Genomic DNA, 144,179 nt, shown 5'->3' with positions numbered 1-144,179 from the left:
GTGTTCCATAGCACCCCTCCCCGTGGCCCCAGTCGTCAGGGGTGGGGTGTCAGACATGCATGATGCCAGAGGCTGAGTAAGTCAGAGAATTCAGCAAGGACAAAGCAAGTCTGCCCTCAGGTGGAAGTGGCTCCAGAGGCCATGGAGCCAACCACCCATTCATCAGCTGCTGCCTGCAACCATGCTTTTCCTAAGGGGAACAACCACCCCTTTCTCAGGCCACATGGTCAATGAGGCTGACCCAATCCCTGTGTGCCTGAGGTGGTCCTGTGGCCCAGGTCTGGCAATTCAGCCAATCTGGATGTACGGATTGGACCAGAAATGGACACTTGACCCAGCCAGGGTGAGAAAACCACTCCAAGACTTCTGTCAGAAATTACTGAAAGGGGTACTTTCTGTTCTCGGAAAATGTTCTCCTTCAGCCATGCCTGAAATGGGCATGTCAGCCACAGGAGCCTGCAAGTTCCTTTCTATGCCTAAACTAATTTGAAATGGGTTTTTCTATTGGCACCAAAAGAGTCTGGGTAACATAAGTCCTCTCACACCCTCCTTACTAAGTGGTCCAGTTGATCTGATGGGAAACTCCCCGCTCTTGCTTACCCCAGATCTCAAGGTCTCTCTTTCTAAGTTCCCCCTTTATTCTGCACTGTGGAGCTGCCATGGGCATTCATCCAAATATTTTGCCTACATCAGTGGTTCTCAAACTTGGCAGCACATCAGAATCAACAAGGGAACTTGAAAATTGGAGACCCTGAGCCTCACTCTGGGTCTACAGTATCAGAATTTCTGGGTCTATGGCCAAGGAATGTGTAATTTTTTTAAAGCTATGTAGACAGTTTTAACCTACTGCCAGATTTAAGAGCCACTGATCCACATAATGTCAAATAATTGTTCTATTAAATTTAGTAAATCGGCCGGCTGGAATACATACAGTCATGTATGTGTCTCCTATGTATTTGCATTGTGTTTTCTACAGAGCTTGTCCTTAAGTTCAAGAAACAAACGTACAGACTTCCTAAAAAAACAACAGTAGCTCCAGTAGAAGAAAATTTGAGTTTAAACTAGAAGTGGATTTACCGCAAAACTAATGAAGCTTAAGTTTCAGGGCCTCTCACTTGAACCTATAAGTGCTTCCATGACCGTATGTTCTTGGAACATTTATAGGAGTACAATATTTTAACTGCAAATGGTTGAGAACACTGTCTCTTTCCACTCCAACTTCTTCTCAGTCATATTTTCCCTTGTGCTGGGTGGCATGGGAGTAGCCATGGGCATTTTTGGACCATGACTAAGGAAGTGGTTGGAGTTACATATAGCCTGGTTTAGTGGGCTATTTATGTGGTTCCCAGCCTCTCCCATGTATAGTTTAGTTACTGCTGGCTGCTCCTGTGCAAGAATAATTTTTAGGAATGGTCCTACTACCTGCCACACTGGCACATTCCATCTTATGAAATGAAAGTGTGGGGCCTGATATGATGCTCATACTATGGCACATTAAGGACACCGAAGACAAGCTGGTTAGTGAGTGTTGTCGGTTCGAAAAGTATTTAGGCCAGCCCGGTGGTGCAGCGGTTAAGTTCTGCTTCTCGGAGGCCCGGGGTTCGCCGGTTCGGATCCCGGGTGCAGACATGGCACCACTTGGCACACCATGCTGTGGCAGGCATCCCACATATAAAGTAGAGGAAGATGGGCATGGATGTTAGCTCAGGGCCAGTCTTCCTCAGCAAAAAGAGGAGGATTGGCAGTAGTTAGCTCAGGGCTAATCTTGCTCAAAAAAAAAAAAAGAAAAGTATTTAAGATTAGTTCTGGCAACAAACAAACCTCTGAAATGCCTTTAAATCTTACAGCATCTTATATGAAAGATGCTTGAGAGAAGTTTCCCTAAAATTGATAACAATCCTAAAAATGGACATGCCAATACCCATAGTAAGTAGTGAAGCCAAAAGAAACCCTGCCACACTGTCAATAATAAAAAACATCATTTGATCCACCATGCTAGAGGAAAGCCTCATTTCTCCTTCTATTCTCTCAGTAGAAAGTATAGCAAAATCATTGTGGCAAGAATAGGCAATCAAATGTATGCAGACAATAATTTTGTTGTGTGGTGTATCTGATAGTTAATTATTAAAAAATGTTATTTTCCAGATTTTGAGATCTGTCCAGAGTGTGTCAGCTTTAAATGCTTTGTTGTTATGGTGGTGGTTTATATTATAATTCTAAATGCATATTTAGGTTCTTATCTAATAATTTGAATTATTTTTTCTTAAAAAGGGCCTCCAAAACTGTGTGAGCTTCAGGCCCATAGATTTGCCCCTGGTTTGAAGGGAGCACCTCGCCCTGCATGCTGGTAGGGGATGTGTTCAAACCTAATGGATCTGCCCTTTACAGCTGCCTCAGTCTCCTAAAACCAAATCTGCTTATTATTAAGTCAGACAATGCGCCATCGCTGGGTTTAATGACTCTGTAGGAATGAGTCAGTAATGACTCTGAAGGAATCTGTGTGGCCAGACAGATAAATAATACATCATTTAAAGGTTTTTGAACTCAGTGTTTTGGAAGAAGCCGTTCTTTAAAAGAAACTAAGAAGGAGGAAATATCACAGCCAGGGAGAAAAACATATAAACAACCAATTATCATTAACCATGCTAGATGAAAGGTGATTTATCTTTCATTTCCCTCTGTAGGAAATACAACAAAATCATTGTTATGTGAAGAGGCAATTAAGCAGATCTTGTCTAACAGAGCCGGTCTGGCTTGGCTCAATATAACCTCAGAATCCATTTGTTTCTCTTCAGCAAGGGCATTGCTGCAAATAGGATGGTACATGGTTTCATGCAGATGATGCAAATAGCATATGGAAGAAATTGCCTGGTTTCTTTATTTTAAACACACCAGGGTCTCCGCGAGTGCCGAATCTCACTCTCAGCTTTAGCCCCTTACAGGCATTAAGGGAGAAACCAATTCCTATATTGACACATGTGCTCCCTTGTCCTCTGCATTCTATTTCCTGCACCACTTGGAACAATCTCAACATTTACAACACAGCGTTTAAAAGTCGTTTGTTTCAATTCTCTACTCCGAGTGCCTTTATTGAGAACTTATATCCATGGGACATTAACAGGTTTACTAAAAGAAAATATTTGCGGCTGTAAAAGTTTGGTAAATGCTGGTTGATGCAACAATGAACTGATCTTTTTGCATACTTGCAGAAAGACTTCTCAGAGCTTTTAATAATGAATCTTCAAGTGCAGGGTGTAAAACGTAGTTTGCAATGCTTTCCCAATTATTTGGTCACAAAAATCTTTCTTGAGGAGCTAATATTCAAGGGACCATAATTTTGGGAAATGCTGCTTTAGGCTAAAATAAAATTAGGTCGTGGAATGTAAATTCTTTATGTAACATAAAAACTAAACAAATTATAATGTTATAAACCAATGTGACCTCAATAAAATAAAATAACTAAGCAAATTATATGATACTATGATATAACTATCATTAATAATATCATATCATAATATCAATATCATAATAATATCATTAATAATAATAATAATTGATTCAAAAGAATCAAGTGTTTCTTTCATTCCTTTTCCTAGGAACCATTTAAACTAACTGAAAAGATTTGGAAAAAAGACAAACTAAGACATATGTGTTTACTTGCATAATTTTCTGCTGTGATAATTTTATTTTACAAAGAGATTGAGAAAAAGTATACAAGCTTTTAGCTGTCAAACTTCTGCCTGTTCCCTCAGTAGCCTTTACCACTCTTTTGAGATGCTCCATTGCATTTATTAAAGAACAGTGACTGCGGGGGCCCACCCGGTGGTGCAGCAGTTAGGTGCGCACGTTCCGCTTTGGCGGCCTGGGGTTCGACGGTTTGGATCCTGGGTGCAGACACGGCACCACTTGGCAAGCCACGCTGTGGTAGGCATCCCACGTATAAAAAAGTAGAGGAAGATGGGCACGATGTTAGCTCAGGGCCAGTCTTTCTCAGAAAAAAAGAGGAGGATTGGCAGTAGTTAGCTCAAGGCTAATCTTCCTCAAAAATAAAAAAGAACAGTGACTGTCAATACAATCCCTATCAAAACCCCAATGGGAATTTTTTGAAAAAAATAGAAAAATTCATCCTAAAACTCATATGAAATCTTAAGGGACCCTGAATAGCCAAAACACTTTTCAAAAAGAAGAACAAATTTGGAAAACTCATGCTCCCTGATGTCAAAACATATTATAAAGATACAGTAATCAAAACAGTGTGGTACTGGCATAAAGATAGACAAATAGACCAATGGAATAGAATGGGGAGCCCAGAAATAAATCTTCACATATATGGTCAAATGATCTTTGACAAGGGTGCCAAGACCACTCAGTGGGGAAAAGACAGTCTCTTCAACAAATGGTGCTGGGGAAACTGGATATGCACATACAAGAGAATGAAGTTGGACCCTTATCTTGCAACATACGCAAAAATTAAATCAAAATGGATTAAAGCCCTAAACATAAGACCTAAAACTATAAAACTCCCAGAAGAAAAGGATGAGGAAAGCTTCATGACATCAGACTTGGCAATGATTTCTTGGATATGACATCAAAAGCACAGGCAGCAAAAGCAAAATAGACAAACATGACTACATCAAACCTAAAAACTTTTGTGGATCAAAGGACATAATCAGGGCTGGCCCAGTGGCATGGCAGCTAAGTTCATGTGCTCCACTTCAGCAGCCTGGAGTTTCAGGTTCGAATCCTGGGCACGGACCTACACGCTGCTCATCAAGCCACACTGTGGTGGAATCCCACATACAAAATAAAGAAAGATTGGCACAGGTGTTAGTTCAGGGCCAATATTCCTCACCAAAAAAGAGGGGGGGGTCCTTGGTCAATGGAGTCTGCTCTTCCCCAAAGGACTTAATCAACTGAGGGAAAAGGCAGTCTACAGAAGAGGAGAAAATGTTTACCAAATCATATATCTGAAAAGGGGTTAATATCCAGAATATGTAAAGAACTCCTATAACTCAACAAGAAAAATCAAATAACCCAATTAAAAAATAGGCAAAAGACTTGAATAGGCATTTCTCCAAAGATGATATACAAATGATTAACAAGCATATGAAAAGATGCTCAACGTTGCTAATGGCCAGAGAAATGCAAGTCAAATCACAATAAGTGTCACCTCACAACCATTAGGATGGCTACCACTCCCCACAAAAAACAAAAAATGGAAAATAACAAGTGTTGGTGAAGATGTGGAGAAACTGGAACCCCTGTCCACTGCTGGTGGGATTTTAAAATGGTGCAACCACTATAGAACACAGATAAAGTTTCCTCAAAAATTAAAAATAGAACTACCATATGATCCAGTAATCCCACTTCTGAGTTTATGTCCAAAAGAATTGAAAGTAGGGTCTTGAAAAGATCTTTGCACACCCAGGTTCATAGCAGCACTATTCACAATAGCCAAGATGTGGAAGCAACCCAAATGTTATTGACAGATAAGTAAATATACAAAATGTGGTCTATACATACAATGGAATATTATTCAACCTTAAAAGCAAGGAAATCCTGACACACGCTACAACATGGATGAACCCCGAGGACACTATGCTAAGTGAAATAGACCAGTCACCAAAAGACAAATACTGTCTGATTCCACTTATGAGGTATCTAGAGTAGTTAAATTCATAGGAACCAAAAGTAGAATGGTGGTTATCGGGGGATGCGGGCAGGGGGAAAGGGGAGTTGTTTAATGGGTATAGGGTTTCAGTTTTGCAAGATGAAAATGTTCTGGAAATCTGTTTTGCAACAATGTAATTATACTTAACACTACTGAATCGTACCCTTAAAAATGGTTAAGATGGTAAATTTCATGTTAGTTATTTTTTACCACACACAAACACACACACACAAAGAACGGTGACTGTCCTGGAGCTACTCAAACGTGAGTTGAGGTCATTTACATCTAGACCTTCTAATGCTTCTCTTTCTGTTGACCTTTGTTCTCATCAAATGTATAAGTTCTTTTAAAAAATTCCTCTTGGAGCCAGAATACTTAAGAGATTATAAATAGACTCTATATGTGTATAAAACAGAGAGCTAAAGAGTGAGAATTTTGCAATGGGTCTGAAATATTTTCATTTGAAATTCCTGCTCCTTTCAAACTTTGCAATTGGTGATTAAACACATCAAGGACTTGGTTGGCCATATAGGGTCTGGGAAGCCTTTTGTTACTCAGATCTTTGCAAAGCACCCAAGAGACTAGGGTCTCGGAGGCTGGGCCATCTCCTCATGGCCCATGGTCCACGAGTATCTGCAATACCTCTTCTTTCAGTCCAAGGTATGGTTAAATATTGTGTGTATAGGTTCATACCATCTTTGGCCTTTATTCTCCCCAGAGGTCAAGACAATCTGGTGTTAGATTGGGAACTCAAGTGCCTTTAATGTTTTGCAACATCCGGCAGCCTTTAGAGTTTTGGGATTCATTGCTGTGATAGAAGCATCAGAACAAACAATAGTAAGAAACGCAATACGATTGCAGTTCATTCCCTCCTATCTGTGGCACGCAAGAAGCTGCGTTTCTTTTTATTGAAAGTACCGCACCTTACTTTAGTCCCTCAAAGAGAAGATTCACAGCTCAAAGAGAAAGAGTTTTTCTAACTTTAAAACATATTTGCTACCCAATTAAGTATTTTTTATAGCATTTAATCACCTTTTGGAGAAAAGCACATTGCATGCGTGTCCAGTTAACCTTGCCTTTGCCATACAAAGGGTACCAAATGATAGGAGGGGAAGAAGCTGTCTTAGACTTGAGCCTGCAGCTCAAGTACATAAGGCAGAATCTCTTGAATGGCTCCTGAAGGTTAAGGTATGGCAATTTTAGCCCCATAGACTTTCCCAGGTGAGGAGAGGCTCCGCCTCCAAGACCTCCATCTCTTTGAAAATTTGAAAAGATCTGAGTAACAAAATGTTTCACAGACCAAGTATGGAAGTGAAGCAGGTACTATATTTAAATCACACTGCAGAGGAAGGTCCTGTTTTTGCATTGTGCTCCTGTAGCATTAATTGATAATCTCCTTTATATCCTCTTCATCTCCTTGATCCACTCATTCTGGGTTTTGGAGCAATGACTCACAGATGTCTGGAGTGATAAGGGGAGGGCTCTGGGCTCTGACACCTGAGCAAGGCCTGGGGCGAAAGGACAGAGGAGAGAAGGACTCCTAGGACTGGGCGGTGTGCTCTGAAAGGCTTGATTTTCCTCCTGTTTCTACCGGTGACGCCTGGGTTCCCCGCCTCTCTTAGCCCTTCTTTGATTTCTTAAAGCTGAGAAGAAGAAAAGAGCAAAGAAAAAATAACAAACAGAAGAGCTGAATTCAAGATCATTTTCTCCACCCCTCAAAACTAAAGTGCTGGGGGCTGGCCCTGCGGCCCAGTGGTTAAGTTCGACACTCCACCTCGGTGGCCCAGGGTGTCACTGGTTCAAATCCTGGGCACGGACACGGCACTGCTCATCAGGCCATGTTGACGCGGCGTCCCACATAGCACAACCGGAAGGACCTGCAACTAGAATACACAACTATGTACTGTGAGGGCTCTGGTGAGAAGAAGGGGGAAAAAAAAGAAAATTGGCCACAGATGTTAGCTCAGGTGCCAATCTTTAAAAAAAAACAAACCTAAAGTGCTTAGTGAGACATTTAAAAATGTAACCATCAGCAGTGCAATTTTTATAAGAACAATGCCAATTGTGTCTGTCTCTAAAATTTATGACTGCTATGACTATTTTCAAATATCACAAAAGTAAGAAAGTAGTATAACACCTGAATTCCTATCATCCAGCTTCAACAATTTTCATACATTGTGACAATTTTCATACATTGTAATCCCCCCCACTTTTTAAGTGTATTTATTTATCTATATATTTATTTTTGCCAGAATATATCAAAGCAAATTCAAGATATCACATTCTCTCTCCTGTTATATATTTATAGCAGATAAGAACTTTTTTTTATAACCCCACTGCTGTTATTATAACAAATAAGATCAGCAACAATTCCTTCAGATCGTCTAATAACAAGTCTGGGGCTCCCCCTGACCTGTCTGGGTTTATTGGCCCAAAGGAGGGAGCCAGGACACACCTGTCTGGCTCCTTACTCTCCAGGCTCCCTCCTTTCTGCATACCCATCCTGGCTGGGGCCAGCTTTACCTGAGCTCCGGATGAGCCCTTCTCTTTTCCAAAGTCGTACTCACCCTTCCACTTCCTTAGCGATAAAAGAGCCTAGCAGCTCAGCGGGAACATGGTGTCTGCGTGTGTGAGTGTGTGTGAGTGTGCTCTCATACAAGCAATCATGTGCATGCACTCTAGTGTGAAGATTGAAAACTACATTGGTTTTGGTTTAACATGTTTGTTATTCCACATTATCCAATTAACCTATTGTTCCCAAGGGCTATTTTCATGGTGCCACATCAATGGTGGCCCACAGTTAAACAAATAATGTGAAACAAAATACCTTCTCTAATGGCAGGTGCAGTATTTTATGCCCCTGATCTATAAGCCCCCTCCCCCATTTTTCTTGAATAACAGCAAAAGAACCAAGTTAATTTTGCCAACATCTCAGTCACTTCTCTTCCAGCTTAAAACTCACCTTTTTTCGAGGTAACCGCTCAGTCAGTTCGGGATGGTGGCCCTCTTCCTCTCCCGCTTCCTTTCACTCTGGATGGCATCCGGGCTCAGGGAAGGTAGAGGCGGGTGGTGGGGAGCAGCGAGTGGTCTTTGCTGGCCTCTGCTCGGGTGCCTGTCATCCACCTTTGTCTCACCTCACGCTGTGCAGCCATGACTTCCGCTCTCAGCTTCCCTTCCTCCTCCCTTTCCTAACCATGGCCTCCCTCTGGGCTCCCTCAGACACTTCTGCTCCCCACTCAGGGCTCAGGAAGTTTTGCGTGCTCTCCTGGAGCGCTTGGGAGCATGAGAAGACTTGAGACTGGGTGGTGGAAGGAGCTGTGCCCGCTTCTCTCGGCATGGATCTGCCCTACCTCCATTGTTACCCCGTCCTCTGGGCCTGTGGGGCTTGGAATCTCCCCAGTATACACTCTGTAAGCAAGATACAAATCTTCATGCTCTGGAATCCCCTAAAATATATGTATGGGTTACTATCTCCCCTTCCGGTCTTTACTTCAAGAGGGGTTCAACAAGAAAAGCTTCTGCAAATGTGTCTGAACATTCTTCTTCTGCTCTCCCTTCCTTTCAAAGCTTTTTTCCACATCTTAACTTGGGTTCCCCCAGAAGCAGGCCCTGAGACAAAAGGTAATCCCAAGGAAACACCAATAGGGGAGTAGGAACAAAAGCTAAGAAGGGAAGACAACCACAAAAGGGTGCCCTGTCAAGGCAGCTACCACTGTGAGCATTTGGAGCTGAATTCTGCTGGGGAAACAGGGAGCAAGGAGAGAACAGGCACCCCAGAATTCACTCACCTGAGGGGTGAGGGAGCTGGGGTGCACACTTGCTCCCATAGTCACCGGGGCAGGGCTGCTCCTGGGGGTGTTGGCTCCTCAGCTTGCCAGGCAGCAAAGGAGACTTTGGCTGCGGGAGAAAGTTCTCAGAAAAATAAATGTGGGTGCTGGCAGTTCCTGTGACCAGAAATCTGCTTTTCCACTATTATACATTTTATGGCAAAGTTTCCCAACTGGTGTACCGCAGCCCACTGGTGGGCCGTAAAGGATTGGAGATACTGATCCCCTCTGTCCTTTTGCAGCTAAGTGGGAACTGGGGCAGCTGCAACCAGTCACCAACTGAGAGCAGCCTTCTTGGGGCTGCAGAGCTCGTATGATCAAGAGAAAAATGGCCCCTGAAGATGTCCACATCCTAATCTTAAGAACCTATGAATTATCCCAAGAACCTATTACTTTACACACAGTCACGTGTCACATAAGGATGTTTTGGTCAACGACAGACCGCATATACGACGGTGGTCCCATGAGATTAGTACCATATAGCCTAGGAGTGTAGTAGGCTCTACCATCTAGGTTTTTGGAAGTACACTCTATGATGTTCGCACAACGATGAAATCGCCTAACGATGCCTTTCTCAGAACACGTGCCTGTTGTTAGGGCACACATCAGGGGACCTGCAAAAAGGACTCTGCAGATGTGTTTAAGTTACAGATCCTGAGATGAGGAGAGGATCCTGGACTGTCTGGTGGGCCCAATGTAATCACAGGGTCCTTATAAGAAGGAGGCAAGAGGGTCAGACTCAGAGATGTGAGCTCAGGGTGATGTGACCATGAACCAGGGAATGCAAACAGCTGTAGAAGATGGAAAAGGCAAAGAAATGGATTTCCCTCCACGGGCCTCAGAAGGAACACAGCTTTTGATTTTGGCTGAATTTGCCCTGTGGCCCTGAGTAAGTGATCCGGGCCTCCGCATTCTATATTAGCACCCTCATCACACAATGAGAGTAGAAAAAGGAATTGCAAAATACTGCTGTGAAGTTCTTCGAATTTCAGAGCAGAGAAGACATTTTTCAAACTTCTTATTAAAAAGCTTTTAAGACACAAGAGTTGTGATGCGCTGACCTATCTCTCATCTTGTTTGGACTTGATTCTGTTTAGCTCTGGTATGTAGACACCCGAGAGGCCTTGGTGACTGCCAGCTGACACAAAAACCAACCACAGCACCAGTCAATCTGCCAAGTGGTATAAGCTCTGGGGCAGTAAACACTTCATCAGTTCACATAGGTGACAAATACACAGAATTATGAACAACTGGAGCCTCCAGCTTTTCTCTTTTGGCGGGCACCTCGAATAATTACACTTATACAGAGCTGAAAAATTTTAAAAACAACTTCTAACAGCCCCCGGGGAGCACAACAGACATGTATTTTCTTGCGTAAACTACAGTTTCAGCAGAAAAACACAAAGTCATGACAAAGTATTGTAACATCAAAAGTCCAATAAAACAAGAAAACATATGAGGAAATGGGATGAATTTATTATGTAAATTATCAAATCAACCTAATTATTCTTTCTTTACTGATATCTCCCTGAAGCAAAATTAAAACGAGCAAGGGGAAAGAAATGGTTTCAATATTTACAATGAAATCCTTGAAGAGGAAAAATTACTCTTCTTTCAAAAAAATTATTCCTTCATAAACATGAATGTTAACAAAATAAAAGCATGTTCTTGAGTAATAAAAATGCTTTCCTAGACAAAAACGCAAATTGTCAAAGGATAGCTAACACTTAATATAAGCAAAAGTCATCCAGCTAATATTTGCAAATTATATTTTTTGAGGACAATGGCCTACAAAAATTCCACCTCTCAGAATCAATCTTAGGGAATTACTCCAAAATACGGAAAAGGCTATATGATGAAAATTTTAATTGCCACATGACTTATACTAGCCAAATATTCTACCCAAATATCCTTTGATGGAAGAATGCTTAAGAAAATTATGGTAGCATGATTGGATAACATGTTAACCAGCCATTAAAAATCATTTATTTATTCAAAGATATTTTTGGAGTGTCTACTGTATGTTAGATATTATTCTAGGCATTGGGAATATGGCTGGAAATCAAACACAAAATTTCTACCCTCCATGGGCTTATGTGAACATGAGGAGGGATAGACAGAAAACAAATCAGTTAATTAAGTACATGACATGCGTATGCAGGGCTGGCTGTGTGAGCTCGCAATAGCGTCCTGTGCTCAGAAGGGCCTCGAGCTTGCTTTAATGTTCTCTTGGTCAGCTTCTTGAAGTTCCCAATAATTTTTTAACATGGACCCCACATTTTCAACTTGCACTGGGCCCCGCCCATTATGTAGCCACAGAATAAGATACAGCAGAGTAAGAGGGCCAGGAAGAGGGAGGAGGTTGCAACTTTGGATTAGACGATCAGGAAAAGCATCACTGATGTGATATTTGAGCAAGAAAATGAAGGATGTCTTGGTTATAAAAATTATTAATATTATGGGAAAAGTTTATTATAAAATTGTTAAATTACTGATTGCTAATGAGTAAGAAATGTAAGCTGGAGTTTTTGGATTCAGGACCAAAGCTTTGGGAACTTTCTTGGAAACTGCTCTGTCCCCCTCGCTCCCCATGCCAGCAGATTCTGTGGGCCTCACGTTCACGTACAGAACCCATCAGTCTCACCCAATCCATCCTTATCTCCCATCCCCATCCCTAGCTCACTCTGCTCCTGCCATCGGCTTTCTTGCTGTTCCTGGGATACATCAAACATGCTCCCACCTCAGGACTTTTGCACATGCTGTTCGGTTTGCTTGGGGCACTGTTCCTTTGGAGAGCCACATGGTTCTCTCTCTCTCCCTTCCTTAAGGTCTTTGCTCAAATGTCACTTTATTAGATGGGCCTTCCTGGCCACCTTATTTAAAACAGCACACCACTCCTTCCACATCCCAACACTTCCTTCTATCCTGCTATACTTTTCTCCATAGCACTTTCCACTTCTGATCATATTACATATTCATTTCTTGGTTGATTGTCTGTCTCTCATGCACATCCACATAGACCAGAAGATAAGCTCCATGAAGGCAAGCATTCTGCCTCTCGTGTTCACTGGTTTCTATTGCCAACCTGAAAAGCAATGGCACATAGTAGGCACCATAAATAGTAATTTGAATGAATAAATCAAAGAAAAGCATGGTATGTGCATTATTATCACAACTATGTAAAAACATATACCCATAAGAATAAATTCAGTGATGGTAATAGCTATGCTGAAGCGCTGGGTTACAGGAGATTTTAAAATTCTCTTTTCTGTCTTTTCTTTACGGTCGTTGCACTATTTCTAGACATTTAAAAAAAATCCCTGTTATTTGCACCTTGTAATAAGTATTAAGATAGCCTAATGCAATAAATACTAAATCAAATGTTTCCTTGGGAGGTTTTTCAAATCTGCTTAATGGATTTTACTTGAAGCAATACAATGGCACGGTGAGTAGATACAGCTTAACCCCAAGGGATTTTAGAGGGCTTGTGATTGCAAATCCCCATAAATTGACCAGATTTTTAAAAATATTTTTTATTTTAGAATAGTTTTATATTTACAGGAAAATTGCAAAGATAGCACAGAGGGTTCCCACATCCTCCACACCCAGTTTCCTGTTATTAACATCTTACATTCATATGCCACATTTGTCATAACTAATGAACCAATATGGATACTTTTATTCATTAAAGTTCCATGCTTTATTCAAATTCCCTTAGTTTTTATCTAATGTCCTTTTTTTGGTTCCAGATGCCATTCAGGACACCATATTACATTTACTCGTCCTGTCTCCTTGGTCTCTTCTTGGCAGTGACAGTTTCTCAGACTTTCCTGGTTTTGGATGACCTTGACAGACGTGAGGGATACCGGTCAGCTATTTTGCAGATGACCCCCTATTGGGATTTCTCTGATGTTTTTCCCATATTAGGCTGGGGTTATGGGTTTTCGAGAGGACTATTACAGACAGTGCCACTCTCAACACATCTTATCAGGGGTACGGGCGATAAACTTGACTTCCCACTATTGATATTAACTTTGATCACTCGGTCAAGGCAGTTTTTGTTCTGAATTATTTTTACTTACCCATAGAGAAATAATTTCCCTAGAATAGCCAATTTGGGTCTGTTGGGTAACCTCGTTTTTTAACATTTTATGGCACTTACCACGCACCAGGCACTGTTTGAAGTTTAACATATATTAATTCATTTGAACTCCGCAACAACCCTTTGAAGTAGATGCTACTCTCCCATTTTACAGAGGAGAAAACTGAGGCACAGAGAGGTTAAGTGACTTGTCCAGGATTGCATAGCTAGTAATTGGCACAGGTGGTCTGACAGCAGAGTGCTTGTTCTTAACCACTAGACCACACTGCCTCTACACAAGGAGAACTTATTGTCTTAAATGGGGCACCTTAATTCTTTTGAAAGTTATATCTTTACAGTATATGGCAATGAGATCTAGCTCCTGAAGTAACCTCTTAATTGATATGTTTCCCTCTTGATGGTTATTTCCAACTCCAGCCAACCCACCACTCAAGCTCAGTCTCCCACGGGCACGCCTGCCATGCACTGACTGTGGAATCCGGTTGTCTACAGAATTAAGCCCCGCTCTGCTGGTACGGCATCCTGGGCTTCCCCGGACAGCATCCTACATGCTCTTTCTGAAGCAGGCCAATTGCCATGACTTCAACACACCTGCTCTTCCCGCCACTGCCTTGAATTGTCTTTCTCTCTGGATCTTGCTAAAGCTCCAAGACACTGACCATGAGTCTTCAGAAACTTCCCACATCCCCACAGCAGAAATACTTCTCTCTTCTCTTTATTCCCACCAGACCTTGTCCCTGGACCACAGACTTTCCTCTCCTGCCTCCGAGTTTTGCATACACGTTTAATATCTTCTATTAAATTCTTGGCATCTGGAGGCCAGGTACCTTATCACACAGCAATAATGCCTTCCAGAATAGGACCTCAATAAATGTCAAATGGAATCAACCCAGTTTCTATTTTAAAACGTCAACTGTTTGATCGACTCATTTACTACTTGCTTCTGAGTGGCATTATCTGCCTATACATCTCTTCTTCCAATATTATCAGTGAGATTTCACTGTGTCCTCATATTTTATATAGTGCTTTATTTATTACAGCTGGCAGATCAATGCTGTATGGTTAGATTCATAGGTCAGGCCTCCTCCTGGTCTTTCTGACTGAGATGCTACCTGCATCTCCATCTTTAAGATAATGGAAGAGTTGGACCACTCTGTTGCAATTGGCTGTGACCTTGGGCTGTTTACACAAGACCTCTAGGCCTCTCTCATGGGTCGTTTGTGAGGATTATCGAGATCAGGAATAGAAACCCCTGACATAAATAGTAATGAGTGTTAACAGGGGCTAGGACTCTTCTCTACGTGTTATGTGTACAACATGTTCACTCCTCACAACAGACTTACGCAGAAACCACTCTTGTCCCCATTTTACAGTTTGGGAAACTGAGGCACATTCAATGCTACACAGAAGATGAGGAGAAGACCTAGACGTTGGACTCAGGACAGTCAGCTCACACTCTTTGTGAACACCTGCTCCCCACTAAGTCCTTTGTGAGACAGCTACCCTCAAAACTAAAACATTCTGTCTCTTTCGATGGCCCATGGAGGGAATGCACACAAGAGGTGATCTGGGACCCCTGCTGTCTCCCGTTTACTCAGGTCCTCAAAAAGAAAACAATTTAGCAAATACTGTGTGCCTCACATATTCAAGGCATGAGCAGAAGTCTGGCAAAGCCAATGCAAGTTGTGATGTGAAGAATGAGTTCCTTGCTTCCGACTTATCTCTTTCAAGAAGATCTCTTTCACCACAGTGAAGACTGACTTCCTACAGGAATGACCATGCTTCACTACTTACTGCTGGAGGGGACACTGTGAGCACGGGACCTTATAGTCTGTTAGGGCAGATGCCTGAGATCTGTGTCACGCAAACTTACGCTCTTCAGGAATGGCTCCTCATTGCACTGATGGAAACCCCACATGACACCTTTATGAGTCCTAAAACTGAGTGACTGGTCTTAGGATATAAAATAATTGGAGATGCTGGCTTCCCCTAAAAACTATCGAAACACAGAGAATAAATTCCAGCATTGTTAACCAAATTCTGGCAATTGTTTATGACCTCATCAACAGGATGCATTATTGACAAAAACCATACCTGGACCTCTCAAAGAGGGTGCCGTGGTACCCAAGGTACAGTGAATTATAGAACTGTCGGTAGCTACTAAATAACTTCTTTGACTGGTGATGCTGTCTTGGCTTGCATGAGTTAAGAGTTGGGACATATTTCTGCTTTTGTTTTCACTATAACCAAATCTGTGACTTTGGGGTCAACCTGTGATCCTCAACCAGGGGTGATTTTGCCCCCAGAGGACATTTTCAGCTGTCACCACTTGAGAAGGTTGCTTCTAACAACAAATGGGTAGAGAGCAAGGATGCTGCTGAACATCTGACAATGCACAGAACAGCACCCACAACAAAGAAGTATCCAGCTCAAAATGTCGATAGTGCTGAAGTTGCACATCCCTGGTGTAGCCCACGCTCTGTTTCTCAGTTCTTCTAGTCAATGGTGAGAACGCGTAATAGAGTGAAACTAATTTAAATGTTTTGCCCAAATGGATGCCATATGCAAACATGTAGACCTCAGAACTCTTTCTCAGTCCCCTTTTGGCATGAAGGTTGCACACATCCTAGGAACTGGGTGGGTGGGAAGGACAAGAACATAAATGCACGTTAGACCCTCCTGTTTCTGGGCTTCTCTTCTCTCCATGCCCTGTTTTAAAACTAAAATGTAGGTTTATGTAACTTTGTAATATCCCAAGACCAGACTAGGGCCTTCTCCCCATGTCCCATTACTCCGCCCTCTGCTCGTCACAGCCCACATCACAAAATTACATATTCAGAAAAAAAATAATGAGTGTTACTCTAAATCACATTTATAAAATTTGAAACCGGCAAATGGAAAGCTAGTAGTTTTTAGTGAGCTTTACCGAAGGTTCCCTCAAATTTAAGACATCATATTTGCTATTCACATAGAGTAAAAAGGAAATTTATCTTCAAATATCATAGAAACTTAATAGTTATTTATGACAATTCCCCCTCTTGTCTGCACATCGGTGGTTTACCAGTAGCTTTCTTTCCTTTCCTTCAGCCTGTTCCCCATTCATTCGTCGTTTTCCACAAATATTCCCTGGGGCATCTTGCTGTCTTCTGCTGAGAATCCAGAGAGAAAGAGGGGACATTGCCACCTCCTGAGAACCCAGAGAGCCATCCCCTTCCTGTTCCTTGCTGGGGGTTCGAGGGGAGGGGTTCTCTCTTCATAGGGTGAGGTCCAACCTGGAGAAACAGGGGAACAGAACTTTCTGGTTAGGAATATCTGGACATCACCCCTCGGAGGGTCCTCAAACCCACCTATCTTCAGGAAGTGCTAATTCTTGCTCACCTGCTCAGATGGGCTTCTATTAGTTTTAATAAAATCAGAGAGATCTTTGCCATGTTACTCAAGGAGTTTCTGGCTCTCTACGTTTGTGTGTTAAAAGTTTAAGTGGACGAAGTGGGTAGTGATGTTAGGGCTTTTGTTTAAGCTGGACTTTGAAATTCTGTTAACCTGTTTGACAGTAACATGTCCCTCTCTCTGCCTCTGTAGCTGCCTGTGCACCAACGAAACAGCTACCTCCACCCTCTGTGGTCAGCGTCAGGAAACCAGGGAGATCTGGCCACGAGTCTGTGTCTTCGTGCCTCCTTAAATCTCAGGCAGCAATATTTCAGGCGGAAAATAGGTACTGTTCAGCTCCACAATTTCCTCCAAACGGTGAAAGGAAAACGGCACCCCTGACTTCCACCTGGAGAAGGCTACAGGGTTGCCCGGGCTCTTCTAATAAAGGCGGAAAGTGTCAATGGCTTGGTGATTACTGCCTTTCGCCCTTGGACAGAGAAATGAGATCACTATGTTCACGAAGCATAGGAACGGCCGCTGCCGCCGCTGCCGGGGCTGCTGCATCCCCTCCCTGCTCGGCCCGCATTACATCACCGGCAAGCTCTTGCTGGTGGGGGGAGAGGAGGCTTCGCCAGGCACTCAGCCCCAGATGGAGGAGGATAAACACGGAAAAACAGGGATAAAGGGGGAGAGGGCGAGGAAGAGAAAAAAGGAAAAAGCAGGACCAGGTTTCCCACCACCACCCAGTGTGAGTATGGTGGGGGAGGTATTGCACCCGCTCCACATCCTTAAGCAGCCGCACCCCAAATCCCGTTCCCGCACCGCCCCCAGCCGCCCTCAACTCCCAGTTCCAAGTCCAACAAAATCCGATATCCAAAGCGGCCAGGAGAGCTGCCTGGAGAGGCCCAAGCGGGAAGGCAGAGAGGCGCCCGGGGACTGGGAGGGACCGAGGCGCCCGCGCCTTGGAGGAGCGGGGGGGAAGGCGGTCGCCGCTGCGCCCCCGCCCGGTCCAGCCAGCGGTGCCTCCCCCGCCAGGCGACAGCAGCCAGAGGGGGGAGGCAGAAGCGCCTCCTCCCCGCCGGGAGCCGAGGCGGCGGCGCAGGGGGAGGAAGGCGCCTCACCTTGCCCCCGATGAGGGGCGGATCCTGCCATGGCAGCGCCGACGAGCGATAGCGGCGGCGGGGGCGCCGGCGAGCGGAGCCCATCCAGCAGCCCCGGGAGCTCCACAGGAGCCGGGGGCACCGCGGCGGGAGCTCGGGACGGCGGGGACTCGGGAGCCCGGAGCGCCACGGTGACGGTCTCCGGCCTCCCTCCGCTCGAGGACTACGAGTGCAAAATCTGCTACAACTACTTCGACGCGGACCGGCGCGCGCCCAAGCTGCTGGCGTGCCTGCACACCTTCTGCCAGGAGTGCCTGAGCCAGCTGCAGCTCCGCGCCGCCGCCGCCGCCGCCGCCGCCACCGCCGCGCCTGAGCGCCCGCTGCGCCCGCCGCCCTGGCACGGCCCGCCCGGCGCCATCGCGTGCCCCGTGTGCCGCCACCGCACGCCGCTGCCCGACAGCCGCGTGCACGGCCTGCCCAACAACACTAAGCTCGCCGAGGCCTTCCCGCTGGCCCTGCGCGCCGCGCACGACCCGCTGCCCCAGGACCGCCTCCCGCCGCTGCCCGCGCGCCGCCCAGCGCCTGCAGCGGCCCCGCCGCCAGCCCCGGCCCCGCTGCCGCCGCCGCCGCCCGCCGAGGACGCGGCCCACGGGCCACGCGCCCGCGCCGGCCTGCGCGCCCCGGGCGCATACGAGAGCTGCCAGAACTGCAAGCGCGCCGCGCTCACCGCCGGCTGCGTGTGCGTCGTCTTCTCCTTCCTCTCCATGGTGGTGCTGCTCTTCACCGGCCTCATCTTCGTCAACCACTACGGCGGCGGTGGCGGCGGAGGACCCCCCGGCGGCGGAGCGCCCCCTGGCGCGGCCCCAGCGGCTGGGTCGCCCTCGCCCTCGCCCGTGGGGCCCATCTGCCTGTCGGTGGCCAGCATCTTGGCGCTCTTCTCAGTCGTCGTCACTTGGGTCATCTGCTGGCTCAAGTACCGGCCCGACGGCGCTGCCGCGGGCTCGGCTGGAGGCGGCAGCGGCGGCGGCGGCGGCGGCGGCCCGAGGGCGCGGGCGGCGAGCGGCCCGCGGAGGAGCGACACGTAGCCAGACCGCATGCCGGCCACCTGCCCGCACCTCCAGCCGCGCGCGGCCCGAGAGGAGGGGGCCACTGGCTCGGTGCGCTCGAGCTTCTCCGCCCTCTCCCTGCGGACCCCGGACGCGCACCCCATCGCCGCCCGGCCACTGCAGGGCCTGGGGTTTCCTCCTCTCGGGCTCTCCACGTCCCGCCTCCTCCGCACTGGGCCAGAGAGGGACATCGATGAGGCGGAGATGCCTCTTGGGAGTCCATCTTCCCGGTCTGTGCAAGATCCATCTCCGCTTCATGCAGCACCTTCATCCTCGCCAGCGTGGGCAGCCGTCCTTCCCCAGAGTGCGAGGATTTGCGAAGAGAAGAGGAGAGAGGAGTGGAACCCCCGTCGCCCCGCCTGAAAGGTGGTTTTCTGGCTGCGGTGACTTTAGAGTTTCTTTAAGAGTATAGGTGCGCGCGCGCACACACATCTGCAGCAGTTGTGAGTGGCCTTGAATTGTCCAGAGGAAGAATGAATGAGATGTAAACGTGAGAGAAAGGTTTCCTTGCCTCTGGAGGTCCTGGAAAGTGAGTGACCTGGAGCGCTGAGAGTGATGTACACTCCCCCGGGACACGGTGCGGGCGCGAGTGGGGAGACTGGACGTACCAACCTCCCGCAACTGTCCGCGATTGGGCAGGTGCGCAGCGCGCGTGCGCTCTCGGGTCCGCTTGCCGTCTCCGCGGTGCAGAGAGGTGGCGCGGCACACGAGATGATGATCTTGCTGCCCAGGGTCTGGCAGAGCCCAAGAGTCCCGGAAACTGGGCTCCTGGAAACTTAAGGTTATTTCATTCACGGTGTAACAATCAGGAAGCCATTTCATCTTCTGTAACTGGACTCAGGGAGCTTAAAGAGCCCGTTCTCCCCTCTCCTCTCAAAACTGACTTACTGTTGCCCCCACCTGGAAGATATTAAAAGTTATTCGCGCAGAATATAAACTGTAGGCTTCCCCCGCCTCTTTTCTTAATTTCATTTTTTAAATAACTTATTTTGGAAGATCCAAATCTGGAAATTTTGTGCATTAAAATTTCCAGGAAAGTTGTTTGGTAAGCAGTAACATTTCTCCCGTACCTCCAGTCCAAATACATTTCGAAATTAGGAGCAGAAAATAAAGCAGTGTTGGTAATTGATTCCAGATTTTATACTGTGAAACAACTAATGACTTTCCATTATCTGATAAAATAGAAAAATAGTGCCCAAAGATGAAATTGACAAGTCTTTCTTCCTTTGATTATAAATATATATATAACATCACAAAAATATTATTTTGAATTTCGCTGTTTGATATTGTTGGAAATCACTGAAATGTCCACAATTGATCACATGAGATGAAAAAGAATATATATCTGACTTTGTAACTAAAAAGATGGATTGCAAATGTATGTTGCAGGTGGATTAGATGCCTTTTTAAAGAGAAAAAAAACCCAACTGTTCCAAATGAATTTTATATGAAAACATTCTTTATTCCATATTTTGAAATTTGGAATAAGACAAAGTTTTCCTGCTTGAAAATCACAGATGCTACTAAGAGTATGCTATTATTCCTTGTGTATTTATGCAAGCTGTCTGCATGACATCCTGACACTATTCTATTAACTGAACTTGAATGGAGCATTTGTATCTGTTATACAAGTGAAATAATTTATTGGCCATTGATAAGTGATATGGCTGCAATTTAGGAATTGCAATATGATGTGTTTTATGTCTGCATTGTCTTAATAAAGACCAGGAGCATTTATAGAAAAGCCTATTTTTCATGAAATTTATTTCAGGGGGAAATTGCTCCAAGTTATTTGTGTGGTACTTCTCTTCCTGAAACACATCTCTCCATCCAAACCCTAATTTCACATTTTGCATGGGGCTGAGAGAGAAATAACTCACACATGGCAATGCACATCGCTAGGGTAGACATTTCATGAAATTATTTCTAGGGTTTAACAGGGCTCCTGAAGGCCAAGTGAGATCTGTTGTATTCTGAAGGGAGGAGCTGCTTACCCATCCGCTGCTATAAGATCCGCTACAACTAAACTCTGTTGTCAGAGTTTGTTCTTGGTTCCTTCAAAATATTTTCAGGTTCCTAATATTTTCAGGTTCCTAATCCTAAGAATCAGAGATTGGTTTTAATTTATTTATACCTCCACCAAGTAACTTGCATTACTTCTGAATTTGTTTTTGTCTTTTACTCCTTGTATACCTCCAATGCTGAGATTGTGTTTGCATTCACAACTGTTTAGCTGCACAAGAACATCCGCACATGTGATGTATATACGTGTGTCTATACACACATGCTAGTAACAGAACTTGGCTTTGTGGCTGTAACCATAGATGTGTACACATGTGCACACACATGTGTTTGTTATTTCACTCCCTTAAATCAGCGACCTAGGAGTCTGTCTAAAGTTACTTGGGGACCAGCTTGCCTTGTATAGTTTATTTATGTTCTGCAGAGGAAGGGACACTGCTGACGTCAACTAAATAATTCCTCATAAATGAGAAAGACATCTTTGAATCATCTCAGTCACATATAAGCTACATTTTGTTTCTTTCATAGGTTGCATATGTAAATTTCCTCTAATGAGAAATTTGAATTAGAATACTTTGAAATCAGATAGATGCAATTATTGGCTAAGAACCTAAACATGAGAGATTTTTTTCTTGGCTGGCTTTATTTTCTTGCTAATTTCTGACTTCCTTATCAAGAATTGAGTGGTAGGATGGGCTGATGGAAAACATTTGTCTGGTTTCTAGTGGTTATCTGGCACTCAGATGTTCCCCCCCCCACCCCATTCTGCAGATGTGAATTGATCATTCCTGCATCGTGTGGAAAGTTCTGGCACATTGGCACCTTAGACGAAGCAGGAGTTTAGGATGTAATTGTTGACAGGATCAGTGAGATGTCCGGAGGACTCCTGGTGACAGTGGAGTGCTTTTTCCCCTTCCCTTGGAAATTCTCGTCTCAGAAGAACTTGATTCAACCCTGGGCGCATTTCCAGCTCATAAGTGTGAACTGCCAGTAATGTCACTACAAGAAGCCAGACCTGCACACCTGCTCAGGAACTCATGGTCCCCCATGGCCCAGGTTCTGGGGCTGCAGGTTAGAGTTATCATTCATATTTCTATAGAATCTAAATTTTCAAGTGAAAGAAACTCATCTTGCAGGTGATAGATTAAATACTTGGCCTCCGAATGCAATATGATTTGGTGAACAGTGTCCACATCCAGGAAGAACATTGGTTTGGGGTCTAAAGACCAGTAATGGCTTCCAAGAGAAGTGAGTCTGAATGGCTTCCAAGAGAAGTGGCTCTCTCCTTACTTGGAAAGACCTTGGCAAGTCATTTAACATCTCTGAGCCTCAGGCTCCTCACCTATAAAATGGGAACAAAAAGGATCAGTCCTGCTTACCCTATGGGGATGTGTAAGGATTTCTACAGACAAGAGAGTGTGGGTGCAAGTGCTTTAGAAACTAAGGACTTATGTGGATCTATGGCCTTTTATCATTCAAGTCTCCAAGGTCTGCTATCACCTCCCTAGAGAGGTCTGACCGCTCTATCCCAAGTGAATATTTGTTGAAGTTTTATTTTCTTCCTAATGCTTGTTACTGTCTACAGTGGTCTTATTTACTTGTTACATGCTTTGTCTCAATCTCCTGCAACTAAATGTAAAAACAAGGACAGGAACCTTGTCTGGTCACCCACTCTATCCACAAAGCCTTAGCAGTTTTCAAGTGGTCCATAAATATTCTGTTGAGTTGGCTGAACAGGGAACTTTGGACTGACTGTTAAGTGACTTGGTTCCCCTCACTCCCAATGCCACTCGTTAATTCCTGAGAGCCCAGGGGACTTAGGTAAACAATTACTTTCCCTACTTCATGAGGATTTTTTGAAAGTTGAAAAATATACCTGAAAAGCACTTTCAGGTTTGAGAAAATTCAGTACTGTTATGGTGAAGCTCTTATTGCATTTTGTTCAGTTACAGGAGCCACTGGAGAGACTAAAGGACATTTGGCCTCCCTTTCCCATCATTTTCTGCATTATGGCATGTCAAGGTATAGCCCCTTTTGGCTTCCTGCCTCTGTGAGCATGTCCGAACCATCCCCTCCAGAGCTAGCAGCACCTGGATAGTCAGAATAAGTTTACAATGCAGTGAAACTTCCCACAACATTGAGAACAAGATCTATTAAATTTCTCATTATTTGCTACTCCCTGTTTTATGAATTCTTCAATCTTTACCATTTTTAGTAAATGATCCTCCTAGACTGACTAAATCTATAATCTCAATAACTGAGTAATCTCTCATTATTCTGTGATCCAACTCATTTCCTCTTTAATCATTTATTTCCCATTAGCTAATGTTTGTATTTTAAATTTCTGCAGTTTAATTTACAATTTGAAGCTGCAATTTAAGTACAAAGATGATTAAATTTATGTCATGTGCAATGAACTGCCACCCTGCTAAGTGAGTGTTTACGTTTCTGCCTTTGAAACAATGTGGGATTTGGGGGAAATAATATGTTTTTATTGTGTATGTTAGACTGTAATTTTGTTTGAGGCATATCTAATATTTACCACAGTAACTATTTCTGAAATGAGCGTTGGAAATGAGCACAGCCAGGTCTTAATTCACAGTTATGTGAATGAGACAGTGTGAGAGAGATTTCATCAATCTTTTGCTTGATCTCTTTTGATTGTCCATACAGAAAAGCTTTGTAATATATATCATCAGCATTGTTTCTATCCATCAATCAAACTTGAGGCTTCTGTTCTCTTATGCAAAACTAAAATATGCCAAAGAGAAGCAAGTTTGTTTCTGTGATAAATTCACAATCATTCCTATTATAAAATACATTTGGGGAAGTAAGAGTGTTCAATGTCCAATTTCCAACAATATGCCTAGGAGCTCAGGAAGAATGTGCATACTTCCTTTAGAAAAAAATTGTCTTTGCATGTAAAATTGGATTATCTTTGGTTTAGAATACCACGTCTCCATGGGGTGGAAGTAAGGGAATGTTGAAATGGGAAGAAAAAGGGTAGAGCTGATATACAAAAAAAGTTCTCCTCGCTCCTAATATAACAAAAACATATCACAAGATAAACAGAAGAGAAAGTGTTTAATCATTGCAAGAACAGAACATTTTTATTTCAACAGCTATTTCAAAAACCATGGTAATATATGGTCTGCTCAACTATCTTTTACCAGCACGACAATGAGCCCTCTCCATCATAAAGAAATAATACATTTGTATGATTTATATGTCTACTGTGCGTGCTTTTGAAAATATTTTGTAGTCAAACTTGGGAGGTAGGGAGCAATTGCACTTGATTTGTAGTTTATGGGAAGGAATTCCAAGTGAGAAGTAGGCAGTTATTGCTGGGAAGAAAATTTGGGACTATGCTTTCCAAGGCAAACGATTTGTCCCTTAGAGCCCATTCCTTATTAAAGTCACACACAGCAAATTTATTTCCTGATGCAAGCCTTAGCGGATGTTCTCAAGGCTGGCCGCAGGTGAGAGTTACCTGCAGAGCTTAAAAAAAAAAAAAAAAAAAAAAAATGCGGACGCACTCGCCCCGACCCCAGAGACAATATTTAATTGGTCTGGGGTGGGGGCGAGGAGGCTAGAAGAATCAGTATTTTTAAAAGGGACTCCGGGTGATTCTCCTATACAGCAAGATTTAAAAGCTATATATTTCACAATATATTTACGGAAATCCCTAATCTGACTTTAATGAACTAAATGCCGCCAGGTTTCTTAGACGCTGGGAGATCATGGAGCAATGCTTGGGTTTGAGAAGTGGCCATAATTTGGATAACTCCAAATCGTATAGATAATTATTTCGTTGTTGCTCTGGTCTCTGACATTCTTTCCCCCGCCCGCCTCTTTTTCACACACACACACATTCACACTCCTGTGGACTTTGTATTCCCAGGAAAGTTAAGTAAATATTTGCATCCCCATTCGGACTGCTGTGATCTTTCCTAACGTGGGCGGGCTGACGGCTGCGCCTCCCCGCGTCACAGGGCTCCTCGGTGGGGTCCCATCTCCCTCGCGAGATAGGGAGCGCTTTCTAGGTCCCGTGAGTCATCAAAATTCAGTGACAATGTGGGGACTTGAGGGCGGATTAGGTGGATAACCAGGAAAGTCTCGAGGTTAAATTAACAAAACCTCGCCAGTGACAGCTGTGGTGTCATCGCCAGTGACGACTGAAGGGGAATCTCGACAGGTGTGGACGTGGGAGCAGCTCCAGCGCCGAGAGTCTTGTTTAAAATTATTCACTAGGAAAGCTATTAAATTCTTTTAAAAGACCCTCCGCAGTAGCCATTAGCGTGCAAATTAATTCCACGCTATTGGATCTAGGTGTAAACGGATTTGCGCTGCGACCCAGCTGCCCGGGGTCGGTGGGAGGCGGGGGGTTACCCCGATTTCTCTCCGTTTGGACGCGGACGCCCGCGGTGGCTCCAAGCTGAGCCCAAGGGCTCTGGGTGGAGTAGGGGGGAAGCTGGGGCGCGCGGGGCTTTGGCCGCTCTCCCTGCTGACCTCGCGAGGACCGCCAGGGGGGCTACCACTGCGACAGGGACCCCGGGGGCACCTCCTGGGTCGGCGGGGTGGAATCCCGCATCCTGGGGAGGGCCTGTGTCCCGCACCTTCCTCCGTCCCCTGCGCTGGAGGGAAGCCGAGGCCGTCCCGGGTAACAGGCTGGTGCCCGCACAGCGGAGCCGCCGCTCGACCTGTCTCCTTGAGCCCCTTGCCCCAGTCCCCAGCCCAGTAACCCGCGCACTTGAGATCCGGCAGGGCAGGCGGGGGCCGGGGCAGAAATGGGAGGCACGGGACCAGGGCACAAGTCCGCTTGTAGGGCACGGAGAGGACCAGCTGGCACCGTAGGTTGTCAACCCAGGCGCTCCACTTCTCCGCTTAGCTTGTTTCGTGTTTGTATGGAACCTGGTCTTCAGCCCTAATTCTCCGGATTTTGTGACACCCTCTAGATTTCAGGATCTAAAGGGTATTTTACGGACGATCCGACGGTGTATTTATAATCCCCGATGCCCGCGGGCCCCTCCCAACGCCCGCCCCAAAGCTCCGAGTTTGCACCTATTCTTAGAAATAGAGAAGCCCCCGAATGCGTAGGTTAAGAAGAGAGATGCAGTGCGCGGGGGCTCCCAGCCCGGAGGGGGTCCCGGAAACCAGTGTTCCCCATTTCCTCCACGGCTCTCAAAGATGCAAAACGTCTCCCAACAAACCCTCCCATTGTCCGAGGGCGGTCAGCGCGACGTGGACGCGAAGGGAAGCGGACTTGGGAAGACCTTAGAAGTCTTCGGGTTTCCAGGAGTTCCCGGGAAGGGGCCTCGGAGGGCGTCGAGAAGACCAGAGGAGAATACGTTCCAAATGTGGAGCCGATGAGCGGGAAGATTCGGATTCTTTCTGCAAATATTCCTCGGCCGCCTACCACGTGTCCGGGCGGAATTAGAGACGGATGGATGATGCTAATGTGTCTCACGTTCTGCTGGGCATGAAAATATAGGCTAACAAATTCTCCCTGGGAGTTAGAAAAAGCGTTGTTTAAAATGAGTAAAACTTTAAAAGTGGGATTATATCATTGGATGTGTTTTAAATATCTTTTTTCCTCCTGCTTTTTCTCCCCAAATACCCCCAGCACATAGTTGCATATTTTCGTTGTGGGTCCTTCTGGTTGTGATGTGTGGGACGCCGCCTCAGCATGGCCTCATGAGCGGTGCCCTGTTCGCGCCCAGGATTCGAACTGGTGAAACCTCAGGCCGCCCAAGCGGAGCTCAGGAACTTAACCGCTCGGCCACCTGGGCCAGCCCCTGGGTGTGTTTTAAAAGGGGGCTGAGGTGGAGTAAATTTCCAAATTATTTTCAACTGAGATGACATAGATCAGAACCTCTCAGAGGCATTAAAGGTAACTTTTGTTGAATTTTTTTACAGCTAGAACAAGGCAAACAACGAGAGGAAAAGTAGTTAGGCAGCTCCCAGATCTCATCCCTTCCAGGGCTGATCAGGGCAGCAGAAACTAGGGCTTTCTGAACAAACAGGACTGGCAACATAACATTGCGCCCATTTAAATCCTAGCTCTGCAGCTTCCTAGATGCATGACTAGGGAAAGTTAATTAACTTCTCTGTGCCACCTTTGCCTCATTTTACCTAGATATAATCTGGTTGTTTAGAGAAGTAAGTAAACTAATCTTTGTCAAGTGCTGAGAACAATGCCAGGACCTACAAAGTGCCGGATAAATATGTGCCATTATTATATTATACAACATAATATTCCATAATAGCAATATGATATTGTAGCAATATAGGAACCGTAAAGTAATAGTAATATAATGTAATAATATAGTATTCTATTACTATTCTATAATGGTATTGTGCTAGTATCATTAAGTACTATTGTCACCACATAATTAATTTCCCTAGTTCTCCCAAGATAGCTTCAAGATGGGGAACTCAGGCAGCCGACCCAAGAAGCACCAGGCCTTCTGAGCTCTCATGCTGCCTTTAGGACACTGGACATGTCCTCAGAGAAGTCTCCTGGAAAGTGTGGCCTGATTCCTGGGAGGGAGGCTGGGACAGTGGTGAGAGAGATGGGCCAGCAGCCTGTGCTGGCGGGCAGAGGATGGTGGCATCCTTTTTCCTGACCCCCTATCCTGGCACTTCCATAACTGATACCTTAAAGGAGTTTGTTTCAAGTGTTGATTTTATTCCTATCCACCCTTTCTCCCATCACTCTGCATTTCTGCGATGTATAAGCTGGCAAAGTCCAACCCCTATTTCACTTTATTTTTAACAGAAATGAATTTGAAAACCTTGGGGAGAAGCCAAATAGAATTATCTTAAGTCAGTCCTAAGTAAGGGTGTATGTGACACATCTGGCACATAGTAGGATCACAACTATTGTATTTACCTTCATAATGTCCTTTTCTTCCTCTCAACCCCCTATATCCTGCTGTCCCCCATTATGCAAGTATCTCCTCCATGCCCACATATTCTGGAACAGTAAGAGGGGCATTCAGATTACTTGTTCCAGTGTAAATGGGTCCTTCAAATCAGAAACAGTTATTCATTGTTGTCTAGCATGAACCCACCTTGATTGACATCAATTAGGATTTATTTTATCAGGACTATCTTAGTCATAGCATTTCTTCCATATTTATCCATTCTCCCTCCCTCCCTCTCTCTTTGCCTCTCTCTCTCTCTCTCTTCTCTCCCCTCTCTCTCCTCTTTGCAGTTTTGGAGGAATCCTCTCTCTTTCCAGGGTTTTCATTTTCTTTCCCTTTTTTTCTGTCTTGCAAACCTTCCATTCTGACAGTCCTTCCTTCTTTTTGAGCTCAGAAAGCTTCTTTGATTTCTCCCTCCCAGGGTGACCTGTCACTCTGTTCCCAGATGCCCCAGGGTCTGGTTCCTGCCCTCCTGGGTCATCCTCCCCCACTGAAACCACACTGCTTGCTTTTCTGAATCTAGGTCTTCCTCGCCAATCAGAAGAGGAGAGTTGAAGCCCTCCACCCCTTCGAAATGTGACCCTGTTTTGAGAAACCAGAGATTCTCGTTTGTATTACAGGGATGACTTGTGACCCAATTGTCACAGGACAGTCTGGGCTGTCTGACAATCCCCTCAGCCTCTTTGGAGATGGAGATCTGGACATGCCTTGGGGATTCCGCTTCCGTATGAGCCTTCTCACCTCTGTTGCAGCTACACGGTTTGTTTTTCTCCTCTGCTAAGTAGCTCCCAAGCCTTGTAAAGTTTTGCTTTATCAATAGTTTTTGTGACAAGTAGGAACTGCTCCCTTGGGCTGAGCAGTACCTCTGCATATTGTTCTGAGCAACCCATGGCCTCTTTTCAAGCCCCCACTGCAGGGCTACATGATGCTGCTTCCACTTCATCAGTTGGGTCCCTTGGTCCCAAATCTCTACAGGGAAAGATGTTTTTGAAGCCTTTGTATTAATAATTTGTGAAGCCTTGTGAGACATTCTCTCCTGAATGGCCCTGCTGGTTTCTTTTCCATTTATCTCACAAGACCACTGGCTGGGGAAGGATGACTGGTTCTCCAGGAACTTGGGCTCCTCTGGAGGAGTCCTTGGTCTCTCCTTCCCCTCGAGGTGGTGGCAGCCACCTGGAATCACTCATGAGAGATGCACACACCTGCCCCCAATGTGTGCAGCAGGGCACTTCTAGGTCAAACATTTCGCCTGCCTGGGAGAATTTGCTCTTCTTTGGGGAATGGGAGTGACAGGTTCAAGTGAGGGGGGTACCTAGACACCAAGAAGCTGGACTTTCACTTTCTTTCAAATAAAAACTCAATTTGCAGGCAATGGGGGTCCAGATGAAGGTGCCCAAGGCTGCTCTGGAGTTTTGAGCCACAACCGTGAGAAGAGAGGAGACAGGGAGGTCCCAATCCCCTCACTTCCAACTGTGACACCTGCCTTCCTCCCAGAGGCAGAGAGAGGGATGGCCTCAAGGAAGCCGCTACCTGTTCCTGGGAAGAATCAGCCCCCGTCACCCCTTCTGAAGGAAGTGTCTTCCAAAAAGGGACAGTGGGAAATGTGGAGAGACGCAGAGCCCCAAAAGCTGCCTCTCTCTAGGCAGAGCACATCTGCAGGCTTGGCTGCCCGGGCCCAGCCCCAGTTTGCCAGGACTTCAGAATGCCCAGTGGGTAATAGTTGCTCACTAAAGCCTCGGTGATGAACATGGCTCCTTCACTCTCTCCCTTCGCGTTTTTCCTGCGTTCACCAAACGCTCCTTCCTACCCTCCCTTCTCTTCTTACTTACCTCCCCTGAGCCTTCCTGGACTTCTCAGGCTGAAATAGCAACACCCCCATCCCATTCCAGCGTCCCATACCTGCCCTCTGGCTCTCCTCCTTCCCCCAAGTCCTTCAAGATCCTCCAGAGTTGAGCCTCATCCTTCCAGGCTATGCAATCCTGACTGGTTGCATTGATATTCTTTTGGGTTATTTTCCGGAGTGTGGCTCTGCCAGGACGAGGACTGTGGCCTGTCTCCATCACTCGTATAGCCCCAGCACTTGGAACAACATGCAGTAGAAGCTCAGCAAGTATGTGTGGAGTGAATGAAAGGCCATGTGTGCCAGCTCTGTGATTGTTCTGGAGACACATCCCTAGCAGGCCCAACCGACCATTCACTGGGGGAGGAGGGAGTAGAAAAAAATAATCAAAATAATCAAATCCTCGGGGAAAGGCTTCAAGGGTCAGGTTTGCAGGTGTCTCAGGCCCTGGAGGTGACCAGTGTGCAAAGGAACCTGAGCATTTCATGAGAATTTTCGGAGGGGAGAATGTCGGACACCGGAGCGTGCCGAGCCAGGGCCCGAAGCAAGCAGCAGGGAAAGGCCGATGCTCCAAGCGCCGCTGAAGCCAGGAGGGTGATGCTGGCTCGAGGGCTACTGCCTCCCTCATCTCTTGGCTCCACCAACGCAGACTAAAGCAGCGCGACAGGTCGGCCTTCTCCGCAGGCCGTCGGGTCCCTAGGGCGGCGCTCTAGGGCTCAGCAGCTCCAGGCATCGCGCCCAAGACGGAAAATCTCTTCCCGCCTCCGAGGGAGGCTCCGAAAGGCCCGAAGGCCAAGGGCACCCAAGGACTCAAGGGCGGGCGGGCCAGTCATTTAGACCGGGAACCCGCCAACGGCCCGACCTCCGACGCCAGGCTTAACACAGCATTTATAATTGGGCTGCAAAACCAGATGAGCCAATTCGGAGTGGATCCAGTGTCCCTGGGGGTCGGATCCTCGCTGTCTGAGAGGGAAGAGGCCACGAGGAGGGCTTGCGAACTCCCACCTCATCCTCCACGGCCTTGGAAATCAATGCCCTGTTAAGTCTGAGCCCTGAATTGCTTTATTTTTTAAATCCAGCAGAATTTCTTTAAGGAGCTTGAATGGAAGAATCTCAGCCCCGATGGCCGAGGCTCAAGGCTCAGAGAGGACAGGACCTGCTAGGACGGCGTTGGGGGGTTGGGGCTGAAAGGAGTTCTGGCCAAGAGACCAGCCCCGGCTAGGAGGGGTGGTCGCAAGGGACGCTGTGCCCCAGGGCACATGTGAGCCCAGGGTCTCTGCCCTCAGCCGACGTGAGTGCGGCGAAGCTGCCAGAAGGAACATGAATTTGGCGACCCCCACCTCCAGCCAGCTTTCCTACACGCGACCTAGAGGCTTCGAGCTTTCCCTGGTTTTCTGGCAAGAACTGAAGCCCCCCACCCCCACCCCACCCCCACCCCACCCCACCCCACCCCACCTGCGCAATGCGCGCGTCCTCTTGCACCCTCGGCGCCCAAGAAGAGTTGGCCTCCTGGACGGCTTCTGAGGTTTTCCGCACCCCACCCTTCGGGCGTCCTGAGGACTGAAGCTCCCCCCAGGATCGCTGCTTGGCCGAGATTTGGGCTCCGCAGAATTGATTTTTGTCGGACTCTTCCTTGGCGCATCCGAGGGAAGAAGTGGGTGGGGAACTGTGTGGGCCTGGCGTGGGGCTGGAGGGCGGGAGGGTCGTGGGGTGTATACTTACTAGTCTGTGTGTGTATACGAGTGAGTGCCCAGATGGGAGAGGTACGAGAGGGGGCGACATTTCCGGGCTCGGTCAGGGCTCCGCGAGCCGTCGGGCCGGACCGCAGCAGGCTCTGTGCCCTGGGGAAAGGCATCCTTGAGCGGCGCCACGAGCCGTGTCTACTCTGTCCGCGACTGCAACACCGGCCCTGAGAGATGGACGTAAGGGAGAGAAACACTAGTTTCTCAGCTGCTTCGCCAAACGCGCCTTGGGAAGGGATTAGGCGCCCCCTGTACTTTCGCTTTGGGCGTGATTGATGCAAACGGCGCGCTGAGGGCTGCGTAATTAATAAAGATTACTCCCATTTTGTCGAAACGTCCCTCTTAATTAATGGCGAAGAGGCGCGAAGGGTGATTTATTTGCATTTGGAAAAGTCCCTCGGTGGCGCAGGCTTCGCGGTGGAGGCGGCCGCTGGGACCCAGGACTAATTGGCAACCATCCGGCTGAGGTCTTCTTGTTCCGGATCCAAGTGTCCCTCATCCTGTTCCCCTCGCCTCGCTGCCTCCGGGACCTGCTCCCTGGGACTCCTCCTCCAGGCCGCAACTCCGTCTGCACCCACCCTAGCTCCGGGTGGGCCTCCCTCCCCTCAAAGGAAGCTATGGGACTGGCGGGGCACTCCTCTCCTCACCTCCCGCGTGCTCCCCGCTGCGCCTCCCCACTGCTGCCCTTGATCCATCCAGAGAGGACCTCCAGGGGCCGCCGCGATCACCAATCCCTGGGCTCGCCTAGGGCTTCCGTCCGTGCTCTCAGGGAGGAGTTGCGGGATGGAAAGAGGCGCTCGCTCCACGTCCCTAAGGCCGAGGGCGCACAGGAAACCCTGGGAACCTCCCCCCGCGTGTGAATGTGTGAACGTGTCTATGGCTGGATGTTTGTGCGTCTGTGTGCCTATGTATGTCTGTGTGTGGATTTCGGGTGTCTGCGCGTGTGCGTGAGAACGTTTGTGGCTGCGTATGTCTCGTGTGTCTGTTTCTCAGTATCTGAGTGGTGCGTTTTGCTAAGATATCACCCTCTCTCCCGCCTTACTGTCCACCTGCTACAACCCAAGAAAAAGGTGCCGCCTCTCCCTCCGGCGTCGCCGCAGTAAAACACTCTGGCTTTAGCCGGAGACTTTTCCAGGGGGCGGGGAGGGGGTGCAAACACTTTCCACCCTTCAGGGGCTGGGAGGGGGAAGGTGGGGGAGGCCGAGCGGCCGCGTGGAGGGCCGAGAGCCGGGAAGAGGCTTCAAAGGTTCGGGTAACGACTCCTCGGCCTTTATTTATGCCCCTATTAATACAATATCCATCATGTAGATATCGATCTTTATCCTTTAAACTGATACGCTGGGAATCAATTAGCCATGCAGATTACATTTCCTACATATCCAAATGTTAATCTTTCAGACTCTGGGCCAGTGATATATACTTTTGCAGCCACATAGTATTAGATTTCGTTTGGAAATGAAAAGAAGAAAAAAGGCTCTCTGAAGCTCGTTCCTTTTGGGGCTACTTGTCTTAATTCCAGGCCCGGGCTGGGCGTTGGGTGTCTGGGGACCGGGATGCCTCTCGAGAGGTTTTCCGGGGGGAAAGAAGCAAGACTGCGAGAGTGACCTGAGCTCGGGGCACCGAGGGGACCCCGGACAGCTTTGTGTGACGTCTCGGAGCACCAGTTAGCGCCGGCGGGTCTGCACTGCTGTCCGAGGCTCCCTCCTGCTAAACCACCCTGTCTGGCCGGCTCCTTTCGATAGCTTTCGGAGTTCGAGATGGTCAGTTTTCCTCTTTTCGAAGTTTCCCTCAGGGTTTTCCCGTCTCCAAGGTTCTAAATCAAAGCTATTCTCCCACTCCTCGCCCCCAAAACCCAAGACTTGTTTCAAGATTCATCTTCAGGAAGAGAAAGCTGATTTAAAAGAGGAAAGAATCTTTCTCTCTTCCTGGGAGAAGGGAGATGGAGAGAAAGTTGAAGGCGTAGGAAGGAACTTAGTGCTATTCATGTATATAGAGATTTTAAGGGCAGAGGCGTCCTTTCTTGGAGTCTTTTCCTCCTTCATTTCTTTCTTTCTTTCTTTCTTTCTTTCTTTCTTTCTTTCTTTCTTTCTTTCTTTCTTCCTTCCTTCCTTCCTTCCTTCCTTCCTTCCTTCCTTTCTTTTCTCTCTTCCTTTCTGCCTTCCTTCCTTTCTCCCTCCTCGTCCTCCTCTTCCTCCTCCTTTTCCTCTCTCCTCTTTCTCTCTCTTTCTCCTTTTCTCCTCCTCCTCCTCTTCCTCCCTTTGAAAGGCTTGTGGGGTCAGAAGAGGATACATCCCAGGTCGGGTGGGGCCCCTCCTCACTCCGACGGGGGCGGGGTGGCCCAGAGGCCGGGCGAGCGCAACACTCTTGAGAACTCCCCCCTGTGCCGGGCCCGGGCCCTCGCTCCTCCGGCTCCGGGCGAATCGCGCAGGCTCAGCGGGCGGAGACCGGGCCTCCTCCGCCTCCCCGCACCTGTTGCGTTTACTCGGCTGAGCGGGCTGCGCTGTCTTAGTACCTGGGGACTGCGGATCCTGGGCTCAGGCACAGCACTGCTGCCTTAGGCTCCTGTGACCTCAATGTGGCGCGCGTCCAGGCTCCGCTAGAGACGCCGGGTTTGAATATTCTTCTCCTGGATCTCTCTTTTCTTGCTTTTCATGTCACCCGCCTCCCAGCCCTCCGTCTGAAATTCACTTCGGGGAGAAGGGATTCAGGCCGAGAAGCAGCGGTGGCTCACCGCGCGGGCTCAGGTACCGGGACCGCGTGGAGTCAGAGAGACCTGGCCTGATCCAGGCGCAAGACTTGTTAGGTTCCTCCACGTTCCCGCTCAACTCGCTCTCCCCGCCGCCCCAGGAGTGGAACCCACAGTCTGGGCTCTTTGTGTCCAGAGGCGCCCCCAAACACCCGAGGCAGGAGTTCCTGGAGTGGTTATTTGGTTTCCTTTTTGCTCCAGACGTCAAGGACACCCAACAGAAGTCCTGCTTCCCCCCAGTACTCCTATCCATGCTCCTCGACTCTGCTTTCGAAACCCATCCCCCTCCCCTCAGATGCCCCGCCTGGCCTCCGCACTTCCTCTCTTCCCCAAGGCCCAAGCTGCCCCCAATGCCAGCCCGTCCCCCCAGATTCCTCTATCTCTGCCCCCCACCCACCCCCCATACTCGCACCGCACACACACTTCAGCAGAGCAGTTGCTGGATTTCTCTTCTAAACGTCTAATCTCCCAGTGGACTCTTACCGAGTTGGGCAGAACATTTTTTAAAGATTAGAGGGGACTTACTCTAATTTTTTTATGAGACGCTTTTTCCCCTGGAGAATCGGGCTCTGGCATCTTGTCTTCCTTATTTACTTAAAAATAATTTTTGCAGCACCACATGAACGTCTGTAGAAGACAAATCCCCATGAGATTTCATCCTCTCCCTCTCTCCCTGCCTTTCAAACATTTTTTCTTTTGCATTTCTCTTCTTCCCCTCCTTTCTTTTTCCTTCTTTCTTTTTCTTCCCACAAACCATACATTCTTTATTGAGAACCCACTCACACATTCTCGCCGGCTCTCTCGGCTGCAGGGGCACGGCAGGGGCAAAACCACTGGGGCTGGCCCACAGCACTTTTCAGTGCAGCGCCCAGATCCCCATTCAGTCCCTGAATCCGACCTCATTCCGACTGGTTTTCCAATGCGGGAGAATAGTGGCGCCAAAGCTTTTGACAAACAACTGCGGGGGGCCTAGTGACGGTGGCTACGCCAGGCGCTGCGACCCGCCGCGGGTTTAACTGGAGCATGCACCAATCCAGTATCTTCGTATCCAGGCAAGAAGCGCGTGGTCAGAGACCTGGCCGGTTGATTTCCTCCCGGTGAACGCAGGAAAGCCTTTCTGCGGGCTGAGGGTTGGGTGGCGTTTGCTCAAACCTCGGACTGCATCCTGAGAGCGGTACCGGGGACGGGGCAGGCGGCCAGGCGCATCCCCGCGGGGCTGCCAGTCTCCCAGAGCCGAGCCCTCCAGATGGAGCAAAAAAGGCCTGGTGGCAGACGTCACCCTCCTGCCCCACTAGGTCAGGGACACCATTTTACATAGATCTTAATTTCCTCTTAAGGCCTGTGTCCGGCTAGATATGAGGTTCTCTCTCACAGACCACAAGAAGTCCGTGGGTCGTGAAACGCTTATGCCTGGGGTCCACAAGTGCGGTAGCTGCACGCCGAAGGGTGTCCTGCGGCTCAAGCAGACACCCCTCACCGCGACTGGACTGCGTATCCACGCGCCCAAATCAGTAGGGAGGGACCGCCTTCAAGTGAACGGGCATGTTCCCTCCAGGCTTGGACAGGCAGCCGGGTGTCTATGTCATCTGAAGCGCCTCTGAACCTGGGGTCAGAGGCGGCAACCAGCAAGTTACTTTGCTCTTTTTGGTCAAATTGTCTTTCTCTTGTCCTCAAGGTTCCCCGTTTCATTTTGCACGTGCACAGACAATGCTGGCGGACAACATGTTGGTTCAAAGAACCGTCGTAGAGATTTCTGGCTGCTTTCTGGGTAATTTGTCAGTCTAGGGAAATGGTACTGACTCCCGAACCTGGGTTCAGGGCTGCAGGGCGCCGGCGCTCGCCTTCCAAGCCCCACTGCGGGATCATTCCTTAGCCAATTAGCGCCTGTATCGCCGCCAGAGTTGGCATGGGGACTCTGCGGTCCACAGACTCCGGGCAGGGGAAGGGGCCTGGGGGAGACGCCCTTCCCGCTCCAAGGAGTGGGGGGCGGTGGTGGCTTCGGCTTCCGGACAGACACAGAAAGAAGTAAGAGGAGGCCCGAGCTTCGGAGACAGGGAAGGAGTGGCTGAAGGGTAGAACCGGGGTGCGCTCTTCGAAAATAGTCTGGGAAATCCGGAACCACCCCACCTGTTGCACACGGCCGGCTGTGCCCCAACCCGGGCTTTAGGCCTGGTCTGGCCTGGCTGGGAGTGGTTGCCACCAGCCCGGGAGCCGCAGCCAACATTGCAGTCCTGGCCCTCCCGGGTCGCACTTCAGGGATACCGACCTCAGGGAGTTTGGACTCCCTAGGTCTTTGGAAGTGGCCCCGCAGCCCCACTGGCCCGGCTGCTGGGCGCCTGAGGGTGTCCTCCCACCCCGCCCTGGGTCTCCAGGTCCTCTGGGCGCTGCCCGAGTGCAGAAGGGACGAGCTAGTCTTCTGGCCACATATAAACCTCAGAGCGCTCCCGCAGGGCAGAGGCGGAGACACCCTCGAGCTGCAGGCCCCCAACCCACACACACCCTCTTGGCCTCCATTTGTACATTTTTATAGAAGCGGTGGTAGGTTTATGGATGCGCATCCTGGCCCGGCACTCATGGGCACTCGAGATCCAATTCCACCGGCAGTACCTCCATTCACAGGTCCTCCCAGCTCTGCGGCTTTCGCGAGGACGCGCAACCCGGGAGCAGGAACGTGCAGCAAGCGCGTCCCTTCTCGGATCTGCTGGCTCTCGGGAGAGGACACCCGGCAGCAGAGCGCCGGGCCGCCGCGGGGAGGGCTTGGAGACGCGCCCTCGGCTCAAACACAAATGAGACTCCTCCCTGGCCTTCTTTAACCGCTCACCGCGGGTCGCGGGGCTCCTTTGGGCTTCCGGTTGAGTCTGCATTTGCCTTCCTGAAATCGTTTGGGTACCTCGCTCGCCTAACAATTACCGCGGACCGTCGAGAATGCTCTGTCTGCTCCACTCAAACTTTTGGAGAGAGAACTTGGAAAACTAGCTCCCGTGATGTGATGCAATCTCTGAGAAGTGGCTTGGGAAGCAAGGACACATTTTGGTGGCCCCCAAAAAGGAAATGAGAAAGTTTCCCCCTTGACAAATTGAGTCATTTTGTGTAAAACCAGGTTAAACAGGGCTTATTATAAGCAGTGTCTCTCTCTACTATGAATGCACACGGGGCACTCCCCCCATGGGTGGGTGAGGGGCTGTTCAGACTTTTTCGGGTGTCTCCAGAGGCCTGTCTTGGATGCTCCCAGGGTCAACCAAGCCTTTTGACGTTGGGCCTAGCAGAAACCTGCCTGCTTTTTCCCCTTTGAGTGGATTTTTAAAGAGCCAACTCGCAGACAGTGGAGCAGCTATATCGCTCCCCCCTATCTTGCCTTCTGAGTTTTCCTTAATTAGGGGGTGGGGAACTGGGGTTGGGGGCCCGAGTCGCGTAAAAACTGTCAAAGAAGTTGGGGGAAGGGGGGGACCGAGAGAGAGGGGTGGAGAACTCCAGTGTAGGAAAAATTCAAAAATCGTAAAAGGGGAAGGGGGAACTTGAAGCCCAGAAGTCATTGTTTCCTTTATTTCAAAGGGAAAAACCTGCCCGATTCTCATCCTTTTGATTGATTAAGGCCCTGAATACCTCACAGCCCCGGAGTGACAGTCCCTGAATAGACTTGAGCGAATAAAGCGGAGCACAGAGCGCGGGGCTGGCACTGGGGGTGTAAAGGAGGCGAGTTCGCTGGCACTTACCAAGTTATAAATAAAAGGCTATGCACAATGGTACCTTCTCTAAGGACAGACAGTCTTTACAACACTCCTGGCGTCATATCCTGCTGGGGACACTTCAGCTCCTAGCCAAGACTTTGCTCCTTTTATTTTTCCAGCAGTTTAGTCTGAATACCATAATAAATTCCTGAGAACAAACGCTGCAGCCGGGCAAAACTTTAACGTATAGACGCATCTCTGCCTACGTTACGCACACGTCGAGATTTAGAGCTGGGGCTTCCCAGAGTGAGTTTTTCAATCAAGAAGAGAAGACAGTTTTCTACCTCCTCCTCTCCCCAGCCCTCGACTAGTGAGTCCTGGAGCCTCGGCAGGACTCCCTAAGCTGCACACCACCCCAGTCCCCAGACAGAGAAGATAAAAGAACTTATCAGCACACCCTGGACTCCTCCTGGGAAGAACCCCGCCAGGAAGACCCCCACAACAAGCCTAGGCCAAGGGGCATGGACCAGAGGAAGGAAGGCTAAACCTGTCCGAGGGCTTCTAATGTTTTCTTATTGAAATTGCGCCCCCTCCAGTGGCAGTAAGCCAAGAAAAATGAAGGAGAGAAACAGAGAGAGCGCCCCACAGGTAGAAATACAGAGACCTAGAGAGACACACAGAGATAGAATGAGATGAATAGAATCAGAGACAGAGAAAGACACAGAGATACACAGAGAGAGACAGAAACAAAGAGACAGAGAAATGGAAAGTCAAGGAGGGAGAGAGAGACACATATAGATAGGGACAGAGACAGAGATAGGGACCCCTCTCCACTCTCTGCAGCTGCCATCTCCTTCCGGTTTTCTGAGTTTCCACCGGTCTATCCTTCTCTCCCGGGGATAGGGCCCTGCGCGGGTCCCTCTCGGGGCCCGCGGAGGCCTCGGCACCGCCGTGGATGGGAAGAGAAAGTGGTCGCTGTCGCCCAATCAGCGCGTGTCTCCGCCACCCGGGACGGTCTCCCCGTCGGCCAATCGCAGCTCAGGGCTCCTGACCAAGCTTTGGATGAAAGAACTAATAAATGCTCCCGAGCCTGGATCCCCGCACTCGGTGTCACGACGGGAGGAGACTCGGGCCTGCGGCGCTCCCGCCCCCACCCCCCCCCCTCCCTGGCTGGTCGCGGCGCTCGGATCCCCCTCCCCAGCGCCCCCAGCCGCGGGGCCACACGCCCAAGGCTCGCACCAAACTTTTCCGCCCTGAGCTCGGGATCCTGGACTCTGGGGCCTCCCTGCCCGCCCCATTCCCCGGTTGCATCTCGAGCCTCTCTGTGGACTAGGAGCGAGCTAATCCCCCTCCCCGCGTCCCTCCCTCTCTCTCCAGCCTTTTTGGGGAGGGGCTCTCCACGCTCGGGGGAGTACCCGAGGGTCACCAGCGCCCGCGCTCGCCTATTTCGCTTTCACCTGGATATAATTTCCAAGCGAAGCTGCCCCCAGGATGACCACGCTGGCCGGAGCTGTGCCCCGGATGATGCGGCCGGGCCCGGGGCAGAACTACCCTCGTAGCGGGTTCCCGCTGGAAGGTAAGGAAGGGCCTCAGCGCCGCCGGGAGCCCGGGGCCCGGGCCGGGCCGCTCCACCCTACCCGGGGTCTCCACAGGCTCCTTCGGCGCGTCCACGGAGCCCATGCGCTGGGCACCTCCACCCCAGGAGGTATCAGTCGGGGCGAGATCCCGACTCGATTTTCCTTCTGCAGACGGAGCGCCGTTCTCTCCGCAACTTCTCCCGGAGCCAAGAGGCCAGGCCTGCTCCCCGGCCGGTCCACTTTCCCTGTTGTTTTGGAAACGCCGTGGGGCAGAAGGGATGACCCGGCTTCTGAGCACCAGAAAGCAAGCTGTCCACATTTTGTTCACCCAAAGGCTTCTCAAAATTCTCCCGGCTGCGTCCATATTTGCTAAACTCTTGTTAGTTCCGGAAGAATTTTCTTGCGGATACAAAGATGTGGTGGCTGACGCCGCTCAGCATCGTGATAGGAATTTTTAGTATTAATTGATTAATTAGAGTTCCATTAATCCCAAGTGACATGTCGAAGTTTCCGTAACCCGTTTGGAAAACTGCCTTTCAATCAGTTTGAAGATTCTGGAAATCTCAGAGAGGCAGAAAGGTTTGCAAGCCCTGGCCCTTCTAGACAGTTGGTGAGGTTGGGGCGCCCGAGCGGGGATCCCGCGGCTCCTGCCCTTGGCCCTCGGTCCAGAGTAGAATGTAATATGCGGAGCATGAGCGGAGCCCAGGGGGCCTGCGAGCAGACCCGGCTGTCGCCTCTGTCCCGAGGTGTAACAGGTGACACGCGTTGCCACCTGTGGCCTCCTTTCAGGACCCTCTTTGATCTTCGCCTGCCGCAGTTTTAGCCAGAAACCCCAAGGGCTGTCAGCTCCAAGTTCCTCCGAAAGGACCGGCCCCAGTTGCACAGGGTTTAGTGAGAGCGGAGCTGAGAAGGCCAGCGCCTGGGTGAACATCTTCCTGCCAGGAGGCTGTTTCTGGAGCAAGATACCCTTTATACCAGCCCCAGGGTCTCCCCCCACCCCAACACCCCAGTTGCCACCTTTCCTGGGCCGAAAGGGAAGACAGTGTCTCTGGGGCGGGTTATTTTGCCCCGGTTTCTCCCTTCACACAAGATTATGCGCCCCGAATTGCTTAGTAATTTGAACAAATGTGATTGAAAAAGGGTGTGGGGCTGGGAGCCGGATGTCGAGCAGTTTAGCAGTTTCCGCGCTGAGGCTGTAACTTGCGGATTGGCCAGGAGAGTGAGAAATCAGGTGGGCTCCTCTTTGGGGTTGCGGTGCTCTGTTCTCCTAAAATGACTTTCCTCCTGCCTCTCTTTTCGCCTTCTGCTGCCAGTGTCCACCCCCCTCGGCCAGGGCCGGGTCAACCAGCTCGGCGGTGTATTTATCAACGGCAGACCGCTCCCCAACCACATCCGCCACAAGATCGTGGAGATGGCCCACCACGGCATCCGGCCGTGCGTCATCTCCCGCCAGTTGCGCGTGTCCCACGGCTGCGTCTCTAAGATCCTGTGCAGGTACCAGGAGACAGGCTCCATCCGTCCCGGTGCTATCGGCGGCAGCAAGCCCAAGGTGAGCGTGCGGGCCGGCCCCGGAGGTCTCCTGGCCTCCTGCCTCCGGGGTTAGGGAAGATGGGGCAGGGGGCAACGACTGCCAGCTGGGGCTTTCCGAGGAGTTATTTTTCAAGTCTGAGAAGGTGTGTGTGTGTTGGGGTTGGCGGTGGTGGTGGTGGCGGTGGTGGGGACTCAGATGCTGCCTGATCTGACGCTCCTTGATAAACGCTAAAAGGAAACTTCTAGCCTTTTTTGCAAAGGAGATACAGCGTTTGTTTTTTTACCCCCCAATCCTGGAATCCTTATCAAATTATTTGAATAGGCAAACACTTAAAGTGTGCAAGCTGTGTGTGCCCACCTGTTGCTGGTTTCTTCCCCAAGGATCTTTCCAGCTCCCACCCCTGCACTGCCCTTTCCAAAACTAATCTAAGGAGCCACTTTTGGTTTCCTGATAATTTCTCTCTCGACTCCCATTCCCAATCTCCTCCCCAAGTTATCTTCAAGGAGGCAAAAGCTACCTATGGTGATTTGTTTTCTTTGTAATGAGCCCATGCTTTAAAAAGCAGTTTGGTGCTATCCTCAAATTATTTTGTTTCCCTTTAAAAAAGGAAAGAGAGTCACACTGGCCTGGGCAAAGTGGGAGGGGATTATATAGTGTCTGCCTTTTCTTCTAGATGTGGGGAAAATGCAATATAATTTTCTAGTTGCCACAGGGTAAAATCAAAAGCAGAGTTCTGGTAAATTGAAGACTTTCAATCACCCTACTTCTCTCCTCCTTCACAACCTCTCTAAGAATCTCTAGAAACTCTACGGAAAAAAAAAAAAAAAAAAAGAGCCAGTCTCTCAAATTATGCATATTTGTTAGCCACTCTAATTTTTTAAAACCTAAATACTCACCTTTTGCGTTCCCTTCTGCTCTTCACTTTAGCTAAAATCTTGTGTTCCTTCAAGAGTCACAAGTTGCACACCTAACCTGATTCTTCTGGCCCTTTTTCAAGTTTTTTTTTTTTTTTTTTTTACTTTCGTTTTCGTGTTGATTCTGTTTAAGGAGTTGCCTTTCTTTATTTCCAGGGATCAGAAAAGTACGCCCCCCTCTACACACAAGATGTTACAACGCTTCTTAATTTATTCGGATTTCCGAGCTTATCTGGGAAGGATAAGGGTCCCCAGGCTGCTTGGGGGTGGGATGATTTCCTGTCTGCCCCTTTCCAAAGTAAACTGCCTCAGAGAGTTGGGGTCCCTTTGCTGCAAGGGGGACCTTCCCGGGGGCGTAGGAAGGAGCATCCGGCCAGGCCCGGAGGCGGTGGGGCCGCTTCATCTGGCCCAGAGTACTGGGTACCAACGCCTGCCTGCCTATTCTCTTAAAGCAGGTGACAACGCCTGACGTGGAGAAGAAAATTGAGGAATACAAAAGGGAGAACCCAGGCATGTTCAGCTGGGAAATTCGAGACAAATTACTCAAGGACGCGGTCTGTGATCGAAACACCGTGCCCTCAGGTACCAGGCCCATTAACGTCTTCCTGAGGCGCGGCCGTCAGTCGCTATTACCCGGGCGGGTCGTCCGAGCCATAATCACCCCAATGATCGATCTGGGCGATGGAGAGGCGTCACCTCCCAAGGGCCCTGAAATATTTACGAACCAGACGTTCTTGGCGTTTTATGGAGAAAGTGATGAGCTGCCTGTCTTGGGGTTGAGAGACAGCCGCTGAAGGCTCCCGAAGAGAATTTCTGTCGAGGAGGCTGGGCAGGAAACGCAAGGCGAAGCCAAGCGTGTATTAATATTGATGTTCCCTTTTAAAGAGAAACAAATGTTTTGGTAACCCCAACCGAAGGGAGATTGGGCCGCGCCAATTTGCCGTGTGCTAAGAATTTGCCGTGTGCGCAAAGGAGGGGAGGCTTCGGCGACGGCCAGGATTTTTCCCGAGAGTCCCAGGGACCATCCGGCGCCCCCGGCAGCCAGGGGGAGGCGGAGAGAGAAGAGGGGCGAGGGCGCGCGGCAGAGTTTGTTTTTAATTAAAAGGAAACTCCCTTTTCCCCCCTGCGAGAACGAGATATTTCAGAGCATGGATTTGTTTACCAGACTGGAATCTGGAAAAAATAAATGGGGGAAAGTGCATTTTCTTTTGCTTTTTACAATAGGAAACGATTCTGCAGTTGAAATTTAAACCCTTTATAGCCTCAAAAGAAAGTTGAATTGCAGGGGACGGGTCCGCTGTGGTTCTTCCCTCCTTAACACGAACTGCGGGGCCTAAGGCCTTGGGGGGGCGGTGCAGGGAGAGCTGGTGGGAAAATTCTCTTAAGTGGATATCTAGAGCCCCTTCTATAGAGTCAAGAAGGAAATGCTTCCTGCCGGGAAAAGAGGGAGAGAAACGGCTTTTCCCGGCCCTAACTTGGAGGTTGGAGCTTCCCAGGTTCCGGTCTTCCTGTTCCTAGGTGCCGATTACTGAGTGGGAGGGTGAGGGAGTATTAGAAGGACCAGGGTGCCCCAAGATGCAGGGAGAGACAGAAGCGAGCTGTGCAGGGCAGCCGTTCTCCGGCCGGCTGCGAACTGGCAGGCTCCGTCCCCAACAGCCCTGCACGTCTCAGTGTAACGCGCTCCCTTCCTCTTCCCGTCTTCAGTGAGTTCCATCAGCCGCATCCTGAGGAGTAAATTCGGGAAAGGCGAAGAGGAGGAGGCCGACCTGGAGAGGAAAGAGGCAGAGGAGAGCGAGAAGAAGGCGAAACACAGCATCGACGGCATCCTGAGCGAGCGAGGTAAGTGGTGGCGCGCTGGGTGGCGCGCTGAGGGCCTGCGCGCGCCTCCGCGGACATCCCCGCTCTGATGTTGGGGGCCTGAGGGCGGCCCAGCCTCGGCTCTGTCAAGATGCTTCCTCGCTCATACCCACTGCACCCGGCAAAGAGCCCTCAAGTGAAAGCCCAGAGACGCATTGCAATGAAAACAAAAATCTCTGCTCTGTGTTTTTCTATTTTATAAATCTTTCTTCCACACCACTCCCAGCCCCTCGGAGTCTAGAACTGCAAATGGCGCTTTAGGTGCCGGGCGACCCTCTTGCCCTCAGGTGTCGGGGACTGGGAGCCTGAGTGGCTGGGGGTCTGGGGGTAGTCCCTGAGCCTCCAGAGATTAAAGGAACTTTTGCGTCCTCAGGAAAGGCCCGGGTCTCCAAAGTTTCCCACATCAGAGGAGAGGCGGGAGAGAGAGAGAAACTCAAAACTATTTTGGGCAGTGGGCCCCCAAAGTTGCACCACATTGGCTGCCTTATAAATATATGTGGAAGTTGGCTGTTTTTTCTTTGCTTGAAATTGGTTTTCAAATGTGATGAGGTTTGATCTCTGTGTGTCTGGGAGGTAAAACAAGCTGAAGCTCTAGGTTACAAACGAGAGGATCTGGGTTCTTAGGCATGCAGTGCTGGCACCCTCTCTCCGTCCAGAGGTGCGGACCAGCCCCTTCTTGTTGGCTGTGATTTGTCAGCATCAAGAGAAAATCTCCCCTTTGGAGCCATAAGTGCAGCCTGCTTCTCTTCCACCTGCTTTGGGCCATCTTTAGAGCCTAAAGCTATTCCCCTCCCCCCGAGAAAAGAAAGTCAACCCCCTCGGGGCTGAACTGGGAAGAGCTCACTGCAGCATGAGTCTCAGCAGTTTTGCATCTCCACAATTTTGGCCTTGGGGATGGCGCAAAGGGTTGGTTGTCCCCCAGATGTCCCAGCCCATGCTGGCGTTCCCTCCCCCGGGCTGGAACTTCGTTGGGCTGAGTTGAGTTTTGAGTTGCCCTAGAAGGGCAGGCACCTCTTCAGGTGGGCTTGGAGTGGTCACCCACTTGGACCAGCTGGGTCCCAGCTCTCAGCAAGCCAGATGGCATCCAGGGTAGGATTGTGACTCGGGAAGCTGGGCCCTTCTTTGACCTCCACTGTCCAACTCCATGGTAGACTGCTGGTCCTCCAGAACAGCAGCTTTAGAAATCAATGCAAAATCTATACACAACCTAGAAGGGACAGTTAGATTTAGGTGTTACAAATCCAAATGGCTGGTTTCAGGGAGAAGCAGAAGCCTAGATTCTCTGGCACATGCAGACAATCAAGAAAAGACACCAAAACCCATAGCAGGGAGATACATATGCTGTTGCTTCCATCCCTTAAAAGCAGGGGCCTCACACAGACAGTCTAAGCCCCTCCTTTTAAAGGGGTCCATTTCTGCCCTGGTCTCTGAGAAGACGCTCTGGCTTCTTTTCCAGGTCTAGATACAGAATAGAGGTGCTGGGGGAGGAAGGAAGGCGAGAAACTAGCCAACTTCAAACCCAGCAGGCCCCTGCAGGCAGCGGGGCAAGGAGCCCAGAGCGGTGGGAGAGGGTCAGGAAGGGGTGGGGAGGGTGGCACCGCTTTGCTACTTGTTGCTGGAGGCGGCTGCACGGCAGGTCGGCAGTTCCTTCGCAGCACAGGCAACCGAGGCCCAGGAGACAAAACGCCCCAAATGAGCTGGTCAAACATTTGTACAACTTTTCCAGCTTTTACAAAGAAGGCCTTCTCTACACAATCTACACTTGGAGATGAACTTGGAAGACAAAGCGGGGAGAGTCCATTGAAACTCACACTTTAGCTCGGCCCAGACAAAGCTCCGGCCCGCAGCAGCTTGATGTGAACAAAGGAAGGCAACCTTTTTATAATTCAAGGAGAAAAGAAGAGAAAACAGCCCCACAAAGGCCCGAGAATAGACATTATGGGCTTGCAATGAGGGATGAATTATTCAATGAGCCCCAATAGCTGCTGGGCCAGGAAGTTTTATGGACTCTCCAGCGTGGAAAAAGTGGCCATTTCACCTACAAAATGTTTCTAGTCTTTTGGGCCGTCTAGCTGGGCCGGCTGCCATTCAAGGGCAATTGCTACCATTTTTAAAATGAGAGTATTCTCCCCAGCGGGGGCGTTGCTGGTGAAAACACACACACCTCGAAGGCTGAAGTCTACTTTAATTCGAGGTTGTCAAGGAAGATGCAGCGTCAGTCTCTTCAACGCCTCTTGCTCCCTTTTCAGATGAGCCCTGGAGGGCAAGAGGGGCCCAGAGAAAGGACAGAGCGATGTGTAGTTTGAAGGGAAGTTTAGAAACCTCAAAAAATTCCCTCTGTGGTTTGGGCATCAAAAGTTTCAGGCCGCCCTGCTTGTAAAATAGAAGGAATGTTGATAAGGGCTCCGAGCGCCCTGGCAGAGAGGGAGCGACCCAGCCGAAGAGGGAGATTTGGGTGTCCTGAGCAGGGCAGCGCTGTCTTCGGAGGTTCCAGCTTCCATTCGGGCCTGCCGGGGGCTGCTGAGACTGGCTTTCCAGGGGACATCTTTCTGCTTGTCAGACACTAGGACACAGGGACAGAGGCACTCTGAAAGAGGTCAGAACCACTCTCGTTCTTTCTCTCGAATCTTGCCCTTTCTGCTAGATGGGCCGCTTTCACCTTCCCAACTCCCTTGTCCCTCGCCCAATCCAAGAACAGCGCAGCTTGCCGACCCGGTGCGCTCAAGCCCGTGCGCCCTGGCGCGCGGTGGAAGCCGTGCGCCTCTACTGGGTGCATCCTTCCAGCTCCTTTGCCCTGGTGGAAAGAGAGGGTTGGGCGGCCAGGGAACACGCAACCCCCACCTTTTCCCGCCCCTGGCTGGCACCTAGATCCGAGCAGGCGCAGCGGCAGGAACCAAGCCACGGTCGCGGCATCAGGGGCTGTGGGCACGGCCCGCGCTCAGGCCACTCAATGGGCGCCTCTGTTCCTCCCCCGGCGCGGCCGAGCGGGCCCGCGGGCGCCGCCACAATGGGCCGGCCCCCACTCCTGCGCCCTGCGCCAAAGCGCCGCGCCGCGCCGCCCCCTCCCCTGCGCTCCGGCCGGCTCGAAGCTTAGCTCGCCGGGCTGCAGCCGACTCAATTGCCTCCTTTATGTCCTTCTCACTTTCATCTAGACACAGCCCGCCTGCCCCCCTTCTTCTCCTCTTTTTTTTTTTTCTCCCTTGCCTGAGGCTCACATTAGTGAAATTTCTGCAACCTCCCCCCATTTTTTTTTTCTTATTTTAAAGAAAGCCCTTAACACAAAAGCAGAGGCTAATCAATAGAAACTGCTCCTTCATCTCCTCCTCCTCCTCCTCCTCCTCCCCCTCCTCCTCTTCCCCCTCCTCCGTCTCCTCCTCCTCCTTCTCCTCCTCCTCCTTCTCCAACTGGGTGACGCTTTTCCTGTTTGTGAGTTTTGGGAAACATTTTTGCTTTGTGCCGTAATGGAATTAGGGGACAGATGAGGACTGTAAATGGACACGCGACTGCAAGACTCTCGTTTAAATATTTAGATGCAACGTTACAATTACTGACTTGTTGCAGCGGCTTTGAAGTGGCAGCTCGGCGGGGCAGGGGGAGAGAGGCCAGATTGCCAAATTGATGTTTTGATTGGGGCTGGAGATACACTTTCACAGGACTTTCCTCCTTGTAAAATCACGAGCGAGCGTGGGAGGTTTGCAACAATTTTCAAGATTGAGCTAAGAGACCCCAAGCATAGGTCGTTGGGACTTGCACTCATTTCATATGTTTCCCCGCCTCTTTTGACATTTATGAAAAACAGTGCTCTTTTTCGGTTCGAGAAAGTAAAAGTGACAACAAAAGTTTTGCTTGAGTCCTCGTTTTGTTTGTAAACTTATGAGATTTTCTGACGTTAAGAGGGACGACGTCGACTTTTCAGCGGGGCATAAGATAAAGCAATTAAAAACGCGGAAAAGTTTTAAAAGTCCTCGAAGGACTTCATGTCTAGCGGAATCATGAAAGAGCACTTTGTCGTTACCCGGAGCGCCACTAAAATCGAGGGGAACGGAAGGCAGTTTCTTCCCCCGAGTTAGCTGGGAAGGACGTTTTGGCGCGAGGCAAGGGGTGAGCGGGAGGCGGCGAAGGAACTTTCCCACAGATTACAATCACGGGGTATAAGATCTTCTGTTGGTGGCATCGGAACCTTAATAAAGTGGACAGCCCCCTCTCCAAGTCCATTTGTCAGAATCTCACATTTGACCCCACCGTCGTCTCTAGTCGTTTGAGTAAATTTCATGTTCTCGGAAGCCCTTACGTTACTTAACAAGGAAACATCACCCGTTTAAAAATGTTTGGAAATATAAGAACTTGAATTAAATTAAAACAACACGCCACATTCTTTGTAAGGACGTAACGGTAACGATTTTCCTGTTGGAACGATTGAAGAGGAAACACTAAAGTTCCGATCGCGGCTTTTTCTTATTTGCTTGTTTGTTTTGTTGGGTGGGCTGCTGTGTGCTTACTTTCTAGCCTTATGGAAAACGTGCAGATTTTCTAATTAATGCTTGAAATCGTATGTTTATTTTGGGGCTTGATTTGATTGTTGATAGCACCGGAACGGGGACGTAAGGGCTTCAAGTGCGTAATAATTACTGAAGGGTCATTTAAAAGTCCCCAGGGCCGCGCAATAAAACCCACCGGGGCGGTGAGGCGGAACCAGCGAGCGCGCTCGGTTCAGGAGAGTGGAATAGGCGGGAATCAAGCAGGTGAAGAGGACCACGGAACCTAGTTTCAACATCCATGCATACATACACTATTTTGAGGACACACAGAAATCCTTCCTAGCCATGCGGTTAAATGTTTAAGTTGTACTTCAGTAAATAGCCGATGAAAATTAAAATCTGCAGCAGTATCGACGAACAAGTGGTGAGAGAGAGTTTGGCCAGGGTTGGGGCAGAGAAGGTTCAGTTTGGTGGGGTTCTATGGCAGGTAACTTATTTATGCGGGTAAATAAAGATTAAAGAACCATTAAGAATGTACATATATAACTAACAAGACACTAAAAGGCAATTAAGCAGTCAGTTTAATGCCTTATCTCACTAGCTGCTCTGGGGTTGTTTTACAACTAGGAATTAAAATCTGAAAAGGAAGTTTTCAGCAGTTCTGGCCAAATATTGATTAAGTGGCTGTTTGTTGATACCATTGTTATGCATTAAAAGGCCAGGAGCGAGGCCCCTCAGTGGCCATCTTCTATTGTGAGGGATTCTTAACCACTGAGATCAAAGCAGGATCATTTCAATTTATCTGTCTTGGAAAATCCTCCTTTTCCTCTGAAACCTCTAAGGAGGATTGACCAAATTCTCTTTCAGAAATAGGAACCCAAACCAGTTACATGTCCTAGGTTTGTAGAGAAGAGATTCATGGGGTGTTTTTAATTATCCTACAGTGATTTCTTGTTTAGAACTGAGGCTAAGATGGTGAATGGATCATCAAATAGATTCTCATTTTGGGGGAGCGGTGGGAGGCATGGAAGCTACTATCCACATGTTGATAAATTTCCAATATGCAAGTTTCACTAAAGTTGCCTTCCAGGCTGGAATGATGTAAGGGAAAGATGTCAGACTTCTATGTAAAACTAGGTGGGGAATAATTAAATACAGTGGAAACTGGGAGCTCTATTGACTACACTTCTCTACATGTGTTTCCGTAGTTTTTGTGTTTATAGATGGTTAAATGAGTCTCATATTTTTAAAGCCCCTATAATGTAGGAGTAGATATGTGTTTGTTTGTATGTATAGTTTGTGCATGGTTAGAGTTTATTTATAAGTTGATCACTATGAATTATGCTGGCAATAAACTATATGCAGTTGCACAAAATAGAGGTTTATTTTTCCTATGGATTGCACTTTTTAGAGTCATCAGAATTTGAGGGAACAGCACAGCCTCCCAGTTCATACTCAGCACTGCTGTTGAATGCTAGGAAAAATATTTCCCTGAGTGATTTTATGACTTTTTTGGCTGCTGATCTTTAGAAGAACTGTTAAACATTTTTTTTTTTTTTGGTTTCAGAATTCAATATATTTGGATAGATTTTTCTTTTATTATGAGAGCTAAAATTCCTACAGGTTTTTTTGGAAATGACATCTCTGCACTTAATTTGCAAATTCCAACAAGTCACTCTAACTGAGGCTGTGGAATTTATGCCAGCGTCCGGCTTTGGAAATTCAAGTGTGCATCGTGGATCTGTCCATGTGGGAGGATTATTTTCTGAATCACCTTCTCTGACTGTGCTCATTTCAGTACTAAATAATAGTGCGTAGGTCTTTCTTTTTATTTCATTTTATTTTTTACTCTTTCTTGTTCACTCTTGAACAAGATGAATCTTGACATACAGCATCAGAATCATTAGCAGATATTTTCTAATATTTTTTCTATTACAATCTCCCAGTTAATTAATAATCTACCTATGCTCAAATGCTCTTATAGAGCCTCCATCATTGCAGTGTAGAACAACCACCTGAAATAGATTGAGCTGGAAGTGTGAGTCAGCTCAGATCTGTTATGGTTACCTTGTCCTGGGTCCAGAGGCAGTCTTAGAGAGTTCTTTGTGGCATGTTCCACATGTATGTGTATATTTCACATACATGCAGAGTTAAAGTGACTTTTACCCCTTGGGCATCAGGCTGGGTGTTCATATACTGCAAGGGGGACAGCAGAGTTGAGCTCCAAGTTGGGCCTGATCTCATTACTAAGGCAGAATTACTGACTGAAGAACTGGCTGATGTCAATTATATCTCAATAAAGCTGGAAATAAAAAAAATTTTTTTGATATTATAGTTAGAAAAAAAAAAAGAACTGGCTGCTTTTAGCTTGGGAAGTGTGACCAGAAAAAGTGAAAGGGAATTTCAGAAGTTGCCATTCTGTTGGAAGATGTACACCAAAGTGGGAGCAGAGGGCCATCCTCTTCTCTCTTGGGAAAGATTTTCTTGCCCCATACATGCCAGCCTTTGGTAGAAAGTGGTGGGCTCAGCTTTCAGCTCTACCTTGCAGTGTTGGGCCAAACACTGAGCTTCAGTAGTGTGGAGCTTTTGCAAAATCAGGACATCTCTCCTCCAATGAAGCTTCCCCTCAAATTATCTGTGTTGGGACTCTGCTTCCAAAGAAACAGAAAATAGGTAATTTCCCATTTGTAACTGGAACATGCACAGTTATCAAAATGCCCATTAACACTATAAGACATCTATTCGAGAGAGGTGAGTTAGAAACTTCAGCTTTGCAAAGGGAGATGTGAAAACCATACAATTGTTAAAGACGCTTGAGGAATAATAGGCTTTATGAATTCTTACCTTCAATGTCTGTTTTCCTTCCTTCCGGATAAAAACAAAGAAAAGACGAACAGATAATATCTGCTATGGAAATGGCCACTTCTCTTTAAAAAAGAAATTATAAAGGGCAATATAAAGGAAATAATAAAGATCAACACTGTAAAATTTAGAATTTAATTTGATCCCCATTTCTCCTGTATAGGAAAATCTTGAGAAAGAGTTTTACCTCGCATGTTGCCTTTACCAAAGTTTGTAACATTTAAATTTTTGCTGCAGGATTTTAAGTAAAAAACAAGAATGACAACAAAGAACCCTTTCTCTTTGGGGTGAAGCAACTTGATCAAAGTAGTCTGAGTTTTTATGTCCTTCTTACTGCAGGAATTGGGAAATGAACCTCACCCAGTAAAACAAATTAGAACTCATAACAGGCAAGAGCGAACTACCTGTGTATTTGTCTCCTTAACCCCATTTAGTAATTTCTTGACTCTTACGTACTTTTATTTGGCCAGATTTACTGCATCTAAAGTAGTATATTAATATAAACTCTTGATTCTAGGAGCCAGTTTCTCATTCATCCTGGGTCTAATTCCAATGGATTCCACTTTAAAATACTGATCAACATGCTTTGTGATGAAAATGACAGACTATTCTTGGCTGACCAACATAGGATTGAACGAGAGGAAATACCATTGATTTTCAGCATTTAAAAATTTCCAGGATCATATTGAGAATTCAAACAGTATAATTTTATGGAGGCTTAAATGTAAATTTTCAAAATTTTTATAATCAGATGGTAGACATATTTCTGGAAACAACTGCAGAATTAAATGCACTTGGCCTTATGTCATTAGATGGAAATAATAAGCAAGTTAGGGCAGAAGAGTTAAGAAAAGAAAGTCAATTGCTGTGCGATTTATATTACAACATGGAATTGGTTTAGTTTTCTTGTGCTTTCATAGTAAATGCTTACATGGTCACGTACAAATTTGCGTTTTTAACGGGAAGCCTATTTTTGTAGGTTTGCAATTTGACAGATATACAAATATGCTAAAAGTACCGTTAGCATATCCCTCTTATTTTTTTAGCAAACTGTAGTATACGCATAACTTATCCAGTCAACGGGCACTTGGGCATTGTATGAGGGTATTACTATCTTCCATGTTTCCCTTATAGAGTCTATCTTTTTTTTAAAAAAATTCATTTTTAAATAATTATAGAGTCTATCATCAAACACATATTTTTAAATTCTTCCAATATTCAAATATCTTAACATGAGTAAGAAAGTCTTAGCCAACAGGTGGGTGTATGTGTCTCAGTTACCATGGTTGAGCTTAACCTGAAGTAAAGAAAATTAATTGATCCAATTCATTTTATTACAAGAAAAGTAACAGGTTCCTTCTTTCTGAATCCCCACTTGGCCGGTTTCCTGATTGAGGTTCACTAAGACAATTGAGTGTTTCTTGTCTGCTCTGATTTAAACATACCCCAACATCCTTTTTCGCATCCTTGTTTGCCTTCTAAGAGCAGAGGAGCCAAGGTAAAAGGGACCTGTTCTTGCATCACTAATTTTGGTCTAAAATGGAGACCAAGCACATTTCAGATGTGACCCCTTGAACTTCAGTTTTGCCATCTGTAAGATGGGGCACATCATATCAACTTCCCAGGGTGATATGAGAATAAAATAAGAGGATGCAAGTCATGTGCAAATTACACTCATCATGGGAAAACTCAAAATCTTGGGGAAAAATCAACCTCCGAACACGCAGAAAGTGACAAGCCTCCTGGCAGATGGGCTCTGCCCAAGGGCAGATAAAAGCTTAATTCAGGGCTTAGGAGTGACAATGAAGATCAACACACACACACACACACACACACACACACACATCCCTCAAAGTCCACTTTCACTGAGTCAAAAAAAATACAATTTATAAGCCACCATTTAATGTAATAAGACTTTATTAATTTAATAGATATGAAAAATAATAAAATTCTAAAACCCTTCACTGAGATGTCAAAAGATATTTCTTAATTACTGTTCCTGCCCATTCTATATAGACTACATTTCTCTCTTAGATTAACTTGGCTTTTAAAAAACTGCAAATCAAACTTTTCTTTGTTTTCTTTGCACAAGTTCTCTTTGCTCAGTCAGAGATTGACAAATTCCGTTTGAAAATGGATCTCATGCCTACATTCTTGCTCCTGAAATCCTGTCACAATCCTTCGTTTTGTGGAATTGTTTTTGTCCAATTTCTCCTTACATCCCTTCTTCAGCCTACTTCATTGTTCTTAAGTGTCTTTATTGCTCCGCACGTGAGATTGTGTGCATTCTTCCTGCTTTGTGTATAATTCTTCTTAATCCCTCTCCTTTCAAAATCTGAGTTCAGAAATATTAAGCAAACTTTCCAAAACAGCATTCGTGAAGCTGGAGGATGCATTTCAATGACCTTTCTATTCGGTTTCCCTCTATCCAGTTCCAGAAGCTTGGGACTTCCGTGTTATTGGGGTGAAAGAAGGTAGGCTGGCTTGTAAGTCTTCTGGGGACTGGAGAGTGGCTGCCCCCATGTTCTCCCGCTAGAGCAGCTTGCCAGTGCAGCCACTGGACAGAAGGAAGGTTGTTTTCTTATCCCCGCATGCACTGGTCTGACCTGTCTCCGAAATAGGTCAGGCTGGGGCAAAGCCAGTTTATGCAGCTGTTACGGCTTAGGCGTCGCAGCAGGCAGCCGGGCTCCTTGGCCGGCCAGCCCCCAGTGAACTGATAAAAATTCGCTGGCGAGCCATGGGGCCTTCCTTCTGGACGGTGCTGGCCCCCTGAAGGCTTTTAGATGCAAGGGGACTCCTGGATTATGGGGTCCAACTCTCAGCCTCAAAAGGGAAGCATCCTTTTATTCTGAGAATTGCCCTCTTGTCAACTTGAACACGCAAGTGAAATATACGCTTTGTCAGATTTTATTCTGAAATCATCATATTTATTGTTGACTGGGTAAAACATTCAGTTTGTACAAAATTCAAAAGGTGTAAAAGGATGTTTGTGACAAGTTTTCCTCCCACCTCTTCAGTATCTTGGCTATCTTTCTAGAGAGTCTGTGCATACACAAGCAATTACATTTAAAAAAATATTCTCTCCTCCCCCTTTGCACAAATGGTAGCCTACTGTATACATTATCCTGCACCTTGCTTTTTTTCTGTTCACTTTAGAATAAATCTCAGCAATTACTCCACAGCAGGGTCTGATGGTCTTTCCCAGCCTGTTTATATAGCTGCATACTATTCCATCATATTGGCAAGTGATGATTTATTCGACACCATTTAGATTGTTTCCAGTCTAACAGCACCATTTGGCACAGGTGTGAGTTTATTTGTAAAATAATTCCTCCGTGGTAGAGACAAAGGGAATGGCATTTGTAATTTTGATAGCTTTGGTAGAATTTAGGTTCTGCTTTAAGAACAAATGGTGACAGAGTTCCTGGGAAGCAGGAATATGTTTGCCCATGGCCACTTGCGCAAGAAAAATGAGACACTTTCTCTACCACTGTCCATATGCAAGCCCGGTTTTGACATTTCTGCTTAGGAAGTTTTTCTGCTAACAGTGACTACCCTCTGGACATTTTACTAATATTCTGTTATTTCTCCAAATGGAACATTCTTTAAATCCAAGGAAAGCTTTTCTCTTTGACTTAATAGTTCCTCTTTTTATCCTTTTTTTCTTATTTACTGTTTATTTCATGTCACTGTCATCAAAAACAGTATATTTATGTTAAGCAATCTTACTTGTTTTTCTTTCTGTGCTGGAAAAATTATGGATAGTTTTATAACAATTTAGAGGCAACGTATTCTGATTGTTTAGTGACAAAAGAGAAATTGTCTTTCAGAGTCACCAAATTAGGTTTGAACTGGTAAGAGAGCAGATTACGAGTAACAAAACACCGTCTTGTATTTCTAATTTTAGAGAAGTGCTGGCCTGATGCCCTGAGGATTCCTTGAGTTTGGTAAAGACTGATTTTTAATCTTACAAACGTTGAGGGAGAATATATCCATTCCCTTCTATGCACAAAAGACTTGTTATGCTTTTGCACATACCTTGCCTCCCTCAAATCATTTCAGCCCTTTTTCCCTTAAATCTGACGCTTGGGAATTCAGTTGTTGATGCTGCTGAGTACCTGGCTTACCTAGGCTGGACGTCCGAGGCTGTCAAATGAGCCAGAAAGAACTGTGCTCCAATGATATAGGAAAAACAACCCTCTCCAAACCCTTCTGAGAAAACAGGAGATGTGAACGCCGATAAATATTATAAAGTAAGTGTTTCAAGTCGTTCCTCTTTAGGAATGGAACTTTCAGAAATAGGAGAATGAGTTAGGGACTAAGGATTTATTTTTGAAAATCGAAATCTTGATTTGGTTTAAAAAAATAGCAGAAAACCAAAAACAAGTCTTCCTTATTGACTGTTCCTGCCTCCAGCCCCAGAACATGTAGTGCAGTTCTACCAGTCACGAGGCAGCGAGATAGTCCTCATGCTAGAACCTTTGTTTGTGCTTAGATAGAAGGTAGCTTTCTAAACGCTCTAGGTTCCCCTGATTTGCTTATGGAAATCTAAAGAAGTTAGTTTGGCGATGTAAACAGGCCTGGCATTAAGAGCATCTGCAAAGAGCTGAGAAAAATCTAAAGCAGCATTTTTTTTTCCTCTTCCAGCTCTGTGCATAATTTGGATTGAATCAGGCCCATAATTTGTGACATGTGATTACTGCCTGCAAAAGCATGCAGCTCTCCACGTAGGAAGGCGGGTCTAAGGAGGGTTAATCCCAATGAGGAGAATTTTCATTTGTTTGTCAGGTTGCTGTGATGTTCTCAACAGAAATTTAGACCGTAGAAAACAAGTGGTTTTCAGGCCTGCCTCGGCAGAGTAACCGAACTTTCGATTCTCCACACGTGCTCACGCTGTTCTCGTCCACACAGGTAAAGGGAAATAGCAGCAAGTACAGGCATTCTCCAGGGGACTGGCTCTATGTCAGCGAGCAGGGGTTTCGGTGTGAGAGCTGCTCCTTCTCTTCTGATTTGTCAATTTGCGACTTTTTAAAATAAAAAGGGACTTGAGTTCATCTGGGGGAAATGCTTCAAATTTCCATTTCATGACTCCCAAATGAATGGGCTCTCAGTGTCTGGAATTGTTGGCTATATTTTGGAAAATTTTGGAACTTCTAGCATCCTCTCAGACAATTTCTAAAGGAGGCTGGGAGTCCATTTCAGGAAGTCAAGCAAATCAATAGGGGTCTCCTCACAGTGCCTCTGGTCAACTAGCAAGACACCAGAGCAGAAGATTTGGGAAGCTATCCAGCGTGGAAACTTTCCAGGTGGTAGATTTGCTTGGCTTTTTATGCAGACAGGGCACATCCGGGGCTTGTGTGCACAGGACACACATTTATCAGAGGGCAATGGAAAGGCAACTTCTATAGTTTCTTACTAGAAGCCAATGTCTGCTTGTGGTCACTGGCCCTGCCAAGCTCTGAATGCTTGCTGAATTTCTGTCTGAAAGAAGGCAAATGGAGGACTGGGGACTTAGCATCAGATCAGAAACCGCAGAGTCATGCTGAAGAGTGCAGAGGCTCTGGGGATGCGGGAAATTGACACGTCCCCACTATATAGGCAACCAGCTCCAGGTAGAAGGCCAGAGTGGAAACTCAAGGCCTGGTCTATTTTGGATTCAGCTTCTGGGCATTTCTGAGTGAACGTTTTGGGCCTTGACTTTGTTCTGTCTTCTTTTAGCCTGTGGAAAGTATCAGCTGATATTTCTCAGGGCGTTCCTGAGCATAAAGTCAGTTGGTAGCTCAAAAGGCCACCTCATCTTGTTTTCATCAGAGGTTTAATAAGCGGTCAGTAGACTGTGGGCCCATGTAGACATTGTGCAGGTCACAGCAAATAGGCATTACCTGGCACACTTTTGTGTCATGTTGTTTGTTCTTTTCAGGAAAATCGAAACTAAGCCACTGCATGAGCTTTTATTCCTAATGAGGTACCAACGTATACCTTGGGCAGATAAAGAGAGAACAATTTCTTTGTTACAAAATACAAATGACGTAGAGAATTGAATTTGGTCTGAATCTTCATTTGCTGGCTAACTTTCATCCTTTTATTGAATTACTGTAATTCAATGTTACAAGTTTAAACTAACGATTCTTCCCCTAAAATGAATCCTTTCTATTTTTTTAAAAATTGAAAACCCAAATTAAATTCATTAGGAAAGACAATAACTATCTTTCACATTGAAATTTCTGGTACGTGGAAAATCCTTTTGGAAAAACTTTAGGAAAAATAGAACAATCGCTCATACTGTAGGTTATAGGAAAGGCTATTACCAGAACAACTTTGGGCTTTTTACAGGGATGTTTGAAAATCTCCCTCCCTCAACCTTCTGCCCCCAAAACTTCTGAAAATGTTTTCTCCCACTCTCCTTTCACAAAGGCTCTACAGGCTGGCTTTGGGTAAAAAGAGGGAGGTCAGTCTCGGATGTTGTCCCCTCTCCTTTCCCGTCTCCCCCACCCCCATCTTGCTTCCATCTGGCTTACCCTCCCCTGTGCACCCCTTCTCCACACACATGCATATAGCATCTGTTTCCAGTGAGACCTACCTCATTCACATCAGCCTCAGCTGGTTACCCTTCTTAGGGAGCTGATCACCTAGCATGGGGAATGAATCCCTAATGGTAGAATTCCAGGTATCCATGTAGGAAAGCTTTTCCCTGGGGGCAAGGGATAGGTTTCTGAGACCCTTTAACTCACACTCCAGAGGATCCTGTCTTCACTGTGAATGAGCAGGACTAGTTCTGCAATGAGGGAGCTCCTTGCTGGCGAGCATGACCTGCAAGGGCAGGGTACCCTGCTGAGCTATTCAGGACGAGGCAGGGCCAGGTGGGCCCAAGAGCATCCTCCACCACAGGTGGATTTTCCACACTTCCTGGGTGTCAGGGAACCGCCATGGCTGTGTCCTTTGGGCTTTCTTGCAAAGAGCAGGGCCAGAGGAAGGCCAAGAAGGGTCTGTTCTGGCCTAGAGGTGTAGACAGGGAGAGAACTGTGGGGCCCATCTCTCTTCAGAGCTCAAAACTCCCCCCAAGGAGCAGACGTCTGATCTGAGCTCTCACACTTCTTTTTGTATTAATGCTTTTTCTTTCTTTCTTTCTTTCTTTTTTTTTTGATGAGGAAGATTGGCCCTGACCTAACATCTGTTGCCGATCTTCCTGGATTTTTTTTTCTCCCCAAAGCCCCAGTACATAGTTGTGTATCCTTGTTGCAAGTCATTCTAGTTCCTCCATGTGGGATGCCATCATAGCATGGCTTGATGAGTGGTGTGTAGGTCCTCGCCCAGGATCCGAACTGGTGAACCGTGGGCTGCCAAAGTGGAATGTGGGAACTTAACCACACAGCCATGGGGCTGGCCCCTGAGGTCTCACACTTCTAGTGGCACCTGGACAGTTGTCAGAGGTCAGGAGAAGTTCCCCTTTTCAAGAGGACTAGGGTCCAAGGGGCGTCTATAATGGATCCACTGGCTGGGAGAACTTCTGGAAAGTGCTCTGAAGCACTTGCAGGAAGCTTCTGGAAGGTCACAGTCTCCTAGACTCCCAGTGCTGGGGTCCTGGAGAGCCTTGGAGACCCACTGCTTTGGAGTAAAGCCACCAGGCTTTGAGTGGAAGAGCTGGGGTTTATTCCATCTACAATATATGGGGTTGAGAAACAGCCTGTTGTGTTTGTGGACTGTTAAATGATCTTGGATTCTCTGCTGAGTGCCCAAAGTTGACACTTAGACTTGATTGATATTTTATAAGTACTAGGTAGTGACAGTGGATACAAGCATCTAGAAGCAGCCCACATCTCCCCCAGGCCTTCTCACGCGGAAGATGAAAGAGGAGTCCTTGTCAGAGGTGGGTTTACGATGATGTAATAACCTTCAGTTCCAGGGCTCCTCACTGGGTGGGCCCCTTCCAGGCTCTGGGAGGGGCCGTAGCAACATCTTCATGCCACTAGGTTTTTGCAAATGCTGCAAAATTAAGATGTGTTGGTATTTACTTCTCAAGAGGGGCTCCCTAAATGGTAAAAGCTTCAGGTCCCCACAAAACTGCACCTACCCTTGTCCTCATCCAGTTTAGGGTGGGAAAGGCAGAGGTGAGGAAAGGTGGGCTCCCTGGGCATGGAGTGTGGGATTGGCACAGCCGTGGGTGAGAACAAAATACTGCCACTCCTCCTCCTTCTCCTCCTCAGTTACCCTCCTCCTGTGTCTTGGATTTTAGAGTTTCCAGGACGCTTCCTCATTTCTTATGCCTTATCTTATTTACCTGTGGAGCATAAGTCTGGGTCTGGCAAGCCAGAGCCATTGAGAATGTACCCATGTGGCCTTTTTACCACACAGCATCCTCGGTCCTTGGCAGGGAGCCCTTTAGAGGGATCCTGGACCAGCTCCTCACAAGAAGATGAGGAACATCCAAACACTCACTGGATACTGGCAGGTGGGCAAGACCTGTAATTTTGGGGGCCTTCGTACCCTCAGCTGTTAAGATTGTATAAGCCAATTTTTAGCTATTTCTTGTAGATCTCCGAAACTATTGCTGTGACAGGGTTGTTTTCTCTCTCTGGATCTCATTCTCCCTTCCTCTGAAAAATGGGAGCATTGGCAAAGTGAAGGCTATGGGATCTCTTAGCTCTGGCAGGCTGTGGCAGCTGCGGCCGTGTCCTGTTCTCAGTGGACTCTTGGAAGTCCAGGCAGCTGTTTGAGGAAACAGCGAGGCCTCCAGGCAGCAGGGGCACCAGGGCTCGGATGGAGAGGCCCGTGGCCCCTTGATATCTTAGAAGGTGAGCACCTCCGACCTGTCTGGTCTCGGAGGTGAAGGATGCCTTCAAGTGTGAGAATAGTGAGGGTGGGAAAAGAAGCTTGCTGTGCAATTGAACAGGTGGAGGCCGGCTCTTTTCCATCCATATGGGGAAATACATGATTTCTTGCACCTCCTTACACAGCTGTGGCTTCCAGATGAGGCTGGAAAAGCCTGGGTGTATTGCTTAGAGAGCTTCACCTTAAATTAGAGTTTCTTAAGCAAGACAGTAACATTCTCTCTTTCAAATTGTCTGTGCCTAGACATTTCCCCCTGTGCCCAGAGAGGGACACACGAGATTTCTGGTAGCTGACCAAGTCAGAGCTAGAAACTGTCTGGGCTTGAGGAGACAATGAGGCATTCACTTCATCTGATTCTGCTGTCGCATCTTAAACTTAAATTAGCTCCCCCGCTAGCAGTTGTCAGAAACCAAATCGGATAAACAAAATTATTCCTTTTTGCCTCTAAGTTAAGATACATGCATATACACTTACGAATAAAATAAATTGTGTTTGAATCAATTAAGTTTTTCTGTGCAAAGCTGAGTTTGTGAGAAAACTCGTGAAGGCTAAATGGGGGCTAACTTCAAATCTGAAAACTTTTATTGTTTTTGCAAGGGCTTTGCTATGAAGCATTTTAGAAACTTGGAAAGAATGTAAGAAATAGTTTTTGTTACATTGAAAATAAGTCAAGGCAGGATGTCATAGCTTATCAAGAAGATATTTTAATAATTTTTCCCCCTCATTTTTTACTCTTTTGTTTTTGTGGAAGAAAATTATTTCAAAAGGCAACATCTACTATATATTTACTTTTTAGGTATATATTCTGAAAATAGACAATGATTCACTCAAATGCTGGAATCCTTAATTGCAAAAACCAAACGATAAAATTAGCAATGTAAAATGCATTGTGAAAATTTGTTTTTTGTTTGAGAAATTTTTAGACCATATAAAATATCCAAACTAATATTTGCCTGCATTTTTCTTATGTATCTGATATCTGTGGCTTAGATTTTGTTGTATTTTTCTCTATCTTAAGCAAATAGATTTGTGGAAACATATGTAAGCAAATATTGCTACAAAATATCTACCAATCTTTAAAAATAGAAGCTGAACATTATAAAATGAGAACATCAGGAAGAGAAACTATCCTTTATATGTTCAGAATAATAAGTACCACTGTTTACCATATGAAAGAGTTTGTTTCTATTTTTCTTGGTGATTATCCTGTACTCAGATCAAATGTTTTGCAATTTTGAACTTTGAATCACAAATTAAAATTTTTATTTGCTAAGAGAGAAAGTCACTCCTTGACTTCTAGATTAAAGAAGAAATCTGATCTTAGCTACTTTCAGTCAACATTAGGATTTTTATTGAGTAACTCCATACAAACCAAAACAATTCAAATTATTGACTCCCCTTTCCATATCCACAAGCAAACCTCTGACTTATACTGCCACATGAATTCGGTGCCACTGGAGTTGAAGAAGTTGAATTTGTGAGTTATGGCGTACATTTGTTTAATATAGTTTGAATAGCAAGATAACCGTATAACTTGTAAAACAGCAGGCATTTATAATGCTTGGCCAAGTTTGGGGTGGTGGGCAGTATTGAATCTGAGTATTTGATTTCCTCCACTTATTTTTTTTTCATGTTTTCTTAGGGAAGTGCTCGTTGAGATCCGAAGAGTTGTTATTCTGTCTAACTACATAAAAACATTAAAACATTTTAGGGAATGCAAAAATACATATGCTTCAGGTTAAAATATTGAGACCTCTTGGATATTTTAATAACATTTCCACTATAAAGTAGCAAAAGCAGACTTATTTTTTCACTTCCTTTATACAGGAGGTTCCATTTGCTGATTAAAGTAATTTGAACACTTTTGGAGGAACAATTCAACTTTCTAGTGGCGAGACATTTCCTGTTTTCCATGCTGCTGTTAACGGAGATGCTTTTTATTTATAGGAAGAGTTCTCTTATGATTATTTTTGCAATTGTTCAGAGGGACAATTTTTAAAAGTTGATATGAATACAAATTTATACGCATTAAAGAAAATTAAATCAACAAGTGCTGAAACTAAACTGTAGAATGACCTTCTATAATATAAAGTAAATACACATTGCACTGAAATTATTTATATTAATAATAGTTAAAGACAATGTTGTAGAATGCATTTTGGATGTTTAAGATGAAAAATGTCCTCTTGGAATTTGGCGAAAATGAAACTTGCTATTTTTGAGAGGATCCAGCATCAGAGCAGAACACATTCTAGAGAGTTCTTAATCCAAACGTTCTTCAAACACGAAGGATTCCGCATGTTTTATTTCACAAGTCCTTTGTGAAGTTGATTTCTCACATTAGGATTAAAAAGATAATTTCCCCAGAAACCAAATAAATACTCTACTCTAAATTCACTTGCAGGACAGGTTACAATTCAACCCGCTCTTATTCGAAAGATGAGAATTTTCTAATAAAGGAAATGAATAAAGGAAATGAGGAACAAATTTAAGAAATTATAGCACCTACTTGGTTATATTGTAGTTGAATTTTTATTTTATTATAGTTCCAAGAGCTGTCAACTTACCTAAGAGGAACAATGAGTTTCTCAACAGAAAAAAAAAGAAAAAGAAAAAGAAAGAAATTACCCAGAGATGCTGTAACTTACACAACAATCGTCTCTGCTCAGCTTTGTGCAGCTTTAAATACAACTGAATATTAATTCTATCAGATCTCGTTGACTTAAAAGCTAGGATGGATCAGGAGCTGATTTTTGGCATTCCTTCATTTTTCCACCCTTTTGTTCACTTGACACACAGCTTTTATCCACTGGCTTTGCGGGAACCACTGGCGTGATCGCCGAACAATCTCCTGGAGGAGGAAAGGGCTCCGCTAACCAGCAGCCAGAGTTTTAATTAAATACTGTTCATCCTGTCTATCTCAAACAGCTGAAGAAATAGCTGTTGGCATAAGGCTATCCATGAACTTATGTTCCCTGGTGTTAATACGGCAAAGAACTTTCTTGGTGGTTAAAACACCCCCCCCCCCCCAAATCATATGACGATTATTTTTTAAGTTAAGAGGAAGCACGGTGAAGCAACAGTCTCGTGCTGTGGAGCTGGACTCTGTATCATGTTGTAAGGGATGTGCACGTTGAAGAAATTATTTTGTTTATTAATTCAGGTTACAAGTCCTGCCGGGCTGGCTGGAAGAGAAAGGAAAGAGAGGTGTAACTTTAAGCACATACTGATTTGTTCTTATTACATAACAAAAGTCTATTTCTTTATCATGTTATCATTCAGTTAATAAAAATTAGCTACAATAACAGCATCAACTTAAAAACCCCTCAAAGTCTAGGGGATTTTCTTTCACAATGAACATCAATACTGTTCAGAAATACAAACAGTCAAAGGATAACTTTAGGTCTGAAAGAGAAACCTGGCAAGGGTAATTGAATAAGCCTGGGGCCCTTGACTGTGTCATGGTGAGGGCAGTCAACATGTCATAATTAGGTTTATTGAGGGCCATTCCAACAATCTGCTTCTATTCTTCCCGCCTTATTGTCCACAGCTAGGCAAATAGCCAAGGGACAAAAGGAATCAAGTGCTGACAAAACATGAAAGAGGAAAAAGATTTAGCTGCTTTTATCAAAGAAACTGAGAAGGACTTTGTGTAAATAAAATAAGTGACTGGCCATCCTGCATTTAGGCAATGCCGTTTTCATTAGAATTAATTCTTGACATATTGGAAGAGTTCCAAGGGAAAGATTTCTACTTCTGACAAGTTTAATTTGTAAATTAAAAACAGTTGGTTAAACATGAGCCTCCATCAACAAAACTTAACCAAAGCCATACACGGCGAAGACCTAAGCAGGTGAAAAAGAGAATTACTTTGAAAACAAAGTCTTCCCCCAAATTATGCAAATTCTTATTACTTCATAACAAATGTTTCCCATTGAAGCCTACAGCAGGATGTCTGCTCCTAGAGGTTTGTTTAGATCACATTTTCTTCCCCTTTAAGCCTCTTTAGTTGACATAACACTTACTCCATGCTTGGGCAACGTGCGGGTTGGGCGAAGTGGCAGCGAGAGCAGAAGAGATAGACTTAGATTTTTTAAGAAGTCAAGCTAATACAACCTCTCTAAGTCTCCAAATTTCAGGACAGGCTGCTTCACTTTTCTTCACTGAAGGCCAGAGCTTCCTTCCAGGTGTGCTTCTGATTCCTAATGGGAGAAAAACAGTGGAGGCTGCTATGCAGTGTTTGCTGAACTCAATATTCCTCAGATTCCAGGTCCACATTGTCTGGTAGGAGGGTTGCATGCAATGCCAGCAGCTTTGTGGTTATGTCCTGGTGACACAGAGAAAGTGAAAACCTTCAGGAGAGAGATCCAGCCTCCATCTGGACAAGGTTTTCATTCAAGTCTAGGAAACCCCTTTAGTAAAACAGCTATTTGTGAAGTTGGCACACCTTCCCCTTGCATTTTTGCGGCTTCCAGGTCAAGCTTGAGAGAGGGCTGATTCACATGGACCTGAATTTCAGAAGCACCTTTTTCGAGCTGCAAATGGGAGGGTGGCTAGAGAAGAGAACGCTATCATGAACTATTTGTCCCTTGGGAATGTAAATTTTACGTGGGTATCAAATGCCCCTTAGTTTTATTGAGAGTTACAAAGGAAATAAGAAACCTATTACTTAGGTAGCTTCGGTGACTAGGCTGTTTAGATTTTAAAACTTCACCTGCCTTCAAGGCAAGTTAGAGACTCATATTGCATCATTCCTTTGGCACTTGAAATTAAAGTGAAAAATTTTTTTTCTCATCTCCAAGAGTCATATCATTCCATCAGATATCAGGTGTGAAAAACACTTTACGAAGTGTAAAGCCCTTGACAAATGCACTATATAATCATTATCGTCAGCAGTACAATTATCATCAACATCAGCATTACCATGATTGCTATGTTTGAGTGGAGCTTATCAATGGTTATATTTATATGACTGTAGCATCCTGGAGAAGCATTGAAATATATGATCCAAATGCTTTTCTTGTGTCTCCTTAAGCTGGATTTGAGTGTCTTGAAGTTAATTCTACTTGTGCATTTTGCTAAAGAAATCACAGCCCGTTGGACTTCCCAAACCTCGTTCTGCACCAGATATAACTGTGGTTTTATGCAAGCGTTTGGGGTTAAAAGACTTTGCTTTTTGTCTTATTTGTAACTAGCTGTGTGATCATGGGAAAATCACTTAGCCGTTCTGAGCTGGTTTTCTCTCAAGTCAGGGGTAATTCTTGCTCCACTGCATCAAAGGATTGTTGTGATGTATTAGTGGCCCTAAACACATTTGAAGTTCTGAAAAAATATAAAGTATTATTTACTTGTAGTCTGCTGATTGCTTTTGTATTCATTGAAACAAGATTTGGTAGCTAGTTGACTTGCTTTAATGCTTTCTCAGAGGACAGTTTAACAAGAACTAAGTGGATTTTCCTGCGGTCAGTCCAGAATATGCTGAAATAATTCTGTGTTCAGGACATATGGGACCTAGTTGCTGGGACAACATTGCCTTCTTGCAAAGCAGCATGCTGGTGCATATCTAGTGGAAAAGTGGTAGGAGGGAAAGCCACTTTTAAGGGTTTGGATTGGGCAGAATAAGTCTTTTGATTTCCATGTTGTTCCGATGCCTGTTGGCTCACGCCACAAGACTGGAAGGCCCAGCAGGCCAGGAAGGAGTTTCTCTGGAAGGAGGTGGAGATTTATGCAGATTGGCTGACTCTGACATTTATTTGTTGCCCTTTTCTTGCTCTATTTTGGCAATCATGAACCAGATGGACAAGCTCATGGAAAATAAGGCCAAGGAAGAGAAGATGCTTTTGATTTCTTCAAAGATAAGGGAGAACTCTTTTTTTCTCTCTTTTTTTTAACACAGCCATGGCAATTTTATGTGCACAGATTCAAAACGGGCAACTTACTTTCAGAGACTGAAACATATGAACAAGGACCTTCCTTGTTACGTCATTGAGAGTAACATCCACTCTGTTTACCAAGGCATCAACTGAAGGGAGGCAGGTCCAGGTAATGGTCCAAATATTATGTCTACCAGACGCCAACCATCCGCTTTGTAGCTGGGCACCAAGGATATTGTCTGAGCTTTAGCTAAGATGATAATTCACCAGGACTGAAATCCTTCCTTAATCACCAGTTGCTCCAACAGGAGAATGATGAGGAGGGGAAGCATAGCTTACTGTTTCACTCTGTAATCATTTATGATCTGAGCTGTATTTTACCTTATGTTGACCCCAGTCCTGCTGGTGTACACATTCTGTAGTTGCAGCTACAGTAAGACAAGGGGACAGTGAAGACAATGGCCACTAAACGGTGACTTCTTTGGGAGAAATGGAAAATAGACCTACATGGATAGATAGCTACACAGTAGATATGTTTTGCAAACTAAGTTCTCTGTACCAAAACAGTGAAGCATCAATAATTTAAGCTCAAATGTTTGTATCAAGAGTAATTACGTCTTCAGCACTGGGATGTATTTTGTGAAAGTTACATTTTCTTTTCCCCTGCATTTTAAAGGTATAACATTCTCCCTCTGTATTACCCGTAGCACAAAATTTCAGACTGAAACGACTTTCTTTGTCTTAGGCACGTTGTTGAACCCTGTCGTTGGAATTTCAGTGTTGAAATACGGGATTAAAAATGGTGAATGGATTTGCTAATTAAGTGCAGCTTTTTCTTTTTTTAACGGAAAGTATGGGAGGGGCATGGCGGCTCACGAGTTTCACCTTATTATTTATTTTATGTTGTCGCTGTTTGTAGACTTTTTTTTTTATTTGTTTACTCTTGTTTGTTTGAACTAATCACTACTTAAGGAAAAGTCCTCTCAGGACAGCCTCCCCTTCCCAAAGCCTTTAGCCGCGGTGACCATTCAGGCATAAAAATGTGCTTATCTGCAAGTGAATGGCAGCTCTTTGCTTCATTAAAGCCCCTTTCTCTTTTGGCACTCGCATTGTGACCCTTTGATATTAATTCAAAGGGCAATTAAAGAATGCGGCCCATCTTTGAAGTAAGGCATTCAGGACAAGAGTAGGATGGACCTGGGCCTCTGATGGACTGTGTGTATTCAACAGGCCTTTTCAAGGCAGTTTGAAGTGAGTCAAAGAAAATGGGCAGGAGAAGGTCAAAGAGAAAAAAGAGGCTAAAGAAACAGTCTGTATTTGTTCGGAGTATTAGCCAAGCAAACTGCAAATAGCAACAAAATGAAACAGTTAATCGAGCAGCCAGACAGAGCCGTGTCAATCACTTAACTCGAACAGCGTTAGGCCTACGGAGGCTCCTTCCACTGTGTTACCTAATTATCTTGGGAAAGGCAGTAACTGGAAGTAATGGTATTGTAGTTCTTTCTGCTTACTGCCCAGAAAAGGTGATAAATACTCACTGCTCCATAATTATGCAACATATATACATAATGGAGTAGTGGGGGAGGGGGCTGGAGGAGAGGCGGGGGCTGCGTTGAAGTTGAGTTCCTCGTAAAAAGGTCCAAATATGGCACAAATATGGCATTTTTCAAACATTAGCATGCGGGAGAATCACTTAACTCGTTTCATCTGGAGCTGGCTGAAATATGCATGATTTCTTCTTTAACGATCCTTAAAGACAAACACGTTTAGCCATCTAGGAAAGTTCTTTTTTAGAAACCAAAAATTAGCCTGCAAATGCTGTGCTCAAATAATGTGAAGGATTTGGCGAACAGTCGCTTCTGCCCGAGTGGAAAAGAGGAGGTCCAGAGAAAAGTCGGCAAGTGGCTCTTAGCGTTCCCCATTGTGTCTGGCTGTTGACACACCCTTGGGGCGGGGGGGGGGGGGGGGGGGGGCGGGGAGGTGGTCGGAAAGCCGTCCTCGAGAACAGCGCTGTGTGTTGCAGAAGTTACGTAGAGGGGCGAGCGGAGGAGGTAGGACTGGGGATCCGACTGGAGCCTCGATTGGTTTCTATTAGTGTGGCCAAGACGGATATTTTGGGATTCCACTTTTATTGGTCAAAACAAAAGGACAGCATCCACCAAGGGCTCCTTTGAAAGTGTGAGCAAACGGATGTTAAAAAGATTTCCATCTCCCCCAGGGGTGGATGGGTGAGAGAGGGGGAAAAGCCCACGCACCCACATGAAACGTCAGCAGATAGGTCGAACTTGTCTCTGAATGACCAAACATGGCCGGTTTCTACGGGGGGGCCCCAGAGGACGCTGTTGGGATTATTTGCAATATGCGCTGTTGTGGATTGTTGTTTGATGTTGCCTTTGTGCGTAATGGGTTTTGTTTGGAGGGAGAGTAATCTGAAGGATCTGTTAGGCAGCTTTTTGACATACTGTTCCAGAATGTATCTATTAATATAAAGTTTCTGCCTTTGTAAAAAGTCCATTATTGAACTAAACCCTCAATTGCTCTGCTTTTTAACACGCTAATGATGCACTGGTGCTTGAAAACGTCCCTCTTCTTAAAAACACACAAAAATCCTGATTTGGCGATCACCAGGGTGAATTGTCTACAGAACTAGGAAAACCAATTAGATGGTTAATTTTTGAACATATTAAGAACTTCATTTAGGAGAGCCAATCTGTAAATTCTCTGTCCTCTTGTGTTTAATGCTAAGGACAGAACAATGTTTGAGGGGTTAGGAGGCATTTCTGTGTGGGAAACAGTTAACAGAGCAGTAGCCCCTTAATTAACTGGAATTTAGTGAATTTGCAAATTTCCTTGGGTGTCTTGGGAGAAAAGTGCCACAAAATACCCCAAATAATAATATAAAAACTTAATTAAACAATACTTGCCAAATAAAGGGAAACTCAGGCAGCAGAAATAGAATAAGCTAGGACATTTTGACCAATTGTAACCACGGAAGCTTTTCCACGTATAAAAAGGGGACATTTTTCCATAGTAATTTTGAAAAATTGTTTTATTTTAGTTTAAAAATACGTAGCTCATTTTGATGTCCTTTTTCAGGATGACTAAAAATCACAGTGTCTGGAAATATTAGGAAATGTCCATGGTCTTGGAAGACTGAAAATATTGATGTATCTTTCAGATTAAAGTGAGAATGAAGTGGGAAGAAAGACTGGGAACATTTTTCTTTTCATTCTGCTCCTCCCACTGCTTTTGGGTGATTTGCAAATTTCCACCAACTTTTACCCTTCTGGCCTTTTTTTTCTTACTCGTTTCCCCATACAAACTCCCAATTTTTGTTGCAAGAAGTGAAGGCTGGGGAACAGTGGAGAGGAAGATCAATTTGGGATCCATTTCGTCCTCTAGTCTAACTTCACCCACCTTCCTGAGCCACCAGCATCACGCGGGATCTCCACGTGAGACTGTGATTCTGAGCTCAAGAAAGTGTTATCGTCTGTTCCACCTCTACCTTGGTGAATGTGGATTGAAGTGGCTGAATCTAGCTTACAGAGCAGAGTTACAGTTATTACACTTGTAGCTCCTGCTACATACTGGTTCAAGGCCATATGCTTTCATAGGTTTACAACGCAATAAACCCAATTCTCTCATTCCCAAAGCTGCTTCCTAGAGGTACACAAGCTATTCCTGGCATCTGCATGGTCTTTGGGATCTCATGGTTTTAGCGGTTCCCCAAATCAGAATTTATCCCTGATTCACCATCAGCCCTTCAAGGGCCAGACAGATAACAGAATGATGTATTTCTATTTTACTTTATTTTTTTTGAGGAAGATTGGCCCTGAGCTAACATCTGCCACCAATCCTCCTCTTTTTGCTGAGGAAGACTGGCCCTGAGCTAACATCCATGCCCATCTTCCTCTACTTTATACGTGGGATGCCTACCACAGCATGACTTTTGCCAAGCGGTGCCATGTCTGCACCCGGGATCCGAACTGGTGAACCCTGGGCCACCAAGAAGCGGAACGTACGAACTTAACTGCTGTGCCACCCAGCTGGCCCCTGTACTTCCTATTTTATAGCTAAGGATGCAGAAGTTGAGAGAGCTCGAGTAACACGGTTTGTAAAGGACAGAGCTGGGCTCATAGTCCAGGTTTGACTGGCTCTAGAATCTGCACTCTTCACTGCCACACTGTGTAACTGGCTTGTGGCTTCTGGGAAGACAAGTGACATTAAGAAAGTATTGAGGAGGGGGTCTGTTTTCAGGGAGTGAGCCTCTGTAGCTGGTAGTCCACGAAATGGGGCCAATCATGGTATTTGCCTTATAAAATTGTGGTAAAAGTTATATGGGAGAATACACAGGGCCCCGTGTGCCCCTCAGTGAGCATCAGGTATTGTCCCTGTTAGTCTGATTTATGGGGTCTGGCTCAGAGGTGCATTTCCCAGGAAGCAAATAAAGCTAAACTTTAGGGTTCTTATGTGCGCGAACCCCTGAGAATGCTGGGAGTTTGCTGAGTGCTGTAGAGGGTTCTGGGTGGGGAGAGGAAACCGGGATGTGTTTCTATGCCAGCATCTCTAGTGCGTTACCTTGAGAGATACACACAAAAGGGAGCTCCAGTAGCTTATGGTGATTTTTTTTCCCACTCTAAAAAAGGATTCACTTTGTACCTAGATTTTGTATTTGTAAATCAATATTCTTTTTAAAAGAGGGTCCCCTGAAACCTGGGTCAGCTACCCGATGCTTCCAGCACTATTGGGTTGGCCCTGCTTTTAAACTCTTGGAGAGAGCGCCTCTGCAGGCACCGGTGAGCCAGGTTCTGGCATGAGGTGGGACATTGGTTCCCTTACTGATTAGTTGGTTAAGAGTTTGATTCAGTCCTGGGCGTTAACTGGGAATTCTAGCTGTTCTGTCAGGTTCTACATGGATGTGTGTGAACTCAAGAAGCTCAAACCACCATCCTCTTCTGGAATTGTTTGAAGTCTGGCTTGCTGAATGTTCTAACTCCCAGGATCCTGAAAGAGTTAGAGGAAAAATCTTGCTCCAAGTATTAAGAGTCCACAGGAGGTTAACTTAGAACTAGTGGGAAAGTGTAGGACCTGGGGAATCGATGCTCATTTTAAAGCAAGGGTAACAGGGCTATGAGGAAGAGAGACAAGGCCTTGTCCAGAAACCAATTCAGACTGTTTTATGAGAAACAGACAACAATCCACACAAACCAACTATGCTTATTGAATGCCTGCTGTATGCTCTTCACTGGAGAAAATAATGATTAATAAGATATGCCCCCTCCTCTGCAGGGGCCCAGAGCCTGGAGGGGGAGATATGGGCAGAGGAGCAGATCACATGGGCAGGTCATGCCAATCTAACACGCTGTGGGGATGCAGGAAAAGGTGATCTGGCCATCCACAGGGTTGAGGATGCTTCCTGGATGAGAAGATCTCAGGGCTGAGCGATAGAGGATGACTAGGAGTTGACCAGCACAAGGAGGACTAAAGAGGAAAAACATTACAGGCAGAGGGAACAGCCTAGACAAAGGCACGGAGCAGTTGAACACACAGTGTGTGTGGGAATTGGCAAGCCACGGAAGGCAACAAGGAGTCTTGTCACTAGAATTGCTCAGTCTTAAAAGGCAAAATAAGCCCCTGTGTTTTTTTTTTGGTTTCTCTTCTGTTCCATTAAAAATAAACAAGCAATATATTCTTAAACTCAAACACATTTCAAAAGGCTGGATAGGGCACTTCCCCCCAGCTTTATTAAGATTTAATTCACATATAACACTGTGTAAGTTTAAGGTGTACAACGTGTTGATTTGATACACTTATACATTGCAAAATGAGTACCACCATAGCATTAGCTGACACCTGCATTACGTCATATAATTAATATTTTTTTTTTGTGGTGAGGACATTGAGGATCTACTCTCTTAGCAACTTTCAATTTTCTGATACAGTATTATTAACTAAAATCGCTATGCTGTACATTCAAGAACTTATTCATCTTATAACTGAGAGTTTGTCCTCTGGCCAACAGCTCCCCTCTTCTCCCACCCTCCAGCCCTGATAACCACCATTTTGGTCTCTGTTTCTCTGAGTTTGGCTTTTTTAGATTCCACATATAAGTGAGACCATGCAGGATCTGTCTTTCTCTGTCTGACTTATTCACTCAGCATAAGGCCCTCGAGGTCCATCTATGTTGTCACAATAGGTGGGCCACTTTAACATTTGTTATTAAGTAACTGTTGTTTGAAAAGAAATTGAATCATACTCTTGAGTTCTTTTTTTTATGAGACAAAAAATTTCTCCCCCATGACTGACCATTTTGCGGGAGCATTTTGGGGAAGAACAGAGTGCAATGCACAGAAATGGGAAGTCCTCTGGAATGTAATAACTTAACTTGAACTCTTCCTTTATGCTTTGTTCAAAGAGCTAAGCTGAGCATGGAGTTACAAACTCATTTATTTTTTTTCTAGTTTCCTTTTTGTGACTTCACATTTATTTTTTGAAATTATAGTATAGTAGAATAGACTTTTTGGATTTTTTAAATTGAGGTGAAGTTTATATAGTACAGAATTAACCATTTTAAAGTGGACAATTCAGTGGCATTTAGTGCATTCACAGTCCAGTGCAACCACCAGCTCTATCTAGTTCTAAAACATTTTCATCACCCCAAAAGGAAACCCTGTACCCATTAAGCAATTGCTCACCATTCTCCCATCTCCTAGCAACCACCAGTCTGTGTTCTGTCTCTATGGATGGAATTATTCTGGTTATTTCATATAAATGGGATCATACAATATATGACCTTTTGTGTCTAGCTTCTTTCACTTAGCATAATGTTTTAGAGGTTCATTCATATTGTAGCAAGTATCAGTACTCCATTCCTTTTTATGGCCAAATAATATTCCACCATATGCATATACCATATCCCAAATTTGTTTATCCATTCATCCATTGGTGGACTTTTGGGCTGTTTCCATCCTTTGGTTTTGAATATTGCTGCTATGAATATGTGTGTACATGTGTTTGTTCTTTTCTGGAATTTTAACACATATATAAATTGATGTAAACACCATCACAATCAGCATACAATATAATTCCATTGTCCCCAACACTCCCTCATGACATCCCTTTGAAATTACACTCTCCTTCCACCCCTCCCTCCTGGCCACCAGTAATCTGTTTTCCATCAATGTAGTCTTGTTCTTTTAAGAATATCATATAAATTGAATCATACAGTATGTAACTTTTTGAGACTGGCTAGTTTCACTCAGTACAATTATTTTGAGATTCATCCAAGTCATTGAATGTGTCAATATTTCATTCCTTTTTATTGCTGAATATTATTCTGTTGAATGGATGCACCACAGTTGTTTTTCCACTCACCAGCTGAGGAATATTTAGGTTATTTCCAGTTTTATTGTTTGTGTGGTTGGTTTTGTTTTGTACAGAAGGATTCGCCCTGAGCTAACATCTGTTGCCAATCCTCTTCTTTTCTTTTTTCTTCTCCCCAAAGCCCCATTGCATGGTTGTACAGCCTACTTGTAAGTCATTCTAGTTCTTTTGTGTGAGCTGCTGCCACAGCATGGCTACTGTGTGGTTCTGTGACCGGGAAAAGAACCTGGGCTGCCAAGGCAGAGAGCGTGGAACTTTAACCACTAGACCATCAAGGCTGGCTCAAGGTTATTTCCAGTTTTTGTTCATTATGAATAGAGGTAGTTTAGACTTTTGTGTAAAGGTTTTGTGTGAAGACAAACTTTCATTTCTCTAGAGTACATGCCTGGGAGTGGGGTTGCTGGGTCATGTGTAGAGCATATGTTTAATTTTATAAGAAACTGCCAAACTGTTTTCCACAATGACTATACCATTCTGCATTCCACCAGCAATGCTTGAAGTTCCAGTTGCTCTGCATTGGTGCCAGCCATTGGTATTGTCAGTTTCTTTTTATTTTAGCTATTCTAATAGATGTGCTGTGATATCTAATCATGATTTTAATTCACATTTCCCTAATGGCTAATGATATTAAACATCTTTTAGTGTGTTTATTTGCCATCCATATATCCTCTTTGGTGACTGTTGGTTCAACTCTTTTGCTCATATTCTAATTGTTTATTTTGATTTTTTATTGTTGAATTTTGTGAGTTCTTTTCATACTCTGGATAAAATTCCTTTGTCAGATATGTGATTTGCAAATATTTTCTCTCAGTCTTTAGCTTGTCTTTTCATTCTTCTAACAGTGTCTTTTGCAGAAGAAAAGATTTTAATTTCAATGAAGTCCAGTTTGCCAATGTTTAGTTTTGTGGTTCTACTTTTTAGTATCATGTCTAACAATTTTTTGCCGAGCTTCTGGTCATGAAGATTTTCTCCTATAAAACATAGATTTTACATTTAGGTCTGTGATCCATTTTCAGTTAATTTTTTTATCTGGTTTTATGTTTAGCACAAGTGTTGTTTATTTTTTGCATATGGAAGTCCAGTTGTTCCAGCACCATTTGTTGGAAAAATTTCCTTTCTCTATCGAATTGCATTTGCAACTTTGTCAAAATCATAGGCCAGATTTGCATGAGTCTGTTATGTTTCATATAAATTTTTATGCCCCTCCCTTTGCCAGAACCACAATGTCCTGATCACTATAGGTTTGTAGTAATTCTTAAAATCCAGTAATCGGATTCCTCCAACCTTATTCTTCTTTTTCAAAATTGTTTTTAGCTATTCTAGTGCTTTCCCACATACATTTTAGAATCAGTTTATGCCTATCTACAAAAATTCCTGCTGGGCACATTATCTTTTTGAAAGATGTTTTGTTGAGTTTTGGAAATCAGTGGGTAAAGATAAAATGAATCTATGTCTATTACATGAAAAATTATTGAAATTATCTACCAAACTGGCGATGTCATTCCAGTAAAAATTCTTCCTCTATATAAATGCTCGGTGTTAGTGAAATGGTTGGCTGTGAGTCAGAGAGTTTGAGAAAAGTCACGTCTACACCAGAGATAGACTGAATTGCCACACGTGTTTACCCTGCTTTCTGCATTTGTCATGCGACACTCAAAATCAGTCTCAGAGAACAAGGAAGGCATACATGAAGCATTTAATGTATGCTCATGAAGAACAGGTCAACCTGCCCTTGGCTTTTGTATCATTTATTTAATTTATATAGTTTTAAGCCTTTAGGTCCTTCCAAAAACGTTTGCAAATGTACAATATTATAGTGTTTCCAGGCCCATGTTCTGACCCATGTATTAAAAGCTAGAATATCAGGAATTCAGGGAGGGAAGTAAAAGGAAACAAGAAATCCACCCCCTGCTCTGCCTCAGAAGGGGATAGTTAGAAGGATGTTACCATTTTCTTGGTCTCTTTTCCTCCTAGTCTAGAATTTCATTGCAAAGTTCCAATGAACTTTGAATGCTGTGTCCCAGTGTTTTATAGACATTGACATGCATGCCAGGCATTTAGCATGTTTTTTCTACCTACTTTCTAACATTTACAATAGAATTAACATGTAACACTTACGAAGTCGATGTTAGCATTATGAAAGTGAGCTCAAAATATAGTCTAAGATTTAAGAAGTGACTCTCAAATTTGGAAGAGTTTGCCTGTGAAAGTTGGCTTTTTGAGGGAGAGTGTTACAATCAGTCATCTTGGGTACCTTGGCAGCTCAGTATATGCACCCCAGCTCTGCTAGAATAGTTCAGTTTGTTGGTCTAATTTTGGAAGTTTTGGGCTAAAGACTGTTTATTTCAGATTGCTCCTTGAAAACTGTATATTAAGATGGATATCTAAGGTTAAAGCTTATCGGTTAGGACATTTTAGGAATTCTGTGTTGTGACTGTATTGCATTGAAGGATGTGGTGCTGAACGTTTGTGGCTACTTGAGTTCACTAAAATTATTTGTACAAAGTCTGGGTGGTTCTGGGTGATTGTTCAATGGTTCCAAGGAAAGCATTATTTTAAAATTTTATGTTGCCTGAAATACTTTTTTTGTTCCTTAACCAAGACCTTATGGTGTTGAAACAGAGCCACATGTAAATGAAAGATAGTTATTTGATTTCTTCATTAAAGAACAAATAGAAATATTATAATAAAACTATCATAATCCAGCAATGGTAATGATAATACTTATTTTTCTATAGTTCTTTTAGTGTAGTATTTATTTGCCACTTCACTGTTTTGATGTACTGCAGAAGAGCATTGCTTTTCCCATCTCCGAGGTGAAGAAAGGGAGGCTCAGAAAAGTTAAGTGACTGATCCAAGGCCACTGAGCTAGTAGGAACTAGCAGAAGGAGGCCAATCTGAGACGACATCTTACTTTTAGACAAAAAAATTCCTCCTGTGTCTGTGAGAAAAGGGACAGGATGACTGCAAAGTACTGAACTTCTGATTCCAAGGCGAAAGTTATTAGCTATTTTTTATTTTTTCCATTAAAACAAAAAGACAAAATGCTGAATTTTGTAACACCAGCTCTGGCTTTGAAATATTTCAGAAAATATGGGCATGTGGATTTTTATTCCTCTAAACACAATCAATATTATTTCCCAGGTTAATTTCTCTGTTTGGACTAGTAGTTATAAACCCCTTTTATTTCGATGTTCTTGATAAATGTTAATTGGTAGAATGCTATGCCTAGTCTTTATATTTGATATATCATAGATTACCTGCAAAATGCTTATTTGCTTTGTACAACCTTTTGGTCTTACCTTTTGATCTAGATATAAAACAGGCAGAAGCAATTCGATTCCTGCCTTTAATGTAATATGATTCCAGGAATTAGAAATTTCCATCTCAGAATGTATCAGGAAGTGGGGACTAGGCTTATTCAACAATGATGTTCTGTTGGATAAGTTGCGTTGGTTGCTTCCAAGTGTGTGTGTGTGTGTGTATGCATGTATGTACGTGTGTGTTCATTTAGAAACTGTAAGAGTAGGTTTTTCCTCTTATAAGAAACTACTCTTGGAAGGTAGACCTCAGCTGCTGTACAACAGGTAAAATATAGAACAAATTTAGGTTAGGAAACTTGAAATTTTAAGTTTAATTTTTTTGAAAGGAAGCCGTAAAGGTACAAATCTACTGGAAGAAATTTCTTTATTCCAGCTCTCTTGTTAAGGCCACTTCAGCAGTTCCCTTCACGGTATGCCTCAGGGTTTGAGATTTTTATAGTGTGTTAAATCAGTGCCATGCAGTCAATCCCAGATTTGACCCTAGAGAATAAGTCTCAGGAAAAAAGTCTCAGTGTTACCAATGAGAGAATTTTCTTTTAAAGAATTGAATTTTAGATCCACACTTTAGAAAGCCATAGTCAGTGTGCAATAAAATTCAAATAAAAAAATCCTCCATCTGCCCCAAATATCCTCTAATTGCAAACAATATACAAGGTTTAGGAATCAAGTCCAAAGGTGAAAGGTTCTTGCTGGTGAGCCAAGGAGGGAGGAAAGAGGTACACTGGTGCATGTCAGTTTCCAGATTCTGGGGTCAAGCTGCCGTTCCTGAAAGGAACAAGGCGTCTTCAGAATAAGTGTGATTATCAAACAGCAGGTCAAAGTTTATCTCTAGGTCAGTGAAAAGGAGAGGGAAGGGTCATGATTCAGGCTCTGAATATAAGCTTTGTATTTAAATAAATTTGTGGAAAGGTATTCAGTTTTTAAAAAATTACTCTATTAGGTTTGTTAAATATTATTTAATAATGGAATCAGAAAATTATTCTCACTTATAATTAATAGGGAATAATAGTAATAATGATAAAGCTTCACATACATTATATAATTTAATCCTCAAAACAATACTATGAGGCAAATATGAGGCCCACTTTGCAGAACAAGTAATTGAGGCTTAAAAACACAAACGCCACTTCTAAGGTCATAGTAAGGGGCAGACAAATATATTGTTCTTTCCACCACTATATTTCCCTCCAAAAGAAGTGGATGGTTGTAATATGAATCAGTCCTAATTTGATTTAACATAAAATGTAAATGTGCTCGAGAGCTCTCCAGAACATCAAGTCGGTTGTAGGATGGCAAGGTGTCCTTCGAATATTCCTCGCCTTTGAGGCGGTTCTTTTCTTTTTTCTTCTTTTTTCCCAGAAAGGTTTGCCGTTCATCCCGTTACAAAGCTTCTTCTGTAGCGGCCTGGACGTTCCCCGCGCCGTGCTGTGGTGGACCGCGCGGAGCCGGGATGCGGCCGCGGTCAGCGGGGCGTTTGGGGCGTCCGCGGGGAGGCCCGGTGGGCGCAAAAGGACCCGTTTCCTGCCCAACCTCAGCCTTTGAGCCTCAAGAGGCCCCCCATGTCTGCTGTCTGCGCTGTTCTCAAATGCTCAGAGCCCTCAAGTCTTCACGACTCTTCTTTGTGGGTTGTTTTAATCATAATATCGGGGGAGGACATTTCCATCAGTGACAATTGTATGCATTCTTCGTTGGCCTTTGAAAAGATGAATTGAGACAGGTAGTTAATTTCATTACTTTTTCTACGCAAAATGAGGGATGTTTTTGAAACAGTGTCTGGAAAAGAGGCAGTCTCGCAGTGGAAGTCGTTGAGAACTGGAGTCTCTGTAATTAGCGTGATAAGACCTCAAATAATTATTTTTTAAACATTTGCAAACTGTGCAGGTTTTAATTTTTCTGGCAGCTGTAGGGGCAGAAAAATAATTTAGTATAGTACTAGTGCTTAAAACGTAAAAGTGGAAAGGGACTAAACATTTAGAGAGTAACAAAAATTAAATAAAACATACAAATGTATTATTAATTGGCCCTTTATGTCTGGCTGTATGAATCAAAAGCAAAGGAAAACAAAATGCATATGAATTACTATGATGTGAAAACTTCAATGGTAGGGCAGAGACTGTGAGGAATTAGATACTCTTTGAAGGCCTAAAAATGCTAAGCAATTTATTCAACAATTGCGTGTTGTTTCCCTATTAAGAGAAGGCACCTGGAGACATTTAAGCAAAGTTTAAAATGTGTATCTATGTGGAAGTTTTTCTTCCCCTCATTTAGTGCTGTTTTTCCTCACCAAAAAAAGATCCTGTGGCGTGGTGTGCCTGTGTGTGTCCATTCTGTGAATATTTTTCACATTTTACCAGCATGCCCATTAGATTTACTATCTCCAATTCACGTGATTAAACGAAACAATCTCACAACCTCAGGGTCCACTTCAATTATGCAGGCTGACTCAAAGTGTAGAATTTAACGTTGGGTGGCCACATCGGCACTTTTAAAGGGAGAGTCGGTCTAGGGACCGTGTAAGATTTCAAAATGGAGAGCGAGTTCATCCAATTCAACAACTGCTTTCTGTGAGGGAGTCAAGTTACTCTCCCCAAAACCAGTTGTGTACTTGAAGCATAAGGTTAAAAATACCGTCTTCACATTCACTTTCTGCTTTTTTTAGGAAAAGGAGATTTAAGAGATTGTTAGTTTAAACATCGCTGTGGCATACGGTATTTAATTTTGTGTTCCTGAGAAAATGAGACTTCTAAGCTACCAGTAAAGAAAAGTTAATTCCTTGCAGTAGAGAAATCAAAGAACGGTTTCTGCGTCTCCAGGGCTGAGGGCCTGGAGGAGGTTAGGGGGTCTTTGTGCCTGAGGGATTGTCTCGGTGGGAGCGGAGAGGCAGAGGGGAGGACCAGGAAGTGCCTGCCTCGGTGTGAGCCCGAGGGATCAAGGAAGGACCCCAGGGGGCTCCGAGAGGGAGGGATGGCCTTATGGAATGTGAGGAGGTCCGGCTTGGATCAAGGAATCTTCCAGGGAATGGTGAGCACAGTCCTCGGGGCTGATTGGAGGGGAGAATGGTTTTCTGTGAGCAGAGAAAGTCCTTCGTGGAAACCCTGAAAACACTTAAGAGGATCTGCCTGCCAGCCAGTTTGCCTCCTTGCAATGTGATTGGTTCTGGTACATTCCTAGTCCCAGAAGGAAGGAAAGAGTCCATGGGCTCTGAAGCTTCCAAGGACAGGGTCTGGCACAAGCCATAGGGAAGCCATTGCTCCCTCTCAAGGTACGCTTTCCCAGCTGTGAGTAAAGAGTATGACTGGGCACATCATTACTGCTCCATTAGGGACGTTTTCATAAATGCGCTTGAGCCCCCACTGTCAGATAGCATGCACTCCGTCAGTTCATGAAGGAGTTATAGTGCACATCTATTTGATGCTTTATGTGTATCAGAAATTCCACCATCACAACACCATGCGAAGTAGAAATCATTACCCCTGTTTTACACAGGAGTTCCCTGGGGTTGGGAGAGTTTAAGTAACCTGTTGATGGCCACACTGCTAGAAAATGACAGATCCAGGGTTTGACTCTATGTGCATCTTGCTCCAAAATCTAGCCCAGTGGTTCACCAATTTCATGGAACCTAAGAGTCATACGTAACAGAACCTGAGTTAGTACATGTAAAATGCTCAGAACATTGACTGACGTGTTTCATGCTAGCTGAGTGTTAGGATTATTACAATTACTGTATGGGTTCCTTGCTTAAAATAATATTTCTGGGATCAACTTCAAGTGATTTTGATTTTGCAGATCTGGGGTAGAGACCAGAAATCATCATTTTTAACAAACAAACAGATTCTTAGGTGACTCTGGTGCAGATCCTGGCAGATGGTTTGCACAATATCTCCATTTCATAGTGATGCGAAGACTTTATCACCTAGTGGAGACTTTATAGCTAGGAGGTCTTAATACCCCTCCCCCATCTCCCTGAGACCTTGACCATATTTAGGCAGGACAGATATTTTCTACCGCATACCTCAATAGCGAGACTACCTCACTCATTCTGAGTAGTAAAATCAGATCCCATGAATCATGTTTTTGAAGATGATATGTTCCTTTTTTCTCCAATCAAATCTGTGAATGAGTTTGGCTGTTGAAAAACCAAAATCTCTATTTCTATTAATGTTGCAACTTGCCCAAGTGAGTTGAGAATAGAAAGCTTAATTGTAAACCTTAAGCATGTGAGGGTCTATGATAAATGCATGTTCATACTGAGAGGTCTGACATATTTATACTGCTGAGTGATATGAAATAAATGCTTACCAACTCTCTCTAAGATCTTCCAATAGTCTCAGGCAGTCACGATACTCTCTTGCATCCTAAGTAATCATGGCATTGACAGAGATGTCAGTTTGGGGGCAGTCCCAGAAATGGGTCTTAGAGATGCTTTTGTGATAAAATAATACTCAGAGACTCTGGCAAACCCAGAGATCCAAAGGTCTTTCTGGATGTCTAAGAGACCCTGAATTTCAGAACTTCAGAGTAACCTTATATTTCTGGAGCATTGGACAATACTTATAACAAGAGGAAGCATGTCAGAACAGACAAGCATATTTCAATACAACAAAACCAACCTAATGTAAGGTGAGAAAAGACTGACAGAGTGTAAGATGAAAAAAAGACTTTGACATCTACCCCCACCCCAGGCAAATAACGTATCCACTGAACACAAAATGGGATTAAAAGTCCACCTATTATCTAGTTCACCATCTAACATGTCTGACTGAAAACTTAAAGCGAAACTCTCCATTTAAAAAAACATTTACGATTGGCATTTCCTGGAGATTGGATGTCAGATTTTTTTTTAATTTGCTAATGGCTAGACTATATTCTGTTCACCTTCTTGCATATACTGCTTTGCACAGAACTGGACATAGAGTGGGCACTAAATAAGGATTTGGTGACTAAATCAATGTGGAATTCAAGAAAAATTTTGTGACAAGGTTATTAAAAACTTTGATCTCTTCTTTTTTTCCCGGGAAAGAAAACATATGTCTAAACATATGTATGCTAGAGGTTATGTTCATTTCTCTGGACCCTGCTGCTGTCTTTGGCAGTTTGTTTTATTGCTGTTTCTGGTGGTGCATTATCTAAGTTTATTTGTATAGACAGGGGCTTGGTTAGCATGAAGTTTTGGATCCTGAATCACACCCCAAAATGTTTTTAGTTTTTGAGAAAGTTGGTATACTAAGGTCAAACCAAGATATACATTTTATACTTCAGTGCAATAATTTCCTTATGTTTTACGTTTCTGTAGTACTCTGTATTTTCCGAAGTCTATTCACACCCCTGCAAATTTGTTCATCACCATCACCTGTGGATTGTTGTCACTCCTGTACAGATGGGGAATCTGAGAGCCATCCAGTTTAGGCTGCTTGCTCAACTGACTGTCTTGGTTGAGAATAGAATCCCGGGACTAGAACACCAGTTCTTTGTTTTGCGCTGCCTCTCGCTTCCTTGTTTACCAAATAGGTAAACTTGCTGCCCTGGTGGTGGCCATTTAGACATAAAGGATGGGAGTGGTGTATGGGGCATCAGGGCATAAGATTGGGGAGTGAGGTGACAATTATGGTTCTACCATTTCTGGGGGTGTAGCCAGTGGTTCATGTCAGAGGTCACTGAGTTCATGGCATTGAGATCTATGTCAGTCTAAGAGTCTGAGTTCAAAGCAAGGGTCAACATTAGGCTAAGGTGACCATAGCAGCAGGACTCCAGACCGCCTGGAAAACTGCCATCCCTTTAAAAGTTTCCTGGTCCTCTATATCCCTGGGAACTGAGCAGTAGCTTGGTTCTTGGGTGTAATTAATCCATGAGTTATGTTTGTTACCAGCTCTATAAAGTTGAGGAACACCACAGAGTCCTGGGCCATTGTGGGAAGGCTTCACTCCGGCTTCATTCATGCTTGGACATGTGGGAATGACAGCAGGAGGAGATAGGGCGAGGCAGCCCTCCAGCCACACTGCAGAGGGTTTGGGAGTTGCATCATGCTGTGGATAATGAGAGTTTCGACTCTACGTTTTGCCTGCCCTTGGGAGATGATAGTAGTGACAGGCTTTGGTGGTGACAGGGAATGTGGGAATGAAGTTTGGCACAGAGTTCATAAACACAAGCATCTACATGAGAAAGATATTACGTTAAATGCACCTCTACCCTGTACTAGCTATGTAACTCTCTCTGTGCCTCAATTTTTTCATCTGTAAAATGGGGGATAATAATAGTGTTAATTTGAAGATTAGATGAACGAAAGCAAGTAAAGATGCTTGATGCAGTACCTAGTACATAATAAGTACCCATAAAAGCTTGGCTATTGTATAGCCTAGGCACTTTTTTTCCTGTAAAGGGCTATATAGTGAATATTTTTGGTTTTGCAGACCATTGGTCTCTGTCACAACTACTCAGCTCATTTTTGTAGCACATAGCCATAAAAAATACATCAATGAATGGGCATGGCTATGTTCCAATAAACTTTATTTGTGGACAGCAAGATTTTATTTAGTTTTCTTGAGTCAATGTTATTTTTCTTTCTATTTTTTCCCAACCATTTAAAAATGTGAGAACTATTCTTAGCTCACGGGATGTGCAGAGACAGGCAATGGCTTGTGTTTGGCTGACCCCTGGTATGGACCTTCACGTCTTCAATTTGGAAGTATTCTTTTATTTCCCAATGCTACATCCGTGTTTGCGGTGATTCCCATTCTTAGAATTCTGTTGGCAACTTCCAGTTATGCAGCAAAACATGTGATGGGGTCTTGACAGTCTTCCTCATTCACCTGAGATTGGTTCCACCCACAAAGTGGAACACTTCCTGGAGACAACTGAAGTGATGGGGTAGGTGGTCCTTCAAACGCAAATGTGCGCTTTCAATTTTGTGGCGTCTTGGCAAAGTCAGCTCAAGATTTCATGTTTAATAAATCTTTCTCCAATGATAATGTGTTAGAACTGCTAAGTGAAAATTAGTGTTTGATCTATTTAAAAGTGTGAAGAAATGTAAAGAAATTTAGTCCCAAATTAGTCCTTTGGGGTAAAACTATGTGAGGTCCTATATCATATTTAGAATTTATGAAATCTCAGATGAGTGTAAAGCCACATCTTCAGATGCGAGTCAAGAAGAAATTCAAGGTAATATTTTGGTAAGTGAAACTCTCCAGCTCTTGTGCCTGAAATAGCCAACCAACTTAAACAAAAGCATTATTTTTCCTTCTAACTTCCTAATTGTCCCATTTCCTCCACTTTAATTTCTAGGGTATTATATCTGGCCTATGTCTGGTGCATATCCTCCTTTTCATAATAACTTTTTCCAAGTTTCTGTGGTGCAAACATTTCCTGTGCAAGCTGTTACAAAGTTAGTTAACATGCATAGAATTTTTAGTGGTGTTTATGATAGTTATGCTGATTATTTTTTTCCGGTTTAGGAGGGAGCTGGTTGTATCATCTTTTAGGTACAAAAAGATTTCGCATGTTGTCCAAAATGTTGAATTGACTCAAGATTGTTTGAAAATTCTTATGAAAATACCCAAGCTTTTTTTGGGCTACTTCCCAATAGTGGAACTATTTCCATTATTACAAAAGTAGTACATATTCATTGCAAAAAAAATAATATTTAAAACAAGTTGTTTCAATTGCATTTCTTTTGAGGCCATTAGGCAGGAACCACACTCATGCTAGTGATTTCAGGAGGGTACCACCATACACGAGACCCCCTACCTAGGATATGTCTCAGGTTCCTAGGACATTTCTTTACGGTTAGAAACAAAGCAAAATAGCTTTCCATATTTATCATGAGGTTCTCTGAGCTCTCCATCACTTGTATGTCTCCATAATCACAGTTTATAGGATGAGCTTTACTCGTAGGCTGAGGAAGTGGCTACTTCTGAGGGTTGATTTCAGTGGAATTGGCAAAGAAATCTCATGCCCCCATGAAAGACCTTAAGTAGTTTACAATAATGAGTGTTGGTTGACTTGTCTGTCTATTTGGGCTGTAGAGTGCTTTGTCACTAATGTTGTTTAGGGATGTTCATGCTGTGTTCATCAGAAAGGGTAGATGCAGGAGGAGAGTGTTTTTGTCTTGTGCATTGCATTTAGGGACTGTCTGGCTTCACCAGAGGTTCAGGGCCCTCACTGGCAAGGGCTCCTTACAAATCCCTGCAAAGGACCCCACCAATGTGTCACACGGTCATGTGATTTTGTAAAACATCCAAAAGTAATGTAATTTTGTGTTCTTTTCTTAAAGAAGAACTTCCTCTCCCCAAACTGTAAAAGCTTCAGTCCCCAGAAAACATGGATCTGCTTGCGGCTCTGTATTTTTGGGCTGAGACTTACTCAAACCTTTTTGGAAGAGGAGAAGAAAAGCATCTTTGTTCATAGATATGTAGGATTCTGGAATTTGAGAGTAAATCTTCCCTAAGGACTAAGACTGAAGGAGAAAATGTGAAAAGAAAGATTTTCTCAGGGAAAGGGGCGTGATGCTGAGATAGGAATGACACTGTTGGTATCTTCCTGTATTCAAAAAGAAATCAGGAAGTTGAGAAAAAAGAGAGCCAAGTGTCTTTAATTGATCAGAGAAGAACCTCATACACTCATATTTTTAGTTTCTATAGAAGATGAAAGGCTTACTAAATACCTCTTTAATTTAGTACTGGCTAACAAAGTTTGTTTAATGGGTACTCCATTATCTACTATAATAATGACAATATGGTAGTGATGATGATGATAAAAACGTGTATGTCACATAAATGTTACAGTTTACTAAACATTTGCACATACTTTCTCTCACTGGTAACTACTGAAGCCAAGAAAGAATCTCTTTATCCTTGGCCTGTAGATGACTCCAAAATTAACTGGAATCCTCTGAAAGATTGAGATAGAATCGTCTCCATGCTTCTCTCAATCATTCTTTCCCTATTTTGTGATAATGCCATGACACCATCAGTCAGTTTCTCTTCTTTTGTGAATTCTTCACCATCATGGCAGTCAAATTAACCATTGAACTTTGACATGCAAAGCTATTTCTCTTAAAATGACCTCTAATTTTTGGCTTGAAAAACTACTCAACTGGCAAGCGAGGAACCAAGTTCTCTCCAAACCCGCTCTTAGTAAGGCAATGTTTACATTTGTTAGATTTGTCTGTATGGACTTACTAGTGGCTTTACTGACCTTTGACTGACCCTTTAAATGAAAAAATACCACTGGGACACACAACTAAACTTATACAAATTCATGGAAGCAGTTACTCAGAGAAGTAAGTGACTGCAAAAGAGTTGACCCCAAACTTTAGTCAATAGTTCAATTAAGAGGGAAATGTGCTGAATGTATGGAAAATATGAAGTGTCTTGCAGTACAGAGAAAGGTGGAGTATTTATGCCTGGGAGGTTCAGGGATGGTTTTGTGGAACTGGGTTTTGAGACCTACGCCTGATATTGTGTAAAGATGCACAGACAGGGCATTCTAGGTAGAACAGACAGTGAGTTAGGGTAGGAAAGTCAAGATAAGATCAATCGCTGCTCTGTTTTGGTAAGCACATGGGAGTCTGGCAAATAGGTTTGTTCCAGTCCAACGAAAACTTTAAATTCCACTAAGTGAACTCTTAGCAGGTTTTTGTGTAGATGTTCAAATTCACATTAATTAATAGTTTTCTATGTCTTAAAGCTGATTTACTCAGGAATATATTAATCATTATTTCTTGTTAAAGTTGGTTATTAATGATCAATGTTTGAATACACATGCTACTTGAGGGAAGAAATTTGTGAATGATACTAAGAAATCTAGAAAATCTAGAAATCGTTTCCATGCACTTTTAGAATAATTATCTTCTTAACTCTGACACTTAATTGGCTTGCAGAGATTTGGGGCAAGTCCTTTTAAACAATCTGAGTGCTGATTTCATTTTAAAAACAAAGATAATAATGTCTAACTCACAGAGTTGTTTTAAAGATATAATGAAGTAAAGAACTTTAACAATCAGGAGCAAAAACAGCATCATATAATGGTTGGATGTCCATAGAATGGTTGAGATGCTAAATGTTTATTTATTTTCCTCTGGGCCCAATCTTGAGTCCAAATTATTTCATCTCATTTCATTAATTTTGGGATTCAGTGGGTTTGTCAGTGGGAGGAAGACTCTAGCTACCATAGCTGATTGGAAAATAGAAGCCAATTCACTCACAGACCCACAGAAAATTACAAGTTGCTGGTGTGATAAAGAGGAAAGAGCTGGAATTCAGAATTGAAAGCAGATCTAGGTTTGGGATTAACTCTGCCACTAACAAGCCAGGTGGTGATAGAGATATCATTTCATCTATTTGCAACTCAGTTATTTTTCCTATCTGAAAGGTAAAGTGTGATCTGATGATCTTTAAAGTGATTTCCAGCTTTTAAAATTCTATGGAATGCAGCACATTTAACATAAAACATGAACATCTCTAGCACATAGGGGGAAAAAGACTTTAGACAGTGATATATTCCTCATTCTTTGAGCTTCAGTTGGTTTTCTTCTCTATCCACCGTCTCTCTCTATGCACAGTTTTATGCTCAGCCATTTACACACTCATCCTGCTCTGACTGCCTCTGTCAGGAAAAAGAAAGCATTTTAAGGGCCCTCTCTTACTTTGTAACAGCCTGGTTAGAAATGGGGATAAGGATTTGGGAGGAATGGTCGGTACGGACAACAACCTCCGATGTCGCAGGCCTTTGACAAATTTTCTTAAAACTGTGGCTTATTTATTCTGAGAGCGAAGACGGAGATGTATGAGAGTGGTTTCAATGCTTGTGTGAATGAATTATATACTTCTGTTCTGTGAATGCAATGTGAATATATGTCATTTTCTCAGTCCTCATATATAGAGATGGTCAAATGCTGGTATTTGCACATTCAAATGTATCAACAGGTGTATATGAGCAAATTGGAAGGAGTAGTGCTACCTAATTTCAGAACTCAAGTTAAATCTTCACATATCAACAGTACTATCAAGCAAACAACTTTGTTGTTGTTATTAAAACAGCAAAGATAAATTCATTTGAATAGTTGCTGGAGGAAAGAATTTTATTTACTTTTTAAATATGTAGCTAATTAATAAAGAGTTTTTAAAATTTATATTTTGTTACGATAGATAGAACAAAATAATGGAAAGAAACACAGTAAAGGAGTTTGGTCAAGCTATATCTACATCCATCTCTTGATCCATCCATCCATCCATCCATATATCCATCCATCCACCCATCCATCCATATATCTATATAATCTAACTCCCTAACTTAAAATCACTAGTGATTGTTTCGGATTCTGGGACTATCATTGTTTTTTATTTTTAAACACTACTCAAATTTTATTTTATAATGTAGAGTACTTTTATAATGTAAAAACAAAAACACAAACAAAAATAAGAAATATATTTTGTCCAAGAAATTCTTCTTAGGAATAAACGTATGATTGGGTGGTGAAGAGTAGGGCTTGAGTTTGAACTGATTTGGCAACATATTCTTTAAATGTTGGCATTGTCCTGACAAATGATGGGTTGATTTCCACTTAAAATTACTGACTGGTGTGTGTGGGAAGGATGAGTAGGACTATCTGTGGTCTGCATCCAGGAGAGTCCTTAATTTATTCAAAGATGCCAAGGACCAAGGACATGTTTTCAGACCCTCACCCCCTACTCTAAGCCCTCAGAGCAGGCTTTCCTAACTCAAAAAGACTTGTCATCAGAGTCTTTGGAGAAATGAGTGCCTGGGGTCAATCCACTGACTCTGAATCACTTACTGTGTTATTATTCTTCTTTGCTAGGAATTAAAGTGGATCCTCTTCTCTTCTGGTCTTTTCTCTTCTCCTCTCCCTTACTCTCTCCTCTCTAGCATTTCCTTATTCATTTCCCTCCAGTTTTGCAAGATTGTTCCTGAAAAGGCAATGTGGAGAGGCAAGGCAATTATCCAATACTTCATGGAGAAGCCTGCTACTGAAGAAATTCTTGGTATTTTTTTCTGGAATTGGGTACCTGACATATGTATGTTGGCTGTGGACACCAACCAAAATGATCAGATGGTGAATTCCTCAAAACTATACTTCATTTTGCCTATATAGATACATATCGTAGACATCAAAGAAGGTGATAATTTGCCTCCAAGCAAACATATTCAAAGTTCTTCCCCATGGAAACAAAAATGAATGTTGGCATAAAAGAGAGGCCAAGTTTACTTAATTCCTTTTAGGCTGGTTGCCTGATTTTTGTTAAGCTTAGCCTTCTTGTTCAGGCCCTGAGGTATCTGGGAGCATAGAATTTATTTACTTTCATAGCTACCTTAATCATTGATCCCACAGCACAGACACGTGTCCTGGGCCATGAGGAGTAGAGTACCCTGGCCTACATTTTGGATCTTTGAAGGAATTAGATATGGAGAAAGAGCAAAATATCCTTCTTTGTGGATACATATACACTGGCTGATTATAGGCAGGATTTTCAGAAGAGGAAGCAGATTGGCAGATTGGACGATGGTCTTATTTCACAAATTCTGGAACTTCTATAAACATCTCCAGAGTTCTGAAGATCATTTTCCTCTCTCAGTCTTGGAATATAAAGAGCATTTTATCATGCTATTCCTCTATGTCTAGAGGGGTGGATAACACAAAGGTGAAGGGATGTAGAGAGGACTACGTTTGCTGTGGATGTATTGTGCATCAGGAACTGTTCTGTGCTTTACAAACTGTCTTCTTTCCTTCAAACTAGCCTTTGAAATAGGTGTTTTAAACTACATTTTACTAATCAAAAAACTGGATCAGAGGATTAAGCAGCTTGGCCCAAATCAGAGAAGTGGCCAAGTGGGTGTTTGAAGTAGATTGGCTGTCTCCAGAGCTGTAGGTCTTCCTACATGACATAGAACTCTGTTGGCTCAAACCTTTGGCAGCACTTCTTCTGGGTTCAATGGTGACTGCGGCTTAGACACAAAGAGAAGAAAACTCAACTTCAAAAAGCAGCTGTCCCTATCTAAGGACAGTGATAATCGTTCACTTCATCTACTTAGTCGTGTCAACTGGTTTGCCAATTCCTCCCGCGGTCCTCTGGAGGGATATGACACCGATCTGAAAGCCAACCTTCCAGACCTGAGCTCATACCTTTGCAGGATGAAGAGGAGAAATCACACTCTCTTCTTCATTATCCTTTTCCTCCCAGCCTGTAGTGAAGTACTTCTTGCACAGTAGGTATCCCATGAATGATTTCTGATGATGACCTTGATGTTGCTACTAATTCATTCGCCAGTGAGAATTAAGCTCGGCCTTCTCTGGTGCCTCCAGGAAAAGAGTTTCCTCTTTCATTTATATTCAGTTATTACCTCTTTCTATCTTTCAACGAGCAATAATTGCCCAGATAAGATGTGGATTTTCAAAACAAGCTTCCTGTGCTGAGCCTTTGCCTCCGTATGGAGCCCAATGGAAAACGAAAAGCGAAGAAACAATCTTGAAATGCCATATGGGAGGTGTCAGCACAAGCATTTATGTATGAATTTGATCTCTATATTAAAGATCACAGGCTCACAGGATCTATGGCTCTGTTATTTAGTAAATAATGTATCTAGGTTTTTCAGCCTTGAGAGGCCATTTAATCTTTCTGTTGCTGCAGGGCACGGCTGGATTATCTTTTATATATACTGATACTTTCCTTTGCCTCAGTGGGAAGAGGACTGGAGTGGGAGTTAGGCGATTTGTTTTACTTTCTGAGTTTAAGCTCCATACATTATTCATATTGCGTCTCTGGTGCCAAAGACAATGTTAACCACATCTTAGGCATTCGATAAATGTTTATTGAAAGATGTATGATTTGGGGCAACCTCTCTTACTCTCTCCATACCGCAGCTGTGGAATGAAGAGATTGGCCTAGGGTTTCTTCCAATGCTTCTGCAATTTTGTAAATGCTTTGCTCTAGTATTTCAGGTCTCTTAGTCATTTATCTTCTTACCTCCTTGTGTATGTTTCTGGCACAAACAGTGTTGTATTTAACTACCTTCTTAAATCTACCTTTCTTCTATTTTCCAAACATCTCCTGTCATGCTAATCCTGGCAAAGTTTAGGTGTGGATAAAGCTGTTTAGGTTTTGTGTGTCTTTGGGTAGTCTTCTCTTAATAAGGATGACAAAGGCATTCTCTTGTCTTCTGCCTCCTGAAAGGCTCTGTGTAACTTCTTACCTTTTTATATCTTCAGCCTTAGTTTATTTGTTGACTTTAAAATGACTGATGCACAAAGTAGCAATGATATTCGATAGTGGAACATAAAGATGAAGACAGGGTGATTCTTCGTCTTTGTCAGTTGTCTCACAAGTCTGATTGTGTCTTATTTAAAGCTCCATAAATATAGCTAAGGTTTAGGTTTCATAGCCAGAATTCTTTCTTAGTAACTGTACATAACATAATTTTCACATACACCAACCACCACAGAAAATATCACTTACCTTTTATGGTCATATTTTGAACTGATTTGTAGGGTTGACTGTGACATCTGAGTCCTGGCACTGTAGATCAGGAAGAAAAAGATGTGATGATATTGATATGATATCTTCCAAGCCACATCTATTCTACTCCTCAAATGACAATGCAAATGAGATCTTTTTTGATATATATGATCTTATATTTGGGTAGCCTTTCTGAGTTCTCATGGATCAAGTAGGTTACTTCATGCTCTACACCTCACTTTTTCTCATCTGTAAGATGGGATGACAATACTCCGGCAAGTAGGGTTTTGGTAAAGGTGAAAGAAAATGCACATAAAGGACTCAGGAAGCAGGAATTGGCTATCGTAAGCTGTCAGCGAGTCAGTGAATAGCAACTTTTCTTATATCAATATTACTATCATTAAGTTAATTTTGCCCGGAATGTTGAAGGAACCATCAAAAGAAGGGCTTTGGGGGATCCATGTTCTGCCTCTAGTTAACCAGTTTACATAGAAATGATTCCAGAGGTAAGCTGTTCTACAAGGCAGTGGATGAACCACACTTGGATCAAAAAATATGGTTTCAATTCAGATGCAGTAACAAAAACATAAACTAAATCTCCTCATAAATCGAGTCTTTTGCAACACTGTTTTTCTTTCCCCATTAAAGAAATATTCTTCCAAAGGAGGAAGGTGAATACATGTGGGAAAGTAAAGTGGCCAGACACAATTATTTCTTAAACTACTTATTTTTTTTGTTCTGATATCCTTGGTGAAATTAACGGTAATCCACCCAGAATGAGGGCAAGTCTAATATTCTACAGTTCTGAATAAATAAGGTGTAAATGGAAGAAAGGTATATAATTGCTATGTGGAACATGATCTTATATTCTATTTCATAGGGTTTATTTTTTTCCGTTCATAATATCTTAGAAATGCATATTTAATCGTGAGAGATTAAACATGTCTCTTGTTCTTTCAAATTGTTTGCAGTGTTCTGATTTTTTCCCCCAACTCAATTCCCTTGAATGTCTATGAGTCGTCAGATTTTTAGTAAGTAATAACTGTGTCAAGCTGTGCTGACAAAATGTCCCAACATAACTGTTAATAAGCATTGTCATTTTAAGCGTGAAACAGTTTAGCTAATGATTTATCTCCTATAATGCAGCACTTGGGGCAGCTGTATGATTTGTCTCTTTAGCAAGTCAAGTAATTTCTTTAACAAAATGTTAAGCACAGATGGGCCATAAGCTGTCAGTTAACTATTATTGTGCCTGCATCTGCTTGCTTTCAATGCACTGTTTTATGTATTCAGTCAGTTACTTAGCTGCAGCTCCGTGAAAAGCTGAACCTACTCTGATTGGCAAATAAAATGTTCATTTGTCTCTTCTTCCTATTGTTTTGTTTTGGTAACACATGTCAGCAGCTCAATTACCCAGTTCATTAACAGCTCCCAAAGGACGTGATGGCCAGCCCGTGGTAAGAGCGCAATTGTGGCCCATATGGTCCATAATGGCCTCTCTCTTGGCAATTGTAAATAAAAGTCACTTGGCCCTTCTCCTTTCACGAGAACTACTGCTTTTCTCTTCCCCTTCAGTGTGCAAATTACCTTTCTTTGCTGCATGCAGTCCAATCCGAGTAAACCAGAACCTAGCTTACTGCTTTTAGAGACAGGGCGACTTCACATGGGTAGGGCTCCGCTCTTCATTTTAATTATGACTGACTTTTAAGCTCTTGAGGGGGAAACTTCTTATCACGAGAGACTATTCTTAGAAAGCTGTTAGCTGATTAATTAGTTAACTAATCAGTTTTCCTAATTGAATAGCGACACATTTTCTTGGGGCTTTCCTCTCTTTTTCTTTTTGAAATGCTCTGGTGGCGGTTACCATGGAGTTTAAAAAAGCCATTGAAGAAAAATTTGCAAAGAGAAATCATTTGCAGGAGTGGGGTAGGGAAGTGTGACTTCATCTTTGCTTGATGAGAGAGATTCATTTTGTAAAAGGAATTCTTGTTACACACACGTTAAGTCTTAAAATAAAGGGTTTAAGAAGCCCCTGGGTTAATTTGGGTCAGTGTCAGGGTCTCTAAGCCAGTAATCATTGCTCCTTCACTTTAAGCCTTTGGAAGGAGGTGTTGAAACAGATAGTTTGGTCAGGATTTTGCGGCTCCCTTAAGCAAAATGTTGCTTGTCTCAGGGGAAGAGAAAGAACAAAAGTGTGTGTTTACTTAAACATATCAGTGAATTCAGCCGCTAAAAATAATCACTAGTAGGGCTGCAATCAGTGAAGGAGAAATCAGCTTTTCTTTTTAGATTCATTGTTACAAAGGAGGCCTTTTATGTGACTGATAGGAAGGTGGTGGCCGTTGGGAGAGAACTATGCTCAGAATAACATTTCTCAATGTAATGTGGATGGAAATCCACATGCACCTGAAATTCAAAGTTATTGGGACCTTCGGATACAGAGGTCTTTGGGGCCACACAGCTCAATGCCTGGAAGGCAGCTTGGCTGTTCTGCCAGCCTCTGCTTGTCAGCCCTTATCTTAAATAAACACCCAAAGGTCCATGTTGTGCATTTAAAATAATTCCCAGGTGAAGGAGCTCTCGGTGGCCCTCCTGGACTGCCCCTGCCGCCGGCCATATTCATAACCAATCTGTACTTTCCTCCCAGGGCAGCAGGCACTCGGGGAGTTGTTGAGTGTCAGGGTTTATTTGTGCTATTTTGATTAGCACCAACCTGGCAGGAGCTTATTTTCCTTCTAATGACCCCGTGCTGTGAGAAGCCGGCTTCCGAGGGAAGGGACTGGGGTCAGATGGGAGGGGAATAGCGTTACATTTCTCCAGCCCCAAAATGGGGACTGCTGGGCAGGAACAAGAGTAGGTAAATGGCTGGAGGGTCTTAATTAGATTTAGTGTTCTTAAAAGAACCTTTCTGCGAGAAAGCCCAGAATATCCTTGCCATGTAATTGTCCTATCTTTTGTCGCATTTGATAAATATTCTTGCGCTGGCACATTTGGGGGAGAAAGTGTAAAGGCAATAAAAATGAAACGAGACTCCTTCACCCCCATGTAGACCCCTGATTAGGTTACAAACCATCTCTCCTAGATTATCAACTAACAAAATAACAATTATTCAAATCTGAGTTCTGGGTTGGGAATTCTGGAAAGTTCAACTTATTGCTTGATAGTTGGTTAGGTTGCACACATTTTCTAGATCTACCTTAGGATTTTGCTGTAGATTTTTGGTTTGTTCCTTTTAGTTGTCTGTCTCTTTTCTTTTATCAACTTATATGTGATTTAAAACACTTTGAAAAATAATGTTGCCGATTACTTCTTAGCTTGTGAATTAATGTGGAAGAGAAGCTTCCAGGTGCTGAAGTCTCTCAACTGGCTTGGATTAACCCCTACTGTGCATCCATTTCAACCTCCCCCCTCCTCCCTCCTCTGGAAAAAAAAAAAAAAGCCAACCTCCCCTTTCTCATCCACTCCGGCTTTCTTTGTGTCTGCTGCTCCCTGCCAGGCAGGTGTCAGAGCCCTGAATGAGAGTAAATGCCCCGTTGATGGATTCCACAGATGGAGCGTGGAAATCGGTAGAATAGGCCTCAGCCACAGGCCATTTCTTGGGATCCAACAAAAGCCTCCAAATAAGTCAACAAAAATCCCAAAGATCACAAAGGGAAAATGTCATTTGTCATTTACTCTGGGTCTGTGAGGGAATATCAGTCTTGCTTCACTCCTCCCGGCTTTCACCGGAGTAAACACGAGAGAGGTCATTCACATCTCTCTCAGTGTAAAAGGGCGACTTCAGATCAGAAAGCAGTTAGTTGTCCCATTGTCCCCTTCATGTTGAATGGCAAAACTCACAAACACAGGAGACATTCTACAACTAGCCAAGTGGGTGCGTCAAACTTTGAGTTGACCCATTATAGCCCTCATGGAATATACCTATGAAATACCCTTAAGTGTTCCACCCAGGATGAAATGACCTCATGGAGCTCTCAGGAACGATTTTTATTTTTATCTTTTTTTAAAAAATCAATGAAACACAACTTTGAGTACAAATGCTGACAGGTCTAGCTCAGAAAGATTAGGACAGACGAAAAGAGCATCTGATTTGGTCTGAGGCCATTTTAGAGTAAGTGACCAATGACTAAGGATGTTCAGCCTCAAAGCTCACAGAGAGAAATCCCCCACCTCCTCCTGCGTCTGTAAATCGCATTGTATTATACCTGGGGCAAACATAGAGTTTAAATGGTTGTCATGTTTTGATTCTTTAATTATTCAAGTGAAAGGGCTTGCTGGGAAGAAAGACAGTGTGCCAAATTCACGCTTGTGAATTATTTTGTTTCTCCATTTTTTGCCTGTCTCCCATCTCTGAATTATACTGGTCTGGAAACCAATAATTACAGAATTCCACGTGACCAAAACCCTATAAAATCTAGGTAAGATCTCATGTATAATAGCGTTAAGTAGGATGAAATATTCCCTGAGGCTACAGGAAAGGTCACAAGGGGTTAACAGACAAAGACATACTCTCTAATTCTGTAATTCCTTCTTTAATTAAACTTCAGGGTTGGTCCACTGGTGGTAATACTTCTGCCTTCTCCTCCCAGTTTGATTTGTTTCTGAAGCAAGAATTTGTAATCCTGTGGGGTATAATTGTTGCCTATGCTTGCTCTTTTTTTTTTTTTTAACTGAAAATGTCCATTTTCCCAAGGTTAATCTTGGGAGTTAATGTGAAATCATTGGGATAACTAAAAATTTGTCTCCTAAGACCTGAAATTAACTTGAGACAGAAAAAGAAGAAATGAACTTTCTTTCTTTGTAAGAATAAAGGACAGAGTTGAAACACAGGCACCTGGTGAGCGGTGACATTTCCCATGATCACTCTGGCATTTCTCCTCAATAGCCCGTGATTTCAGGTTATTTTTTCCTGCACTTTGGTCTAAAAAAGAATTCGAGGTTTCTTTACGCTTCTTGATATCCTTCCACTAAGGTGTCTTTGATCCAAAAAAAGAAGACTTTAATACAGATATAAAATGAATGATCAGTTCATCTGCTTGTGATGAATAGTGCGTTCCAGAATGACCCTCAATCTTAGGACCGAGAGTCTATGAGACTGAAAATGTAAATTTCTTACACAAATCCATTCGATATCTTGGCAAATTGATTCATTTCTTAGTGCTTTATTGTTAACAACTATACCTTGAATAGATAGAATTCATTGAATGTTTGTTGAATTAAATTCAATTGAAAGTTGTTTGATTCGGTGTATAATATTAATTAAACTGTTGTATTTCTGTAAATTTTGCTTGATTTTAGGAAATTTTGAAAATTTGGGACAAATGAGAAGAGTAGTGGCAATCAGAGAAATAATTTACATTGGAGTTCCTCTTTTGGTTTCTTTCTGGTATTCCTCTTCGAAAGGACTGTGTGTGTGTATAACATAAAAGAACTCAACACTTATTTAGGATACTCCAAGCTGGAAGAGAGAAAGAGAGTAAGCCCTCCGGTGTCCCATAGACCTGGATTAAATCCTACCTTCTCTAGCTGTGTGACCTAAATTACCTCTCTGTTCCCTTTCTCTGTACCATGAAGTAAGCATTTACTTCACAGAGTTTTTGTGTAGTTACATGGGGATGAGAGAGAAATCTTCATCCTCTTGGTAAGGTCTGCTCCAGGTTCATTGTTGACATTGAGTTAAACTAATGTCTAAGTCAGTGAATGGATTGTGAGGGAGTTCTGGGAATAGAGTCAAAACTTTGAGAGTCTGATAAGAACATGGATTGGGAGAAAATCTGAGAATGGTTATGCAGTTTAAAACAATAATATTTCCACTAAAAAGGCCGTGTATTATGTACTGACATGGATTTTCTTATGAGAGCTATTCTGGAATTTCAAATTCGTGACAATATCTCTAATGAATAATAAAGCAAACTTTGTTTCTGAAGGCATATGTAGAATATGATTCGACAACTTAAATGTAATTCAAAATCTCCCTTTAATATTAAGGCTGGACAGTAGAAATAGATTCAAGAGATTATATTAACCTAGTTGCTATATCCTGGCTATTTATTAACTCAGTTAAAAAACTTTTTCCTAACACTGCTTATAGTTTCCAAGTCATAGCTTTGGATATTCTACACAGAAAGGAATCCGTAATTTCTTTTCTGTCAAACTGTCTGAAAAAAGCCTTGTTTTTACTTTGATATAATATTTAGCAAGATTAGATACTTTGTATCTAGCATCTGACTTGTTCTGGTATCTTCAGAAATGATGAATATTAAAATAGATGAGCTTCGACAGAATGATTTCATTTGTGCCATTAAAATGAAATTTAAGTTTTAGATTTATTTTTGGTGAAAACGGAATGATTCAAATTCAGTACGTTATTGTGGATCGTGTTCTGTGTAAATAATGAATTTTATTTCTGAGCAATATAAGAAATAGCGGTGTTTCCATCTTTAGAAATGGCTACTATTTCCTAGCTAGCGGATTAATCTCGGGTTGCTGACACAACATATTTTAAAGCCCACATCCTTTTGGGGTTTACAGATGGGGGAAAGTTGGAATTAACTTGTAAGATTGTGGCTTCATATTGTTAAAAATGTTCAGTTGGTTCAGACAATTTTCCAGCAGAAAAATCAGGCAAATAATTTCCTCAGTGTTTGAAATGATGCTCTGTGGTGGTTTTCCTAGTTAGATGTGATCTGTGGATTGCTTTTGAATAAACAGTGCAGAAATAAAAGTAGTGATTTGCTAGCTTGTTAAAGAAAACTTTATTTTTGGTAGTAAAGACTGCCCTATTGAACTCTTAGATATTCTGTCTTTTTAACGACTAGTTGTTGGTCATTCTTCATCATTTTTTTTTTTAAATCACAATCCTCTTTGAAAAAATTGATAACTATTCCCCAGAAATGTGCAGTATGTAAATACTTGCAACAATTTCCGAGTAATTTTTGAGGATTCATAGACCCCCAAAGCTTACCTACATGGATGTGGGAGAATCATAAAAGCACAATTTCCATTTTAAAGACGTAAAACGGAGGCAGAGAAATCAGCGTTAGCTTAAAACTTAAATTTCGCCCTGCACCTTTATTCATTCTACATGTATTTATTGAGCATTTACTATGTCCAAGTGTTCCAGCAGTGACCAAGACAGAGGAAGGGCATTGAGCTCACAGAACTTGTATTCTGGAGGATGTTGATTGCTAAGGTGAAACATAGAGGTCTTGACCTTCAGCATTAACGCTGGCTGGTACTCGTAAATCTAAGGAGCCCTTTTTCTTCAGAAACCAGATATGATTTTGATTAATTGACCTGACAGTGCATGGCACATCATATTTACTCCAGAGGATTTAATAACCCCAGAGACTCCCAAAGGAAACATGAAAATTTCCACATACTATTATCCTAATGGGATCATAGTAAGAGAAAATGCAGGAAAAGATTTAAGATTCTCACAGGCAGAGGAAGCTTTTGGTCAGCTCTTAAATACTGTTGAGTTTTTCTCCTGAATTCACGTTAGACAGAAAAGTTAGGGCAACAGAAGCTGGAAGCATGGAAGGAAAACATTTTATGGAAATGTATTGTCTTTTTAGGGGAATAAGTAATTGGTTTCTTGGGGAGTGTATTATTTGTAATTTACAAATATATACGTGGAAGCAATTTTTTTTGATAAATCGTGGCAGGTAATGTTGTATATGCTTGGGAATTTTGAGAGAGAAAAGAATAATTAATCTGGAATATTCTGTAGAGATGGTTCTCAAAGTGTTGTCCAGGATCAGAAAAATCAGCATCAATCGTCAGGGAATGTATTAGAAATGCAAATTTCTGGAGCCCACCTTGGACCTACGGAATCAGAGATTGTGGAAGGAGGGACAGCAATCTGTGTTTTAACAAGCTTTTCAGGTGAATTTGATGCTCCAAAAGTTTGAGAACTACTACTCTACAATTATGCACAAACTATTATGCTCTTTTAATTTGGCTCACGTTTATCAAACATATACACGTGTAAGTTACACTGGGAGCTTTTGAAGTTTATAATGCCATACACGACATATTTCATAGCGTGTTAGTACTCCTTTAAAATATCCCCATACTTTAAGAAAGTCTATTTTTCTTTTTTTAAGTTAATCCTAAAATATGCTAAAATAAGATTTATATTAAATTAGACCATTTTATATTAAATTAGATAACATAATTGAAAAACCAAGCATAATGCCTAACATACAGTAGATTCATTATATATTACAGTTCCCTTTTGCTTTTCTGTGTATTTTTTTGTCTTATATATTATTAATTCACACTCTTTATTTCAGTGTTTGAATGTGAATAAAAGGTAGAACTATTACAAATTAGAAAACTGAAAATTATATTTATGGGTTATTTTGGATGTGCAGCTTTTTGGACAGCTTATAATTTATCCTGAAGTAGAATGAAAGTTTGGATTTCTGCAGGGCAGAGTTAAGTTTGAGCTTAAGATAAAATTAGTATTATAGGAGACATTGCCCTTTAATGTTGCTTCTAGTGCCACCTGCATTTCCCCAGGTCCTACCAGCCTGAGGGTGCAAATGAGTTACCTTGACATTGACATTAAAAATCTGCAGTTTGCTGGCTTTCCTTCCGCATTTGCTGATAGCACGCCTCAGCCGGGAGTGGGTTCTCCAGTTATTGGCGAGTTTTCAGAGTGCATTGGAGCAAGGCTGCTTGGCTCTGGTGCTACGCTAAGTGTCCACAGCCCTCTGCTACGGCCCCAGCGTTCAGGGCCTCTGGGAGGGGGCTGCTTTCCTGCCCAGACCCCTGGGTCTGCTGTGCCCTCAAAACACAGAATCCTCTATAGCCCAAGAGATGCTCTGTTACAGTCACAGCTCACAGACAGTATATTGTATCATTAATGCAAATTCCTATCTAATTTTCCAGCTCCTTCTCCTCTTCCCTAGGTACCTGCACACTAATTTGGAAGGTCTCCTTCCCTGATTCATATTAATATAGGCAAATTCAAGTTTTGGTAGGAAGGAGGCTGCCGCAGAGCTAGCTTCAGGGTCATGTGACCTTTGCGGTTGCCCGGGGCCTCACGCTCAGAAGGGCCCTGCACTTGGTTCTATACTCTGTTGTTGCCATCTTGAAATGAGTATTAATTTTTGAACATGGGTTCCTCATTTTCATTTTGCACTGGGTTCCTAAAATTAGGCAGCGGTCCTGGGAAGCTGCCCACCTATTCGGCAGAGACCCAGACTCCGAACTTCAGTTTGGGGACAGTTTACTAGACTATGCCTGCTTTTTTTTGAGTCTATTCTTGAAATTTTCATTAACAGTATTTAACCTCTGCTTGAAGCATTTCCCAATATCTGGTCTTGAGATGAGACAATTTAAACATGATTTTTCTTATAGGAGCAGTCAAGAGTATAAATTTATAAGAATCCTGCAATAGTTTACTATTATTGCCTTTTTAGATACTAAGTCAATTTTGGATTTTTTACAAAATCACATTTGTTAAAAGATTTCCCGGTGTAAAAGTTGGTGAAAATTTATCAGGAACCAAATTAAGTGGGACTCATTCATTAGACATGAATGGAGTACCCATTAATTGCTATAAAAATGAAATAACCCCTGTCCCTGTTTTCTAGCTCATAATGGGTTTAGACTGACAGAGGCAGAGAACAATTATTTCTGCTGGTGGGGCTTGAAGACAGGGTAGAGGAAGAGATTAAATATCATTTAATAACAGAACTCCGCACAGAGGGGCTTGGTGTCCATGGGAAGACATTGGCAATGTATTTTAGACTAGGAATTGACTCATTAAGGCTCAGTCAAACCTGGTTTTTGATTCCCACTTTATCACTTCTTTCCTCCTGTGCTTTTAGCCTCAGCCCCCCAATCAGATGAAGGCTCTGACATCGACTCTGAACCAGATCTGCCGCTAAAGAGGAAACAGCGCAGAAGCCGAACCACCTTTACCGCAGAACAGCTTGAAGAACTGGAACGCGCTTTCGAGAGAACCCACTACCCTGATATTTATACCAGGGAGGAGCTGGCGCAGAGGGCGAAGCTCACCGAGGCCCGAGTCCAGGTACTGACGTTCAAACACCCACATCCTGCTTAAATCCAGACAGGAAACAAAAAAGTGTCTTCTTGTCAAAATCATATTTTAAACCAAGAAAGTAAATATATTAGGAATGGTGCTTCCTTGTGAATTGTGAACTGTAGCCTCTAGCTTTATGAAGTTTCCTCCTTTCTCTCTAATGCCTTTTCTTTATATTTTGCCTCGTTACGATGACAATGTCATGACCTCTTTATTCTTTTTATTTGCATTTGCCTGTTCCAACCTCCTGCCCTGCTCCCTTGTTTGCATCTCTCTTATTTTAGTTATGTCCATTGTCTACATCAGCATTTTACTTTGCTAACCAGTCAGAAAATTCTTTTCTTTTTTCTCTTAATAGGTTGGTAAGTCCAGCTGAATTTATTGATATGGTGGATATGTTTGGTTTCTTTTCTGTCATGTTGTTTGATACAAGTATTTTATATGAATAGATTCAAAAATACGATCAATTTAATTTGCTTTCTTTGTGTTCCTGTATGGGTTTGTTTTTGTATTTATGAAAATGTGCATTCTTATTCTAGACTTTGGTTATCAGTACTAGGAGAATATGATTATATCAAGGAGGGCACAGGAAGTGTGTCAATTCATGTTACTCACCATTTCAGGATCCTTGTTATGGACATTGGGGGTGGTACATAGATAAAAGGCAAAATTTTGAGTGATTACTTTGTGCCAGGCACTATTCTAAGTGCTTTTCATGAATTAACCCATTTACTCATCATTAAAACCCTAGGTTGGTACTATTAATACACGCAATTTATAGATGAGGAAACTAACACTCAGACTATTTAAGTAACTACCCAAAGTCACATAGCTAGTAAGTGATTGAGGTAATTGCATTCCACACACTTCCTGTCTGTGGCCTTTCAATGATGAAGATGTACAAAGGCAAAAATCTCTTCCTTTAAGGGTTTATAGTTTAGAAGCGTTTCAAGTAACTATTGTTTTAAGGACATTTAAAATGATCTTTTGAACTCTTAGAAGTGCTCTGAACCCTCTGGAAAAGGCTACTTTGGTGTAACATTTCTATTGAGTGATAGAATAATGTTTTCATCATTAACAACGCAGTTCCCCCTCAAGGTAGTAAAGCACTGTTTGAAGATTTTGGATGTCTCATGGTGTCCTGGACTCCTTACTGCCCCAGAAGTTAAGTTGCCTTATCCAGAAATATTGCCTTATTCCCAGATACTTGATTTTCACAGTCAAGGTGAAACTGAGGACTCAGCAGTGAACTAGTCAGTTGCTATAGTCTCTAGATTGACCGACACTTTCTCCTATGCAGCCAATTGCCTCTCCTATTACAAAAGTTTGAGAAACAGCCTCTTCCCGGCTGCAGAGCCTGGTCAGAGGGACGGCTTTAATCAAATTGACTTTCCACATGTTCGTGATAGCGCTAGGAAAGTCAAGGAATGCTGAGATGAATTAAGACAAGTCTCTCAGGGAGCCAGAGTCTAACATGGGTTATAGAGTAAACATGCAAATAATTTGGAAACAAAGCAGATCTAAGTGCCATAGAGAGAGACAAAGAAGAGTGGGAGTTGAGAAGAGGAGAAGATGAGATCTTGGAGTAAACAAGAAAGGCTCATGAAGACGGCAGATTTAAGATGGACTTTTTTTTTTTTAAAGATTTTATTTTTTCCTTTTTCTCCCCAAAGCCGCCCAGTACATAGTTGTATATTCTTAGTTGTGGGTCCTTCTAGTTGTGGCATGTGGGATGCCGCCTCAGCGTGGCTTGATGAGCAGTGGCATGTCCGTGCCCAGGATTCAAACTGACGAAACACTGGGCTGCCTGCAGCCGAGTGCGCGAACTTAACCACTCGGCCACGGGGCTGGCCCCTTAAGATGGACTTTTGAGACTGGATGGACATTCATTGGACAGGGAGGGTGGGAGAGTGTTTTAGTAACAGTGAATAATATGAGCAGAAGCTCGGAGAGTTGAAAGCACGTGAGTTACATATCAGCTGACCTTTAATTTTCACTCTAGTCATGTTGAGGGACTAGTGAATAGTCCAATTTGGTTGGAGGGTAGAGAGTGGTAGGGTTGCAGGAAGGAATGTGGTTGGAAATCCAGGTTGAAGACATCCTACAGAGGGCTTGGATTTCAGGCTTGGGAGCTCAAACGTGATGCAATAGGCAGTGGAGGCTGTGGGCATGAAATAAGTCAGTGGCAGTGGGAATGGAAAGGAAGGATAGCGGTGAAAAGTATTCAGAAGTGGAATGTAGGCAACTGATTGTGTAAGCTGGAGGTGGGTGGAAGGGTGAGTGAAGGGGAGAGTCACAGATGCACCAAGGTTTATAGTCTAGATGTTTTATAGTTGGCACTATTCAATCTCTCTACCTGTTATATTGGGATACCATGTTCCTTTCCAGAAATGACCACCATTTACCACAAATCATGATAATATGTATCATAAATATTATATAATATAATAACATATATAGTATGCATATTACGATGTATATAACAACGTTACAAATATTACATGTAGCAAATCTATTTTGCTTTTGTTACAGTTCGATGATTACCTGGTTTAAATGTGAAATGAGGTCCATTCATTCCTCCATTCTTTCAGCAAACCATTAATGAGTGTCCACTCTATTTCATGGCTCCATGGCTGACTAAGCCCACATACTGGGTCTGTCCTTGAGACAGATTGACTATCAGCTCTGAACTCAGAGTCAAAAAATAAACATTGATTTTAAGGAAGTCAAACTGAAAAAGTGATGGAAAACTGAAAGGAGTGTTCAGTGTTGCTCTGCCTCATTCTTGCCTTTGCCAAAGACGAGGATGGCAGACAGAATAAATCTCAAATCCATGCAGCTTGTACAGTACCCGGCATTCGCATCTGGCTGGAAGAATGTCAAAGGAGAATAAGAATGGCCCATTAACTTCCAGAGGACATGGGATCAAACCAATAAAGAGTGGTTCATATTTTTCTATACAGTGACCTCCTTTCCAAAGCAGGGCCCTCATTAACCTAACAGCTGTCCTAATGTGGCTTTAACCCGGTGACTCTTTACATTCCTTATGGCTTCATTAGGTCCCATGAGACACATCATGTCTTGCACCACAGCTATGATCTACAGCCTAACAAATTCCCTACAACACCCGGCATATGGATCTTTTACTTATCCCAGCAGGAAAAAGAAGGGAGCAGTTAATCACTGATTAAAATGCCAGAACAAAATCCTTTCGTTTTTAGAAGGATCTGGGAAAGCAGTAGCAAAGTCAACTCAGTTTGAGTGATAGCCAGAAAGTGTGAGTTAGTTTAATTTGGGGCACCGGGGAAAACCAAACACCACACCAAAAAAAAACTCCCAAACATGTCTACATCCCATTTTTTTTTTCCTGAAGAAAAATATTTCTAAACTCTTCTGGATAGAGATGAGACCAAAGCTATCATAACTTAAGCCATTGTCAATATGTCATAAAAATTTGTTTGGACAGTAACTGTGTTGTGTCTATCATAGCCATATCTGAGTACACACTCTAAGAATTATTGTACACCAAAGACTAATTTGCCTAAATCATCTCCTGGCTAGCTGTTATTATGCAAAAAGTGGCAGGCATTAAAGTTTTGTGGGAAGAATGACTTGCAAATAGTTATGATGTGCAAAAGTTTTAATAAATATTCCATCTAAGAACTCTGTGAAGCAAGGAAGTATCATTCTTTTTTGCCACCAGAGTAATGGAAGACAGGAAAGGAAACTGCTTGTAGAAACAGCATTTAACTAGGAGTCAGAAGATGTGGATTTTGGTCTCAGCTTGCCAAAAGTGTTTTGATGAGCAAGTCACTTAATTCTACTGTAGTCCTGCTGGGCTTCAGGTTTTTTTTTTTTTCTTTTTCTCCCCAAAGGCCCCCAGTACAGTTGTATATTCTAGTTGTAGGTCCTTCCTGTTGTGCTATGTGGGATGCCGCCTCAGCATGGCCTGATGAGTGGTGCTAGGTCCGTGCCCAGGATCCAAACCAGCAAAACCCTGGGCCACCAAAGCAGAGCATGCAAACTTAACCACTCAGCCACAGGACTGGTCTCCTTTTTTTTAAATTTTAGAATATAGGATAGCTTAGATCAGATGATCTCAGTCTGGGTCCATGGACCACCAGGATAATCATGGATGATTTCAGGAGATCGCAGAGACTTGAGATTTGTGCATAAAATTTTGTGCCTTTGCTTCTGTGTGTGTGTGTGTGTGTGCACACACAAACACATAAACATTAACTAGGGAGAGGACCTCTGGCTTTCATGATACTCTCAAATACCACGTCCCCCGCTACTGTCCCCTAATTGGAAACTACTAGGATGCATGATCTCTCAGGACTCTTCTAGCATCAGTAATTTGGGATTCTCAGGGAAGCCCCATGGTGATTTAAAGCGATCTAACAGATCTGGATGGTTCAGAAGTTAAGATAGGCATGGAATATTCGACCCTGAACTCCAGTAATGAACAAAAATATGGTCATCCTGCCATTCTCAACAGGAGTTTACTTTGGGATGTATAAAGATGCAGTCGAGTATGTTTTTATGTCTGTCCGTGATCCTCTGACATTCACAAGAGCATGACATTTCTCCTCGTCAACCTCACCTCTCCTCCCCGCAACCTGCTCTGGATACAGTGGTCAAAGCTGGATAGCCACAGTGATAGGAGGGCTGGAAGAGTGTGGTATAGACAGAGAGAGGGAGTGGACCCAATGAGAAGGTCCAGAGGAATGAGCAGCTTGTCCTGAATTGACCTCCTTGGAAAGAACTGTATTTGGCATTGTAGCGTTAGACATCATCAAATCTAGTGCTTAATCAAACATTTTATAATCTTTTTGTGAATTCTCTTCCTAAAGACTAAGTATATATTCTCCCCCAGTTTTAAAATTGCATTTGAAATAACCCATCTGGAATAATGTAGGTTAGATTGCCTTTGAGGACCACACCAAAAATGGGAACCAGTAATTTATGGACGGGCAAAATTAGGCTTACACTATGGGCAATTAGCACTAATCCATGAAACTTGGAAGCAAATTTGACCTAAGCCTCCATTCAAGCCAAACTGGCTTTCAGTTATTTGAGGTGTTGTTCAGGCACTTTCCTGTTTGCTCATAGGCACAAAAGGCTTTGGCTGTAGACCACAGAGCTAAGAAAACAAAGCAAGACTTTAATTCTTGGATTTCTCAGACTGAGGTGTCAATGTGACATTCTCACTTAATAGTAAATATTTATTGAACACAATATCTCTTAGCTATTCTGTGAAGGGCTCTAATTGTATTCTCATTTAATTGTCACGACAATCTTGTGCAGGAGTTTTTTTATTTCTCCCATTTAGCAGATGAGAAAACAGAGGCCCATGGATGTTCAGCAAATTGTTCAAGGTCACAGAGGTTACCACTTACTAGTGGGTGTGGGGAAGCTGGGATGCAACTTTTGCCTGGTCTGCATTGCACCCGTGTGAATGAGAAGTTTCACTCCATCTTTTAAAGATATCTACCAAGTTTTGCTCAACTTAGATTGTTTAGAATCTGAACAAATTACTTATTTTACTCCTGAAGAGAAAAATTTAGGAAAACCTTCTTCTTTTGTGATTCATTACCTTGTTTTCCTTAGTTAGCAGGATGTTATGGGGATCTTTTAAACAATTTAAATTTTACTTGAAAAATTCATTGGATGTTATATTGCTCCAGAAATGGACCTAAAGATCATTTTCAAAAGGCGTGAATATGGCTTTGTGGAAAGGCTCTGAAGAGAGACAGATCCAGGGGGCAGATGAAAATAAAGCAGGCTGCAGCTCATCAAATGAAGTAAAAACTTGCTGTGAGGGCGAGTTTTGATGTAGTGTGATATTATACGAACAATTATAAGCAATTAACTGGGCCTCATAGTAGACATCCACTAGTGTCTGCCTCCTGCCCCCACTTTCTTACCATGCTAAGTGTGATGTGGAATGCCGGGTTATGTTGTGAGGGGAGAATGAAATTACATTGAATCATAGCTCATAAAAATTACATAAAGGTATACAGCTGACTTTGTAAAACTTGTTCTTCCTGCCCTACTGGGTAAGAAATTGGTGGAACACATGTATTCTCCCCTAGATCATCAAAGGCCAGTTTGTCTCTGTTGCTATCACTACTCTTGTCAAAACAAAGAGAAGTTTCTAGCTATTGTAACACCAAGGCATAAATGCCTTCCCCCCATTGTAGGTGAACTTATGTAGTGTTATACACTTATACATGTTGTGCAGTAGATTATTTACTCGTTGTCTGTTAGGAATTAGTGATACAATATTGAAAGAGTTATCTAAGATTTCTGGGTACCAAGAGACTATCTTTCAGTTAAAGATGGGCTGGCAACAGTATCCCAGGATCATTGTAGTTGGCCAGTTTGGGTATTGAAAATGAAACTTATTTCAAGGGCACCTTTTCTGTTTTTCTAATAAAAATAGGAGATGTGTCTTTTATGAGTTTCAAAGCATGAAGGAGGCAAGGACCATTTCCCAATTTGTGACTTTAGTAGGTTTTTTCTTTAGTCTTTCCTTTGGCACACTCAGCAGTTCTAGGAGATGGAGATGCAGAGGCTGGTAATGGCAAGATGATAGAAAAATCTGGTGGCCAGAGACAGGCAGGCCAGTCCTCAGGAAGCCCTGGTTCTCTCAGGAACAGCCCTCTGGATTTATTTAGCCTAAATTTAAACAATATTTAAATTCCTTCCTTGGGGAAACTCTTGAACCTCTTATTGAAGATTTGTTTTTCTGTAAAGATTTGCTTCTCAACTATTTCTCTTTATCTTTTATTATTATTTATAATAGATATTACATTGTAAGTCTAAGAACTTCTTTTTAATACAACTGCTGGTGGGTTTACTCAGCGTCTTCAAGATTTATTTGTATCATTTTGGAAAAATGAATACAGAACCAAAAAACCTTCACCTCTAGTCTTTTGGATTTAATGTTTTGAAGGTATTTGTACAAAGTTATGTTTCTTCTAATTTATTATTTGTACAAATTTATGGTGTTTCTTCTAATTTATTATTTGAACAAAGACCTTTTTTTTTCTTTTGGTGAGGAAGATTGGCCCTGAGCTAACGTCTGCTGCCATTCTTCCTCTTTTTACTTGAGGAAGATTGTCCCTGAGCTAACATCTGTGCCAATCTTCCTCTATTTTGTATTGTGGGATGCCGCCACGTCATGGCCTGAAGAGCAGTGTGTAGATTGGCGCCTGGGATCCACACCCACAAACCCTGGGCCACCAAAGCAGAGCATGTGAACATAACCACTGCATTACTGGGCCAGTCCCTGAGGAAAGACATTTTTGATTTAAAAAATTGGGTTGTGGAGGAGTTAGAATGAACTTGAATCAAAAGTAGTTTGAGATTGATGGAGTGACCAGGCATAGCCACTCAGTGAATAAATCAAACTTGGTTTACTTTTCTAAAGGTTACAGAAGCCAGTTGGCCCAGAGAGACTGGCAACATGCTCTGATAATGACAGACGTGCAAGCTTCTGAGTTCTTCATAAAGGATCTCAACAGTAGAATTGAGGATAGTAAGTCTGAATAAGTGAAGTCACATCAGGACTTTTGGAAATTCAGCTCTCCTCCCAGCCTGGTATAGAAATCTGAAGATGCCCTGCACATAGGTTGGTCTAGATAAGTGTGAGGACCGCTTCACCTGAACCAGTTTTGCCTCATTAAGCTGGAGGTTTTATAGTATAGAATATAACCACAGTGTGTGGTGTAGCACAGTGCCCTCTGGCATGAATAGGGCCCTAACTTCTTACCCTTAGCCCCTTCAGGCTAGCACAGCTTGTTCAAGCTCATCCTTGAAAACAGTTTTCTTACCCTGATGCCTCTGAGAGTCATGGTAACAGACGCTTCAACTTGCAGTGAGAAAACACAATTGATGCAGATCTGAAATTGAGTACTGTTCATGGTTCTGTTATCCCAGGTGGCAATATATTAAGTTAAGTAAAACTCTAATTCAATTATGTATCAACATGGGAAAATATTGACTTACCTCTCTTCCTGTTGGAAACTTAAGGAATATTAAATGTTAGTATTTTGAGGAAGTTCAAACAGCTTTCCTGTATCTTGCAGCATGCTTAGAGAAGAACATGCTCATTTTCAGACAAATGCTTGGGTAAGTAGCAAAAGTTTAAGCAGATGCTTTGGCAAGTATTTGCTAAATTGGACTTTCTTGCTCCAGAAGGGAGAAATTCCTCCCTCCACTCTTTTAAAAAATTGTATGACTTAAAAAGTTACAATTAAGCTGTGTAATTGCTAACTTTGTTCTGTAAGGAAATCAAGTCTTATCTTTTCTTAGACATGCTGGTCTCACATATATCACTCCCATCTGGTGTGACCTCTGGTTGAAATCATAGCCAAGCTTTCAAATAAGTTGAAAATCTGTCTCCGCTCTAAACTTTTCTGGATTCTGTGGATTTCCAAACATGGAGCTTCTACCTCTAGTGAGCAATTATTTTGATTTCCTTGCTGACTCTATGAAGTCTATGAGGACAAGTCTGTAAGCTACATAAGTACAGGAATCCTGTCTTATCCTGTCATTTTATTCAGGCCTTTATCTGTTCGGCTCCAAGCATCGTGCTTTCTCCATATTAAGTTTTCAATGAACTTTTGATATAGGAATTAGAATATCTTTAATTGGTAGAAATCCTTTCTCGCATTGGGGGAAACATCGCTTGCACAGTGGAAAAATCATTCAAAGCTCTACATTTAAACTCTGGAGATATAAGAGTTGGGAAGATCATGGGGCACATTCAAAGCCTTCTATCACAATTTCTCAACATTTTAGATGTTCAGTTGCATTTCTTGCTCCTATTATTGTCGTATCTCTCCAGCTCCTCACACGAAATACTTGGGCTTTGAGTTCCTTGAAGGCATTTTATTATATTACATCAAGTTTTTCTGAAGGTACCTAGTTAGCATATGCCTGGCACAGAGAATGATAGGTGCTTAAAGCTGTTGTTTAAAGAAATAATAAACAAACTAGTTATTTAAGGGATCTTAGATAAAATGCTTTCATTTCTTGAAATACTTACCTCTGTGGCGTCTACTTCCAAATGTCTCACACTTTGAAAGGGATGGTAAAATGGCTCCATTTATCCTTCTGGCCCATTTATATGACTCTCCAGGAGCTATGCTCATAGTGACCCTGGAAACACAGAGACAGACTGATAAGAACATAAGATACAAGGATTAGAGTAATAGGCAAGGCCAACTTAGGACCTATGTTGTGTGGGCGTCAGAGACTCATGGATCCTTGGAGAGTGTATGAAAGTTGGAGGGTGTTGATGATGGTAGTGGGGAGTTCTCGTTGTTTCCACTCCTGCTCAGCCATCCCTGCCCACAGTCATCACGGGCTTTGTGGGGGCTTTGCAAGACCATGCAAAAGCCTGGAAACCCCTCCATGACCCCTGACATTTAACTCTCCTTTCTCCCCTGACAATACAACCCAGAAGGTGGAGGGCTCTTACATCTATTTGCCCTGTCAGTAAGGGGCCTTTAATCTGTTTTAGCATGAAAAATTCATTAAGAATGTACTATTATTTCATCAGTGAAATCCTCAAATTTTAAATTAAATCCATAGGTCTGGTTTAGCAACCGCCGTGCAAGATGGAGGAAGCAAGCTGGGGCCAATCAACTGATGGCTTTCAACCATCTCATTCCGGGGGGATTCCCTCCCACTGCCATGCCGACTCTGCCAACGTACCAGCTGTCCGAGACCTCTTACCAGCCCACGGCTATTCCACAAGGTATGAAGGAAGGGAGTCAAGGAGTTAACATGTAACTCCCAATTGGTTTCCCTGCTGTGTATTTTATGCAATGAATTCCTCTGCGATGCCGACATCATTGCTATTTGGATGTTAATTACATTATATCAGGTTGCCCTAAGTGTACCTGTCACATTTCAGAAACATAGTTTGTTCTATGACATAGCTGAATCTCTCTAGATAAACTGTGTTGTAATATAATACTATTTCAGTATTTTAGAACAAAACAAAACAGAACAATGAAACAAAACAACCTTCCTAAATAAACATGCAATTTTCTTTCGTTAAAATTTTACCTCTACATTTGTACTCCAGTCTGCAATTTCTCCAGTCTGAAGCTCTGTGATGGTTACTAACCGCAGTAGTAATAGAGGGAAGGTAAGCTTTGATGAAGTCCATCTGTTAGCACGTAGAGGTGAACGGGATAAAAGATAAGACTAAATTATTTTGGATTATGAAAGATAGCATTCTAGGCATTCGAAACTATACTATGACACTAATATTTAGGTGCTTTGAAAATGTATTGATAGGAAATTTGAGACTTGCAATTCTTCCATTGGTTAATTCCTATGTTGATTTTTAATAACATTCACTGCCCAAATGGATTTGTTGCATTCATTATGTGATTTCTGAATTCCTATTCTGGGTGAGTGTGCCAGGAAAGTATATAGATAACTTACGTACTTGCACATATGTGCAGAGCTGTGGCTATACTTGTTACAAGTGGTTCTGCACCTGCTTGTTGAGAAATGCAGTTTGGAATTAACATTTGGTCTGACCGATAGATGCTACTGATGGCTTGGTGACGGTGAACTCTCGCTCTGAACTTTCTCTGCTGACCTACAAAGGAGCTTTCTTCTGACAGTCTTCTTCATTGCAGCCGTGTCGGATCCCAGCAGCACCGTTCACAGACCTCAACCGCTTCCTCCGAGTACTGTACACCAAAGCACTATTCCTTCAAACCCAGACAGCGGCTCTGCCTACTGCCTCCCCAGCACCAGGCATGGATTTTCCAGCTATACAGACAGCTTTGTGCCTCCGTCCGGGCCCTCCAACCCCATGAACCCCGCCATTGGCAATGGCCTTTCACCTCAGGTCAGTCCCGTGTTTCCAGACAGACGATTGCTGTATACCAGAACCAAATAGCCAATTCCCCGAGGCAGTCATATAATGAATTGCCAAATTTAAACCATAATGTATTCTTTATCCAAGCCACATGATTTTAGTTTCCTTTCTCCCCACCCTTCCTACTGGCTGTATCAAAAGTAGCTCAGACTTAAAATTCAAGGGATTTTTAATGTAATCATGGAGACTTTATGTTTATACTCAGTTGTCAAGGTGTTTGTCATCTCCACTCCTAGTTCTGGGCTTTGGTTGAAAAACTCATACACACATCTTTTTTTTAATGGTATTTGGTCAGGTGATAGGGTTGTGAGCAAAAGCAGCTAACAAGAAAACACCAAAGCTTTTATAAAACATCGGAGAGGAAGCAAACAAGTCGTATGGAGAGAGACCCAGCTGATGGCTACAGGACTTTGGGATAAATGAGTTATAAATGCACAAACTAGGAGAATTACTGCTCTTTGGGAATATATCGATATCTGAATGTAGTAATTGTTTTTCTAATTTGCATTGGACTATGAGCTTTTCTTGAGAGATCGTATTAATAAATTGCCTTGATAATTGCATGTCAGAGGGTTGGGTAAATTTCCTACATGTGGCATCTGTCTGAAGTTGACATTATTAGCAGTTGTTTAAATACAGATTGCTTGATTTTATTAGAGAGTGCCTGGCCCAGGTGGCGAGGATAGCTGCCCGCTAAATTTGGAGAAATGTCACAAAGGGGTTGCAATCTATAATTGCAATCGAGAATCTCTTCAGGACCAAGAGTGAGAGTTTTAACAGCTTTATCTTTTCTTACTCCCTTTTCCTCTTGGTGGTTAGCAAAACAGAGAGAAGCTCAGAATGACACAAATGAAAAGTGAAAAGACAATTATCCTCAATTACACAGTAATCACTGACACTCACCGCTGCCTAAGCACCAAGAGGGCATTCTAATAGGCAGAAAATGAGATTTTAATGGCACAAAGGGTGGCCAAAATAACGACTCATATATCTTTGCCGTCTTCGTTTTCTTCAACTTGTGGTGTGCGTCTTGGGAGTGGAGTTCCTGGGCTCTGGACAACGGTGATAACTCTGAGCAGCTGAAAAGTTCAAAGCCGTTGGAGTTGAAAAGAATGAATAGCAAAGGCAATGAAATAAACATTTCTGCCTAAAGGCAAAAGTTCATAAATCCTTTTTTGTAACAGTAAATGTAATTAAGTTTCATAGATTCCTATAGCACATCCTGGGATAAAAAATAAGACGTGGCTTTAAACCTCAGCCGAGAAATAACAACATGAAAACAATGAACGTGCTTCCTACAGGACTTTAAGACATTTAATTTCCAACTGCTGGCCTTTGTGAATGTGATTTTGCATGACACTCATGGACTTATATTAATAGATGCATCTTTAAAATGCCCAGATTTATAACATATAAACTTCTTCCACAGTTTAGAAGTAACTTCAGAAGTAGTTATCTCTGCAATTTTTGACATAAGGAATTGGGGGCCATAGAAAAGCTTTTTATGAACATGATTTGGTTGAAAGTTTTAATAAAAGTAAATGCCAATGCTAACTACTTCTGTAAGGGGAGACCCAGGATTTCTTGGCATTTCTTTAGTGTTGAATCATCATAAAAATAATGACACAAATCTGTATTTTGTAAATGAAACTGCTAGTTTCTTGTATTATAAATATATTATCTTGTATGTTATAATGTGTGCAATATTGTAGTCTATAACTATTGCATAAATGGAATTACTAGCACTTGATCTTGAAACTGCTAATCCTTGATTTTTCAGGAAGCCTGGCTATGATTCCAGAGTCGGCGGTAGGGAGGGAATCATGCCAATATCAAGCAATGGAAAATTCCACAGGCAACTTTTCCTGTATTTCTTTACTATGCTCTTACATATTATGTTAATTCATTACTTATTACATTGCAAATATCCAGTTTATTTTGCATTTCGGCCATACGTTTCCGCTGCAAACCACCACTAAGAACCCACATTGTCTAAGTTTTTATAGCATCCCCGATGAGTTGGAAAAGGGACAAATGATATGAAGTTCCTCCTTACCTCCTCAGGCAAAGTTGGAGTATAAAATGATGGAGTAGGAGCGTTGGGAAGTAGAAAGATTCCTGTAGCTTTTGGGATTTATCACTTCTCAGGAATGTCTCTATTTAAGCAAAGAGGGGGGCTACCCTTCTTTTGATTGTCTGGCTTTATTAAGATTATTTTGAAGAAAAATTTGAAGCAAAGAGCCCACATCTAACAGCCTGGGTTACCTATTAAAGAAGATAGTAAAGAAATGGTGGTAGTCCTTTCAGCTTATTACTTATTACCTAGAAGTGCTCATGACCATATTGGATCAGGTCATATTAAAAATGCAACGAATCCTGCAATTACCATTTTTCCTTTTCTCCTCCTACTCTTCCCCTCCCTCTGCCTCTATCTGAGCATCTGATATGCAGACAGATCAACTGAGGCTCAGAGAGCTTGTGGCCTGCTGAAGGCCACAGGGCTGATAGTGAGAGGACTGGGGCTAGACCAAGGATTCCTGGCTCCTAGTCTAGGATCTCATCCATGATAGCCCAACTTGGGTGAAGAGGAAACAGGTTTCATGAAAAATAGAGGCAGGAGGCGTTAGTCATATTTTTAAATCATTTTGTAGGGGCTAGTTTTCTAAACTTTTGGGTTCAGGTTAATTTACACTCTTTTAGCTAATACGTTCTTTATGCGCTTTTTTGCTTTACACACTTTTTCTATCAATCTTTTAACTTCTCCCAGTACTAAAAGTACTTACTGCATGGTTATTGTAGACAACGGGAAAAAATTTAAAAAGTGTGTTTAGAGTAGAAAAAAATTTCCCCTTGGTAACCACTCTTAATATTTTTGCATATTGCCTTTCAGCTCTTTTTGGGTCTTATGCTTTTTAAAAAATATAATGGAGTAGTGTATATAACTTTGCATCTCACCTTTTCTCTGCCTTTGTATTTCATCACAAGATATTTCCCATCTATTAATTTAAACGGAATTGGATCTAAATTGTTTTGAGTTGTTATGGCCAATTCATTGTTGATTTCTTCCTTGCGGGCTATTTGACTTGTTAAAAATGTTTGTGCATGTTATTTGACTTTTTTGCCTCATGTCACTGAAATTGATGGGTTGTTTGCCATTCAGACTTGGAAATGATGAGTTAGAATGTGTGTGAACTCTTGTAGCATGGGATTCCTAGTTTCTTGTCAAGGAATTAATAGAGACCACAATGAAAGGCAAATTGTTTCTTTGTATGTGTGTAGATTTTAGTTGGTTTTCCTTTGGGCTCTCTAACATATCTGTTCCTTCAAGCAAAGACTCTTTTAAAGCTTGGAATCAGAGCCGTTAGCCAAATGGTGTTTCTTAGATGCCCTCGGTCCTTTTCTCCGGGGAGGTCTCAGCTTCATGAGGGACAGGTGTGAAGCGGTGGCTCAGGAAGGTCACACCTGTCCAGCTGGTCAGATTGGAGTAGCAAGAGTGACATGTATTTGTGACATTCTAAGTCTCAGAATAGTGACAAAAACTTTTAGAGGGTTTGGTCAGATCCCTCCTCAAGTGGCTGAAAGGGTCTGTGCACTGCCTAATCGTTGGCAAGTTTGTCTTGTTCTGAGGGACTCAGTAACTACATCTGGGGAATATTCCCATTTTACTTACGGAAAAACTGAGGCCAATGAAACACAGTCATCTGAATGACAGAGTGAGTTACTGGTAGAGTTAGGAGTGAAACCTATCTCTCTTCTCGTTGTTACTAACTCTTCTATAAACACAAATTACACATTTCACTGGCTAAATAAGCATAATGTCCTAGGAAGTTTTCCAGGGTCTCTATCACCGACGTTCGGATTTTCCTGCAGGCATGGTCGAAAGGATTCACAGATGGAGAGCTTGGCTTCACGTTCCCTCAAAGGCTGGATCTGTTAGGGAACTTGAGATTCTCAGTGATGGGTGAGAGAGGGAGTAGGCTAATGACCTCAAAATTTTCTACTGTCTCTGAATTGCTGGGATCGTTTGAACTACATAACCCTTTTAGGAGACAGGACTTACATAATGAATGGCAAAACATGGTCTGAGAAGAAAACCATTCAACCTGCTCTAACGAGGGCTTTCCCCAGCAGTGGCAGCCTTCTTTAGAGAGGTTGTGTTCTCTTCACATGGGGACAGTACAGAAAGAATACAGGAAATAGAGACCACATATTTCCCCTCTGAACCCACATGGTATATTACCAGCACCTTCCTGCATGTGCAGGAGAGAAAAAGGAATGCTGACCTGGAGTATGGAGTACCGAGGAAATACTACCATATGCTCAAGACGTGAGACTAATTAACATTTGGCCGAAGTTCTTCTAATTAACTTTCTTTTGAAGGAAATACTATACTTACTACTCCCCCACCTCCAAAACATACATAGCCAACCCCAAAACACAACACCAATTAAATTAACAAACTTTTATCATTTCATGCCCCACTTCCACCCCACTTCTACAAACTCCCCAGTTTTTGGTGACAGCTTCTAATGATTTCTTGAGTGAAATACAGTATCAGTGGGTTACATGGTTTCTAGGAAGCTTTTTTATTGTTCTGCAGTATACAAAAATGGGCCAACTTGGCTGCACTTAGTGTTCATCAACCATTGCAAATGATTCTTCAAATGTTTTGGGTTTGGTAAAACCTAAAACACATTTTGCCAAGTACTTTTCCTCCTTAATTTTTCAAACTGTGTATTTTAGGGAAAATTTGATCCATATGGTTTTGATTCATTTACTCTTATATCATTGACATTTTTTTTTCCTGTGGAGCCATTTGATATCCAAGAAGCTTTCTGAACCTTTGCTATGTTCATTTTAAGCATTTTCCTCCTTAAAAAGAGGAAGTCCTCTTTGCAACCTCAGAGGCCATAAATTTTGAGTACTCTCTGAATTCAGCAATGCTTAAAAATACATTTGGTATAAATCTGGGTTATTATGAACACATTTTATGTTTAGAGCAGATGGGGAGATTTTCGTTTCTGGTTTATGAGTGAAACCAATGACAAAATAAGAAAATAGGCTTAAATTACACACAAAAAAGTTTTGTTGTAGAGAATGTTTAACTGTTATTAATAAATCCCCGTGGTAAGAGCTAATGCTCAAAGGCCTTATTTCGAATTTTGTCCAGGTCTTGGGTAAGATGTAATTGAATAAGCAGTACACCTGGCTATTTCATGGATAATCTACTGAGGAAAGAAAAAATTCTCATAAAGATTTGCGTACCAGGCTTAAAGATGCTTGAATGTTTGCTCACCACTCAGCACCTCAGGAACAAAGAGCAGGTCTGCAGATCTCATCAAGTTTACTGACCATTCATGTGTTAAGTCTGGTTGAATCATCACAGCTTTGTTTGTGGGAATGAAGTACCGTCTCTGAAATAGACTCAAGAAAGAGCAGATAGATCTTTATGTTAACGAGATTGTGGTTAAGGGCGTAAGATGCCAGGATCAACTTTTGTTCTTAATTCACATTTTACAAAAGAAAACCTTTAACTCAACCACCCATCCAGTTGCTTTTAAAGAGTAATATTAAAATTGAGATTATTAGTGTGTAATGTATGTAAATTGCATATTTGGTGTCAGCCACGCTTATTAGGCAGCTTCTCCATTTCATGCATATATGTATTAGACTGTTGTGGTTCCATTTCAAATTAGATTTCAGTTGCTCAGCACAGTTTCTTTTGACAAACATTTGTTAATCCTGAAACTTATTAGGGAGAAGCATTTAAGTGTTAATATGTGTACACAAAACTCAAGGCTGCTTTTGATTTTGCTTGTCATTTTTTGGACTGCAGCGTTCATAATTATCTCAAATTCCTTAGCTGTAAGGCAGGATGATGGTTCTTTGTCCATCGAAGGTGTAAGGGCTTACTGTGAATCAGCTTGTGTGCATGGGGTATAGTCATTAAGAATGGTTGTGATGGGTACTTTTCTGTTTCCTATAGAGAGAAAATCTTTTTCACCGTAGCATGATAATTCCTTAACCTCCTCTTGTACTGTTGAAACATATAAAACCAGGAAGGTTTACCCTGGTGGCAGGGCCAGCTCCTGTTTCAGAGGAGCTATTTTTCTGGACATTTTTGGGCTCACATCCAGAAGCTACTTGATGCTAGGCTATTCGTTTTGTCCATTTCACACCCCGGTTGCAGATCCTGCGCCCTCAGCCTGTCTTTATCATCGTGAAGATCCAGACAAGCAGGTGCCACCAACCAAATTCCCAACAGAGGCACTTCCTTCCCTTTACGCTTTCCAGAAATTCATCTGTGGAAGCAAAAGAGTGATTTTGATTAAAGAGATTGGTTGGGTGTCAAACAAAGCTTAGACAGAGAGACATTCCGTACAAAAGTGGCAGCCTCTCCAAGTTTGAGCCTCTTTCTGTTTCATTTCTAAAGCAGTTCATGAGCTCAAAACCAGGGCTGCAGGAGCCTCACATGTTTATGAAAGCTCGAGGATGTTTATGATCATAAATGAGCCCATTTCAGCTACACCAGAATAACCATCGGCCATTTGCATGTTTCCATTCTGCCATATTACGTTTTCGAGATATTCTGCTCCGTGGTGAAAACTTTGCTGCTAATCCATTTGTTGAAGCAATGCAGGCTGTAATTGACCTGGTGCCTTTGGTTTTTCTCCGAAGGCTGTGGTTGCTACCCTTAAAGAATATGAGGAGAGCCCTGGTTTATGTCAACTCTAGCCACAGCCTCTTGAGTTAGTTACAGATTGGAGAATTGTGAGAGAAACAACTACTTGGCCAAAATCTCCTTTTTTAAAGAAAGGGAAGGAGCAGCAGCCAGTGACTAAATCTTACATCATGTTACTGAAATGAGCCACAAGAAAACCTTTCCTGCTGAATTAAATATTTTTGTATTTGTTGAATTGATTTAACTAGAAACTCCATCAGCTACTTTCTCTTGTACATTAGACAAATCAGATGCAACAACCTCATGGTTTTTAGGTCCATTTGAATTCCTTTAGCCATTGAGGAGAAAAAAATTGAGTGTGATTGCTTAGTCTATAACTAAGTTCCTAGAATAAAAAGTTTTCCTTTGTAGTTGGTAATACACTGTAAAGCCATGCTGGATTCTGGTGTGAGGCTAATGGTCTGAATCAACCCTTTATATGCGGTTGGAATGCAATGTAAAGCTTTTAATTTATTACTGCATTTGCAAAATGGGAATATCTACAGAAATCTGAATACTTGCATATTTATTCAATTAGGGGCTGAATGTGTGCTTTGTACTGTAGGCACAGGAGACTGGATTCAGTCATTAGTTGTGTACTATTTTTTGTTTTTTTTCTAAAGAATCTGTCTCTGCAAAACAGTCTGGGTTTCATCAGAGGTGTATATTTTTCAATGTATAGCATAATATTTAAAAATTACTCTTGACATTTAGCCGGAGCTCAGTAAACTGGTTTCTGAGGTTGGTGATTGCATTGTCCCTCATGATCAATGGGAAAGATGGGGAATTGGGAGGCCCTTTGACTCAGTGCGTTTTGTGGAGTCACAGGGTAGGATTTCTCCCTGAAGGGCAGATTTCTTAGCTGTAAGATGACTATGCAGCCAGTCCTCAGCTCTGAACTAATGAAGGAGGCAGCCCTTATTTAAAGAAATAACTCTCTTTCTCACAAAATACTGATGTCTCGTTTTGGGCAGCTTGCATTAAAAAATGTAAGTAAACTATTGCATCTGTTCTGAGATTTAAAAACCCTCTGATCTTCTATTGTATGACTCCATGGGAAAATTTCTAGTTCAATATCAGCCCTTCTGTGACTATTCCAGGCAGAATTTCTTGTTTTGGCCTCCGTTGCTGCCACACTGGTGTGCTCATCATACCTTGTTAAAACCCATACCACACTGTATTATATGATAATGTATCCATTTCTCCCTTTGACCATGCGCTTTTAGAAAAATGGTACTAGGTCATCATCATCTTTGAATACCCAGAAACCAAACAGTTGCCTGATACTAAAGCCTTGTTCCCCAAACTGGGCTCCTTGGAACAGTGGTTTGGGCAAAAAGGATTCTGAATCAGCAACTTGGTAAATGTTACAAATTATCTCTCTTTATCTTTCAGAGTCCCAGTGCATCTTAGCCTACTAAAGGCTCTGGCAAGTCTTGCAGCATGGAAACATGTTTGTGTAACTCGGTGTTCTCCAGTTTAACTTGGAGCCCTTTTGTTGAGCATCAAACTACCAAGTTTTGAGAAACATTTCCTAGAAAGTGCTGAATGAAAGAAAACTCAGCTGGAGACCCAAATGATGAATATTTCCCTTGAGTTTTTTCACAAGGGACTGTTTCTTTCTATTTAACGTTTGGTGTTATCTTCTACTTCAACACATTCCCATGCCTCTGTATAAGAACTTAGCAGGAAAAAGAGAAATTTTAAAGAAGAAGCTATAAACTGCTTAAGAATGTTTCCATGAGGCAGATAAGGGAGTAAAGGAAAGAAAGAGAATTCCTGTTTAGTGAATCGATTGCAGTGGGTGTAACTCATTGACCTACAAAAGGAACCCCAAGGTCAAAAGCATGAGCTTCCAATATTTCTCAGCCGCTCACTAGCTGGGTGTGTTCGACAAGTTGCCTAAAATATCTCAGCTTCTGTTTCACCTTCTTGTTAACCTTGGAAGATATCGAAAAAGAATTGTCCTGTAGAGTTATGCTGAGATACGCAGTACTTAGGAAACTTAAATGCTTTTTGATAAAGTAGTAATATTATCGCGACAGGGCCTTCATTATTGACTTAAAAATATCACGTGAACCTCTGACCAAAAAAAAGCCTCAAAACTTTTGTTTGTTTTTGACAAAGAAGGCAAATGTGGAAACTGAGTAATATAAAGGAAAGTCAGTTTCTTGGTGGCCCGGAGTATTTTCAGGTACTCCACTTAGATATTTTAAATATTGGTGTCCATTCAGAATGCAGTAATTGTAATATGTCTGGGATATGATAGTCCTTAGAAATACATGGTACAAAATTAGGTTTGTTTCGGTAATTCAGATCACAATAACATGAGAATCCATTACAATGAACAAGAGCCAATGATCCTTCATTCCATGGGGCTAAGAGTGGGGAGCAGACAGGAGTTTCCTATTGTTTTCTGTTTCTTATTCTTGTTTTGATTTATTGAAATATAATATCAACAGGAACATATTTTCAAAAATATACAGTCCAGCTTCTATGGTACTAGATAAATTAGAAGCATGGTACTTATCTCAAAGGCAGGAGAATCTGATGTGTGTTGTGCTTCTTTCTCATCAGCAAGGGATAAAGGGATCTGAAACAATAGGTAAAATAGAAAGGCTTTAGAAATTAAGGGACAGTCTAAGTAATTTGGAAGTAACTGATTGAGGAACATTCTTTGTTTTTTCTTTTCCCCAAAGATTGGCACCTGAGCTAACATCTGTTGCCAATCTTCTGGCTTTTCTTTTTTTCTTCTTTCCCCCAACGCCCCCCCACCCCACCCCCCATAGTCGTATATTCTAGTTGTGAGTACCTCTGGTTGTGCTACGTGGGATGCTGCCTTAGCATGGCCTGATGAGTGGTGCTATGTCCACACCCAGAATCGGAACCAGCAAAACCCTGGGCCGCCAAAGTGGGGCACGCAGACTTAACCACTCAGCCATGGGGCCGGCCCCCAGGAACATTCTTTTAATCACTAAATTACAAAGACTTTATTTTGTCGAGATCTGTAGGAGCAGATTAAATTTTTGTAGATCAAAAAACTATGTAAGTGGCTTCTCTGTAGGCCCTGTATGTTGCCAGCCTACACAAAGTTGCCTGTGCAATAGGGGACATAGCCACTTCCCAATTTATGATCAAGGACACAAGTCAATTTTCAGGTGGAAAAGCCATACATCTTCATCGGTCCAGTGCCCCTGGAATCAGGTAAGAGAGGAAATTAAGGTAGATGGGACTTTAGCTTAGCGCTGTAGTAGCTTCTGGTTCTTGGAGGACTGTGTTCTCAAACTCCAATATCTGTAGAGTTGCTACAAGTCTCCATGCATCTTAAATGCATGCTTGTTCTGCCTTACCGCAACGTCTGTGAAACAGACCAGAAAACCTTGCCTAAAGGGGATGTTCATTGTTGAGATCTACTCATTAAGTCAGTATCACTTGGTTGTTTCAGCTGGCTCTCTTCTCTATTTTAAGGACATAGCTTCCTTCACATGAAGAGGGCAGGGAAGTTTCTCTTCTGTGATCTTCAGGCATTTAATAGATGGAGTCTTAAGACATTGACTTTGCGCAGCCACGGAAGTATTTGCCTATATCACGCCTGGTCTAGAAGAAAGAAGAAATTTCTTTGTTGAGTTGGCAGCTGTTTTCCTTCCTTAGTGGGCTGGAATGTACTGGGTGGTAGGGAAGATTCTAGAGGAACCGGAATACGGTGTAGCCCAACATCCTTCTTCTCAGGAGGGGTGGAGTTGAGATCCCTCTTCCTGAAAGGCAATGTGGATTTGTACTTTATTATGGGTTTTTTCTTCTTTCTTTCTTTTATTGTGAATTTCACACAGAGCTGGGCATTTAAGATTTGGCAAGGTTTGCGTTTATGAATGGTTATTAGGGTAAATCAGCTCCTTGAATGCAGGTTTATATTATGGGCAATTAGAGGTAAAGTTCTAAACGCCGTCTCACTGAAGTCTTGTGGGATGCCCGAGCATAGAGCTTTTCCCTTTCTATATTTGGAATCTTAGGTCCCCAAGGGTCAATTAACATTTAGCAAACGTGTCCTGAAGTAGTCATGAAATTAAACCAAGATATATGTTTGATTTTCCACAGTCGTGTATTTAGACAGGTTTTTGAAATGGTGATAGGTTTGAATGCTTATCCTTCAGAGAGCTACTGTGGTTGTGAGAAATTTCCTGAAATGAGAAGAGTTAACAGCAGGTAATGTCATTCCTGCTAGAAAGAGTTTGAGACTCTCTGTGTTAAGTGATGAATGAGGGTATCTGACCCACATCTGTTTTACATTAGAATGGAACATTGCCCTGACATCGTTAGGAGCATTTGTCAAGATTCCCTGGACAGAGCTTCTGTAAATTACATGCTGCAAATGTGTCAGGGTCAGATAAGAGGATATCATTAACTCTCCCAAGTTTACTCAGGGCTCTGTGAGTCCCTCTCAATATGCTAACGGCCAACAATTTTCCCTGAGCCGTTCTGTTATATTTTTCATTCATAGAAGAAAAAAAATACGTATGGTATACCCCCCAATATGGCACATGTTCTTTTCTCATAAATCATATTAATTGTAGACATGGTCACAAAGCATATTAAATGCAGGCATGCGTAAATGAATTCAAACATATGAGAATTTTATTACAGCCCATGGTGGGTCTAACATAGTCAAATACCAACTGTATTAACTGGCATACTTTTTCATATAGGTGGAATAAGCTTTTTCTTAATGGGCTTTATTTTATTGATAGTAGATGGACGTGATGTGATTGTTTATCATTAGCTAGAAGTAAACTATATATATGTATATATATGTATATATGCATGTGTGTGTATATATGTATGTATTTCTTGCAAGCCATTTCTATGCTAATTCTTCGCCTAGATTAATATTTTAGTCATCAGTCCCTAAAGAGTGTTGCTATCTATTTAGTAGCTTAGCTCTATTGAGAAACAGATACTCTAAAGAACTGATAAAATAAAAGTTATTCTGTAATTGATCACAGGCCTGGAGATTAAAGCACATCCACCACTTGGAGTTTTACTAAGACAGTACTGACTGTGCTCTTTACAAATAAAACTTGGACATTATGCAACATATGAGCCACACTTGCCTGGCACTCAGTCTTTTGTCATGCGTTAAACATAGCTGCTTGCAAAATGTGAGCTCAGGATGAAAGTAGAAAATAAAGATGTTTTTAGGTGGACGTTTTACACGCCCTGGTTTTCTGTGTGGTTAGGCAACAGTCAGCCATGCGTGCTCTCCCATAGCTCTCGGTGTGGGTGAGAAGGTCACCATACTAACCTTGAGAGAAACTTCTGCCTTCAGGCCACTTCCCTCTTACAGCTTTCAAACAGACCAGGCCAAAAATCTAATTATTTAGATGCTAATCAACTGCAGGATCATTCCTAAGGCATTTGAATCTGAAGACAACATTTTCAGGAAAGTTTTCTCTGTTCAAATTTTAGGCTTTTCAGGCTCAAAGAGACAGTCATTGAAATTAAACCATTAAGTGACTCCGGTAGCACCCGTATAGGCAAAAAACATTCGGATAAACATTTGAATATTTTGTTTGGTTCTAGAAATAAGTGATATCCAAATTAAATATATATGTATAGTCAGTAGACTTTTGGAGAGGAGGGTAGAACCTAAAAAAAAAACACCCTAAAACCTTGTATATCAGCACAATGGTTTTCTAAAAAGCAACTTAAACGTATATTATTAAATGTTAAATCAGAAGAAGATCTGATTATTTAAGTATAAAAAAGAAAATAAAGACATCAACCAGGATTCCTGCTAAGGAATAAAGAAGCGCCTAGATGTACACCATAATTTGCTAAACCATTTTAGATTTCTGATAAGCTCTTGAGCACCTTTGACTGATGGCAAAACCATAATGCTTACACCAAGACAGACATTTTTCCAGATACATTGTTTTAAATGTAAATCTTAATTTGGCCCGTAGTTTTTATCATTTATATTTGATCTTACGGCAGGAAAATTAATTAAGAGAAATATGGCATGAAGCAATCGTAAAGAGTTAGTTTTTCCTGAACCATATAATCTTCCAATCAAGATATAAACAACCTACTTGGAATCCTGAAACTTGAGAATGACCTTAAAGACATCTTCAGAAAATGTCTCTAATAATGCAAACGACTGAGGAACTGGTGGGAGAGGTGTCAGCTCACGCATTTGTTTTTAAAGGTTATCCGTAAAACAATTTAGAAGTAGTGTCTGGGAAATGTTTTGGAGGTAACAATTTAGAAATATACTTATTAGATTTTTTTCAGATGCCTTACCTAAGAGTTGTACTCAACTGAAAGTAAAAGCTAAGTCCTGCCCCCATGTCCCTTCCCAATGGGACAAAACAGAGGTTCTTATTAAGGGACAACTCTTTTCTTGGTCATTGTATCTCCTGGACTTATCTGGCAATTAATAAGAATGTGGTCAGCGTTCCATCAACAGGACTGAGTAGCACGGAGTTTCTTTCTTTTCCTTTGAAATTGTTTGTGAAAACCAGGCAGTTGTACCTCCCCTACCCCAAATTAAAGAAAAAAGTCAGGGAAAAATGCCAACCCTGTAGTAGAAACAGCTTACTAATAGCTTAGGAGGGAAAAAACACACTTTGCCACAAATGAGGATTTTATTTTCGGCTTTGAATTATAAATTGCTATAGGAAAAGCATGTATAAAAGAAATCCTGGGACTATTCTTAAAAAGAAAATACGACTGGAAGACATCCTCTAACCATATTGGAGAGAGTTCCAAGAAGTTCGTTCAAGAACAACTTTGTGCAGCAAAAAGAAATTTCCATCGCTTTCCTTGGACCACGTGAAATACAAAATAGCTTTTAGAAAAACATACATAAAAGTGTAATGGGACCCTTCCACAGAGAGTTGAGATTTTAAATTATGTTAGGGGAAAGTAATGTATTTTGTATTGATAGATTCACTATTATTTTCCCAACACAGATTGCCTTTTTAATTCTTCAATTAGAAGTTATTAAAAAGGCATATATTTCCGGCCTTCTCAATGTGAAATATTGAAATAAATCACATTAGTTATAATTATCTATAAATTTCAATTTCAGATCAATGTAGGAAAATATTAGTACCTCTTTCCTCATCCTTAAACAATTTTTGAGAAAGAAATCATGATTACAATATGTGGCTATCACAGCAGAAATCAGAATTTGTGGGAGAATGTCTGTTTCTTGGGCTCTATCAGGAAAGTCTAAGGGACCAAAGATAAGCCGGTCTTGGGTCCTCTGCATCTCCTCACATTAGCCGCTGCAAGTATTGGGCTGCTGAGCTAAGGGACATTGCTAAAGCAGGAGCTGTCACTAGTTTCCCATGTGTGACAGAGACAATACTGATAGGAAGACCAGTAAGCATCCATCGTATTCCCTTCACCCAGCAGCCATACTCCTGACTGAGTCACGCTCCAGGATGTCTTAAAGACACTGAGCCCTGGAATTTTTGAGAAACTATCTTTCTTTTGCCTTAGAATACAGCCCTGACAGATATCTTCTCCATTCTGCAGTAGATTTATTTTAAGGTCTTAGATTTAAATCCTATCCAAAAGTATTTTCTAATTCAGCAGTTGTACAAAGTTGCTACATGAACATCATAAGCTGAGTTTTGCTTATAGGAAGTACTCATTTCTTCTCTTTTAGGATCTTCATTTTTCCCCCCCCATGGACAAAGTTATTGCTGCCTTTAAAGTCATGCAAACAAGAAATGTATGGCAGAGGATTAAAAAAAGTTTATCACAAAGATGTACCTATAGCTCATGTACGCTTGGGAGAGTGTGCATGTTTTGGATAAAATCTTGCTCTTCCTTTTCAGCTATAACCATATATAGAGTATTTCATTTCTCCCTTAAAGTGATATACCATTAAATGAGTTTCAAGTACGTATCTTCATGCAGGACACTCTTGATTTAAAATAAATTTCCTTTTTTCTGGTACCACTGGATAGTTTTCTTCTCTGGATTGATACAATTGCAAAATTGCTTTTTCTAAGTGGCTGTTTTTTACTTAGCACAGCTTAGTTACACAGTAAAATATTGGTGCCCTGTGTCATTGTCCCCTTTTCTTTAAAAAAATCACAGTTTTCACATTTTAATTTTCCCTATCCATTCTTGCCCATCAGACAGTACACAAAGAGGTACCCCTGATTTAGGAGTAACAACCTCTGTTTTAAAGACTCTTTTCTTCTAATAGACATGGGTAATTTTGACTTGAAATAAAATATTTCATAAATTAGTATATCAATGGAAGCTTATGAATTTTCCAAGCATACACTGTAAAATGATTTATATAAGCTCAAAGAAAGGCAAAGAAGAAAAAAAAAAACCCATATAGGGGGAAGAACATTCAGGAAATAGCTTCAATGCATTCTGGGTTATGTTCACATTTTTAAAGTGAGAAAATGAAGTAATCAACTTACTGTAAACAGCTGTGGGGTAGGACCCTAAGAGAGTGCCAGGTTCTAGTGATTTCCATCCTCCTGGAGCTGTGAATCCCGTGGATTCTTACTTTATTTTGTGACTTTTCCTTTTCCCCAAATCCCCAATAAAACAAAACCATGCTCTGTCACTTATGATTAGTTTTTAGAATATAAGTAATTTTTAGAGATTTTTGAAAAGGTATTTTATCACATAACTCCAGTCTAGATCCTTTGGGATGTCTTTAAAAATTTGGTTATTACTTGGCTGCTTTCTCCACACTGGCCCACCCCCCCACGTGCGCACAGACACAGTAACTCATATGAAAGGGAGACAAGGACGGAAGACTGGGGCCTCTGGGGAAAGGCCAGGGGAAGCAGTGGCGCGTTAGAATGGAGGAAGAAAGGGTAATCCATAGAAGGTGGTGAACAGATTCTCTCTCCTTCTCTCTCTCTTTTTCTTTTTTTCTGTCTCTTGGGGCTAAGTGAAGATGGATCAGTTTAAAGTTTTATTTCAAGAAGATTTTGTTTTGCTTTGAGGATTATGCAAATCCTTTCTAAAGGGGATTGTGGCCTTACTGTGTTTGGAATCGAATTTAGGATGCTTTCCGGGATGCAGGACTAGTCCCTCCTACCTGCCTTGCTGGAACCCCTAGATCTAGGATTCTACTGGCTGAGTCACCTTGGGTGATAGCACAAGGCCTAGAGTCAGGGCGTGGGTTTCATTGCTGCCCTCTCCAGTTGTGTCGTTGGTACACTTTACTCTCCCTATGCTTCAAGTGTCCTAAAAGACAGGAGTATTATGGCAAGATTGTGGGATTGTGGGCCCCTGCACTTTGTAAGTGTTTTGTAAGTGGATGGTAGTTTGTAAGCAGGTCAGACTCTTCACCCAGCAGTCCATTTCTTCCGCAATTGCTTTGTGAGTCCTGCCACTGAATTGTAGGAAGTTGAGAAAAATCTTTTCTCTCCTGTGGCTGTTTTCCAGCTGCAAAATTAATTATCTACTTACTTCCATGACAAGGCATTTCAAGGGTCAGTGAGCTTGAGTTTGTGAAACTCTTCACCTTGCTCATCTGAAAGTTGTTCTGTTATCACAGTTTTGTTTTTTTTAAAGCTGTCTTGCTCTCTAGGATTATTTATGAAATGGAATGGAATTTGTATAATATGTTTGCATTTCAGGCTTTTCTTTCCTTTTAACACTTCTTATACATGAAATGTTAGTTTAGAGAAGAAAAGAAAGGATAGGTAATGGAGGCAGTTACCCGGAGAATCACTTACCATTCATTCATTCACTATTATGTGCCAGGCACTCTGTTACGTGCTGGGGATATAGAGATGAGTGGGTTATTCCCCCCAAAGCTCTAATAATTCAAAGTAGTGACCGAAGTAATGATTCCAGAGTGAGACAAAGGCACGTCGGGGAGGAAGTAATTATTTCTAATTACTGGAAGATGGCCAAGATAGAGAGAGAAACTTTCTTGAGAGGCAACTCTATGAAAAAGGACATAGAGATCTCAAAATACACAAAAAGAATTGGATATAAATTTATTAACTTTAAAAAAATGTAAGCAAATGCTTGTTTGAAATGATGTGTGAAATTTCCAGATGTAGTATATGGTTAAACATTATTCTATACGAACAGGTATAATTTCTCCCTCCCTCCATCCCTCTATCCCTGTGTCCCTCCATCCTTCCTTTTTTCCCCTTCTTTGAAATTCCTGTCCGATTTTATCACTAGAGGCATGGTGAGTGTAATCTCTCTCGCTCACCCCCTTTCCTTCTTTCTCTTTTCCTTTCCTCCCCCCTTCTCCCTCCCCTCTTTCCTTCTTCTGAAATGGCAGTCAGATGTTATCATTGGGCATGATGTAATACTTGTGTCACTTTGAATTGGGGTCACTGTCTTCTGGACAGCTCTTTAACAGTCGATTTCCAAAGAGATAAAAATTAGACTTCCCCAGTTATTCTTCCAGCGATCGGCTATAACCTGGTCTGCCCTGCATTCTCATTTCTTCCCAATCTGCCTGTTTATTTTAGGTAATGGGACTCCTGACCAACCACGGCGGGGTACCCCATCAGCCCCAGACCGATTATGCTCTCTCCCCTCTCACGGGGGGCCTGGAACCTACCACCACGGTGTCGGCCAGCTGCAGTCAGAGACTAGACCATATGAAGAGCTTGGACAGTCTGCCAACATCTCAGTCCTATTGTCCACCCACCTATAGCACCACGGGCTACAGTATGGACCCTGTCACAGGCTACCAATATGGGCAGTATGGACAAAGTAAGCCTCAGACTGTCTAGAGGGTAATTACTCCTAGAAGGGTGAAAAACGTCCACTCTTCCTTAACAAACAGGATATGGCCACATGATTAAGCCTTACATCCCAGCATCAATTTTGTGGCAAAGCTTGCTGATTGTTCCAGCAAGGGCTCCCTTGTATAATTATTTTCTTAACTGATGTCAACAACATCTTGCGGTTATTAATTGCTGAGACGTGAAACCTGATTGCCACTAGGTAAAACATAAGGGTTGGCCAAAATGAAATAACCCCTGGCATTAGAAACACATGTTCTTAATGAGGTCAGCTCAAGGATCATATGAGGTATAATCCCAAAGACACAGAGTTGTGTCAAACTTGTCTCAGGAATAAAAATATTAGTCTCGATCCTTTGATACCGTGGTATTAAATATGACATTGTCAGCCTGTAGCTGATTTTGCCCCTTGCTGTGAATTGTCCCAGCGTGACCTAAAAAGCTGTGTGTGTTTTCTTACAGGTGCCTTTCATTATCTCAAACCAGATATCGCATAAGTGAACTGTCCACTTGGAGCAGAAACTGGCCCTGTTTCCGGTCTCCACAGCCTAGACATGAAGAACCTTCTCAGAAAAAAAAAAATCACCCTTTTGGGGGGCAGTCCTGACAGGAGACAAAGGAGAGTGACTGATTTTCTTTCTCCAGTAGTTGGTTTCAAATTCTTTTGAACGTGTGGAACATAAGCAGTGGAGAAAAGGAAGACCCGGAACAATAAAAGACAAATGCAACATTTTAAAGCAATGATTTAACATGGCTACATATCAAAATATCCCAGCTCTTTAGTGCTGATGATCAAGGAGCTAAAACATTCCATTTGTGTGTGTGTGTGTGTGTGTGTGTGTGTCCGTGTCCGTGTCCGTGTGCGCACGCGTGAGATTTATCTAGCCTGGTTTGTGCAAGCAGAATGTTCTAAAAGGTAGTCGGAGAATACTCTAAACTATAACATGTTTGATGTCCAATGCTGACACTTCTTCAACTTTCAAACTGCTCGCTTAATGAAGCAGGAATGGAGGAATCATTGACTTTTACACACTGGAAATTGACATCAAAATAAATGCCGCCATTTTTAGGAAGTTAGACTAGATGTAAAGGACCTCCCAAATAAATTATTTGTTATCCTCATTTGTAATCCAGTTGTCAATAAATGTCCTGGACGGACCGTCTTGCTAACAAGATATGGGATAGCAGGAAGAAAAACTGGTTTTCTTTCCTGGTGTGGGAGAAGTGTGTGACGTGTTCCCAATTCATTTTCATTTGGAAGCCAACCTGGACGGGGGGAGGGTGTGGTGGAGAAGAAGTGATGTGCATTCCCACAGCTGCTTATCAGTGTGCAATACTGTGTACCTCACGGATGCTTTGGCAATGGCCAGGGCCATATAAACAGAATCAGAACTATATTTTTGCAGGTGCTTTGTTTTTGCAGCCCGTGATTCATTGTGGTAGAATGCAGTGATGTTCGCCATTGGTTGGACAACCAACACCCGACTTGCTCCTTTTGATTAGAGACCATGTTTGAGAATAGTGCTTTTAAAATGATTACGTTTACATTCTTCTCTTTTCTGTGAAAGGCAGGGCAAGAACAGAAATGTCCACGTGGCTCTCATGTACTTTTAAATTATACAATGATATCCAATATTAAAAGATTCTAGGAACTGAGGTTTATATACGTTTGTGTGGTGACATTTTAGAATGTCAATAAATTTGCTTTTTGAGATCTTAAGAGGAACAAAGAGGTGGAAGGCAGTGTTATTTATTTCTTTCTATTCTCGGAACCATGAACGAGGTAGGCACAAATACATTCCTTTTAGAGTTAAGAATTATGATGTAGAGAGATAGTGAGATTAGACACATAGTACCGAGTTTAGTTCATACATTGGTCTTAGAGCGTGATGGATCAAGAGAAGTGTTATCTTTGTGTTGCAGCCTCAACCAACAACGTGTTGTAAAAATGTCTTTCATGTAAAAAGTGCAGTAAATATTTACTATTTATAATGAATAAACAGTTATGAAAACTTGCCCCACACTGCTTTTTTGGGGAAACTGGTGAATGTCATATAATAAAAACTTGGAAATGGGGACCCAACAAAATATATACTTCACCTCCAAGTGCCTGTTAGATTAGACTATAACTTGGACAAATAAGGTTGCACAACTCACAACTGTATTCTTTTGAAGAAGCCTGGTTGAACACACTTTTAAGGACTTTTAAGAACACACTTTTGAGTTTGTGATTTCATGGACGTGGAATCTAGAAAAGACTCTCAAGTCTGCCTTCCTCTCTCCTTGGTTCTCTCAGAGCTATGAAACCCCTCCACCATCACTTAAAAGCCTGTTTTCCTCCAGAACACCAGACTCTATCTTCATCTCCTACTATCACCTCCACTGAAATTTTTATTGAAAGCTCTCATATGATGTTTTAGAAGCTTTCTTCACTCTTCACGAAAAATATTATACCTGTTTCATTCTTTCTTTCTTCCTCCCTTCCTCTTTCCCTTCAACACATATTTAATGAGAGTCTGAACATGCCAGGCAGGCTGCTTGGGCCTGGTGTTAATAGCAGTGCTTACAAACTAGTGGGTAAAGCAGAGGCATAAATGCATAATTACAATAAAGCGTGAGGACTGTTTATATTGGGGAAATAATCATAATACCCTTTGAGGCTCTTACTTCTATTAACTTATTTATTCCTCTCAATATCATATATGAAACAAGTGATGTCATTAACATTCGTCTTTTACAGATGAGGAAACTGAGGCACAAGGAGTTTACGTGAGGTCACTCAGCAGCAGAGTTGGGTTTAAACCCGGGCAGACTGATTCCAGAGCCTCTGTGCTTAAACTCAAACTCTTCTGCTTCCCCAAGTCCAGATTGGTGTGGGAGAACCTTATAGTCAAAAAGATCTAAAGGAGTTCTGTCCAATTCGGTAGCAACTAGCTGTGCATGGCTGTTTAAATTAAAGGAAATAAAATTAACAAGTCAGTTCCTCAGTTGTACCAGCCACATTTCAAGTGTGCAATAGCCACATGTGGCTCAAAGCTACTGTATTGGGCAGTGTAGGCATAGAACATTCCTGTCATCATAGAAAGTTCTATTGGTCAGCGCTGTTCAAAAGCGTGTGAGTTCATCTTTTAAAAACGCCTAGGACTCGAAGTGCAGGAGGTAAATATTTCCAAATTCTCTAAATGCCTTAGGTCTTCTTAGCTCACACTCTTGTTCTTCCAGGCAAATATGTTGCCCTTTTTCTGACAATTATCTATTCCAAAAACATTATAAGAAGAATGTTCCTGAACATTGCTTTTGTATCTTGTTTAATCCTCACAAAATCCTGTGAGGTAGGCATTATTAGCCGCAATTTAGAGATGAAAGGACTGAGGTCCACCATTGCTCATCAGTTTGGCCAGGGTCACACATAGCCAGAAATAGCAGAAGCGGGCTTTGACCTCTGTTCAGCCTGGTGGCAGAAGCTATTTTTATTATTTTACCTCTCCAAATCCTGCTTGCTGTACTCACTTCACTATGTCAACCTAGCCTCATGCCAAACTCAAGTTGAAAACAAGCGTTAAAAAAAAAAGTAATTCATTCCCAATACATGAGAGAAATGCTACCAGTATGCGGGATCACACAACAGAAAACGATCTTACATATCACTTTCCCTTCCCTCCTCATCTCAGAACTTGCCATGTGTAGCTCATATCTCTTTTTCATACACTTCTTTATGCCCTTCTCTTATTTTGGCGTGTCTCTGGATTTGTTGCTCTGCTCATATTTCTCATGTTGAAAGTCTCTGTAGATCAGTTTTTCCCTAACATTTTTTGGGGAGGTATTTAATCCATCTCTAGGGGAATGGGGATCTGATTTCTGCCAGTTCTAACTCGAGTCAGGGCCCCTACTCTCATCGTTTGGGACAAGCAGCCCTGAAGACTTTGAACCCTTGGCATTCAACTGCACTTGAAACTGATCTTGTGTGGAGAGGTTCCCCCTTGTCCATATAGTTATACAATTTAATTCAAAAAATTAAAAATAAGTGAAAATCAGAACTTAAAATGATTAAATAATGGATTCATTAATGTCAGTTGCTGAGCCATTCCTTGGGAGCAATTTTCCTAGAAATAGGTATCATTTTTCACATCTGTGATGGAAATAAACATGAATGTTTTATGCCTTTAATTAGCTCAATTTGGAAATGTATTTTCACATGCATTTGGGTATTTGGGGGACCTCCTAGATTAGAAAGGATCTCCGTTAGTGCTGACATGTAGAACCCGTGTAACAGACAAGGACACTGGTTCATGGTCATGAGTTTAGAAGGAGTCTAAATGGGGGAGGGCGTGGATTAGTTGATGCTTCTTATGTGGACATGCCATGGAAGAATCAATCCTCAAATGACATAAATACCACATGGAACCAGAACCAAGATCTCTCCAGGAAGGAAACCTACGTTGAGGATGAAAACTTGGATCTCAACTGTTCTGAGTAAATGATGTTTGGTGTTTAATCATTAATGGGTAAGAAGAGCTGCTGTCAAACATCGAGGAGCAGAACAAGTGACAAGTGGCAGTATTTATGTGAAGAGATCCACAAGGCCAGACTCAGCCTTAGACAAGCACTCGTGGATCTGGAATTAGTGTTAGACAGTATATTAGAGAAAAGGAAGAAACTGAGCTTGGCTCAGGCTTCTTGCCAAATGTCAGTGATATAAGCTAGTTCTTTCTTCTTCATAAACCCACTCTTTGGTATTGGTGACCATTGTACCCCAAGTGCCCTGTGCCCTGATGACCCAGAATGACCCATAAGTGCCTGTTGAAGAAATGAATGAATGAAGAGTGACTGTCTTATACTGTCCCCACATGATCTCCTGAAGAGATCTCCACCTCAGGGTGTGGGAATTGGGGCGAACAAGTTTGACATTGCAATAATTCCTGGGGTATAGAGGACCAGCCATTTGGTTCATATAAGACCAAAGGCACACAGATTTTCCTAAGATTGGACTGGTGCAAAACCTTAAGGAAGGAGTGGAAGGCAGAGGGCCTATCAAGTCACTGGAAAGCCATATTTCTGGTGATTCTGACGGATACAGATGCTACTAAGTGGTGATTTTTTGATTCGCCACTGGGATGATTAGAACAGAAAAGGGAAATAGCCAGCTGGTTTATTGCATAGAGTACCGGTTTTCAGCCCTGGCTGTATAGTTGTCTGAGGAGTTATATATAAAAAACAGACTAGTGTCTGGGCCCACCCGGACCACTGGACTCAGAATCCACAGAGATGGATGCAGGGAGCATTGACAAAGCAAGAATTCAAGGTGAAGACTTTGGCCACATTGAAGCCTTGGCCAGAAAACTGACTGATGAGTTTTATGGGGCTCGAAGCAGTGGTCAGGGTCATTCACCACAGTACAGCTGAGGGAGGGAAGTCACGTTGGAATACGGAGAGGCTTTAGCCTTGTCTTCCCCTACACCCCACCACCAGCTCTCAAGCCAGAGGGAGAGATGTGGGGAGGCAGCAGTGACGCTGCATGAGGACGAGTTGTGGGATTACTGTTTGGTTGGCATTGTGCAATGTATGATCCCATCATATCCCCAGCTGGAGGTCTGCAAAGCCCCACCACACGAAAATCAGTGGTGCCTGGGCTTTTCCCCAAGAGCTGTGTTGATGTCTTGTTCCCCAGGCTCTTATGATCCTGTAGCTTTGAGGAGAGTTTTAATCATGGAACTGAAGACATAAGTGCCTTTTAATCCCACTCATCTGACTCTCCAGATTCCTCCAAACTGAGCATTCATACAGCTTCTGAACCTTGAAAATAAGCGCCACGCATGCTAGCTCTTTTCACCACTTGTAGAGTGAGGGAGATAGGCAATGATTTTTATTTCCTAATTAATTAATTTGTTGGATACATACCGAGCTGCTACTGCATGCCGGACAGTGGGGCTATAATGGTGAAAAAGACACAGTTTCTGCTGTCAAAAGAGCCCTGGGCAGAGGAATGAGCTGGATCAGTAAACAGAGAGTGGGAACACAAAGTAAGATGTATGGAAAAGCTAGTATGGGAACCCAAGGAAGGGGGCATAACTGCACCTGGCATTGAAACACTTTTCAGAGGAAGTGACCCTGGAGCTGAATCTCTAAGGATAAATAGAAAATTACTGGGCAGATGCAGCAAAGGGCATGCCAGTTCTATTTTTATATGATAGTTGCTGTGGAGTTGCCAGACAAAAAAAGCCGGGGAGGTCAGACAGGGGCTGGGCCTCATGGATTCTCCAGTAAGACGGGTCCATAGTCAGAGCCTTCTGGTAATCCCCAGTTGATAGGGTCAGAAGATGTGAGATTAGGTAAAACCGGGCAATTCTTTTTTTCTTAAAAATGGATTGAAAGGGGCCGGCCCCGTGGCCGAGTGGTTAAGTTCACGCGCTCTGCTGTGGTGGCCCAGGGTTTCACCGGTTTGGATCCTGGGCACAGACATGGCACTGCTCATTAGGCCACGTTGAGGTGGCGTCCCACATGCCACAACTAGAAGGACCCACAACTAGAATGTACAGCTATGTACTTGGGGGATTTGGGGAGAAAAAGCAGAAAAAAAATGGATTGAGAGAATTTCAATCTTAGGGGCTTGATAAGAAACTTGTGAGAGAAGGAACATACACCTGCCATGATTATCCCCTTCTTAAACTGACCCCCAAGAGTTTGGTAGGGGTGCAATGCCACCTCTTGGTGGCCTGGGTGCATTTTCATTGGTGGAGAGCTCTTTGTAGGAGGTCTGGAAGTTGCAATGCTCTTCATTACCTCCACCCATTGTTCCGGGCTAACTGGGATCACCCATTCTTACTAATTATCCAGATGTGTGTAATTGAGTGCTCTGCTGAGGATGGCTCCCAAGATCACTTTGCTCAATCTTCATGGGCATCAATGGAAAGAACTGCCTTTTTTCTTTTTTTTTTTTTCATGCTGAGGGAGACTAGCCTTGAGCTAACATCTGTTGCCAATCTTCCGCTTTACTTTGCTTGAGGAAGATTAGCCCTGCACTAACATCTGTGCCAGTCTTCCGCCACTTTATATGTGGATTGCTGCCACAGCGTGGCTGATGAGTGGTGTAGGTCCATGCCCAGGAGCTGAACCCAGAGAACCTGGGCTGCTGAAGTGGAATGTGCGGAACTTAACCACTACACCGCAGGACCGGTCCCTTTCTTTTTCTTTTTTAACCTCCAAGTTTAAATTCTTCTTTGGGTCAAACTGTACCCCTCCCCCATTCCCAAACACACTCCGATGGGTCTCTTGTTTACGTAAACAGAAAGCAAATATCCAGTTCTTGTTTACGTAAACAGATGAAGAGAGACTAAGTAGCTTTTCAGAAGGATGTCAAAGGCTATCTTTGTAGGTGGAGTTTTAGTTGTAAAAAACCAATTATTGCTTTCCGGGGTTGGAAGGTGGAGGCCTCCTCAAGGGAAATAAACTGTTCCCAGAAGCACAGTGACAGGCTGAGAGCCCTTGCGGAAGCATTTGGGTCTGGGGGTGCTGTAGTTTCAGGCAGTGATGGTTTGTATCAGGCAGGGTGAAATGCTTGACTTGAATTTGAAAAAAAAATGCCACACTTGAATTTGGAAATTTAAAGAGAGGTTTTTAATAAAGAGACTATTTACAAAGTTGGAGGGGCGAAGGGGAATTGCAAGGGGTTTTGCAGAAACCCCTGGAGAGTGGGACAGCTGCTATGGAGAGGGGAGGGAGGGCATATGGCAACCTGGAAAGAGAGAGAGTCATGTGGAGCAGTCGGCTCTGAGAGCAACTTCTGATGAAATGATACAGACACCCAGAGGTGACTGTGAGAGGAGGGAGCCAAAAGAAAATATCCTGGCCTCACTTTTCTCCCATCTCCCAACTCCTGCTGGGACTCCCGTTGGTGAAACCCAGTCAGAAGCCAGAGGGCACAGGAGCCAAGTATGCGGGTCCACACAGCAGTCCCCTACACAGAGAGCAGAGTGGAAAAGAGTGGAGAGGGATCCGGGAGGGCCCACAAATCGTACCTGGGTTTAAGCTTTCTGTGTTGCAGTTTCTTTCTCAATGCTTTAGAAAAGTCAGGCCATCATCATAAGGAATTAAGGAACGGGTCCATGCCCAAGTTGGGGAGAAGTGGTGCAACATGAGCAAACACTGCTTGAGGAAGGCTGACATGGGGACGTTAAGAAGTGTCATTCACAGCAGCCATCAAAAGTCAGATGGTTGACTGTGATGGAAAAGTGAGATTTACATGAGATGGAGTCATTTACCAAGAATTCCCAGAGATATTGGATGAGAGGAATCTCGTCAAATGTTGGACTTCTTGGGGTTAAGCAGTGGGGTGTTTGTACTCAAAAAAGCTGGGCATAAAAAAGAGAGTGAGAATGTTCTTTTATAGTTACCATACCAGGAGATCTGGAACATCAGACTTGCTTATATAAACAGTTTCACAGCTGTTTTGAACTTGTCTGTCTTCTCCACAGTTTGTTTCAGGAAGAGAAGGACAGTGTCTTGGTTCTTCTTGTGTTTCCAGCTATCTTTTGTTCATTGTCAACCTGTTTGACATGTTTATTGAATGGAATTAAATTGTTGCTTACCATCTATGCTTGGTTATTATGCAGTACACAAATAGTTCTTTACACCTTAAATATAACACACTCACTTGTTTTCAGTTGTAATTGATTTAAATACTAAATTCTACAATTGTGTTTTAGTGTTTATAGTTTGCTGATAATGTAACGTGGATGGTCCCTTACAAGTGGAAAAAATATAGAAGGTATTTGGGGCTTCAATGAATTCATTCCTTCTGCTCTAGTTCCCAGGATTGGGGAGATTAAAAAGATAAAACAAGTCATAATTCCTAGTTTAATAAGCTCATAATCTATGGATGAATTTATAACATAGCTTCTAAGGCTATTTGATGAAAGCTAAATTTTAGTATACCTTTGTACTAAAAGCAAATGCCAAGAAAATTATGGTGTAAATGTGATTATCCTGATGGTCATGAGCCTACTTAATAAAATCAGATGTTCAAGATCACAAAAGGAATCATTTAGGAATGAACAAAGTTGTCTGGTAATTATAATTCAGAGGCACATGTATTTTTTTTCAAAATACTTATAGAAATTTATACTTGGAAACATTTCGTTTGTTGGTAGTTTAAGTTACCATATATATTTGGTGATAATAAAACTGCATTTCTTGAAAAATTTCTATCAATTTAATTTTGTTCCAATTTTTTAAAAATAGAGAATAGTCTAACTCTAGAGGAAGTTTGACAAATATGTTGTTCTGCCAAAGTAAGAGACGTTTTCAGGTTTGCATGTTCTCTTCCAGTATTCAGCCAAATATACAATATATTTTCATGATCATTCAATTATATGTATCTTAGTCCATCTGAGCTGCTATAACAGACTACGGTAGATGGAGTGGCTTAAAAACAACAGAAATTTATTTCTCATGGTTCTGGAGGCCCAAAAGTCCAAGATCAAAACAGCAGCAGATTTGGTGTCTGGTGAGGACCTGCTTCCTGGTTCATAGCTGGCTGTCTTCTCACTGTGTCCTCCTGTGGCTGAAGGGGGAAGGGAGCTCTCAGGTGTCTTTTATAAGGACCCTAATCCCATTGATGAGAACACCACCCTCGTGACCTAATCACCCCCCAAAAGCCCCACCTCCTAATACCATCACACTGGCTATTAGGTTTCGACATATGAATTTGGGGGAGAACGTACTCAGTCTAGGGCACCATTTAAAACCTATTTACTTTTAAACAGTAAAAAGAAATTCTAGAAAGAAAAAAATCACCACATATCAATTCTTACACAGCTGTTTAATTTCTCCACATATCCACTGCAATTTTCAAGGATTTTGGTTACCCCCATGATTTAGTCTGAATTATGGAGCTTTTTATGTGTTCTGTTTCTCTTTTGTGCTCAGACTTATGCTCTGCCTACAGCGCACAGTAAAGAAAACATTAATAAAAAGTAAATTCCTTAAATCTATTTTTCTTTTTCTTTCTTTTTTCTTTTTTTTTTTTTTTACAAAATCCAAGCACATTTTCTTTCGGTTTTCTTTCTTTTGGCTACTTATCTGACCTCATTTATTTCCCTTCTCCTTCGTTCTGACTCTCAAATTTGACATTGGAAGTAAGACACCATCTTGAGAACTGATTGTCAGAAAATGTCTCCATATGTATTTCTATTATCTGTAGACTTTCTTTTTATTGTAAATATCGAAGAGTTTGAGGGGTACTATTTATGTAGCTGTGGTGGTCTGTAGAACACTTTAGAATTGCAAGGAATGTTCACATGCATTTTATTGACCTTCCCGATGTCTTCATGAGGAAGGCAGATCAGGGAAACAATTCTCCTTTTACAAGAAGGTTAAGCAACAGAAACATCAAATGATTGTCCAAAGTTTCACACTCAGCTAGTAATGGTAGAGTCAGGAATACAATTCAGCTTTTCTGAGTCTCAGTTTAGCTCTCTCTCCACAGTACCAGCCTTCGGCTAGGAGATGGCCTCACTGGGTTCTTAAATACTTGCTTAACATTGTTGTCTGTTAGACTTCTGCTCAAATTATTTGAACTTGTAAAAGAAACCGGCTTTCTAAGTTTTACGAGGCATTGTGAATGATAGACTAGTCCTCTAATATAATACAGAGCCAGTTTTTAAGATGTTGCCAGCCGACTGATGGAAAGTGCGATGAACATAGTCATTCAACCCATGCGGTATTGACAGCTCCAGAATAACTGTGTAAGTGCAGATGAGGTGTGGGTAGAGGGGAGCAATGAGAATGAGAGAAAGGGAGGTCTAAGCCGCATTTGAAACTTACTGATAAATGCAACATCAATTGTCCACATAACAGAATGATGAGCTTGGACAGGTAGCCAGGGCCCAGTCCAGAGCGCCTTGAATTATATCATGTTACTGCATTTGTATTTTATTCTAAAGGTAAAGCAATGCCACTGAAGAACTCTTAAGTAGAATACTGACAACTTAGATTAGTGATTTAGGAAATTACCCTATAATAATAATAGTTACATTTTGTTGAGCTTTTGCAAAGAATGACTTCCCCAGCATTGTGAAAGGGACTTTGTATATTATCTAAAGATCCTTACAGCAACTCAACAATGTGGTAACATCATCTGGCACTCAGAAAGTTTAAGCACCTTTCCTAAAGCCACAGGGCAAGCCTTGTTGCCCTGTGAGATGTTGAAAAAGTAGAAGGAGGTCAGTGAAGACAATGATGGAAGCAAGGAAATCCTTGCAGAATAAGAAGGGAATGAGTAAGATGCAGTGCACGTTTAGAGGGACTGGCTTTATCCAGGAAAAAGCATCCTTTTAAACCTTTTCTACTTAAATACGGGAAGTAGTGAAGAACTCAGACATGTTGGAGGTGGAAGAGGAGGCTGCGAAGTTGCAGGAGTTCACCTCTGCCACTTCTGTTTTCTCTGGAGCTGAGAGCAGAATGGAGGGGGCAAGCATTTAAAATGGCCACGGGGAGCAGGCAGGGCTCTGTCTTGGAACACAGAGAGGATGTGGAGCAGTGTTGGGCCCCGGCGAGGGTGGAGGGATCGTCTTTAGCCGTGCTTCCTGGCTCAGGTGTAGGGACTAAGAGGACTGGAGACTGGATTGATCCTTTTTGGGGGAGTTGCAGCACCATGAGCTAGGAGTAAGTGGTGGAAATGCCATTGGAGAGGAGGGCAGAGGCTGGGTCTTTCAGGACCTTGAGGGCCATTCTAAGCGTTTCCTCCTAAGTACATGTGAGGCAGCTAAACTAGGGTTTTAAAGCGGGGAGAAATGCAACCTAAAATATATCATTGGAAAGATCATTTTGGAGAGTTGCTTTCTGGGGCTTGGGACAATAACCGAGATGAGTGCCACTGTGTGCCAGAGAAGAGACGACTTCATTTCTGCCTGGGGATCCCACAGATACGTTGAAAAGGACCCCAAGCTGTCGGACTTGACAGAGTTCCAAAGAATGAGGGACATTCTTCTGAGACAACCCTCCTCCCATGCCTTTGCATCTTCTGAGTCCTTAAAAATAACATATTGCTCTGAAAATATTCTGAAGGCCGTGCAGCCTAATGCTACAGGGTGTGGGGACTCCAGACCTCGGTTTTAAGTTCTGAGTTAGCAATTTTAAAATTTTTACTACCTAAGTGATTTTGGATGTTATCTAATTTCTTTAATTTCAAATTCTGTAAAGAAATAAAATTGGTGATGGGTTCTTTATTGGACTCTATCGAGGGTTAAACGAGATCTCACGTATGCCTGGCTAGTAGTGAGCAATTAAGTGTTAGCTATTACTATTATTATTGAATCACATTAACCATAATATGGAGATAATAAAACATATTCCTGGGCTTTTAAACTTGAACATTAACTTATCCAAGCTGCTAAAATGCTGGAAGGATTATTTTAATGACCATGAATGGACAAGTCACAAAATAGCTCTTTTATTGAATACAGTTTATTGAGAAGACGTATTCATAGTTTCTTTTTTTTTGCCCTATATGGTCATACTTTTGAAATGACTCTCTCTTACCACTGAGAGTTCCAAAAATAATGGGGCCGAAGTTACAAACCAGCAAATAATAAGCTGACCTCCGCTCCAAAGAATCGTTTCTGATGGCGGTTTATTTATCACTGCAGCTTTAGTCATGAAAGCAGGTATGTTTCTAAGACCCAAAGGAAGTATAGTAGGGGTTAGTCTGAGGCAGTGGTCTCCAATCCCCTACCTGCTGTACTTGCACATGGAGGAATATCTCACTGCAAGACTGGTTCCTAATGGTGGTATGACAGTACTGGGGGAGAGGTTATTGGGGGTATCAGGAATTTCTTGTAGAGGAGTATTTCTAGTGCTTTTGGGTTTGGATTTTACAGAAATCTGTGTTTGTAAGGGGAAAATTGTGAGTAGAGTTTTGCAGACACAAGTGGGCTTTTAACCCCATGGTCCAGGGCACGGGTGGTCAAACAACAGATCGCCCAACTGGAGGATGAGTCTGAGAGAGGCAGGGCTGGAAATGCTGGGAAGGTGGCTAGATGAGACTTGACCTCTGTGTGTGTCATACGGGAGAGATTTTTGCCTGTGGAATCTGTCAGATGTGGGTTTGGATCCTGATTTCATCTCCTATTATTAGTTTACTTATGCCTTTGAGACAGTAGCTTCTCTGAGCTACCATTTTTAAAATTAAGTGAGTAATACTTAGCTCATAGGATGGGGAGATTGACTGGGTTAATTTTATGTGTCTTAGCACAGTTCTGGCGTATATAGTGAACTTCCTAGAAATGTTCATTCTCTTTCCCTCCCTACTGGGTATAGATGAAAAACGTGATACTTTGCTTCTTAATGAAGAAGTGTGTGCAGCATAGAGGCCAATGAGTTGGTGAAAATAGGACAAAGAAAAGACGTTAAATCTTGCCTTACCAGGTTTATTATGGAAGTAGTCATATCTGTTGGTATTTACTTCTAAATGTTAAAAATTCTGTTTTCATTGTAAGTGCAATAAAGACCCATTAAAGAAAAATTGAAAACACAGAAAAATAGAAAGATGAAAAAAACTCACCCAGAGACAACCACAGCCCAAACACAACCACCGATACCATTTTGGTTTTCTTTGACTCTTTGCATTGGGGTAGCACCACCGGAAGTGCCGACCCTATTAGAGATGCTGAAAGAAAAGTGACATAATATCTGTGAAAAATTTTTAAAATTTTGGTAAAAGATAATAAATATAGTACACTTGTTTTGTTGTCATTTTTAACATGACCATAACAGAGATGCCATACAAATTTAAATGCTGGGGTCTTATTTTGAATTGGTCAACTTTTCACAGTCGTCAGCATTGCCCCAATACTAGGGAACAAGACATTTGACTAAGAGAACTTTCTGTCTCCTAAGTTATTATGCAAGCAGCTAAATGGATTTTATACCTTTGGAATAATATATTTCATTTAAGAAAAAGTGTTGATTATGGCAACCTGAGGATGTTGTGCCATATTGCTGTGGAGTTGAATTAGAACTAGATTCTTTTTCTAATCATAAGCAGCTAAACTGTGTTTCTGACAGCTGGTGACTGGAAAATTTTCAGGCACCCAGAAAGGAATTGGCTGGGTTACTATCCATACACAGAGTTCTATAAAACCCCATTGTCTAAGCGACTAATATCACACCACAGGAAATCAGTACTTGGGTGTAAATGTCTTCCAGTCTTTGGAAATACAGTGTATGTTATCCAGTTACTCAGCCTGTGTCATGAAATTCGAAAATAGTCTAGAAAAGACACATCCCACTTGACCTTTGCAGAATGATTTAATAAAGTTAGCTTGATACAAAAATATGAAAGAGTAATTGCTGATAAAAGCGGAATTGTGGCTTCCTTCTTTCAGATCCTCCTCTCTTTGGAAACACTTCACAGGCTTTATTAACTCTTTAATGTTTTCGTAATTGGTGGCATTTGTCCCCGAGGCCATATAACCAGCGCCGGAATTGGGTTCCATTAGGGCAGAGATTCTGCATCGCC

The 144,179-nt window shown here is 42.9% G+C and overlaps 2 protein-coding genes and 1 long non-coding RNA gene across 5 annotated transcripts; 2 read left to right on the top strand and 1 right to left on the bottom strand.

Annotated features, from left to right (window-relative positions):
- Window positions 1-13,015: 13,015 nt before the first annotated feature.
- LOC138924569 (uncharacterized) lies at window positions 13,016-17,910 on the bottom strand. Its single transcript, XR_011439515.1, has 2 exons — window positions 16,979-17,910; window positions 13,016-16,872 (listed from the first exon to the last, which is right to left on the bottom strand). It is a non-coding gene; the product is annotated as an uncharacterized lncRNA (long non-coding RNA).
- A 67-nt stretch (window positions 17,911-17,977) lies between these two features.
- RNF228 (ring finger protein 228) lies at window positions 17,978-20,431 on the top strand. Its single transcript, XM_070269335.1, has one exon. It carries the CDS (start codon window positions 18,123-18,125, stop codon window positions 19,155-19,157), a length of 1,035 nt encoding a protein of 344 aa, XP_070125436.1. The 5' UTR covers window positions 17,978-18,122; the 3' UTR covers window positions 19,158-20,431.
- Window positions 20,432-39,222: 18,791 nt separating this feature from the next.
- On the top strand, window positions 39,223-131,679 carry PAX3 (paired box 3). Of its 3 annotated transcripts, XM_001495160.5 has the most exons (10): window positions 39,223-39,698; window positions 41,013-41,248; window positions 42,597-42,726; window positions 43,849-43,983; window positions 101,057-101,262; window positions 110,878-111,043; window positions 111,942-112,156; window positions 129,386-129,632; window positions 130,127-130,157; window positions 130,313-130,514. In XM_001495160.5, exons 1-10 carry the CDS (start codon window positions 39,614-39,616, stop codon window positions 130,377-130,379), a joined length of 1,518 nt encoding a protein of 505 aa, XP_001495210.1. In that variant the 5' UTR covers window positions 39,223-39,613; the 3' UTR covers window positions 130,380-130,514. The 3 variants fall into 3 exon arrangements, with proteins under 3 accessions (XP_001495210.1, XP_001495022.3, XP_005610700.1); XM_001494972.7 differs by having other exon boundaries at window positions 42,600-42,726; window positions 130,127-131,679; XM_005610643.4 differs by having other exon boundaries at window positions 130,127-131,679.
- Window positions 131,680-144,179: the final 12,500 nt, after the last annotated feature.

The sequence above is a fragment of the Equus caballus genome, chromosome 6 (assembly GCF_041296265.1).
Source record: "Equus caballus isolate H_3958 breed thoroughbred chromosome 6, TB-T2T, whole genome shotgun sequence".
Classification (NCBI taxonomy): domain Eukaryota; kingdom Metazoa; phylum Chordata; class Mammalia; order Perissodactyla; family Equidae; genus Equus; species Equus caballus.
The sequence above is the reverse complement of the archived record's forward strand: the minus strand, read 5'-3'. Positions and strand labels throughout refer to the sequence as shown.

Bases quoted from the DNA above. Each gene is read 5' to 3' on its own strand.
- RNF228 (XM_070269335.1), top strand. From the start codon at position 18,123: ATGGCAGCGCCGACGAGCGATAGCGGCGGCGGGGGCGCCGGCGAGCGG.
- PAX3 (XM_001495160.5), top strand. From the start codon at position 39,614: ATGACCACGCTGGCCGGAGCTGTGCCCCGGATGATGCGGCCGGGCCCG. The intron at 42,727-43,848 runs GTACCAGGCCCA...TCCCGTCTTCAG, and splicing joins TCGAAACACCGTGCCCTCAG to TGAGTTCCATCAGCCGCATC. The intron at 129,633-130,126 runs GTAAGCCTCAGA...GTTTTCTTACAG, and splicing joins ATATGGGCAGTATGGACAAA to GTGCCTTTCATTATCTCAAA.